Below are 120,637 nucleotides of genomic sequence, written 5' to 3' on the forward strand. Positions count from 1 at the left end.
CATTGTACAAGTGGAATGGTGAACAACATTTTGGGGTTTACCAAAACTACTATACACTGTATATTATTCATATCATACAGTACTTTGGTTGTACATGTAATACTTTGTTTGTTTATCATATACCACTTCACATTATGAAATGGCCAGATAAAATTAATGACAGATAATTAAACATACATGCTATTTTTGTCTGTTTTTTTTTCTTTTCAGTCGGAGGGATGACTTGGAATCACTTGGGTACGTGTTGATGTACTTTAACAGAACAAGTTTGCCATGGCAAGGAATGAAGGCAATGACAAAGAAACAGAAATATGAAAAGATCAGTGAGAAAAAGATGTCAACGCCAGTTGAAGTACTCTGCAAGGTAAGAGCATCAGGCCCCCCCCCCCAAAAAAAAAATCTTAAATTGCAATAATCCGATTGACTCTAGTAAACATGATGTCTTTTATTCAAATTTAACCACCCCCCAAAAAAAAATGAAAATGAAAATAAAAAACTTGTCTGCTATAACCTGACAGACATTGAAACTTGCCAACTTTAAAAAAAAATTAAAATGGTTATTGAAGTGTCATTTTTATTGTGCTTAACTCTTAGTGAAACTCCCCTTTGACTTGGGTGAGTAATTTGAATCACATGTTTTAAAAGTGGACTAGTTCAAGTTTACCTATATGTAAAATCTAATAACTCAGTGACATTTCATGATTTCCTTCATCTTTACTTAACAGGGATTCCCAGCAGAATTTGCCATGTACCTCAACTTTGCCCGCGGCCTGCGTTTCGACGAGAACCCCGACTACGTGTACCTGCGGCAACTGTTCCGCATCCTGTTCCGTACCCTCAATCACCAGTACGACTTTACCTTTGACTGGACGCTACTCAAACAGAAGGTCTCCCAGCAATCGGCGCAGACCAGCGTCTCTAACGGTGTCAATCCAGGCACGGCCAAACACTCTGAGAGCAGGAGTAAAAGCAAGCGCTGAGCAATACACCTATCTTGCAACTCTGGCTTATTGAAACTTGAGCGTATCCCCTGCCCCGCAGAATTGGACATGGCTATTTCTGAATAAACAGTGACCTCTCATCGTATGGAAGCATGGACAAGCAGCAGTCTTGATGAATAGTAATTGCGAAAGAAACAATGATGCTAATAACCAAAGCCCATTGCTATCTACTGAACAAAGATCAATGAGCTTTTAGGACAATGAGGAATTGCCATGCTACATTGTATAAGCACATCAAGACAAAGAAGACAAATACTGTCACATAGTAACAGTAACATTGTAGAGCAATCTCTGCTATATGAATGAATGTATGATAATATTACAGAAGAATGTGATTGAACTTATGTGGGTAAATCACTGCAGGGGACGATGCTATTATTGATATTTACATGAAAGGTAAAGAGCAAGTTAAAGAAATCTGTTGTATGCAGTCATATTTGTCTGCAGTTTATGTTTTTGCATCCTACATGTACCTTTCTATTAATCACACTTATATTGTTCAATCTCTATTGTTCAATCTCAATGTTTCAATTTTGTTTAGCTGTCAAAATGTTATTTGTTCAATCAGATATTTTAAGACACTATGATTGTGAAGTTTATGATGATAATTTTGTGTACATGATACTGATCTAGGTTGCAGAGAGTTCGGAAGTTCTTGTGAAGGACTTCAAAATGGTCTCTGCCCATTAAGTTTTAGAAAAATTTGATTTTATAAGCAGGGACAGTTTTGCAGTATCCCCCCAAGAAACCCAAACGTTTCATGTTTTCAAGAATATCACAATATATATCATTTTATGCAGAATCATCTAGTATAAACAGATTCATAGCTCAGTCATTTGTATAAATATAAACTAAGATTCTATTTGTGAATTTACAAAACAATAACATCCTTTCATTTGGTGACCAAATTCGGCTTTGGCCAGAAATAATTCACATGAAAGTTGTTGCCAACGGTATGTTTATAAATGTATGCAGATCCAATCTTTTTGTCAGGATATGTGTGGAAAGACATTTGTATTGTAAATAGAAGTGGATTTTATGTCGAACTATCCTGACGAGGAGAATTATTTTTTTTCTTTTATTTTTAAAAATCATTTTCCCACTATTCAATGTATTGCATGTCAATGTTGTCTTTTGTGATATCCTAATTGTACATACTGTAATTGTAGATTATATGTGGACAAAGTAAAGAGAATACACATCCAAAATATATGCACTGACATGCAATACATAGTTATATCAGCTTGTTGTATGTAAACGTACATGAATTCAATGTTTACTTGTGCACTTCTTATGGAACTGAAACTAAAGGATTTGTACAGGTTTGACTAAGTGAGTTGAAATGAGATAGTTTGGTTGGGCAATTACACCTGTGATGTATAGTGAGACAGAATGATCATAATAGATACATACCAAGAGTAGTTGAGCCTTTTTAATATTCTTCTGTCCTGCCTCCTTTTAATAGATAATTACTAGATTTCTCCTGCCAAACAAGGTTTTCACAAGGAACCATTTGATTACAAGTTTCATACAAACTTCAGATTCAAAGAGAATTGATCAGTCGCATTTTTAATTTGAAAACCTGTATAATCAAAATAATGCTAGACTGACATTTGTAACATGAATTAACATTTAAACCTTGCCCTTTTTCATACAACTTATGATCAAAGAGAGATGCAAGAATTCAAGTCTGAATTTGCCATCCACTAGTCATATGGCTCTTATTTTTGTACTTCATATAACAATATAAAGATAACTTTGATTTGATATTGATGACAAGTTTGGTGTAATGGATCCCAGGTGGACCAGAGTTTGTTTGTGTGGAGTTATATCATAGAGATTAAAACCAAGATATTGATAGCACATATTCAAATTAAATTAAGATTAGTTGAAGAACCAAGAGGTTCTGTGAATCTTTGTTTATTTTGGTGTGCTTGATGAATCGCTCATGAATATGCCAAATCTGTTTTTTTTTTTTAAAGCATACTCTTTGCCACTTGAAAATTTGAATCGTTGATCATATCTGAACAGGGGATTGTGAAATGTTGGGTTCATAAGTCGTTAAAACTATCACAAGACATTGTCTTAGCTAGACTAATTGCTTATGTTTTGGTCTAGGTGAGAGAAGATATCCATTCATTTAATCCCTGTTTGCCTTGTATGTATTATATTACCTGTATACAGACAACTCTTGGGCAGGTGGAAAAAAGGGTTTGTATGAAACTACTATCTCATGGAGAAAATTCATGTGGTTTAATATGAGATCAAATGGAGATTTTCATTTAAAACATAGTTAATAAACTAGACATTTTAGACCTTTTATTTTAAACCTTATTCTTTTGTTTGCATCATTTTTATCATCATCAGTAGTTATGTTCTCCTTCACATATTTGACTTATAATGCCTTCCTATGTATATGTGCTTAAATGTTTCAATTTTACACAGATGTTTTTGTTTCATTTGTTATATTTCTTATCGTATTGTACAAGTCATTTTTATTTGAGTAGTCCATAGAAGTCGTCACAGTTCCTCTGCCCATCTTTATCAATGTATAGTAGGATATAGAGACATCCACGGATGACATGTTATCCTATTAATTCTACTTCTCAAGCATGTAATTTAAATATTTATTTGTACTCTTTGTGTATATTTTTCAATATAATTCCTGATGGGATTTGAGCCTTCGTAATTGCAGAGTAAACTTGGCTTAATCTCTGTTGGAACGGATGTGTAACTCAAATTTGATACTGTCATTGTCCATGTGTCATTTATATTATGTACATCTACAGTTCTCTCTTATACTCCTTGTACAGAGTAAAATAATGAAATGAAGTTTGGTATTGATTTCCCAGTCTTTTTTTTAGGCTTGGTTTATTACCCCCAAGTCAACTGTTATGTATGTAATCGTTGGAGTCAGAGATGAGGGAAATGTGCACTATCATGGTGCGTTTGTTGTACAGCATACTGTGACTGTTATTGGTACAGTAAATAAAGAGAATTAGGCATTAACTGCTGTGATGTACATTGACAACACTTGAATTCATCGTCTTCATTTATGTCTTCTTTCCAATCTCACTGTTAATCTGACCTGAAAATCATTCAGGTCAAGGGAGTATACCAGAGTCCCGTTAGACTTGTTGTTATAACAAATGTACAGCTTCTATTACAAGTTTACTTATCAACCAATCAAATTGAATGTTTTCAATAGCTTTAAAATGTTGCTGCAATTTTGTTATTTTAACAAGTTTTATGAAACGGGACTCTGTATTGTCAATGTCATGTCATTATCGCCATCAACATCACCATCAACATAATCATCATCACCTTCATCATCCCCATCATCATCTTCACCATCATCATCATCACTATCATCACCAACATCATCGTCAACATCACTATCACCAACATCATCATCGTCACCGTCATTGTCACCATCATCATGTTCATCATTACCATCAGTTTATCATCTATTCAGCAATAATAATCAGGATTCATGGCATAAAATTCCTGAAGAATAGTAGAAATAAGTTGAAATGAAAATGAGAAGTGTAAAAAAAAATTGCACGAGCCTGGGCTAACGAAAGACGGCAAAGACAATAACACTATAACTTCAACTATGTTACCATTTTTCTTAGGGTTCAGAAATCAGAACAGAGAAGTATACTTTTGCTTTAGTGTAAATGGTTACATAAACTTGTTAACAAACTGTCCTGGCAGTATACCTTCAGTTGTATAATGTAACAGCTGAAGAACCCTCAAACCAAGGAGACATTACTACAGTTTCCTAATCATTTTATCTCTCCAAAGGACATGTCAAGAGGTAACATATATACAGCAATGAGACCATGAAATGGGTCAATATCCGATATATTACCAGTTAAAGCTAAATACATGTAGTTTTGGCAAATAAAGCTATCATGAGAAAGTCTTAAAGGATCAATGTCACCAAATCATAGATCTAGATCAGGGTCTAGGTGGGTATTTCATAAAGCTATATTGTAAGCTAAGAGCGACTTTAAGAACGACTAGTGACCCTTTCTTAGGAGCTTAATACACACCAATGACATTTGGTGCACAAAATTTACCTCAAGAAAGGATCACCAGTCGTTCATAAAGTCTCTTGTAACTTATGAACAGCTTTATGAAATGCCCACCTGTTTCATAAAACTTGTTACAATAACAAATTTACAATAACAGTTAAAAGCTATTGAATTCCTTCAATCTGATTGGCTAATGATGAATTTGTAATAGAAATTGTGCATTTGTTATAAGAAAAAGTCTTCATGAAACGGGTCCCAGGTGGGTATTTCATAAAGCTGTTCATAAGTTACGAGAGACTTAATGAAAGAATGGTGATCCCTTCTTGTGCTAAATAAATGCAAATCAAATTTCCATTGATGTTGATTTAGTTCCTAAGAAAGGGTCACCACTGGTTTGTAAAGTCACTCATAAATTACAAACAGCTTTATGACAAACCACCTAACTGCAATCATGAATCTTCCTCACCAAAACCCTAAAGTGTGCATAATAAAATGAATGGATGCAAAGACATGGGGTACTATTGTTTTTCCCTCTAAAAATTATAAGTATTATTTTTGATTAGATTACTAGTATTACATTTAAAATTTCCAGTGTTTTGCTTGTATGATATTTTCCTATTCACCCAAATTAACTTGTTATTGCATTGGACCTGGCCTCTGTTTTGGTTCAATTCCTTCTGTTTTTCTTATAGAAGATCATAAACACCTGCTTGTTCTCATTTTCTGCCCTCTTTATGACATTCTGGAAGTATGTCATATTACTGATACTAAATATAAACTGTAACTTGTAAAAATAGAACACATTGTCACGATGCTCAGTAATGAGAGGTTCTGAGGGGATATAAATATTATGATGGTGTATCTTTTTATTTTCCATTTTCATTGAAATGGTGATGGTGCTTTCAATTAGGTGTATAAATAAACAAAAAGATCATAAAGCAATTGACAAAGACCTAAATCAATATAAGAAATTGAAATGTTGAAACATATTTCTAAATCTGATCATTCTCATTATTCAAAATTTGATTACATTTAAATAATTTTCAGAGGGAGACAGATAGGCTCAATTGGGTATTCCTAGAGTGTGAATATAAATATCTTCTGTGGACCTGTGACTCAAACTTTAGTGATTGGTCCTACAGTTCATTTGTAGGCTTGGTTGAAAGTGATGATCAATGAAATCAAACAGAAAAATTGGCCCTTCAATCATGTGCTATTAAAGGTAAAAAAAATGTAGTTGCAGCAAACAATTATTTCATGAGAAAGACTTTAAAATCAAGGTTAATTGTCACCAAATTATTATAAACCTAGATCTGGTACATTAACATAAACTTATCTTAGTGAAATCAGATGAAAATTGACAACACTTATGATCACTAACACAGAAAAAGCTTATGTGGACTGTTTATTAATATTGCTTGGAAAAAAAACCCTGACATCTGATGGAATTCTGTATGTATTTGCTGATTTCTTAGCAATGACACATTTTCTTCCTTAGCCATTTGGCACTTGTCTATACATACAAATACTTGGGGGTCATTTTATTGGATTTTGTTTGAACTCATTTTAAGATCGAATACCACAACCTTTAAAGCCTTGTGTTACAAGTCACTGAGCAGTTTATACTCCATGTATCAGAAAAACAGACACTCAACTTCCCATCTTTTCCCCACAAAAATTATAAAACCAATAACAATAATTTTCACATTGAAAGCACATCTTATTAAAATTAGAATAAGAATTTGACAAGGTTTCTAGGACTATGCATCACTGAATGCTATTGTTCTTAAAATATGCAAAACAGAAGTTTCTCACTTGGCATGATAAAGGCATTACACAAAATGAGCAATCAAAGAATGAAAATTGGAATATAAACAAATCTCAGCAGTTGTTCTTCCGGTCTCATAATTAGCTAGTTTTTTTGTTATAACCCTGCTGCTTTAAAAAAAGGGAATAAATATCTTTAGAAACACACAGGAATAATGCTTTGATGAAGCAATGTTGATACAGAAATTGCACAATTGCATTATTCAAAGGCACACACTCAAAATGATAAACCACCAGTTATTTTGAAAACAATAATATTCAATGATATATGGTCCTTGAAACATGACCAAGGTATTCCAATTAAATAAATCTCCTCAGAAAAGTAGTAAAATCTGTGTTTCTTTTTATTTCATACAGCCAGTAGTGAAACATTTAAAGAATGAAACAAAACACACACAGGGTCAAGAGTTGCATAATTTGAATAATATTTTCTTTGAAATGAAGAATAAAATATCTCATTTCAATAGACTGACATGATTTATAATCATTTTCCTTTTCAAAAGGTGTAATCATTTGAATCACTGAATATGAGTATGAAATATTTTTTTCATGTGAAATACATACTACAATGATGATGTGGTAAAGACAATGCACAACATACATATTCCCTGCTTTCAAAATGTAAGTGAATACATGTATAATCAATTTATATTAGTACTCTTTTATGTTAAATTCTGGGGCCCATTTCATAAAGAGTTAAAATATGGTAACTTTGCCATTATGGCAACTACCATGGTAACTGGGCTCATCAGCCAATCATAATCAAGGTTACCATGGTAGTTAACAATCATGACAGAGATACAATAATTGCTAGTCTATATAAAATAGGCCCCTGGTCATATTTTTTTTCTAAAAGAATTCAATTCCAATATGCAGGGGGGGGGGTACTTTAGCAACAAACAAATTTGAGTAGTTAGTACTTCATGTTCTTGCATATTTTTATCCAGTCTCTCTTGCTCATCTTATTCTTCACTTCTCTATTTATCACTTTCCCTTTTATTCCCTTTTACATCTACCTCTTCTCCTTCTCTCTTCTCTTTACTTGACCCCTTTTCTCAGTCTCTTGCTCCAACCCTGTGTTCTTTTCTTTTATCTATAGCTATTTTTTTCTTATTCATGCTACCTTGCCTGCAGGCCTCTAGGCGTTTTGAGGTGTGCCTCACAAGCCTTTCATTATTTTTAGAACACATCCTTTTATTTTTCCTTTTCACTGTAATGATTAGTTAGCATGTATTTTATTTTACCTCAATGCATTATGGAACATCTACACATTCTGTGATGAGCTGCTCTACAAACTGTTTATACTGCATTTATGCTGTTTTTAAAGAGTCTTTTTGATCGGCTTGAGAAATAAAGATTGGCGTTATAACAGCAGAAAGCTGTCAAGCAGAGCTCCTACAGGAGTTACCATAACAGAAACAGAACAGAAACATCATCCATAGTGTGTATAAAATAAAGGCAATCCAAATCTGGAGGATTTGTGATAAAAACTTTGATTGATTTATCAATTTGAATTAACCTGGATAGTAAAAAAAAACAATTAAGTTTTCTTCTGATGCATTAGTTATACCCCTGACACATCACATGACTGAAAATATCATTCTTAAGACAACAGGTCCAGACTTATTTTTTTTTTAATGGTAGTAGAGTGAATGTGATTGATGTCTCAAGTCACAGTAGGTCAGTAAAGAAAACAAACCAACCTCTTCAGGCTTGCATTCACTAGTATAGCCTATCACAGGTCTATTAAGTTTCAAGGTTCAATTAATAAAATACCGGTTTGTCAACTCAGGCATCAGTGATAGTTTAAATCTAAGTCTTATTTGTCAAAACTTGGAAAATTGTAAATTTGTACTCATTGTTTTGAACATTGATTTATTGATTCGTGCATTATTTCAGAGATACATGTAAGGTATCATTGAAAAGTTGAGGGTGTTCTATTTTATACTCAAGACGATGAATTGTTAGATCAATTTATTTTTTGTTAGCACCCCTCTAAATTTGGATTACCTTGTAATAAAATGTAATTCTCAAGTACCTTGTAATAAAATGTAATTCTCAAGTGGAAGTGTTGAAGTGCCTCAAATTGTCAATTATACTTTTAATGAACAATAGAAAAGGTTAGAAAAAGGCTTCAAGGGTGCAAATTGTTCTTAAATACACAAGGTGGACAGCAAATGTTCTATCTCACTTAAAGATTTGATCATAAATTATGGAAATTAATATAACCCCAAATTTCATAAAGTGACATTACAAATATTCAATGAGCAGAGCATTGATACTCTGTTAAGTCCAAGAGAAAAGAATGGTATTACATCAGAATTCATCATTTCTTCCGTTTAGTCTGTTTCCTCCTTGATCTACCACCAGACCTTCCAGTGCTTTCACTCCCGCTCCCATCATCAAAATCCTCCCTATCAAAGTCCAATCTAGTCTTGCGGCTAGCTTCCTTCCACTCCGCTTGTAGCTTCTCCAGCATGTCTTCAGACAGTAAACCTTGTTTGACCAGTTCCTGGCTCAATCGTCCAGACAGTCCACCAAGCTTCTGAGACAGGTCATCTCTAGACTGACCTTCCATGTCCAAGGTATGGGGTCTTTGACGAGGCTTGGTGTGGCTACCTTTGTAGGAATCTCTTGATTTCCTGTGACTAGTGACACTGTCTGCTCCTCCTTCAGAATGGTCTTTTGATGAAGCCACATCTAGAGGTAAAAGAATGAAAACATTCAAATAAGTGTCCATCACAAATATCACAGTGCAGTTGAAACATGAAGGGCAATTTCAGTAACAAATGAACCATTTTGTAGTCTCACCCCAACTTTTCTCATTCTTACCTCACTATACAAACTTGTCAAGCCATAAAAATTCATATTTACCAACAGCTCTATGCAGAGGTTCCACATAAAAATTGATACATAAGTCTGAACGTCATCTGTAATGGGGCATTTTATATGCAAGAAATGTCTTTAAACTTGGGTCTGAAATCAGACATCCCTGTTTGTGAAACCCCACCCAGGTCACCAGTCAGGTGTACAGTCCTTACACCATCCAAATGATTCTTCATAAAGACTTACAACCATGGTGACTTTGACATTATTGCAACTACCATGGAAACCTTTTTAATTGATAGTTGAGCCACGTAACCATGGTATTTACCATAATGGCAAAGTTATCATAATTGTAACTCTTCATAACACACCACCTAGTTTTGAGAGTTTTGGAAACACTCACAACCTATCTTTTTACAAAATGCCACCCAGATTTGAGAGTACTAAAAAACACTCACCACCTTTTTTTCCATGGCTCTTTTTCTGTTCTATATCAGGATCTGGTATTGACGTCATCCCGTTAGACCTGGTCTCACTGGCTCTTATTAGCTTGGTGATATTAATCACACCCATCTGAATGATATTATCTAGCTCAGCTTGGACGTCCTGTATGAGGACGGTGTCTGGGAACATGTCCATGAATCGATAGCTGAAAGGTTAAGAGAGTAATCAAAGACCGAGATATTGAGCAACCTATGTGATAGTTCGATTGTAATTTTATTTTCTTCACAGAACCAATGTACACAGGCTCACATTCATCCACTAAACACTTAACCCTTCATAAATCTGTGAAGAATTTGTAACCTATGTGTCACATTGATCGCCTGATCATATATAAGTAATAATAATAATAAATAGGGCTGCACAGCTTGACAATAACATCAAAATATCATGACATTGTAACTTAAATGAATAGTTGATTTTGAGTCTATGATATACCGCAAATCAGAGTATTGTAAACAATCGAGTTTCAAAGGTGTTTTAGACTAAATTATTCTAATTCCTCCAATCCAACGCACCAGGGGGCCATTTCATAAAGCTGTTCGTGATACAAAGCTTAGCAATGATCGTAGAACATTTTTCTACGATTGATTGCATTGACTACAATGTACAATCAGTCGTGAAAATCAAGCGTACGATCAATCGCTAACCTTTGTGTTACGGGACCCAGGTCTCCTCTGAGGAATGTTTGCAGCATTTACCTTAACCATAGATATAGATCCATGACATCATGAACTGCTTCTAGATGCATCAGATCACGGATGTTCTTAGGGACTGCTAGAGGCCATCCAACGGATCGACAGAACCAGTCAAAGGTGATAGGTTGATTTCTACTATACTGCCTTGCAAACTAATGTCATGAAAGCAAGGGTTTATCATAAGTATAGCGTAGTGATATTTTGTATTATTCTGTTATACTATATCTTGGTGTATGAATCTACTGTATGTTGTAATGCATAAACCTAGCCTGAACCCTATTTATACAAAAAGTTAACCAATTGATATAGAGCATTTTTTTTAATTGATTGCAGTTACCATATCATGAAAATAAACCATAATACAATTTTTATGATTGCAATGTCCACAATATACAATCCATCATAAATATTACTCATGGAATTTTTTAGATTCAATTGCATTGACCACAATAATGTTCAATCAATCATGAACAAATCAATCAATCAATCTTGCACAAAATTTGTACTAAAGGACCCTGACTATTCATCTTTGGCACTACTTACTTAACACTCTATTTCAGTTAAAAATCAGTGTTTATTCAAACTTTATTTGAACGTTCCGGTGCCAGTTGGTCAGATGGTTTATTCTTTTTTAAAGTTGGTTAAAAATGAACAAAAAAACATTGATATTTTTATTTCTATTTTCAAAAGTGTGAAATTGTGGGTGTACCTTGAGGAACATTGTACAGATGAAAGGTAGTTTCCTATTGATAGGGGCACAACAGAAGACATATCTGGCTCGTAGATGAAGAGGAACATGCTGAATCATATCAGCTAAGAACTTGAAGTCATCCACATTGCATACAAAGTAATTCTTCTCTACTTGAGACAGTGTGATGAAGATATCCTGATACATGAGGAAAAGGAGTAAGAAAACTGTATACAATCATTGGATCTACATATGTACAAATGTGGTACCCCCAGGCTTGAGCCAAAGCATGGGTAATAATACTTGCACTTTGTATCCTCAGGCAAATAGTGCAATAGCAATTCAGCTATAATTATTTTTATTATTATTACATTTCAATCCAAATAAAGACACTTCAAAATATCACAATGAAAAGTAAACAGGGAATAATTACAATGTAGAAGTACTATCCTGGAAGTTCTGTGGTCAAGTGTTTCTGAGTCTCTCCTTTCAATCAGAGGGTCGTGGATTCAAATCCTACTTCTGGCATTTCCTTCAGCAAGAAATCCATCCAGATTGTGCTACTATCGACTCAGGTGAGGTGAATGGGGGACCCAGTAATTATTGAGTAATTCATTCAATACTTGTGCAGCAAAGTAGAGGTAAGTCAACCTTCCATTTATAGTCAAATATTTGCCCAAGTTGAATTAATCTGTTTTAGAACAGATTATGCAAAACATATATTTAAACATATCTCTTCAAAGTCAAATTTCTCATCAGACTAACAGATTTCTGAGATCCCTAAAGATTCAACTTAGGCAAAATTACCTGTATATGCATGAAGTAACTCAGAACTGTGCTATTATGAATGGACCAATCATAATTGCCAGGTCTAGATATCAAACCCACTAGACACACTGAATTAAAATCATTTAAAATGGACACTGAAATTATGAATATGTATATAACAGGGGCCCCGTTTCATAAAAAGTTGATATAATAGCTACCCATGCTGGAATATCACCAATCATGGCAACTGTGAAAATTTGTTTCTTGATTGACTTTTCCAATGAAGGTTGATATTCAAGCAAGCATTGCTAACATAGCATTTTTTTAAAGAAATGGGCCCCTGATGAACATATTCATCAAATTATTCATAAAAAGGAGAGTGATAATGTCCAACTTACGATGAGATTTGATAGAGTTGCATCAGGTAGATGATAGGCGAAGAGTTCAATCTGTTCAGCTGTAGGGTGAAGACCTCCTGCTTCTATCTTCTCAACAGGACAGGCTAGAATCTCTTTGAGGAGGGGTAAATCATCAGCATGGAAGGTAGTAGCTTCCCCTTCCTCAAACTGAGTACCATATCTCCCTGCTCTACCAGCTATCTGAAGCGCCTGGGAAGAGAAAACAAGTGGAACGCCTCTGGCAGTCTCGCCTGCATTACACAATTTAATATAGCAGCAGTGCTAACTTTGAAAACTACTATAAAATAATCATTCACAAAAACATCATTCATATGACATAATACCACGTTCATTGACCATAAATGACATTTGAACGGAGACTTAAGACTGTCAACTACACCCATGTCCACATTTCATTCACTCTATCCATAAACTTTCAAAGTTATGATGGCACTTCAACAATTACCCCAACATGGCCAAAGTTCATTGACCTTTAATGACCTTTGACCATGGTCATGTGACCTGAAACTCGTACAGGATGTTCAGTGATACTTGATTACTCTTATGTCCAAGTTTTATGAACTAGATCCATAAACTTTCAGAGCTAGGATGGTAATTTAACATATACCCCCAACACGGCCAAAGTTCATTGACCTTAAATGACCATTGACCATGGTCATGTGACCTGAAACTCGCACAGGATATTCAGTGGTACTTGATTAACCTAATCTCCAAGTTTCATGAACTAAATCCATAAATTTTCAAAGTTATGATGGTAATTCAACAAATACCCTCAACTTGGCCAAAGTTCATTGACCCTTAATGACCTTTGACCTTGGTCATGTGACCTGAAACTCAGGCAGGATGTTCACTAATACTTGATTAACTTTATGTCCAAGTTTCATGAACTAGGTCCATATACTTTCTAAGTTATGATGTCATTTCAAAAACTTAACCTTCGGTTAAGATTTTGAAAATAATTTTCCCAACATGGTCTAAGTTCATTGACCCTAAATGACCTTTGACCTTGGTCATGTGACCTGAAACTCAGGCAGGATGTTCAGTAATACTTGATTAACCTTATGTCCAAGTTTCATGAACTAGGTCCATAGACTTTCTAAGTTATGATGTCATTTTAAAAACTTAACCTTAGGTTAAGATTTGATGTTGACGCCGCCGCCGTCGGAAAAGCGGCGCCTATAGTCTCGCTCTGCTATGCAGGCGAGACAACAAGTATAAAGTTGGTTAAATCTCAAAATTTAAACATTTTTAGGATAGTTCAAAACACCTTTGTTTTAGAATCGTTGCAATGGCGGCAACTTCATAATGTCTGATAGCAATATCCTAATTCCTGTGGAGAACTTGCAGAAAGTGTTGGTAAAAGAAGGTTGATACCTATCACATAACAATGGAATGGAGCTTTTTTAAGACTGTCCTAAAATGTTAAAATTTTGAGGAATAAAGTTTTGACAGCCCATCTACGATAAGCATTTTGTAGGTTTGATTTAAACAATCATAAGGTATTGTAACATCATTTTACTTGGATACTTGGATACCCGGCAGGATTAATTCCTTGAATGCACGAGCGCTGAAAGGCAGCTAAAGCGGGGGTATTAATAACAATAACAACGCGCCTCGGAATAGAATATTTCTAGATAGATGGCGCTATATAAATGCCTATTATTATTATTATATGACAATGGTAGTGATAAACAGCTTTTGCAGGGCGCGACAAACCTGCTTGCCCGGGGCAAGTGAAAATGATGTGCGGGCAAGCATTTCTCAAAGTCAATTGCCCGATCGGGCAAGTGGTTGTTTTGGAAATAAAATAATAAAATATCAGTAGACCATCTAAATTTCAATATCTTTTGGATAATCACAACTATCTCTCATATTATTTCAAACCAACCAGTGGAAACTGATATAATTTCAGCGCCAATTACCAATAATTTATCGCCAGGTACCTCGTTCGAAAAACCGTGCCATCGCATCTTACGTTCTATGTGTGCAATGACTGCGCATGCGCTACTATCTTGCACAATTTGCCGATGCAATCCCCCCCCCCCCCCCCATAAAAAAACAAAAACAAAAAGTGGCTACAATTTCACATTTTGCAAAAATCCATGAAATGGCCATCTATTTTCCATATTACCTTGAAATTGTTTTGATTTAGTTGGAAACTACCGAAAAAATGAAGATTATTCAGCTCTTTCTTGACTGATTTATGATTTATATTTATTGTGGTGTTTTTTGTTATTGTGGTCCAGTGGTCCCACATGTAGACTTTCATGTTGCATGAAAAAAAAAACATGAAAGTCTACATGTGGGACTACAATTTAAAAAAATATTGACCAAGTGTAACATCATAAAATGATAGTTTCCAACTAATTTTTAAAAAATTCAAGGAAATATGGAAAATAAATGACAATTTCATGGATCTAAAGATGCAAAATGTTTTTTTTATTTTTTTTTTATTTTACATCATAAAACGATCTTTCTCAGAGTCAATAAAGAGCTTAATATTTTTCACCGGCTTTTTTTATAGTTTCCAACTAAATCAAAACAATTCTAAGGAAATATGGCAAACAGATAAACATTCCGTGGATTTAAAGAGGCAAAATATGAAACTTTAGCAACTTTTGGTTAAGGTTTTTTTTTAACCTTAAACGCCCATTTATAAATGCGAAAAGTTTTTTCAAAATAAACGTAATGACTCAGGCCTACATTGGTGAGTAAACTTTTAAATGTTTGTTCTTTTATACTATACATGACTCTCAATTGTTGTTATTTTGTATGACCTTTAAAAATAATAGCAGTGCCGTCATAATAAAATTATATAACATATTGGGCAATTAGTTTTTTCTATCGGGCAAGCAAATTTTTTCATCACTTGCCCGAAAATTTTTGTAGAGGCCTGGCTTTTGTAAAGAATCATTTATCTGCAAAAATAATCTATACAATATTTATCTAAAGATTTGAATCACTGGATTGTGGTATTTGTATACTGAATTATTAAGAATTTCAATGATCATTATTCTCTCTAAACCCCAGTATGATCTCTTACCTGTGAGGTAGTCAGTCTATCCATCTCTTTCTCTCCTTTCTCATTAATGTATGGCCTGATTAGACTGTTAAAGATAACTCTCTTAATACTCCTGACAGGTTCAAAATATAACAAAAGAAAAGTAAAAATAGAACCATATCAAAGATATCAAGTTTGTTGTCAATATGAATTCATTATCACAAACATAAAGACATGAGTATCACGATCATGGTACATTACTTCTTTTAGTAGAAATGATAATGCTATCAATCAATCGCACAGATCCACTAGCAAGTTCTCTCTTGGAGTTCCTGTCCTTCATCAGATTGATAATTTCTAGCTTTTGATTGAGACCAGTGTTCATGCGTAGTGATTCATCCTATGTTCCCCTTGGTCTCCCCCTTATGTGCTTTTCCAAGGAAATGCTCCCACAAGTTAAATTAATTTTTTTTGCTCATAACATGTGACAAAAATCAATTAGGTAAATAACTTGAAAATGCAATTACTACCTTTGCTCACTTACAGAACAAAGAAGACTGGATAACCCCCCCCCCTAAAAAAGCCCACGAAACCCAGACTATAGTTGGCAGGCAAGGAACATCCCCTCGACTATGTTACACTGCAGGGCCTTCCAATTTTATAATTTTTAAACTGTGGTGCAAATTTTAACTAATTTTCCAACAAATGCTGATAGCTGTGAAGTGTCCACCTGATAAGTGGATAGACTGGGCTACACAGTGAATAAACAAATCACACTCTGTATACTTGTTTTCCTAAGAATCTAACAAAAATAAGAAAACACATTAAAGAAAGAAATATACTATAATACAACTTCCACTCACAGATTGAGCCCCATTCCAATAGCATCGGTGGCAACCAGTATCTTACAGGGGTCATCGGGGTCATTGAACTTTGCTGCTTGACTCAGTTTGGCACCTGTAACACAAATTAAGTGTTCATATTTCAAGGTTCTAACAAAAAACATGAAAAAGTAATAAAACAGGGTATCATATTAGCATTATGGTTCATTTTACTCATTCAATATATTTTTTTCAAACCTTTAGGAATCTTTAAAAAATGGCATAGGCTTAAGATACAAAAATATTTGGGGAACAAGGCTATGACATAATGCCAATTTGGCCTTATTCTAAACAAAATACTTATACTTATTGCAAATTTATATATTAACATTCTCATAATTACTTCAAACTCATATATAGGTCTAATAATCTTATTTGTTTATATTTTCAGAACAATATGGACAATGTGATTTGTTTCAAAATCAGATTGTAGACAAGTGAGACAATGGCCTTTAAGCTTTAGGGCATTGGAGTAGGGGGAATCCCCAGAGCCCCCTTCACACCATGTCAAACAAACTCACCTGGTGGTAATGATCCATAGATAACAGCACACTCCTTTCCCATAGCTTCTAACTGTCTACTGATTGAATATAAATCATTCTTACTGAATGCAACGATACAATCACCTGGTTTCACATTCTCAAGGTTTCCTGTAATGAGAGAACATTACATTTTATTTCATTTAATAAATTCTATACATGTATGATACTTTCAAGCATACATATTCAAATCCATCATTGTGGGATAATTTCATATTATATACACTTGAAAAACAACACTTGGTAGTGTATCTTAGATGATAACATTAATACTTCAGATTATATCTCATATTTTCATTTGCTCAATCAAAAATATTATTAAAATGTCAAGATCTCCATTTTAGCCGTCAATGAACAAATGAACACTCATGCATTAAAGCTTGGTGCATATATATTAAATTAATTCCGGTTACAAACATTATATTGACAATTTATTTAATAACATTCTTTCATTTGTACAAGAAGTTTGAGTTTTTGCAAGTTTCATTTAAGCAAGGAGTTTTACTCACTTGTGAATGCTGGAGGCAGCATGTATTCATCTTACTGACCCCATTCTGTTCCAGCAGGAGTTAATAAGAACCCTTGCATTATTTTAGTTGTTGGTGCTTTAATCAACAGCTGCTTACCAAGCCTTATTTGTTTACCTTGACAGTCAATCACAGCTCGCCATTTAGCAACCAGTTTTTTTTAATGTATATTGTTATGCTGTAGTATTATGTTCATGCAATTATACTCTGATGAGTGCATGTCATAAAAAGCTTCAATTTTTCTGTTTTTAATTCTGTTTTCCGGTCTTTCATTTGAGTAAAATATTATGTTGCAACTGCAGGTGAAAGAACGTTTGTGTGAAAAGATTATTCCAATGGATGCACTCCAGTGACATATTTTGTTACAATTCAAGAAAAATATAATTATCTCTCCAGAAAACCTAATATCTGTTTCCACAAACACATCCATTATTCCTAAAATTTAACAAAGTATCTTTCTAAGAAAATAATATTTGCCTACAGAGACTCTCACAGATCCCTCCCTTTTCCTCAAGCAAAAGAGGCATAGTATTTTAAAGCATTACCAACCTAATGGTTGATCCAAGATTTGTAGCGACGTCAGCCTTTTATAATGTCGTATCTCAAGCTCATCACCCGTTGATAGAGTGAGTTCTTTGACAAGATCAATAGCAGCTGGCTCTCCACATAGATGAATCTCTTTGGCATTAACTCCTGGGGTTTATTAATTAATCAAAAAGGAACAAATTCTTCACAAGAACAAGAGCATTATCATTGAAGGGGATTGACGAACCTTTCTTCAATTCAAGGAGGCAATTGGCAATGAAGATTATGGGTTTAATATTTTCAGCATCACACTTTCCATTCTATAAGGTAATTTTTTTGAAATATCTAGATTTTCAAACCAAATCATTCAATAAACCATTATAACAGGCAAATGCATAAAATATACATTCAAAATGATACTACTGATAGACCTTTATTACTGTCAATCTTCTCCAGTAACCACTAATCACATAGATATTGAAATAGCATGTTTTGCCATCAAGTTCTTAGTACGAAGCTTCACAACAGTAGCATAATATTTTCTAAAATCCTTCATGATTTTGATTTATTACTGTTTTATGTTGTTGTCATTTGTTTATTTTCTCATTAATATTTTTCCTTCAAGAGATGTAGAGAAATACAGATTGGCCCCTGAACTTGTTGTCTTATTCTAAAACTATATTTTCCACAAAGGCTCTGATAAAAAATATTAAAAATAATAAAAACTAAAACCCAAAAGATCATATATTTGATATCAGTAATTATCTTGTTTATCTTGGGTGATCGGTAAAGATGTACATATAGTGTGACTCACCGAGTAAAGCTCTTGTCCATGCCCAACCTCTGGAAGGGTCTCTTAACATCTGGATTTCATCAATGACTGCTATCTCATCTAGGAAAATATAGAAAAGAGAGGATGATTTTCACATACATAAACTGATGATCATTTTTCACAAATGAAAAAAAGATGAACTGTTATGAACTCTAAATGTACCAGATTGTGTGCAGCTTCTTTATGGAATAATGTTTAATCTGGAATCAATTCGTAAAAGCAGCATATTAAGATTTAATTAGAACTGTTTATTCAAATGGTAAAGTGTTCACAGGGACTTGTATTCACAAAAGTGTGCTAGTTGAAACACAGTTATAGTCTGTCCTTTATCTGTGGGTCAAATTGATTGTATGTAATTTGTTCTTGTTTACATATTGTTAGCACAACAACACACATGAGCAATTATAGTGCAAATGAAGCTTGACCAGTTGTATCATCAGAGCAAAGGAAGTCATCTGAAAAAGCTACCATTTCAAATCTAGAAATTTCATCCTTAGGATGTTTTAAATCAAACCAACAGCTAATGATGAAATTCACATCAAGGCTTGTTCCTTGACATTGGTGGATGCCCTGGCTTTTGAATGACTCTATCTTACTTCTACACTTACATGGTTGGGAGACTCTAGTCACCTCTACTGTACATGGTACATGAGGTGAAGGAATATAGTCCGGGGTGCATACTTACATGGTTGGGAGACACTGGTCATCTCTACTGTACATGCTACATGAGGTGAAGGGATAGAGTCTGGGGTGCATACTTACATGGTTGGGAAACACTAGTCATCTCTACTGTACATGGTACATGAGGTGAAGGGATAGAGTCTGGGGTGCATACTAACATGGTTGGGAGACACTAGTCACCTCTACTGTACATGGTACATGAGGTGAAGGAATAGAGTCCGGGGGTGCATACTTACATGGTTGGGAGACACTAGTCATCTCTACTGTACATGGTACATGAGGTGAAGGAATAGAGTCTGGGGGTGCATACTTACATGGTTGGGAGACACTAGTCATCTCTACTGTACATGGTACATGAGGTGAAGGGATAGAGTCTGGGGTGCATACTTACATGGTTGGGAGACACTAGTCATCTCTACTGTACATGGTACATGAGGTGAAGGAATAGAGTCCGGGGGTGCATACTTACATGGTTGGGAGACACTAGTCACCTCTACTGTACATGGTACATGAGGTGAAGGAATAGAGTCTGGGGTGCATACTTACATGGTTGGGAGACACTGGTCATCTCTACTGTACATGGTACATGAGGTGAAGGAATAGAGTCTGGGGGTGCATACTTACATGGTTGGGAGACACTAGTCATCTCTACTGTACATGGTACATGAGGTGAAGGGATAGAGTCTGGGGTGCATACTTACATGGTTGGGAGACACTAGTCATCTCTACTGTACATGGTACATGAGGTGAAGGAATAGAGTCCGGGGGTGCATACTTACATGGTTGGGAGACACTAGTCACCTCTACTGTACATGGTACATGAGGTGAAGGAATAGAGTCTGGGGTGCATACTTACATGGTTGGGAGACACTGGTCATCTCTACTGTACATGGTACATGAGGTGAAGGAATAGAGTCTGGGGGTGCATACTTACATGGTTGGGAGACACTAGTCACCTCTACTGTACATGGTACATGAGGTGAAGGAATAGACTGGGTGAGCATACTTACATGGTTGGGAAACACTAGTCATCTCTACTGTACATGGTACATGAGATGATGGGATAGAGTCTGGGGTGCATACTTACATGGTTGGGAGACACTAGTCATCTCTACTGTACATGGTACATGAGGCTAAGGAATAGAGTCCGGGGGTGCATACTTACATGGTTGGGAAACACTAGTCATCTCTACTGTACATGGTACATGAGGTGAAGGGATAGAGTCTGGGGTGCATACTTACATGGTTGGGAGACACTAGTCATCTCTACTGTACATGGTACATGAGGTGAAGGGATAGAGTCCGGGGGTGCACACTTACATGGTTGGGAGACACTAGTCATCTCTACTGTACATGCTACATTAGGTGAAGGAATAGAGTCCGGGGTGCATACTTACATGGTTGGGAGACACTAGTCATCTCTCCTGTACATGGTACATGAGGTGAAGGAATAGAGTCCGGGGGTGCATACTTACATGGTTGGGAAACACTGGTCATCTCTACTGTACATGCTACATGAGATGACGGGATAGAGTCTGGGTGAGCGTACTTCCTCTCCTCCCCTGTTACCAAGTCACACATGATACCCTAAAACAAAAGGTGGAATAATGAAATTATACTGAATTCATATGAAAATATGTACAACTCAACATTACAGTCCAAATATAAACCACTAAAATACTATGAAACATACATCTTAAAGTTTTACATTGCCAAAAAATTGAATGAACCATATTAATGAAAGCAAGTAGAAAGTGGCTTTCTATAATTAATTAGAGACAACAAAAAATTAATAATGCACATATCTCTTACCATATTTTATACTTATTATCCAACGCTGCTCCCATTTCCTCTTTTCTTTTTACTTCTTCATATTTTATATTGAATTTGTAAAATTTGAAGTAGGAAGATGGAGTTTTGGAGCTAGGTTTCAAATTAACAATACAGTTTTTAACAATTTTAGAACTTTTAATACCTCAAAATCACCCTTTTCCTTAACAATATTCCAACTGATTCTGATCATATCAATTATCAATACCAGGAGAACACTTCATCAAAATATTTGTCAGACAAGTTGACTGAGAACCTCAATTCCTATGGTAACTGTCAAACGAAATATATTTTATCAGATTTAAAAAAAAACGTTTTATCTGACAGTTAAAATAGTAAAAGTCAAATTTCTTTGCTTCTCAGCAAATCAAAATCAAGGACAGTTGTCAGATTAGGTCATTTGTCAGAGTATTTCATCAACTCTAAAGGTTGATGAAATACTCTCCTGGTACCTTATAGCATATAGAAACTTATTCCCCAACCCATAGCTGATCTTAAATCTATTATCTTACCCTATCATTAGTCTTCTTGTGTACTTCACTGGCCAGCAGCTTCAATGGACCACAGTAGACTCCAGACTTTGCACTGCTGAATCTCTCTAAGGCATGGTATGTCTTCCCACTGTTAGTAGGTCCTGCATGGAATACAACCTTCCTTTCAATGGCTCTAGCTTCAGGGTACCTAGGTATGTAAGCAATTAATGCAATGGGGAGATAAATATGGAAAACACCATGTGCTTAAGCACAGCAAACATGGTAGCTTCTAGATTGTAACAGGCTGTGAGCTGGGCTCTAATGACTATCTAATCTAGAACATATTAACAAGAACAACTTATAACACAATGTTTTGAAGAAAATGAGTGAAACACATTCTGTTGACTATTATCCAAGACTCATCATCGGTGATATTCTCTAATGTTGTAACCCGCACCCGTTGCGGTACGGGTTAACCTGCCGGTATGCCCCCGATCGCGGGTTGCGGGCCGGGCCGAGTTCATTCTCAAACCCGCAGACCGTCATGCGAAAAAAAGGGAGAAGTAACGACGCATAATAAAAACATTAACAATGAAAATTGAGTTAGGATCATGTGCTTCTTACGTGGCAGATTCTTTTAGAGACGTAGATATTTCCTTTTAAAAAAATGCCGGCGTATTGTTGTCTTGTGAACAGTGAACAGGACTGAGACAGTTCGACATAAATACATCGAGTTGCTCTTTCGAAGGAGCGCCAGTGCAGCGCAGCACAGTCTAGTCAAAAGCAATCGCATAGGCCAATGAAACTCGATGTTGAGTTTCCCGTCCCATTTTTTCCAGCTCATAATGAGGATTTCATTATTCTTTATTTTCCAGAAGATGAAAGTTTGACCTTTTGTAACCTTTGAACGCACTTGTATTCTGTGGAACTGTCTTGAAGCCAGGGAACAAATCAATCATTTTATTCGGGGGCTCCATTTTCATTTTGTTGTAATATTTCAGGGGCTCCATTTCTATCGTTTTGGAGGCTACTTTTTGCATTTCGGGGGCTCTTTTCAAATGCTAAGTTTTGTATTTTGAGGAATACCTGTCCACTTATTAAATTAATTATTACTTGTTGTTTAATATTGCATGATTTTTAAAGTTATTTTTTTCATGCTTAGAATCTTGGATGTGGGTGTGTTTGTGTGGGTGTGACTATGAGTTGAACTTGGATATAAATGAATTCAATATCTAATTTCTACTCCATCTAACTTTTGTTAATTCCAGTACTTGGCCATGTAATAAAGGCCCACATACCCTAACTTTTCCTGATGTTCTTTGAAAACGCAGATCTCCACGAAAATTGCATTTCTCTATGGGGGAGTCTAAATTTGGTGAGAATGAACTCATTAATAACTTAAATATACATGACAATGAAGAAATCATCTAACTTTATTGGCAGTTTTGAATAATATTCCCAAAATATAAACTCTGTCTGAAACATAAAATCACCATCATTGAGGCATTTACAGAGCAAATTGTCCCCCAGAGCTCTGGCAGAGAGACAGAGCTCAGACTGGCTAGCTAGTGCAAGCGCCAATGCGTACGTGCATGAGCCTCCCTTCGGCCTTGTAAAACAGATTGAGCTTTGTTTGATGATTTTTTTTGTCTGATATTTACCTCATCCCCTGCAAAAATAAAACAAATTATTTTTAAGTTATAATTAGCAAATAAGAAAGGTATTTTTGGATGTTACTATGCCGTATGACAACTCACCAATGCGAGGTTATTAGACTATGGGATTTATTGAGGTAGCTTAACCAAACCTCGAGCGATGTTCGTGCAGGCTCCACTCCACTTCACTACCCCTACATCGGGTATCAGCGTAGTGGAGCGGAAGTTAAGTTGAGTGGAGCCTGCACGAACATCGCTCGAGGTATGGTTGAGCATGCAGTGTCATTCCATTCACAAGAAAAAAACAAGAAAAAATTTACAGGTATTTACATGATATACAAGTAATTGTGACTGAAAAGCTTATATTAATGTTTTATATCAGTTCTGAATCTAGATCTACATGTATGTCAAAATAGTAAAATAATGAATTATTTTCAGAATTTGATTTTTGAACGCGGTCCAAATTTCATAACGCGGGCGGGCGACGGGAAACTGAACATCGAATTTCAGCGGCCATATCGAATGAAATGCAAAAACAGAAGGAAATAATAATAACGAGATATACGAGAAGAAAAAATTGACTGGATCATTATCAAGGTATTTATTTCAATTTTGATTACTTTACAGACGAGGTCCCATAGAATTGAATATTGTAATTATGATTGTTGTGAGTCGCCGTGTCGACTGTCCTGGACTGAAAAACAACATTGCCGATCTTTGCTGGGCAGCCTGGGCGCTAGCTAGCGCGCGCTGAGCTGCGGCTCCGATCCGAGGAGTTAATTGCGCAATGCTTTCAATTTCGAGATCAGAGCGGACCCATTTCGTGGTACAAAGTAACAAAAAAAAACATTTTCTCTCCGGAATAAAAGGCGAATTTGCAAATTGTAAGTAAATTCACTCTAGGCTAGGTTAGTAGTTGGCATATATTTTCCTGATTTGAGCCTGCATAGTGTGGGGATTGCAGAAATAATTTTAATTTTTCCAAGATAAATTGACTTGCGGGTTAAAACCGGACGGGTCAACGGGTCCCGCTTGCAAATTAATGGATTGTACGGGACGGTACGGTTCGGGTTTTCACTTGCGGGTTACAACATTAATATTCTCTATTTTTCTTCAGCTATTCCATACTACATTCTATGTAGGTATAGTTACAAATATATATATATATCTCTCTCTCTCTCTTTTCCATTTCATTCCTGAACTTTTGACTCCTAAACTTTGTAAACATTCAAAATTTCATTGTTTCATGCTAATCTCAAATGATTTACAATCTTAAATGGCAGCTTTTTCATCATTTCTTAAAGATTATTTTAAATACTGGTAGTTGATAAGTTTGGTAAACTCTCCACTCCGACATTACAGATCTTTTGTATATCTTTGATTGTTTTTCTGAATTATTGCCCACAGGATACTATCCTGGTACAAAATGGTGCAAATGCAGATCAACACTTACCATTGGGCTGGGTCTGTGAGGTCACTGATCTTTTTCAGATCGTCCATGCAATCCAGGGCAGGAAAGATCTGGCGGGCATGGCGTATGAAGTATGGAAAGATGTCATCTATATGCCCCGCCCCTACCAGAATGTCACTAAGAATAATATGCAGATCAGGCTCCACAGACTCCACCTCTGTGATGTATTTCCTGAAGCTCATGAAACTTTGATGAAAGAGGTTATCTGAGAAAGGATACCAAGACATGAGATAAGCAGGACATCAAGCTCTTCATTCTTTCTTTTCTCTTTTGTGTACATCTTTATCAAAGCATTTTTCATATTTTCCTAATCATCAGGGGTGTGTCATGAAAGTTTTCAGAACTGACTAAATTATCAGCAGTGACAATTTTAGTGAAATCCAGGTTTCCAGTGACTAAGAAGCATTGATCTGATTGTTACTATAGTAACTATCAGAGATTGACAAGTTGTCAGTGCTGACTAAGCTTAATGAAATGGTGACCAGAATGAAACTTACCCGCAATGAATGCACATATGTAACTCACTTGGGAGTAATTTCAAAGCACCATGGTATCTCAAACACTTAGGCCTGTATTCTGAAGCCACGTTTAACTTCAACCATGGTTTAACTCTGTGCTAAAATTATGGAAAGCCCAAAATTTATTTATCCTTCCAAAACTGTTAAAAATGATTTGAGAGAACAATGAGCTGATACATTGAAATTATACTGTTTGAGATTTATTGCACTCTTGGTCATTCATAGTTTATCCACAACTTTAAACCAGAGTTTACTCTAGATTTAACCCGACTTGAGAATACGGGCCCTAATAAACTATGCTGATTTGTGCTGGGTAAGCACAAGGAGGTAATGTAGATCAACGTCTTCCCAGAGGACTATTGACTCAAAGACTGAAAATAATTTACAATGATCCAGACAGGAGTCAAGTGCCATTTCCAAAGACATTTATCCACTTGGTGAAGGACAGCTCCAGGGTATTTTTTATTTATTTTTTTTTTTTTGGGGGGGGGTTCATGATGAAACAATGATGAAACAAATTCATATCAGTAGCACGTCCAAGCATTCTTGTTACCAATACACTTCTATTTCCTTCATCTTAAGAAATAGTAAGGACAGTTGTGCCTCTGTAAGTGCCACTACAATACATGGTGCTGTCACTGCTGTGCCTACATATGACCATTCGTAAGAGATCATCTTACCATCTAATCCTTCTTCTTCGGCAAGCCTCTGGATAGTTGGCCTTTTTGAAAACTTTGTGAGAATCTTCATCAATTCATCTGTAAAGAAATTGAAAAATAAAAGAACAAATATAAAATTAATATGCATGGATAAAAAATCACTGATTTAGATCATACCTGATCTTCGGATCGGCAGCCAATAACGATCTAATCAAGGCTGATCGGCTGTTTCACGCCGATCATACGTGTATCGGTATGATCGGTGGCAATTTGAAATACCTCTTGGCGCAATATTTAAACAGTCTCAAAGTCAAAGTAACTTTAAAACATTTCCTGATAGATTGTGCAATTAATTTGAGATCGTCGTGACATCTATTAATTTTCATTTTCCTTTCCGACGAGGTTGAGAAAATGCGTCCTTTTATGTTTCTTTTTGGAGAACGGGAGATCATTATGAAATGTATAATAAATCTAAGCCGTTAGTACCAAAAAAAACAATTTCAAAACATTCACAATCGATCGTTCATTAATAATGAATCTGAGATGTTTGTGACTACATTCTATTTCATTTTCCTTACAAGAAATATAGCCTTATAGCCACCACATTGCATTACATCATAATCATGATAATTTAGAAATAAGCCTATAGACCCCTAAAGTAGAAAATATAAATAACAAGCATAGGCGATAGGCAGGCCTGTTAACATACTCAAGTTATTTTCAACATGATTTTCATACCTTTCTTGTTCTTCAAATTTGCACCAAGCTCTTCACCGATGTTTATGTCATCTGGATTATTAGCAGGTTTTACAGGAACAGGAATAAACAATGCTCTAACATTCTTGTCATCCTTGTCTGAAAAACTCCGACAGATCCCAGATGAAGAAGTTGTTAACGCCGGTCGCCCGCTCTCCCGACAAGCTCCTCCCGAATTCGCCGCGAATAAAAATGATCGACGACGGACGGAGTGGATCCCTGACCCCGGAGTTGCGGCATGGTGAGAGTCCAACGTTCTGTTTAAAATCGTTCGTGGTACTGCTGGAAGTGTTCGTTGTGCACAAGAAAAACAACGAAATGTCCTGACAATGGAATATGGCCGACCATATTTACTAGACATTATAAAACAAATATATACTATTTGACATCAAGGAAAAATGAAATACCTGCTCCAATTGCTATTTCAATTGAGTTCCTCCGAACTTATTTCCACTCGGGAATATTTAAGGTTACACATGTTGTTAACAAGTTTGTAACGTAGAGGGCCATCTTAATCACCACAACTTTTTTTGAGAGGGGGTGGGGCGTTTCTGCCCTTCTGGAGCAGTTATTTCATTCATTTCAGAGCAACATTTACATGCACACAAAACATATTTTCATTTTGCCTTGTTTGCACTTTCCTAGCACTTTTAATATATCAAACATAATGTTTTATTTTAGAATGAAATGCATGGTGAATAAATTGAAGGGGAATTCCCACTTCCATTCTGACATCAAGTTGCAGAAAAATAAGAGAAACACACTCAATGAAAGTTTGACAGAAATCTATCAAAAAATAACTTTGGAGACATGAACTTTTGTGATACCATATGCGAATATTTGTATAATCTCCATAAATTTTATATTTTTATATATTGAAATGATTGAAAATATTTTCATTGCAAGGATCTGTGTCTGATAGCATATTAAAAGAACAGGTAAAATAATTTTCAATTTTTTTAGAATTTTGCTTTTTAAGGAATTTATATCTCACAACAATCAGAGAGCTGCCAGCATGTGACATCACAAAATAAAATTAGAATATTTCTCAATTTGTTCTTTAATGCGTTTTCATGAAATCACATGAAATTTTGCTTTTATTAAAGCCAACATTATGCTATGGTGAACCCCCCCCCCCTCCTTTAGAGGCAACACGACTTTCTCTTTGCTTTTATTAACATCTCTCTCTTTCCCTTGTTCGTTCTCATGCTCTCTCTCTCTTCTCTCTTCCTCCCTCCCCCTCATACACTTACGTGAAATGTGAAGTTTGTGTGTAATTCCTTGGTTGTAAGAAGTGGCATGAGTGCATACTACACACAATTGAACTCACTCAGTTATTGTATCGTTTTGTTTTATTTTGTTTATGCAGTGCTTATCATTTAGTTACTAGTATGAATATTTGCACTGTGTCTTTTCCACTGATGGTTTCCTCACCATTTCAACCCCCTTTTCAGGTACTTTCAAGCAATAAAAAAAGAATCATGCTAAACACTTCAAATGTTGTATTCTTGATCATTTTCTTTTCACACTATCATCTAATTCACATCTTCATTAGTTCCCAGAAGAGAACAAATAAATAAATAAATAAGCTACATTACTGCTCACTTAAAACCATACATTATTATCTACAAATATAAGAGGGAAATTTTTTGTAACACAATCATATATGTTTACTGCACCTGAAATCTCAAACTCAATTCCATTCAGCTTGAATTGATTAAAAGGTGAAATAAATGAGAGTTGATGATGTCACACTTTCAATATTTTGTTTTTAAGTTATTAAATGATATACAGACCATTTCAGGTTTTGTAGATTTGATCACAAAAAAAACAACATTTGAATGATTTGTAGAAGTTACATTAAAGGTCATTGAATGGACAGATCCAGAATTTAATAGCAGGGCCCGCTGGGAGAACAGTTTTCGGAACTGAAGCGGCTACCCTGGGTAAATATACCGCTATTATTATTATCATTATTATTACCAGGGGTGGGGCAATTCCCCCCTTCTGTTTTGAGGAAAAAAAACCCAACATGATCATCACTCACAGAGAGCATTTTCCATACAATGAAAAATATGGATTGGGGGAGGCCTGCTTGCCCCCCCCCCTTGATTATTTAAGTCTGGGGCATTTAACATGTTCAAGCCATAGAGTCAAAGTCAAATCATGGTTTACAAATATAAGAAGGAAACACATGAAAAATAATATATTTCATTATAAGAAATAAATGCACTTAATGCGAGACAGCAACTGTTCCTTATTTGTATTCCACCCCTGATATACATATTGTAAAATCAAGCAAAACTTTAACTGATTTTGACGAAATTGCAAGCATTATGCCTGTTTGATTTTTCACTATCTACTTACAATGTAAATCAACTTGATGTTGTTTTCAATGCCCTGTAACTTCCATACATAATGACACTGACAAGTTTAACTTAACAGTATACATTTTTTTAGAATGGAAATCAAGAACCGAAGATGCTTTGAAAAACAAATAAAAAGGATTAGCAAAATAATACTATATTTTAAAATCAATATTGACTGGATATTTCTGAAAATAATGGCAGGCTAACTTAAAGTACTCTACAGAATGAAATTAAAATAAGACCTTCTTCTTATTTTTTGAATTTCTCTCCTTGTTGCACAATTGCAATCCTGAAATTACAGCATGAACATGAGACTAACAAAAAATGAATGTGGTTTACAAATTTAAAGGGGAAAAAATGAAGCAGCTCTACTTCACTTTTTTTCTATGTATTATGGAGTAGTTTCATCGAAGATACCCCAGGTAAAACTACAATTCAAAGCTGAAAATATTTCACTGGCAAATGCATAGGAAAACAAAATAAAATGTCATATTGACATTCAAACTTCAGGACAAGTTTTAAAAAGAATAGCAAATAAACTGCATAAAGTAAAGGATATAGGCATCATCCATCAAGTCATTATATATCTGTTTTAAATCAATATGCTCTACTACTGGGTGTATCAGAAAAAGGGAAGGATTCTTGAAAATATATCAAAGATCATAAACCTTATCATTATTTGAATGGTCTATGTTTCAATGACCACACATTATCTAACAACGCTGTTTTGAGCAACTGGACAAAAGAAACAATCACTAAGAACAGAAAATAATTGTACTTGTTCCCGTCTCATAATTTTGTTTTACTTTCAAGAACCTTCTGCTGCATACAGATTCAACATGCATTGGAAGTGAACCACCTGCTGTTTGCATTTTTGTAATGCATTGTCATATAAACACAATTCTCTACTTATCTAGCACATTTGTAGTTGCTACAAGTCTACAACTGTATATGTTTCTTTGCTGTATTTTATCTGTGCTTTTTACAATTGGTCAGGTAAATATTTTTTATTAATTTCTACTTGCTAATGATGGATATGTACTGATATCAGAAGTTGATTGTTTCAATGACCACAGACTCATAATTGTTTCAACTCATGAATACAGTGATGTGGTGGTTAGACCATGCAACATGGTAATTAACAAAATGAGTTAAAAATTACAGTGCATTTTTCTAGAAAAAGTATTGCAGTGGAACAGTTTTTATGGGGGTGGGGCGCTCTCCATCCCCATGACTCCTGCTAAGGCAATGTCCATTGATCTCAGAATCCACTCATTCCTTGAGACTGCTGTAACCTCTCTGCCATCTCCTGCTCCTGGACCTTGTCCTGTGCATCTTTCTGCATCTTCTCCATCTTCTCTAGTGTCACTGACTTCAGTGGAAGAAGTTTTGGTTTGCAAAGGACCAAGGTTGGTTGCTCCTCCTGATAGACAAGTCCTTGTTTCGGGAGCACCTCCTTGAATTGGTTCTTGTTGTCCGGCATATCTGATGAGGATTTGGAACACCACAGTTCACAGTGAGTACAACCACTGTCAGGATAGGGAGACAAAGTCTGATGTATAGATTTGATGAGGGGCTGATGGGCGTGTCCACGTCAATCTGATTTCATTCTATGTAAATGCTGTTCCTGAATGCACAAAAAATAATAAAAGAAAACTGTGAAGTGCTTGTTTGATGTTAATGTGTTGAAATAAGATAAGAAGTTTTCATTCTTGAAATTAAAACCTAATGACAGACTAGTTAAAAAACATTTCAAGTTGAATTTTTATGATTTTTTGTTTTTAATATCTAGGCCTAACTCTTGACTTTTTGGCCCGAATTCACAAAGGAGGTTTAAACCCCGAGGGGGTTTAAACCCCCTCCTGGGTTTTTTAGTCCACGGTTTAAACCCCGAGGGGGTTTAAACCCCCTCTCTGTTTCACCAACGATGGTTTCTTTAGTCCATGGTTTAAAATAAAACCATGGTTTAAACCATGGTTTTATTTTAAACCACGGTTCTGAGCATGCTCAGTAGAGCATATGTTGTCTGCTACGGTCCTTGTTGACGATGGCAAACAGGGTTCGAAAATCCAAAGTCTGGGGTTTGAACTACCGATTTTCGCTATCTTAATCGATTATTTGAAATGAAATTACATTAAAAACTTATTCATTGTTGGATGAGTCGAATTGTATTGTACATCCACTATTTTTAGATATATCACAAAATGCAAGAAATTGAAAATTTGTCTCAACCACTGCGGTCGTCTGCGCGTCGACGATAATCTCATTTCGGTCCCATCCATAGACATCGATGTCAAGTTTTTAATCATTGAATACATTTAATTCGGCTGAAAATAAAATGACAACAACCAGATGTAATATCAAGATTACCCGATGAAACTTGAAGTATGAATATAATTACTTCATCAGTTTCAAAAATAAGTAGTATCTTATCAGATAACTTCCTCATAATACTTACATTTTGGTGGTAAGCGGCATTTAATATGAAAATCAGCTGTTGATTTTGCATGTCTACGATCTCGATCGCTGAGCTGAGAGTTAACAACGCGCATGCCCGTACAGTCGTCCGGCAACCAATCTAAAGGCATGGATCTTCTAATGCCTTTTCAGTATAAAAACAACAACCATAACAAAGATTGTCGATCAGCTATTTTTACGTCATAATCAAACTTGCGAAACAATCTTTTAATCTAGTTCCATCGTCAAAAATATAATATTTCAATTCAAATGTAAATTCTAGAAAGAACAAGTCCCCAAATTTACCCATAATTCTTTTCTGAAGTAAACTTTATCCTCCAATTTGTTTATGTTCCTTTCCTAAAATTGAGACCGCCCTGATTTATTCCCTAAATCTTGACTTTATTTTTTTAATGGTAATCAAAAGTGCATCCCATAAGTCTAGCACGCATAGAAATAAATATTTGTGGATCACTGAAACATGGGCGGAAATCCCTACTTAAAATAGTTTAGGTCTTTTTTGGGAAGATAACCTTTTGGGGGGATGGGGTAGTTGTAGAATTAGAAGTTGATTTCATTCCCAAAATATTTTAAAGGTTTAGCATATATATTTCCTAAATAATTTTTATTAAAATAAATAATTTGAATTTCTATTTCTCATTTCAATTAAAAAAATGTCTCAATAGTTAAACAATATTGAAGTGAAAATAAATTGATGAAGTGTTCTTTCACGTTCTCATAATCTTTCTCTTGTTCCCGCTCATTTTCTTTCTTTCTCTCAAACACATACACCATCCTACTACCTTTTTCTCTCTGTCGCCCCCTCCTCCCCCTTGCTCTTTTGGAAATACATGTTTTTAAATGGAAATATAGGCATTACAAATTGGCATTCTAACTAAAAGAAAAGTTATTGAGCTCTTGGTCACAACCATTCTTAACCAACTCTTCCCCCACACATTTCTTTATAAAATCTATCTTACATCGAAGCAGTTTAAATATTTTAAAGTTATCTATTTTTTATTTCAATATTTCAAGGCGGTGTACATAGAGAAATCATGAAAATTGCAATATTCAATCATAAAATTATTTCCTGTTTTAATGATTGTACAACAGAATACCTTGGCAAAAATTTATAATGGAAATATTTTCAAATGTCAAATTCATTAGAGTGTATATTCTATAGGCATATAATATTCTCAGTACATGTAATGTATTAATCCAATAAACAAAATGCTTCTCCCCCCCCCCAAAAAAAAATATATATATACATTGCAGGTCATGTACAGATCAAGTTCCAATAACAACTAGCAAAGCCAGTGCATCTACTTTGACTTCACTCCATTCACGCTTATTTTTGTAACTGTTGACATTAATAAAAAAAAAGATTTTATTTTTTTAATTGATTTTTTTAAATTAATTTGTAATTCTCCAATGAATTCATTTTCATACATACAAAATTCTGTTAATAAGTTTGTTCAGATCAATTATGCATTTACTTTTTAAAAAATCTATATAAATATCAAGTATTCCACATAATTAAACAGTCATCTTTCTTATTTCCCTCAACCATGAAATACGGCAACTTCAAATCCAGCACTGCCTCAAGTTACACCACCCAATCAACCAAATGCATCTACTCTGATTTCATTTCCCCATTCTAGGTGAATATTTCTGACAATATATCTGACATCCTCCCCCCATAAAATATATATATATATATAAAAGGGGGTACTAATCACAAATCATAAAAGTGCAGAATACAATTTTCCTACTAGTGAAAATCCTTTTAAGCAAGCACTATAAAATTGCATTCTTAATCCTTATTGCAATACATAATTATAAATAAAACTACTCTTGCGTATAAGAAATTTACATAAAACCTAATCAAACATCCTGTCCCCCCAACTTCAAATCCATCATTGACTGAAGACATATCTGAATAAATCAACCGTATAAAGAACATTTATCTTTTAAATATTTTATGAAACAAAAATACATTTAATAATCTATTGAAATAAAGATTTCTTAAATTAAGAACTGCATCCTCACAAAATGAAAGGTAATTCTTTCTTCTTTCTTATGCTTGTTGCAATTAATACACAAATAATGATTGCAAATGTGAAAACTCCATGTCCAGTTTAAGCTAATTTTAAATAAGCTATCTCACAAAGTGGACCTCTCAAAATACTTCCCAAATCATAATATAATTACATGATCAAGAGTATTCATCACTTTCCTTGAAACAAAATAATAAAACCCTCCCAACTGAGATGAATGTGACACATTGTTGAAATTTATAAACCTGCATAAGAACAGAAGTTCATCTATTTTTTTCAACACGAGGACAAATTATACAAATTCATTTCTGTCCGAGTTATCAAGGAAACGTTCCCAGACTGATGGACCTTCTTCAAAATCACATTCCTCTTCAAGGTAATTTAGTACCATTAAAATTACAATGCCTTTTTTCCATTAACCCTTTCTGCCAGAATATCTCTTTGACCAGACTCATAAATCAGATGTAGTTGAAATAGATGTTAAATACTTTAACAAATTAAACATGATCCCCAAATCAAGTACATGTACATTTAATTACAAGATCATGTTAATTGGATGCACAATACACTGGTACACACAAAATAATCTGAATATACTACAGATATGTAGTAAGGTATTTAGAGGTGAAGAGGGATTTATATAACTGAACTGGGAGGGTGAATCATTTGAAGTATGAAAAGGGCTTCAATATATGTATGTTACCAGATTCAAGCGATTCAATGAACTGTGCACTGAATATTGTATGGTTCTGAAAAGAAAGCATTGCATTATTTTCTGTTTTTAAAGAAATTTTATAGTTACCGGGTAAGTCTTTAATGTTTTCCAAAATTCAATTTATGGTTCCGAGAACAATCAGAGAACTCCCCAATGTCATTGGTGTCAGAAGCTGAACCAATCAAGTAGAGAGTTACTAGTACGTTAAACAACACATCTTTGATAACGTGATTTATAGTATGTTTCTTACAAACTGCACTGTTACTATATGTTATGTACTGGTACCTAAATGCATTTCAATATTGAATTTTAACCCTGCAGCAATACTACAAACCTTCCTTCTTCTGCAAAATGGAATTTGAATTACCCATCTCAAGGAAAAAAGAATCATCTGTCAGAAGTGTTTGAGCTGGTAGAAGTGCATGCCGTTAGAATTGAAGTTCAATGGAAGAAACATGATCTCGACTTTAAAGAGTACAAGATGAGAGTGAAAGAACACGATATGAGATTGAAAGAGCATGAAATAAGATTGAAAGAGCACGATATGAGCTTGAAGGAGCATGAACTATGAATGGACGTTTTGAATAAAGAAAGAGAGGTTGCTGAAGCTAAGCTGCTGGAATCACAGGGTTATACCAATCAATTTATTAACAAATAAAGAAGTAAATTATTCTTCATAAATTTGAATGAACTCTGTTTTTCTATGTTCTTAATACTTTTGCCATTGTTATAGGCATTCCTCTCCACATGAAGTTGGAATGGGGTATATAGGAAGCATATGGCCCAATCCCCCCCCCCCCCCCACCGGGCTCTTGATGTAGACATGTGTCCCATCAATTGCACCTTTCACTCCTGGAAATCTAACAGTACTGGTAGAACTGTCGCTGAGTTGCTTCAACTTCTTCTCTTGTCAAAGGAATTGTATAGCTTCCGACACATTGATGACTGCAATATTGCTGCCTCATCATCATGCATCTTTTGAAATGATCCTGTAAAATCAAACAAACCATATGGTTGATGGTTGACGTGATTGTTTCGAGGTAATTTTAAAACATTTCATTGAAGCACATATAGATGTTAAACAATGAATATCCATCTTGTACAAATATCAGACAATTTCTCCAATTTATTTTAACAAGTGGAACGCCTCTGGCAGTCTCGCCATCATTATGCGATTCAATATAGCAGCAGTGCTGACTTCAAAAACAACTATTGAATAATTTTTTTTGCCCAATGCTTTTATGACTTTTTACCTTGAAGTTTTGCACATCTTTTGATTAAAAGTTTAAAAAATAATTGGGTTGTACAGTACCCGAACAACGTACCATCAATTTTTAATTTCAGCAAAGTCGACACTAGTGAATTATATTTGTGACATAAATTGAGGAAACAGAATTGAAATTAATAGAGAAATTACATAGAAGAAGCATTTTTTGTGATTTATGAATAAATTTTGCATAAATTAACATAAATAATTTTCTAGTCAAAATTTCAAGTCTGTGTGGAAATTTGGGGACCCTCATCATGTAGCTCTACCAGATGGATGAAAAAAAAATCAAAATTGGTCAAAAAATACAGAAGCATTTTTTGTGATTATGAATTTTGCATAAATTAGCATGAATAAATTTTGCATAAATTAGCATAAATAATTTTCTACTCAAAATTTCAAAAATTTTGTGTACAAGTTTGGTGAACCTCATGAAGCTCTACCATGGGTTAATGGCAAAATTTATAACTCTAACCTGACATAACAGTTGTAACAGCAGAGCCTCACTCCTGCTGTGGTACTTTTGGAATTTTTAAAGTATGCAATTCATAGGTACTTGACTGTTTGCTTAAATGATACATTTGTTTATGTGCTACCTCTCTGATTTCTAGATATTGTCATTAACTTTATCTGGAGTCCTAAAATTAATAGAAACAACCTCAGTCAAATAGATTTAACAGTGCCAAGAAACATTCAATAATTGTTTATGAAAAATTCAATTACTCACCCACTGCATAAAAACGGAGAGTTGTCAACGCCTGCAAATAAACAGGAAGTGGATCATTCTTCTATGTGTCCCTCTTCAATTCAACTTCCAGCATATTGATGACGTACATGTCGGTTTCTTTTGACAGTCGATACCGATCTCGAAGTGGCCCATCCTCGTAAGATTCTGATGGATTTTTAGCATCAAGTAGCCCACGTCTTGGCAAAGGTAGCTGTATGCAGAAGAGTTGAATATCATTTTAAATTCTTTTATTTTGTGATCTTTATAATCGTTCCAAATCCAAACTGGACATGAGCATGTAGATTTGATCTACCAACATAATTACTGCAATCTCAATTTTCTTCCCGAGATTAACAAAAACTACATTCAAGTTGTTATTTCATTTCTTCAGTCTGAAGATTTCATTTTCGTTGTCTCATCAAATCATTTCAATAACACTTTAGAACAAATTAAAACAATGTAAATCAAATTAATCATACCTCTTAGTAATTCAAGGTTGTGAAGATGGAGATAATCCATGGATATAGATCTACGGTTCCTCTGATGTCGATGTAATTCTGTGAAACAATGGTCAAAGTTTTAAACAAACGTAAATTTTTCATATATAAAAAAAACAGTCATTGGTTTATCACTTAATACATGAGCCCGTTGCAGACAGAGTTGCAATCAATCGCAACTCTTAAAATCATGCGCAACAGCGCGTATTTGTGAATTGCGATTGATTTATTGGCTTGCGTTTAAACGCAACTCTTTCTGCAACGGGCCCCTGATCTCATAGTGAACATGGTGAATAATAAAAAAAACAAAAACATTGTAATAATTTGTGCGAATATACCTTTCACAATTAATGGGTTAAAAAAAAAAAAAATTGGGGGGCCGGGGGGGGGGGGGCTATATTTTCTCTATTTGAATTTTGCAAGTGAAAAGATTTTAGACCAAAATTTGAGAAATTCCTACAGCCTCAAAAAATTGGCCTGTGCCTAAAGCCTAAAGGAAAGGTAGGTCTAGAAATAGACCAAAAGCTTCAGTCTCTGTATTTTGGTTGTTCCGCTGAACTGTGTTGGCTCCACTTTTTTTTTTTTTTTGTGAGTACCCCTCTGGCTTGGAACCATCTCCGGCCCACCTGACACAGTGAACAGCACATCACTAGAGGTGTTCAAGTCAAAGATCGAAAAGAACTACCTACGATACGACTAAATATCACCGTGCCCTCTCTCACCCGCTGCATTCATACCAATTGGTCCAGCAGTGTACACATCCAGATCCAGAATTTTGAAATGCAATTTAGCCAGGGCCCAGGCAAATTGAAAACAAAATTCTTTCTCTCTAAAAGTAAAATGCACCAAATAGTACAAAATTATATTGATCTAGGGTTATATTTTCATCTTTACATTTACAAATGAAGATATAGAAGGCACCATAATATAATATCCTTGTGAAGCTCAGAAAAACAAATATTAAGCCCGGCCCGCGGCTGAGCTGCGCACCTTCAAATTCGTCACAAACTGTGACAGCGTCAAAATATCCCAACACTTAAATGCACCGATGGGACTGTGGCAATACACAGGCGACGATAAAGTGCATCGTCTGGACTTGTCAATACCAAAACCTCGTTCGCAATCATGAAATACAACACTATCAATTTCATAAAACTGCATAAAACGTATCAATATATTCCAGAGAAGTACAGCGGGAATTTATTTTACGAATTCAAAGAAGAATACTTACGAATTTCTGATCAAGAAGACCACTTGACACATCCCAGACGGCAAAGAAACTTCTCTTCACTTCGCGGATTTTTCACAAACTTCCCAAGTGCGCATGCTCGTAAAGATAAACCATGGTTTAATTTTTTTAAACCACATCTCGGAGCTGACTAAAAAATATGACGTTTCATGACGTTTTATGACGCATTTAAACCCCCTCGGGGTTTAAACCCCCTTTGTGAAACGCAAATGAAAAACCCAGCTCGGGGTTTAAACCAGGAGGGGGTTTAAACCACCAAAAACCAGGAGCTAGGTTTTTTGTGAATTCGGGCCTTTATGTTTAGTAACTTTAGATCTACTAGGGCCTAGATCTAAATAGAATACACAGCCATGCCGGATAGCTATTAACCAACACATACAAATTTTCTGGCACTATATTACCTATAGCAATAGAGTATCTGTATCAAAATAAAAATGAATTAGATTTTAGTCTTTAGAAGTCGAAAAATCTGGGAATTTTAAGAAAAAAAAAAGATTAGGACTCCTATTTGTCAAGACAAGAGGTCTGGCTTGAAACTATGTTTATTTACTCTATAAATTCATTGATCGTCCTTAGTGAACTTGCCATCCATTTGTACGATTGTGTTCATCAATGAATGAGAAGACAACAAGACAGTGCCACTGTCACTGTCAGTAGAATGCGAGGTTATTGCCTTGGCTTGGGCTTTGCCTTGGCTTGGGCTTGGCCTTGGGTCGGCTTTCGACGTCGTGAATAACCAGCACAAATGTGAGTAGGTGGGACAAGGCTTTACAACGAAGGGATTAATTGCTGTGATATTTGGTAATTAATACGCTGTGAGCTGGGGTTATCGATATCAACATAAATATCAAAATAATGAATTCTTACCTCTACTTCCCTCCTGAAAATGCAAGATGTATAATATCTTCGAACGAACGTCAAGCCGAACAAAAATTATTATTATTCGAGGGACGTCGTTGTCAAGAAAAACAAAATATGAACTGTTATGAAAAGCCAAATGTGTGTTTGCAGACTACCTTCCACAGCAGTTCCAAAACAAATTTTCCAAAACTGAATCCCACATTTCCCGAAATTCATAGACATTTCCTGGCATTTTCAAGTTTGATTTTTAACAAAAATCGGACGATAATACAGCGAACCCAAATTTGGTCCAAGTGACCAAAATCAAGAAATCTAACTTTTTTTTTTTGGTTCACGCCCTCTTCAAAAATAGGAACAAAAAAGGGAAAATTACGAAATGCGAGCGCGGAGCTCGAGCGGAAAACTTTGAGATATACAGACGTATCGCTTTAATTGTAATTTTTAGATTTCCCGAAATTTCCTGAACCTTTCCTAGACAAAGTCAAAAATTTACCGAATTTCGTGAGGAGTAGAATGTACATTTATATGACAAATCCGCCCAAACAAAAAGTTGAATAAAAAGAAACTAAACCAAAGACAATTTCATCAAAATCGGATATAAAATATAAAAAAAGTTATGATATTTTAAATTTTCGCTTAATTTCACAAAACAGTAAGATTTTGTTTTATAACATGTTTTTATCGTCTTCTCTCAAATCAAATATTCATAAGCAAATTATCAATTATGGGCCTACAATTGTACAACAGTCATCGAGAATGAAAAAAAATATGATAATGATAATCTAGAGCATTGCAACTTGTCTCTAATACAGATTTGAAATTCATAAAAATCTAAATTATAAGAGAGAAAAACAAAGATAAAAATACAAGTACATTACATTCTATTATCGTGTGATACTCATCCCCAACCTTTCCTGAATTACATTTATTGCACGTTTTTAAATGTGAGGGTATTTTATCTGGACGTCTATGTCTTCCAGTTTCAAAGGGTAAATTATGGGAACTTATTCTAAATCGACAGATATTTTTCCGTATTTTCTGATTTTTAACAGTTAATAGATATTTCTCTGTTTGTATATTCTGTTTAAAAAGTTTATAAGTTCTCAATTTATTTTTTTCAACATCAATTTTGCTCGATCATTACGCAAATCCAATAAAAACTGGCAATTGAAAATATCTTCAACTTTTTTAGTTTTTCTTCTACTACTCTATCACTATCGACTATCTCACCTAGTTCTAAAACAATTCTTATTCACATCCAAATACTGTATATGTTAAATCCCTTAAGAAGGTGTTGCAGATTTCCTAACCAGCATTCGCAATTATTCTCAATTATCTTCAAAGGAGTGATGTAGCAAAGAATCTTCATCTGAACTTCTCATTCGGGCATAATATTTTCCCAAGTTTCCGCTAATTATTTTGTGTTATCAATGGATACATTTCAACTTCTGCAAGTATTGGTAAGTGGCTGCTCCTTTTGTTAATTCCTAAGATATTTCTCAACCATTGAAACTGGACACTCTGAATTTCATTTCTCAAATACAAGTTTGAATTACCATTTGCAAGCTCCGCTAACTTTTCAAAGTTGACGGTAAAAGCGCCCCATACCTCCGAACCATATAGAAGAGTATTGGCTTTATTAAAGAGTAAAATATTAGTGATGCGGTTTTTATATTTGGAATATTGTAACCGAAGGATTGAAATCATTTGAATAATACTCTCTTGGCTTTATCTGCCAGATTGACTCCTGTATATTTGAACGAACCGCAAATATTGAAAACCAAACCTAAATATGTTGCATGTTTAACAACTTCAATGTTTTGTCCATTTGCCTCGAAAGCCTGATCTTTCAAATTTTTCCATTCTTGTTACAAATCATCATTAGCCATTTATCACAGTAAATACCAAGTCTATGTACTAATGTCTGCATTCCACACCTTGATTTTGATACCAATACAATGTCATCTGCACAGTTGATTAACTTTCCATTCAACTCAACTGGATCAGTGTCAGTAAATCCTAACTCATGAGGCAAGTCATTTAGATAGAGGTTGAAAAGGGTGGGACTTAATGTACACCCTTGTTTTACACCACAATTGCTTCCAAAACTCTCGGTTATCCCTTCATTCAGCTTTACACTCAACTTTAGTTTTTTATACATATTAGTTACAATCTCATAAAAATCGCCTCCTATGCCATATTTCAGCATTTTATAAAACAGACCATTCCTCCATATACTGTCGAATGCTTTTCGCAGGTCGACAAAACACAAATATATATTACACTTTTCATCCATCTTATGCGTTCTCACGTATTTGTCTAAGATGGTCTTTAATGTAAATATATGATCTGATGTTCGATGGCCTTCCTTGAAACCTATTTGATTATTAACATAAATATTATTATCCATGAAATATTTCACAAGGCGTTTATTTAGAATACTACAAAATAATTTTCCAATGGAGCTTGAAAGGGATATTCCTCGATAGTTTGCAGGGTTGGTTTTAGACCCTGTTTTGTACAATGGTATAATATAACTTTCTGACCATTTTTTAGGAATGTTTCCACTGACGAGGATCAAGTTGAAAATTTTTGCTAACACTGATGAAAAATTGTATATATATATATATAAGAAAGAATTTAAGCTTAAATACATTTGATCTTAAAGTAAAAAAAAAATGCTTTTTGCCTTCTACTCCCAACAAACCTCCTCGAATATTTGAAAATTACATAGATCCCACCTCTGACCCTTAATTTTCCCCACTCTCTTTTTTCCCCCTTTCCTTTTTTATTATCATTTTCCCCCTTCCCCTTAATATTCTGTTGTATCTTATTCTTTCTTCGTGTATCCCCCACCTCATTCATCTTGTTCAGTCATATTTTTTTATCATCCATGACCATGCATTTAACATCACTGAAATCAAATTTCTTCATTTTATTTTGTAATTATATCTTTTTAGAAGGTTTTGATTTATCAATGATATTTGTTAATCGCATATCGTTTGTATTGTTACTTCCAATTTGGAAGTGTAAGCTCGATTGATTTGTATATGGATTTATGTAATTTATCTTGTATTTATATTTAGTATTTTTTTATTTGTATGTTTAGTGAAAATTATGAAATAAAATAAATAAGTTCAATTCAATACAATACATTTAAATAGCAAGTTTTATATGGTCTAGTCTTTGCGTGGAGACCCACTTGTTGATCAAAGTTTCAATCAGGGTCTTTGCCTGCAGACTAGGCGTCAGCTGCCAGGGTATTTTTACGGTGGTAATATAGAGTCATGTTATGTTACTCAGACTTATCTTTCAGACTATATAATAATTTACCTTTAGATATGAAATTTATCAAAAACTTAACAACATTTATTACTTCTTTGAGCTCTAAGATTTCAAATTACATTGATCTCTGAGCAACGCGTTGTTTTGCCGAGAAGGGGGGGGGGGTGTATTTGCTTGTAGCTTGAACTCATAACTTTGAATTTTGTGTTATGTCTATTGTCTAGTTTGTATTACTTTGTATTTTGTTTAACAATGTTCTTTCTGTTGTTAATGATGTTTATAATACAATTTGATCTATTTTATTATGTTCTGGACCCCTAGGCAGAACAGAGTGGTAATAATTACCACTCTGAATGGGCAATCCAGTCATTCATAATATGTATTCATTTTATTTTGTAATTATATCTGATATATTTTGTTTGTATTTTGCATGTTTTTTATGAATGGAAAATAAATAAAATACAACAATACAATACTGTTATTCGCCTTTCATCCATTCCTCCTTTCGTCCCTAAACTACTACTACTGGGGCCATAACCCCCCCCAAAAAAAGTGAAAATATAACAATAAAAATAAAGATGAATAAAATAAATAATGAAATAATGAAATAAAATTAAAAAGATATTTAAAAACTCACAACCAAGGAAACAAAGAAAAAAAGAAAACAAAATTGAAAGGAAAAGGGGTGAAATATTATATTATTTTCTGAATATTACATTTTGTATCATAATGTAATTTGCCCCATATGCCATATCTGACCCCCTTAAAAATGTTCGCTCATGACTCTACTGATGGCCAGCAAGGCGATGCCAAATGATGTTAATAAATTGACCGATTAAAAAGTTACCGCAACCTTCGGGGAAAAAATTATGGCTACGCCATCGTCTATCACTCAACAATTTTCACAGCCTGTATAAATAAAGATTGGTTTCGAATTCATGATCCTATGCAACATACAAATCTGAAGTCAATTTTAGCTATCCACAATTTCCGCCTTTTGATTTACAGATTCCAGCCGACACAGATGAACACTTGACTGCATTTCGTATTCGATTACAATCAGACAGGACTTCTATTTACTTTTCCCGTTTTGTTCATGTTATTTTCAATACAGCTCTAGAAATCCCCCGAATCTGGACTTTGAGTTCAGTCTGGTTGACAGAAGAAAATGCTTGGAGTATCTGGTCCGATAGCCTACGGTATTGTCGCTGAGAATATGCCGCAGAAAGATATGAAAGTATGCTTCCTTGGGGTAAGTATTATTTTAATCACATGATATGTTTCTCGAGTGAATTATATACCAACATATCCACATCCTAAAATTGCATCATATTTATCGAAGATGTTACGTATCATCAAGTAATATTCTTTACTAGTTACAATGACTAGATAAGCAACTGCATGCATGGGTGATAATGTCTATTTGACTAGAAACTAGAATAAGGTCAAATAATGACTTAAAACTACAATTGTACTCGCGGCTGACCAACTTTTTCATCTAGACATAGTTTGTTTTCAGAGTGCATAATTTAATTGTCTAAACAAAAATAAAATAAATAAAAAGGGGAAAACAAAACATCTGTACTCACGGATAAGTAAATTTCATATATTAATTTGTTTCTAATAGATATTGATCTCATAATTTGTGATATTGTACTTCTTTCCTTTGACAGGCCTATATCAAAATAGTAAAGGCCGCCGCACATACGACAGGTCCACCATCTGATTTGGGAACAAATCGTTTTTTGCTCAACTTCTGAAAATGTGAATGAAAAACAATTTTTTTATTTGAGGTTCAAATTAACCGAAAGAATACCAATGTAACCATTTTGGATGATTGCTAGCCTTTATATTGGAGTAAAGGCCAAATTAATTTCAAATCGTAGCCAATCGTACGATTTTTATGACGTCATTACGACTTAATTTCATCATTATCATCATCATCATCATCTGGATACGAGGAGAGGTAGACTAGATATTAAATTCACTTTTATTGTTATAAGGATAATAGCATTGTAACAGATTTGAATATAAGCATTCGTACGATCATCTAAAAACATTCCATAATTATTCATTTTTCACCTTCCAAAATCGTAAGGTGTTCGGTGGCATAACATACTGCTTTAAAAGTTGTTTTCTTTTCGTTATATGCATCAATCATACAGCCTAAATACCGCTGTATATACACACATGTGTGTGTGGGGGGGGGGGGCAGAGGGGGCAGACTGCCCCCCTGACGAGTCACAACCCATGCAAGGGACATATCCCTGCCCCCCCCCTGACGAGTCTTGAAGACCTTTTTTCTTTTTTTTTTGGTTGTCAAATTTTTTTCTGGTACCAAATCCTTTATTTGTGGTTGAAGACTTTTTTTCCTTTTTTTTTTTTGCTTGTCAAATTTTTTTCTGGTACCAAATCCTTTATTTGTGGTTGAAGACTTTTTTTTTTTTTTTGCTTGTCAATTTTTTTGGCGGACGAATTTGCCCCCCCCCCCTGTGGAAGATCCTAGGTACGCCACTGGGGGGGGGGGGTATAATCATAAATGGCGACATGTAGGCCTATAACTCTGCGTTGAATAACCTCATCATTGACTCAATTGAGAGCAAATATTGAACATTGTAACCGAGTGCATGCACCATGCACAACGCATAATTATTTACAATGTGGAACAAACTTAGCCGGGGAATTCCCTAGCAATTGATGTTATTCCGGGTATGCCTTTTCTGTATACTTATGGTATAGAGTATAATCTTTTAGCTGAATAATTTATTCCAGTAATGATCACCCTCTTGAAATCAAGCATAATTCTTGATTTTAATTTGTTTACTCCTCTAATATCACGAAACGAGGGTACGGCCGGAGCTTAGCAATTATAAAATAGGCCTAGATTAAGATTAAACGAAATCATGAGCGGAAATCCCAGGGGGGACAGGGGGACGTGTCCCCCCTACTCAAAATAGTATATAGGGGGACACAATATCAAATGTCCCCCTACTATTTGTGGTCTTTTATGATGGCAAGAAATACATCATTCAAAATCGAAATAAAACATGTATTTTAGGACGAGACGACCTTACTTTTGGGATGATAACCTTTTTTTTTTGCTTGTCAAATTTTCCAGCCACTTGTTCCCCTACCTTTCGGGAAAGATTTCCGCCCCTGAACGAAGTCCAATTGGGTTGTCGAAATCTATGTAAATTATAAGAATGCAACACCAAGAGCCCAAAATAGAAACAATGTAAGAGTTAAGTGGTAACTAAGTGCGTACGTCAAGTAGACGCATCCATTTCCTTATACTTTTTAATTTCATCTGACTTGGTTGGTTTGGTCTTTCACTTTCACCTCAATGAGGTCATGTCATACAGGTTTTGGTATTGATATTGGTATCTATTCTATTCTTTATAAAAATGTATTATACAACACATACAAGCGTAAAATTTACATTATTAAATATAGAAAAAAAAAACATTACAGTTAATGCGTCACAAGATAAGATAATAATAATAACGAAGAAACATTTATTTTTAAATGATGGGGTCACTTAAAAAAAATATCCTTTATTCAACGTTGAACCCCCAAATATGGTACAACGCCGAGTTGAATGCTTACTCTGTAGAGTTATATTTATGAAAAGGATATATGGGGTGCGAAAAAGAGGAGGGAGTGCGATTTCTTATTTTGCGGTACTTCGCATTTTTTGCCCTCTCAGTCTTATGAGATTACGGTTATCTGGAAGATAAGAGTCACTTTATCTCCTTTCACATTATTTTATATTTCACAGCCCTGCTCTGTTGGAAAAACAAGTATAAACTTTAATTTTGTATTATTTTGTTTTATTTCATAGTCCTATTGTGTTGGGAAAACCAGTATAACCCAAAGATTCGTCAAAGGAAGATTTGATGAGGAATATATCAGCACTATCGGGTAAGCAGCTACATTATTCATCTTCCACTAAGCCCATTACACCCCCGGAATAATAGGGGGGGGGGCAATACGCTCCCTCTCTTTCTCTACTGAATCCAGCCCCCCCCCCAACTTCACCCTCTCCCGACATAGGCTCCCCCTCTTAATTAATCAATTTTTTTTATTTGATATGCCATGAATCTCTTTGTCCAGAGTCGTTATTATGTCAAATAATTGAATAAATCATATCTTATTCGGTATATTGTAATGTTTTTCCTGATATATGGCAAAACTTGGGATCAAACTAAAAAATATTCCTTACAATCACAAAATGGATATATTGACCAGTGTCAGGACGTTATAAAGTCCTTTGGAAATGCTGTATTAAAACATTCGTGGTAAAAAATGTTTTACCTTATGTCATGATGGTTGTGGTCTTTGAAATTCCAGAAAATTGCGATGTGTTTATGATATACTGCCGACAGATCATAAAATAATAGTATTTTTAAAGATAATATTAACATCTCAAAAGTTTGCAATGCCCTGTTTCCCGATCATCATCATAATACTATTTTTAGATTTACAAGTTAAATAGATGTGTTTATCAAGTCTTGAAACTGAAACATGATTTGGATTGGGTCATCGTGCTTTTTAGTTTATTTAGTTTAGCCTTTTTTATCATCTATATCAAGATTTGACTCCACATACATACACTTTCTCCCCCCCCCCCCCTCTCCCTCTCTCTCTTTCTTTATTTCTCGCCCTCTCGTCTTGCAGAGCTGCATTCTTGTCAAAATCACTCTTCTTTCAAAACATCGAATATCGCTTTGCATTATGGGATACAGCGGGGCAAGAAAGGGTATGTATTTTTTTCCATTTAGGTTTCTATGTTTTATACACTCTGCATCGCAGTTTCAATTTTGAAATTAGAAGGACTGTATTTGTATACATGATTACGTAATTGGATTCTAATGGGTGTCCACAAAATATCTCAATGAGGGAGAATAATGAATTTACTGTTGCCCTTTTTAATGACATCTCACTAAAGCATCGGACTGAATCCACATTAATGAAAAAGAGAACGTTGGTGCATGTTTCCTTGATATTTCTAAATGTTTTGATTGTATTGACCATAAATTATTACTTTTTAAACTGAATAATTATGGCATTTCTGACACTGAACTCCTTTGGTTTCAAAGTTTTCTTTCAGACAGAAAACAAACAGTTTTTTCTCAAGGTAAACAATCTAAAACAAAAAATATATCTATAGGAATTCCTCAAGGTAGTATTTCAGGTCCTTCCCTTTTTCTAATTTTTATAAATGATATTACAGATTGTTTAAAGAATTGTACATGTAATATTTACGCTGATGATGTTGTAATATATGTGTCTGATAAAGATATTAAGTTTATAACATCCAAGCTTCAAGCAGATTTGAATTCTATTAATGAATGGTATTAATGAATGGTATAACTGTAACATATTAAGGATTAATGCGAAAAAAAAGTAATGTTATGATTTTGGCCAATAACTTAATAATGATCTTAAATTGAAGGTGTATATTAATAATGATATCATTGAACAAGTACAAAGCATAAGATACCTAGGCATCATGTTAGATTGTAAACTATGCTGGGATGCTCATATCAAATATTTAATCAAATCTTTAAGTTACAAGATATTTACACTAATGAAAATTAGTAAATTAGGATGTTTTGAATAAAATATATAAATGCACCATACAACCAACCTCTGATTATTCATGTTCCGTATGGGGAAACTGTTCTTTACATCATAGGAATACACTTTTACCATTACAGAAAAGGGCTGCACGCATAACAGGCAATTTTGATTATAATGTAAATGGCCTTAGTATAATTAATTCTCTTAAATGGCAAACTCTTGATATCAGACGTGATTACTTTATAGCTTGTATAATGTATATCTATATTCATGGAAAGGTCCCATTCCGTATGTGCAATGAAGTGGAAATGGTTTTTGAAAGACAATCTGTTAAGACTAGACTTGCCATTATTACGTTGAATGTCGTTTTACCAAAGCCTACTCTCGAATGTTTTAAGAGTTGTTTTAAATATGCTGGCGGCTAGGGCTGGAAAAGCATTCCATCTGATATTCAAAATGCAAATTCTCTTGAAGTTTTTAAACGTATAAGAATAAAATAATGGCATTTATACTATTAGTATAAATGCCATTATTTCAAAGCTGTCGTTTAATGACATAATATGTATTGTTCTCTAATTGACCGACCTTCTTCTATTTCTTTCTCCCTCCTCTCTCTCTCTCCTCCTCTTTATCTTACCTTCCTCTCTCGTCTTTCTTCTTTGTTTTATCCTGTTCTCCATCTAGGTCAGACCGTTTATGAACTTGTATATTGTGAGCCATTGTAGTCGTTACTCTTTTTTAAAATAAGTTTGTGCATTGTATATATTTTGTGTGTGTGTCAGGACCACGATGTATAACAGCCTCGGTTGATCATGTTTTATCTTTATCCTGAATAAATATGTTACAATAAAATAAATATCATGAAGATGCATTTTATTGATTGTTTAATGATTATATTCTGAATATCGATCAGTGAGGTGTCAATGTTTTCTTTGCTTTCTCGGATTTGTAGTCCAGCGCGTATTACAAGCAGATCATTGGTTATACGTGTATCATAATTATCTCGATTCATTTTCTAGCTCAGCGTTGTGACACACAAACAATAATTGCAGGAAGCGATGCAAGAATTTATTGTTGGCAAATTGCCACTTTACAACAAATTAATCATACATTTTTATGATGCACATGCTCATAACTAGAGGGGTCGGGGTTCGGTTGGGGGTTGGATGGGGTTAAGGGCGTTTAAAAACAAAATGTGTTGCACGGAGACCCCTCGTTTACCCGCAGCAACCAAAAAACAAAAGAGAGAGGGGAGAAGAAAATGGAGAAGAAAAAGAAAACAAGATAAAGAGGAAGACTAAGAAAAGGAGGGAGAAGAAGAGGAAGAGGAAGAAAATGAAGGAGAAGAGGAAGACAAAAAAGAAAAAGAAAATAATTTTTAAAGGAAAAAAGGGGAGGGGGCCTTAGAACACTTTATGTCATCATTAATTCCTTCAAATGGTCCTTCAAAAATATGTCCCCCTTTCCAGTCACTACATTGAAAAAATAGCTTGCGCTTCGCGCTCGCATTATTTGCTTTTTTTATATGAGACGCTCATGATTACAAAAAATGGATATGATTTTCTGTTAACTTGCCTAATGAGATGTCTATTCTTATTTGTATATGCTAAAGGGCACATAAACTACAGTCTTTACGACTATATACCCCAGCCCTTCCCCCACTAGTCATTCCGGCCAGCAACACTGCATGTATAGATTCTAAAATGGCGTCTGTATACGATTCTTTTCAAAATAAATGGTAAAAGTATTTGAAAACATAATAGTGTTCGGTTTTCTCGGTGAAAAGTGTGATTGGGTATAGCCTATATAAGTACCATAATAAGGAAAGATGTATGTTTGAAGTAATATCAATGATTCAAGTATTATGTGATGTGTTCTTTTTAACCATGCACGTAAACATTACCAATGCCATAAACTGTACCCTTTTAAACATCCATGTGCAATTAAAGTGTTTGTGACTGCGATGCATGATCTATATATTGTATAATAAATACCATACCATACTTTTTTTTAGCAGAGTGTACAACTTACAACCTAACTTTAATCAACTTGTTCCCTTTATGCATGCACCCTTTTTAGTTCCGTTCATTGGCCCCTCTGACGTACAGATCTGCAGCCGCCGCATTAATAGTTTATGACATCACGAAACAGGTAATATATATATATAATATATACATTGATGTGTGAAATTATACATGTACAACAGCTTAGGCAACTCTTTTGTTTAATTATTTTGTGAAAGGAATGGATGAAGAGAACAATGGTAGGCGTAGCTTAAATGAAGGTTCCCCATGCAGAGCTATCTGCCCTTTTGGAAAAATTGGTGATGCCGAAAAAATGTCTCTGCCGGGAATCGAACCCAGGCCCCCAGCTTTGAACACCGGTGCCTTAACCAATAGACAACAGAGACGGGTTAGTGGCTAGGGTGACCCCGATCCGATTGACCGTCAGATATATACAGATTTTCGACACTATACCAATTATAATTTCCTTTGTCGGGTCACTCGGGTGTAGGTGGGTTTTGAACAATGACATATGACAATGACATATATATATATATATATATATATATATATATTTATATCTACATTTATATCTACATTATTTCTTATATGTATTACTACTATCTATACATTTGTAAAGTTTTTAACATTAATCGTAAGCGGAATAAAGTGAAGATTGTAAATGAAGTGTATTTAAACCGCATTTATTCGTGCATGGTTACTACGTGTAACCGAATTTAAGAACAAGTTAAGTTCTTCGATTTTGTTTTTAAACAGGATTCTTTCGATGAGGTTGATTTCTGGTTATCAGAGCTGAGGCGGGAAGGTCCTGAAGGAATCTTGATTTATGTGATTGGGAATAAAGTAGATCTTGAAGCATTCCGTGTAGTAGATCAGGAAGTAGCAGAGAAATTCGCCCAAACTAAAGGGGCATTTCATTTTCATACCAGCGCCAAAACGGGCCAGGGTGTCGAGGAAATGTTTTTTAATCTTTGTGAGTATGTCGAGGATTTCTTTTAATTTTTTTTTTCACTGTTTAAATGCACGAATATTCATCACTGTAAAGTCTGAATTTAACTTGATTAGACATTGCCAAGGGTCGCATGATTTTTTTACAACTCTTGTTGAATGCATGGCACTCTAAAAGTGTGTGAATTTTCATATTATAATGGAGCAAAATTTACCTATATGACAAGTAATATGTCCAAAGAGAAAAAGACCTGAAATGATAATGGGTGGTTTTAACATCAAAGAGTCTATAAGGGCATGATTTCTTTTTATGGATCAGACCAAAATGGAAAAATCATTTTTTAGCTGTTAATATGATTCTATATTATAGATCACTTTTTTGCGTAAAACAACAAAATGATGAATCAATTTAATTTTCGGTATAAGCTATCTCTCGAATGAATAATGAAAGAAACTAAAATAATATTATACATTTATACATGCATGCCGTTTCTTTGAACGATTACAAATAATTTCTATCAATCTGTTTCACTGAGTTATAGTCATGATAGCTGGATAAAAACAATTGCTATTTGATATTTCATTCCGGTCTTTTTTTTCAACTCGTGTACCTAGTAACATCCCTTGAAAACAGAAGTATAATTATAAAAAAATATATATAAATTGGTTCTCCAGTCTTGTTATATATATTCTTGATTCTCCCAAACAGGTCAAATGGATTTCACTAAGACGTCATTAAAAGAAAATGGATGCATGCATCATCAAAACACCATCGATGTATCAAATTCAACTAATTCAGATGTAAACAATGGCGGTCATCGAGATCGATGTCGATGTCGGAACACATGATGACGTCACAAATAATCCAAAAGACTAGATAATTCAGCAAGCAATCATTATGTTACTTATACCTATTGTCTTTTGAAACTGTATCAATGCCAACCAAGATCATTGTCAATGACAAAATATTTGGTGTGCATGGTCAGATATCGGCTCCGATTCATGTGAAGGCTGTGAAACATTGCTTAGGAACAATAATCATGTTTTGAAGAGCAATTAGCAGCTGGGATTGACTTCCTAAGTTATACATGTCTGGAACATTTTCCTACTCTAAAAAATATTGGGTATAAGTGCTTCATGAGGGTGATAAATTGTGTCCAACCAATATTTCTTTTGGGCATTTTTATTTATCCAGTGTGATGAAAATTCTGCCCGTTCTACAGCGCGTATCAAAAAAAGTTTACACTTTGAAAAAGCTCTGGGAATTAAAACATATACAACATGTAGGTATTTTTTTCACATATAATCTTGGCTTTGGGTCTGATCTATCCAATGAAAGTAAAAGTTTTGACAGAATGTCACACTTGAGTGAGTACTGTCCATTTTTGTAAAGCTCGCAGAAATCTGTTTGCGCAGAAATGCTCGTTTTCACGTGTGTCAAGGGGAAAGGACGAAATCAAACTTACCCTGTAAAACATTTCTTATACATTTCTTATACATTTCCCTTGCACTTTAATTCAATTGCAATATAAAGGATACATTCAAGCATTTTGTAACAATTTTGCCCCCCAAATTGAAATTTTAACACTTCTAAGCACAACTTTTACCCTTTTTGTGCCAGCTGGATCTGAGGACATAACTGAATCTGAACAAAAGTTTGTATCAGACATCTCCAGCATTTTTTCACTAAGTTTTAATCATTTAAAGTGGGTTTACATTTCAATTTTTCATTTTAAACTTGTTTCTCCACACTTTTCCCAAGCTTGACAATGATTAACAAAATGAAAATCAAGCCTAAGCCATTTCATGTAAATCACAGCTCAGTGTAAAGCAAATATCGTCATGCGATGGCCTCGGTGTGTGGGGTGTAGGGTGGGGCACAATGCACTATTCGAAGTGTTTTGGGCAAGGAAACAAGTTAAAAAGGGTGAGGGTTATCTTCAAATCAATTTCAATAGCTAAATTCCACGTGTTCATCATGATTAAGGTCTACTTTTATTCGCATAACTATTTCAAAGTTCTGCGCAAATCATTTTAAACTAACTTTTCAAAAGTAAGTGGTGCTCGCTAAAGCGGAAATATTTTTCGACAGTTATATCGTCATTTGGTTAAATGGGTCTGTACCAATGTTAAAATGTGGAAAAATCTTCAGGATACTACAAATGTATAATTTTATAGGATTTTTTTTCTTTTTTTATACGCACTGTATAGTAACTGCTGCTTATTTGTTAACCTTACTGGACAATATGCTTCCCGCCTTGGGTAAAATACTGCTCAAAATTGGTTGGACACATAATTAACCATCCTGTTGGTTGAAATTGTACCCAATATTTTTACAGAAGACGGGTGGTAAATAAGGGGAGCGCTTCAGGAAAGGACTTGTCAGACGTTTTATCTGACAAGTCCTGTTTTATCCGACAGTTACCATAGTAACAGTGTTTCTCAGCCAATCAAAATCATGCAAAGTTGTCAGATCTGGCAACTTGCCGGACGAAAATGTTAATGTTAATTCTCAATATTTTCTTCAATCTGATCTTTGTAAATCATTTGCTGACAATTTATTTTATGTCAAAATAAGATTGTATAAGGGTTCACTCCCATATGCAAACCAAAAGAAATAAAATAAATATCACAATGAACCGGTCACCATGGGCGTTGATCCATGCTCCGGATAGGGGGGGGGGGGGCGGGGGGGGGGGTACTAAGTGAAATAAACAATTTTTGTGTGTAATTATGCGGGCCAAATTTAATTACATAATTTTGCATTGTATTTTAAAGCTATTTACAATGGTTTTATAAAGCTTTCAAATACTTTTTAAAAATATATTTGCATTGCATATTACATTTTATTTTCAAATTGTCAAAATTATTGGGAGGGGGCAAATTGATATATATATTTGCCCCTCCCCGTGGACGTCTCTACCGGTCAGTATAAAACGTATAAAACACTCTCCAAAGCTTACACCCTGCAGTGAGTGGATGAAACATAAACATTTCTTCTTGTCCTTCTTAATTAATTCGAATGTACTCTTTTGATATGATTTTAACTGAAGTTTGATGTTAATTGGTATGCGTTCCTTCGCAGGTATTATTCAATATAACCCTCTATTGTATACAATGGAGCTTCTTGAATGTACACAGTGTACAACATCGTGTTGTAATATAATATTGATAATAATATTTTAATTCTATTAGATGTCTGTATGTATTTATATTGGCCCCGATGGAAAAGAATTTCGTAAGATCTCTTCTAGACATATGCATATCCAGTCATCACTAAGCAAAATGAAAAAATTGAAAAAAATAAATAAAAACAAAACAAAAGCAAAACATGAATGAATAAACAACCATATTGAACCATTTAATGATAATTATTATTGAAAAGTTTCCCATCTCCTTGAAAGCAAATACATCATCGAGAAATTGAGACACATAGGCCCATGGAACTGCTTTTAATTACGAAACATGTTGTGAGATTCTCGAAATTGGAAAATTTATATTACAAACTGAAATGAGCGGACGCATTGCCATCTCATACCATAATCGTGGAGACTTTAAAAGGATGGTCCGGGCTGAAAGTATTTATAGCTTAATAAATAGAGTAGAATTCACTGAGCAAAATGCCAAAAATTTCATCAAAATCGGATAACAAATAACAAAGTTATTGAATTTTAAAGTTTAGCAATATTTTGTGAAAACAGTCGTCATGAATATTCATTAGGTGGGCTGATGATGTCACATCCCCACTTGTTCTTTTATATTTTATTATATGAAATTAGGTTTATTCAAATATTTTCCTCCAAAAACTAGAAAAATTGGATTGACAACTGATTTAGTGCATTAGATATTTATTGCTGCAACTTATTTCATTATAAGGGCGACATATTATTCACACACGTATGAAATAATGAAAAAAATATGATTTTATGTAATAACATAAGAAAACGGAGGGTGGAGATGTGACATCATCAGCCCACCTAATGAATATTTATGACGACTGTTTTCACAAAATATTGCTAAACTTTAAACTTCGGCATTTTGCTCAGTGAATTCTACTCTATAAATACTTTCAGCACGGACCATCCCTTTAAATATATGACTTGGAGGTTGTATAAAGTTTAAGTCTAAGTTTTATGATGTGAAAATTATATGTTCTATGTTACTTTTTATCATTGTAAAAATAATGTTGACTTGCGTCTGTGCTGGGGATAAGCGTATAAACTAAAGTGAAACAAGCAATAAATACTACTAAAATATTTATTGAACTTACCTGGTTTTTTGCTAAGTCGCTTTCCCTCTCACAATCATTTGATTTTTTTTGTTGGTTTAAGGTGATCGTAGATCCTACGCCGAAGTGTAATTGAAAATGTTTCCCACATGCCATTGACCACTTAATTGTTCTGGGTTTTAGGAGATTCCGGAATTGATTTAGATTAATTTCTTAGGAGTTCCAAGGATACCTATTTGGGATCATGATAAAATATGGTCCTTAGACTTTTTTTTTTGTTTTACTAATTTGAATAATTTCGATAATGCATTTTTTCCCTTGATCTTTTAGGAATATCCTGCGTTTTCAGCAAGGAAAAATTCATTTTATTAATAGGCCCTAGTGCCCTTTGGTTGGAGTTAGGTTAGTTATTTCATTTTTATTTTTTAATTATTTATATATTCAATTATTTATCAATTTGTTTATTTATCTATTCATTTATTTTCATTAATTAATTAATTAATCTATTTATTTATCTATCTATCTATATCTTTATTCATTTATTTATCTATTTTGCTTTATTTATTTCCTCCTTTTTGGGTCTCCATTAGGCAAAAATCTAGATCCACCGAGTCATGATTACCGCCTGATTAACATTTTGTTTTCATTGAAAGGGGAGGGGTACCGTTACGCATAAAATTGTATACGATTTATCTCAGTATGTTAGATCGTACAAGTATTTTGGATCCGACAAACTGGAATGTTTGTGTACTTTGGATACAGATGCGGAATGCTGAACTTCGAACTCGATAGAAATTCGACATTTTATAGAAGACAAGTATAAAATTGGTATCTAGGTTGTTAAAAATTGAAAGCGTATAACTATTGGACCATGTCTGATTCAGAAGATGAAGCGAGGGACAGGGGGAAACAACTGAAAATCGTCATTGTCGGTGATGGGGCATCTGGAAAGGTAAGCACACAATCGCAATTGAAAAAATTCAGTCCAATGCAATTGCTCTGTACGGTACTAACTACTCTGTAGTGTACGGTACGGTACGGTACCATAAAGGCCCGTTTACACCGCATCCGGCACGGCGACCGTGCACGGCATTCCGGCACGGCATGCGGCACGTCGTGCCGTTTTCCAGTTTCCACTGCCCCACGGCACGGCAATAAAGCCGTGTTCGGATGCCGTACGGCAGGCAAAAACCGTCCGATGTACCCAGGAAAACCCAAGGCAAAGAAGCCTGCTTCAGGCGTGGCAAGAAGTAATTTTAAGGGTTTTCGTGTATCTATGTATAAATTAATCTTGTCTTGAATTCCACCAAGAAGCCTCAATCAATCTGACGGACTGCTCATTGGACAGACACAAAATTCCTATCTTTTATTCACTCGTCTATACGGGAATGGGTCGTTTTATTTAAATGTTAAATTTTGTCATGATTAATCTTTTTATCTTACCCTTTTTGTTATACTTCTTTTTCCATTCTCTGCCATTGTCACCTGTTATCTCATTCCTTAGTTTATACCAGGGTTGTAATAAAAAACGTTTTTTATAAAAAAAAACAAATAAAACGTTTTTTATTGTTTTAAAACGTTTTAAATCGTTTTAAAACGTTTTTTTTTCAAACGAACGATGTAATTTTCCTGTAAATCAATTAAATTATACACTTAATACAGTATGATTTAAGCTCTTGATGTTTTAAATACATTTTTGGAGTAAGTAAGAGATGACTGCAATTTTTGTTCCTGAATTTTCAACAGAAAAGTTCATATTTTTCCAAAAAATATTAAATCAAGGAAATTAAGGACGTTCCACAGTTAAAGTGAAATCCATGTCATTTTCACCAAACTTTGCACATAGATACTTTAGAACCTTAATATTCGAAATATGCAAAAATTAACATAGGTCCATGTGCTTGATTTTTTGCTATAGAGCTTCAAAGTTCACCCAAATTGATGTTCTTAAGAATTGCGCATTCAAAAGAATTTGGCATTTTTAGACCGCCCAAGATTACTACAATGAGTTTAAACCTCTATTATTTAGTCAAAATACATGAAAAAAGTCATCAAATTTCGCAAGAGAGTTAATAATTGTATCGTTAGAATAAAGAATCTATTAATAGTGCTATTTGTTTGCAATTTTAAGTTTAACAGCACTGTCAGTTCTTAAAAATGGCGTAAAAGATAACAAAATCCCAATCTAAAAAATGTAAAATTTCAGTAACAAACTACAAACGTACAATAAATGCTGCACTTTATTAAAAATCCATGTCATTTTCACCAAAATTTGCAGAGTTGTAGAGGAAGGTATACCTAAGAGGTGCAAACATTAAAAAATAGGGGTTCATGTGCTTGTTTTTAAACTATCAGTATTTTTATTAGAGCAAATGTGCTTTCTAAAACACCAAAAATGGGCCGAATGCTTAGTATCTATGTGAAGAAAAAATCAAAACCACTCTACCATTTATTCAAACTCGGGGTAATATTCGTGATTCTTGGCAGCACTGCAGAGTAAAGTATTTTGAAATTGTAGAGAATATATTTTTGAATGGTCCATGGGTAGTATTCCAGTCAGTCGCTAGTGAGGCGCACACAGTTCTGGACAAGCTACAATGACTTTAACATCCTACCGGGTACCCACAAGTGCATGAAATACAAGTTTGGGTTTATATTAGGCCCTTGAGCTGCTTATTTCTTTGAGGAATTCTGATCAAATTGTTTTTTTTATGTTTGTTTTAACTGTTTTGTTTTATATTTCTTATGTACAGTTTTATGGTTACTTTTGTTTTTTTTTACAGTTTTTTTAATGGAAATTATTGGTATAATTTTCCAATCATTAACAAAAAGTACAAATATTGATACAGATAGAAATGTTGGCAAAAAATTTGCATTGGCTTTATACGATATTGAGCAATTCTGGTCTGACATGCACTTGTGTAATATCATGGAGCTATCAATATGTTGATAGCTCCATGGAAATATCATAACCGCATATCCATGCATGTATCAAAAAAATAGTCTTGAACAATATGGCATGGCCCTGCTGTGCTTATGGATTTATCATAGAAATTTTTAAGGGGGCTATTACAATCCCGTGGGATTGTTAGGGTTAAAGGTCAAATCCACCCCAGAAAAATGTTGACTTGAATCAGTAGAGAAAATTCAAACAAGCATAATATTGAAAATTTCATCAAAATCGGATGTAAAATAAAGTTACAGTATGACATTTTAAAGTTTCGCTTATTTTTCACAAAACATTTACAACTACTCAGTGATGTGCAAATGAGAGAGTTGATGATGTCCCTCACTCACTATTTCTTTTGTTTTTTTAATTGTTTGAACAATACAATATTTCAATTTATACAGATTTGATAATAATGACTAACTTGCCTGAACCAAAAAATGTTAAAACAATGGTAGTTCCACACATGTTCAGGGAGGAAAAAAAAAGAACTATATTTCACATGACAATGAGAAAATAACGACATAAAAAATAAATAGTGAGTGATGACATTAGTCCCCTCATATGCAAACAAACCAGGATGCGCATAAAAAACTTTTTTGCTAAATTAAGCGAAACTTTAAAATGTCATCACTTTATTATTTCACATCCGGTTTTGATGAAATTTTCAACATAATACCTTTTTCTTGGGGTGGACTTGTCCTTTAAGGTTTGCTAGCTGATTATTGCTAGCTTATTCTGAATTAAACTACGTTTCTTCATCTTTACGAAGCGCAAAGTTTCACCTACTTTCGTGTGTACCTCAAGGTTACAATGTCAGTTAAACTGTTTATTTGCAAAATATTATTGTGCTTGTGCAACACTTCCATTTCATTCAAGTACTACTATATTTGAGCTTATTTTAAATAGTGTTTCTTTCCCTGTCTAAATTTGAGCACAACATTCAAATGTTTGTTAAAATGAGAATATATAGAATGACGTACATAATTGAACAGGAGGGAAGGAACATGACAAAGCAATGGAAAAAGGGAGAATAAGGGGGAGAGAGAGAGGAGAAAAAGAGTGGTGTTGAGAAAGAGATTTAGTTAGAAGAAAATAATATACCACGTAATACATAAAAGTATAAAAAATATATTCATGTAAACTCACATCCATGCATATTTATAACACACAAGTCTATGAGGTGTTTTAAAACACGTTTTTTTGGTTAAAAAAACGGGTGTTTTAAAACGCGTTTTAAAACATGTTTTAAAACACACCGTTTAAAACGTGCCAACCCTGGTTTATACATCACATTCTATTGCCATTCCAACTCCACATGTTTCTATTGTCTTCTCATTTATATTCAGAACATTCTTCTTCATTCATATCATCCTACCTCATGCTCATTGGTTCACTTTTCACCCTTAGTTCTTCCACTTTTCTGGATTCTTCTATTCTCACTGTTTCTATTAGTCAAATTTATTATACGAAACTATTTCTGAACATATTCGAATACGGTATATTATTTGTTTAAATGTCAAATCCACCCAAGAAAACTGTTGATTTGAATAAATAGAAGAAAAAAAGTCAAACTATAGCATAATACTGAAAAATTTCATGCATAATCGGATGTAAAATAAAAAAGTTATGACATTTTAAAGTTCGCTTATTTTCACAATAGAGTGATATGCACACCTCAGTGACATGCAAATAGACGGTTCATGATGTCCCTCACTATTTCTTTTTTTTATTGTTTGAAAAATACAATTTTTCATTTATTTGACAAGGACCAACTTGGCTGAACCAATGCTAATTCTATATGTTCAGGGAGGAATTGATTGTTTCTCTTGACAATGCGAAGAAAATTACATTTCATATAATAAAATACAAAACAAATAGTGAAGGGATGACGTCATCAGACTCCTAATTTGCATACCGATCAGGATGTGTATATAACTGTTTTTTTTTTAATCAAGCGAAACTTTAAAATATCATAACTTTCTTATTTTACATCGGACTTTGATATTTTCAGTGTTATGCTTGTTGGATTTTTTGTTTTTATTATTTAAATCAACTTTTTCGTTGGGGTGGACTTGTTCTTTAAAATCAATGCCAAGTGAGGTCTGGCCCAATAAATCAGAGCAACACTGGACTTCATTTTGTCGACATCTTTACTTTGAGTTTAGTTCAGCTCCAATTAAATTTTAGGTTCTTCTTCTCCTAGCTGTTTGCTTGTTAATGACTGATTGCTCGAGGTCTATCTGTGAACAATCAGCACTCTACATTATATTTGTTGTTGAAAATAAAAGTGATACTCATGAATTTATTACAGAAAAAAATAAAACGATATATATATATATATAAACCAAAAAAAATGCATGGGGCGGCAAAAACTTTCTTGAAGATAAATGTATTCTTTTTATTTCACCATCAACTTTCTTTTGTCAGTATTCTTCATGTCCAGGGGCCCATTTCAAAAGTGCTTTAACATTATGGCAACTACCATGGAAACCACAATTATAATTGGATGTTGCGCCATATTATAATGGTAGTTGCCATATTAAAGACAAAGTTGTGATAGTTGTACCTCTCTATGAAACAGGCCCCAGGAGTGTCATTGCCATTCTGTTTAGAGATAAAATTTAGTTGGTAACATTTTGTCATATTTCAAACAATCCTAGATCTATTTCCCCCCAAAAAAATAGTCCAGAAATTACCTGTACCACGTTCCGTCCAGTACCCATCATTTTTATTTTCACAGTAACTGGTTGCATGTGGTGATATTTGATAGTGCATTACTAGTAATCATGTTAATATTTGCATGAACCAAATTTCTGTGATGTGCAAAATTTTCATCTTCTCTAGTTCTCTTATCTGTGAACAAATCCTGATTTTAAATTCAAGTATAATTTAAGAAATAAATATATTTTTAATAAATGGTGAACATGTTCAGCCGATATTTCCGAGATCTACAAAAGAGGAAGATCATAATCCTTTACAATCGTAATTTCTGCAAATTGAGACTGACTTGCAACTGTAACAATGAGAGACGTTAAAGTGAAAAATTCAAGCGGAAATTAGAATAGCACATTTTATGATTTATTTCATATGGATTTATCATAAGTCATTCAGATGTAATCATATATACATCGCTTTCCATTTGTTGGTGATGCTGCATGTCTGACATTGCATCTTTTATGTTGAGACTATTAACAGGTTGTTAGCTCTGGCAAACTGCAAACCACTGTCCCTTTGTTAGCTAACAATCAGATGAATATTGAGTGATGTCAGAGGGAACGAGATATCAGCTCTCTTTTTAGCGGTGGAGCATAGCAAGTTAGAACATTTTCTGTTAACTTTTTTTTTTAATCTACGAAACATATTTGGATTCTTAAATTGTAACATGTGAGACGTTTATCACATCAATAGGAATCGACTTAGATTTAGAAGACACAGAACTTTTAATTCCTATAGTAGTATGTTCAATGTTCAGAAGACCAAAATTTAACCGCATTGCAATGGAGCTGGCATTGAGGTAACTTTTACAGTGTGGGACAATGGGGGACAAGCTGGAAAAAAATGGATCTACAGTTATGTTGTCACCATGACTATCGCTGCTTTGAAAATACTGCAACATTGTCTCCTCGATTTGAAGTGAATTTGGGACTTGAAGACTGGACTGATGTTGCGGACGTGCCTGAGGACGATGACGATGAAGCCTGACCCACGTTGTGGACAGATGTCACCATTCTCCTGCTCAGTTTCTTCCTGTTTGGTACAGGCTTCTCCTGGTGTGTCCACATCAAACACAGGATCCAAGATTGAACTTGTTCTGTTGACAGAAAAATCATATGTTCAAATTTATTTCATATGTTTCACTCATAATAATGAATACTAAAAAATCGACTCTCATGTACCAAGTCGATACAGTTTGTCTGTTCTTTACTTCATTAATATTCGAAACATCTTAAGTTTTATTTTATTATATTATATTTTTTAAGGGTACTTTTCTGAAGGCAAATGGCTCTCACTTCAAGGAAATGCAACACCCATTAACCTGTACTATTTTACACAGGTAGTCAAGTACAAATATGATAAATCATATTGAATGAAAATGTGGATGTATAATTACAGGAAACAGGTTAATGTAAACATGAGAGAATGAGCCAATCATCAATGTATAATTCAAAATGATTTGTATAGTTTGTATGACAGCGCTCATATCCACCCTGCAGAGTGCACAAAGTGCAAAGTGCAAGGAATTCCTGTCAGAACCCAGAAACTAAACCTGGGTTAAGTGCAGCACAATATCAGAATTCATATTTATAAAATACATTTCTTTGCATGAATTCAAATTGATATACACATATTCTCTCTTCCCTGGGATAAGAAAACAAAATATTGAATATCTTACTCTCGATTATGTATGTGGGGAAGTAGGAATTCCATTGCCTCACTGTACTTGTATTTACGTGCTGCATTTGAGGGAGTTCCGTCACCACTCTTCTTCTCCATTTCTGTCGTTTTTTAGGAAGTTGTCCCTCAACTCGCTACGTCACCTTAAAATAATGAAAAAAACAACACGAAATCTAATTCCTATAACCTCTGAAAATTTTCATTTCTGTTTATGACTCATTTCAAGCCCTACCCACTCCCCCCCCCCCCCCCCGAAATATTTCAATGTGAAATTGGACAACATGCTTTTGATAGTAAAGAATTTTGCCTCAATTTTTTTTTCTTGTAAAAGTGACGTGATATTTATATTACGTATTTGAGAGGTGGGGTTGGTATATAGTTTTTGGTCCACATCACAAAGCAAGGTCGCTTTCTGCATTTACATACCCTTGCTCTTGTGTCTCATTTAATTTTTTTTTTTTTTAACACTAGACTATTTTACACATGTGCAAACAATTTTAAAAATGGCCATAATGACCAAAACTTACCATTGGTATTCATTGAATTACAACAACCAGAAGTTAGCTACAGTTGTTAGATTGTGAACTTGATTTGCTTTCAAACATCCACATACAAATATAACTCTTTTACATTGTTCAATATTTTTCTTCAAATTGATAGTGAAAAAATCGTGAAGTTTGAAAAAAATTAATATGACGTAAAATGATACCAACCTGAGATTACAAGCTGACGCCCAATGTCACGTCATGCATCATTTTTTTACTTCTGTATCCTTGAACATCTCCAATCTCTTGTCATACAGGATTGGATTTTCCTACACTTCTAGGATAAGGGCTTCCTCCATGTTGGTTATCTGTCATGCAACACATTCCATATAAATTTTGTTAGCAAATAATAATAATAAAGGTTTAAAGAATTGCAAAAGCGATTAGTGAAAGGCCAGTGCCCAATCAGCAATTTCTTACATTTACATTGTAACTAACAGGCTTGCTGATCAGGGTCCAATTTTTATAATGTACAAATAGAAATTCTCCTAATTGAAATGATTTTGCTTAGTTGTAGAGAAAAGTGATCGTCTAGAAATTCCTTGAAGAGCTTGAAATAATAATTTTTTATCATTTGAAAAGTACATGTAAACATAGGGTCATGTTAAGAAGAAAAAAAGATAGAGGCACAATTTTTTGCCTCCATGAGAGCCTATAAGCTAAGCCATATGATTTTTTTTTTAGGGATGAAATGTTTGTTGAATAAAATGTCAGCAAATTATGTCTTCTCTGTATAATATACGTACCCAATCACTTCAGCCCCCCCCAAAAAAAAAAATAATACTAAATAAAAAATAAACCAATGAAAAAAGAATGAAATTACACAAATAAAGCAATCAAATTTTGGAACAGAAATGTGCAGATTTAAAAGTTATGCCAGCACACAAAGGACATATTTCATATTGAAAAAGGGTCACTTTTGTTCTGGGGGATTTCTATTTCGGGCAAGCCAGTGCCAACCCAAACCCTTCCCATCGCCCCACGATTGAGCTGCCCCTGGATAAAGGAAAGTGCGCTCATTTTAAAATCCTTTACATAATAACAGACTGACAATTTTTGACAAACTAGAAACAATAACTTTTTTTAATGCAAGTTCTCTCCAAAATTATAGTAGCCTAAATTTAGTGACTAGGCCTAGACTCTATATTTCAATGAAAACAAGGTCTAACGTTAATTAGCTAAGCCTATGACGTCATACGGGGAGGATTTAGAGTCTAGGTTTTTACATTATTTATTCGTAGGCCTATAGTCCTTTCCAGAGAGTTTGTGGGAAATACTAAGTTAGCCTTACTCCTTAGCCTAGGACTCAAAAATTCCTACTAGGGTCTAGATCTACTTTCCACCAGTTTCGATCTAGAACAGATCGACCAGAGGGTCCCACAAAAATATGGTCAAACTGAGCAATCGGTCTAACTTCTTTCAGTTCAGGCTACCCAAGTTTCACCACTCCAGATCCCCTCTTATTAATTAATTGCCACCCTCCTATCTGCCACTCTTGCTGCTGACAAAACGACTCAGTGCCTATACTAGCTCTCATCTATTATAGACCCTACTACTATAGTACTAAAACTAAAAATACTAGGCTAGGCTAGTCTATATCTTAATAATTCATCCCGGAATTCATCATATTCGTTCAGAGGTCTAACTTACATGTACTAGTTTTACTAACGTTGGACCTATGTGTAGACTCTAGACTACTGAGGCCTAACGTTAGACCAACAACAGGTGTAACTTTTGTTAACGTTACTTATAGGTCTACCTAACGTTAGATCTAACTATAAGTAACGTTAGGCCTAATGTTACTGTTAGTTAGACTCTAAGTTAAAGATAAATGCCAGTTGTGGTAACGATTTCAAAATGAGTTCGTACAGTCTATAGACTATAGTATAGAATCCAATGAAATGACCACCAAAGTGTCTGTTTGTATATATAAAAAATATGTGCCAAAGGATTCCGGAAGAAATTGTGTAATTGCTGAGAAATTAGCAAATAAGCACGGGATTTGGGTCAAGCGTCGGGCCGACATTCCCCGCGACATTCAAAGCAATAATTTTTAATAGTATTAGTACACTGTCCCACGTGCGCTTATCTGTGTTGGTGATCTTCAGTAGACAGTATGAACATTTTTCAGCGTAGATTTCAAGATTTCACAAAGTTCAGTTCATGTAACTGTACCACTATACCAGATCTAGATCCTCGATAATATAGTGACAATTAAGCTCGGTTTTACACACTTTCTCGTGAAATCAGTGTTTCCTGCAAGTGCAACTAGGCTAGGCCTACTTTCATTTACCTTACTTTACCCTAAGTCTAACTTTCTTTATTTAGTAATTACGTTAGGCCAGTCTAATTGATTATCGAGTCTAACATTAGGTCTAACGTTAGATCTAGATGTAACTTAGGCTATGATAAACATCTAGCCTATCTATATTAGATATATCTTGTTAGACCGAGTCTAAGACTAAGCTAACTTACGTTAGATCTTCGTTAAAAGACGTTAGATCATAACGTTAGGGCTTAGGCCCTAGTTACTAAGTTAGCCTAGGCCTAGGGCTAGGCCCTATCCCAGATTAGTATTTCCGGCCTTATATTATTTGGCCTTATTTTCTTGTGCTCTACTTTCTGGGGCTCGGTTCTACAGTATGCGAAATGACACTTGTTCTTAATTAGTTGCTTACCAGACCAAGAATTGCAAGATCAGGCAAGTCCTAGCTCCTTCAGTCACCTCTCTTCAGCAGGTAATAATACACGTAGACCTACGTGTATGTGCGATTTTGCATTTAACACGTAAACTCCCATAGACTATCACCGCAGGCGATTTGTCGCTTGATCAGAAAATATGTGGGCAATGACGTAATTTATCTGGACTGTGATTGGCCAGAAGTGAAAAAACCGTGTGCCGTGCTCTGAAAATGGCTTGCTGATCGATCTGCAAATCCGGCAAATTACGCCGTGTTGTACAATACGGCACGGCACCGTTGAAGTGGAAACAGTTTCATAGGATTTAGTGGGGATCGATTTTTTTTGCCGTGCCGGATTGCCGTGGTGCCGTGCACGGTCGCCGTGCCGGATGCGGTGTAAACGGGCCTTAACCCAGGGAGCTCCGGCCCGCTAAGCGGAGCGGAGGCGGAGCCCAGCCCCAGGGGAGCGTTTCATGAAAGGACTTGTCGGACGTTTTATCCGACAAGTCCCATTTGATTCGACAGTTACTATAGTAACAGTGCCTCTCAGCCAATCAGAATCAAGGAAAGATGTCAGATCTGACAACTTGTCAGACAAAAATGTTGATGAAACGGTCCCCTGGTCAGGACTCTTCCGTGTAATATTAGGCAGCGGGTATTCTCCAAAATGGGGTAGAATGGGGTCGCAATAGGCACCCCAAATAAAAGGGGAAAAATAAATTATGCACTTACCTCGATTATATGGATGAAGGTCTATCGTGACACAGAATCCTGACATCGAGGCACAAACTTGACCTCTCAAAATACAAAAAAAGGAAAAGCTTTGTCTAGTTCGTTCTCCTTTCAAAATTGAAAACAAAATGGCAGATCGATCGATACAGAGAACGAATGCGACATGGAGGTCTAACTTTTCCTTTTTTTGAGGGTCCAGTTTGTGCCTCGATGTAAAGATTCTGTGTCACAATTGACCTTCATCCATATCCATATAAATTATAATCGAGGTAAGTGCATAATTTATTTTTTCCCCTTTTATTTGGAGTGCTAAGCCTATTGCGACCCCATTTTGGAGAATACCCATGTCTGCCTAGTATTACACGGACAAGTCCTGGGTTATGTACCATACCGTCTAGACTATACGGTATCGTACAAAACTCCGCCGCCGAAAGACTGCGGAGCTGCAGAGCTCATGGCAGTGTATCTTACTGCCGGACACCTTTATTTCAGTGCTTTAAAAATGACAATTAAAGGAAATGCAATAAAGAAAAATTTGCACTTGCTATTCCAAATAATATGAAAATTATGAATAGATAGAGTCTATGGTAAAATTATTTTATACTTGCCAACCGTTTTTCTTTGCATTGCACTTGCCGCATACCCCTCCACGAAAAGCAATTATTTTCATGTGTGACAAATTACATCATGATTCCGGACGCGCGCCGGATAGGTGAAGATATTCTTGATTGAAAATGATGTAGATCCAATTTAGAATTGGGGTGATTTTTTCTTCATATTGAGTAAATTCTAAGTTTTTGTTTGCTTTTTACATATTGAATCTGAGCAGATGTTGGTAATAAATTAGTTATCGTATTACCGAACACATTTCATGAATTCAATCATATCAAACACATTATTCACATAAAATTCAAACTTTCACCATAAACATGATAAATACACAAATACATGTAGGAGACTCTAGGCCTACCTACAAAATATATGAAAAATTCAGTATAACAATTAAATATTGACAATAAGAAATTCTCTTTTTTGGTGGCCTGAAATTGAAATTAAATTTCTCCAACCAGAGAAAAAAAATAAACAAAAACATTAACGTTGTCGTTACAGTTTTATACTCTAAAAATAAACTTTTAATGTAAAAAAAAAACCTTTCTTCAATCAGTATGGATATGGGGGACAGGAAGTCAGAGGATAACATTCTGGCAAAGCCAAATCCAAAAAGTATTGTAATTCTTGTTCATGAATTAAACAGAGTCTACAGTCCATGCCAACAAATAATCCAAGAATAAGATCATTTTGATTTTATACTTTTGAAGTCTGTTTGTCCACTTGATAAAAAAGAGATCAAATCTGATTCCAAACGGAGTCAGAGGGCAAGTCAATGAACTCCATCTTGTTTCTGATAATCAGGGTGCAACATAAGCGCTTGCCAGATTGCCCGGGGCAAGTAAAAGTTGGAGTCGGGCAAGTGTTTTGAAGTAAAGACAAAAACTGCTTGCCCAAATTGGGCAAGCAAAATTCTCACTGTGAAATGAAATTTTACAAAGTTTCCCCATACTGGGCAAGTGCTTCTAAAAAGTTATGTAGCACCCTGTGATTCATACAATGACAGCTTGTTCAAGATTCAACTTCTAAACTCCTTTTGCTTGTTTAAAACCTTTAACTTTTTTTTGTTTTTGCCAATTTGAAATTGATACATGTACACATATTATATGTCACCTTTTTGTGATGGTACAGATTAAACATTGTCACAAACTCCAGTGAGCTTTGTTCTCTGTGCAAGGACTTAACTATACTGAACCCATAGCATTGGAACTGAATATGAGATATTTTTACCTATAATTTACTGATTTAATGGCAAAGTGTCATCCTGGAAAAGAAAGTGCATCCATCTTGACTCCAGAATGAGATTCTCTTTCTTTTTCTTTTCTTTCTCTAGACATCTCTTGCAACGCGTTACTCTCAGGAGCAATTTGGTAAACAGTATCAACAAACCGTGGGTCTGGACTTCTTTCTCAAGAGAGTATGCATTGGAGGTAAGTACTAGAGTTTCATGCTGCAGGGAGGGTAGGAACATTTTTTAGTAATCTACTGAAATCCTTGCATCTGAATAACTGAGAGTAAGTGAGCTATTGATAATCACTGACAACACTTCATTAAACACTCCCTTGCCTGGTGGCTGTTTTTAGCTCGTCCAGCCCAAAGATGAGCCAGATGAGCTTTTGCCGTGGCGTCCGTCCACAATTTCAAAATGCATCTTCTTCGCCATTTCAAGTCCAATTTCAATTCTGTTTGCTTTATAAGATAGCACTAGGTGGGGGATTCAAAACTTCTGCACAGAATTTTGAAACTCATTAAATATGCTAATTTATGTGCATTTTTCAAAATTCACCAAAAATGCTTCTTCTTTATTTGTTGACCGATTTTGATTTTTTTGCTTCCATCTGGTAGAGCTTCATGAGGTTCACCGAACTTCTACACAGAATTTTTGAATTTTGTCGAGAAATTTTTTTATGCTAATTTATGCATATTTTAAAAAATTGACATAAAATGCTTCTACTTCTTTATTTGTTGACCGATTTTGATTCATTTTCTTCCATCTCGTAGAGCTTTGTGAGGTTCACCAAACTTGTACACAGAATTTTGAAATTTTTTGTAGAAAATTATTTATGATAATTTATGTGAAATTCATAAATCACAGAAAATGCCTCTTCTTTATTTGTTGACCGAATTTCAAAATGCTCCTTCATCGCCATTTGAAGTCCGATTTCAAATTTTCAATTCTGTTTGCTTTATATGATAACATTAGGCGGGGGATTCAAAGCTTTCTACACAGAATTTTGAAACTCATTAAATATGCTAATTTATGCACATTTTTCAAAATTCACCAAAAATGCTTCTTCTTTATTTGTTGACCGATTTTGATTTTTTTTTCTTCCATCTGGTAGAGCTTCATGAGTTTACCAAACTTCTGCACAGAGTTTTGAAATTTTGAGTAGAAAATTATTTATGCTAATTTATGCAAAATTTATTCATAATCACAGATAATTCTTCTTTATTTGTCGACCAATTTTTTTTTTCATCCATCTGGTAGAGCTTATTGAGGGTCACCAAATCTCAACACAGAATTCTGAAATTTTGACTAGAAAATTATTCATGCTAATTTATTCATAAATCACAAAAAATACTTTTTCTCCTTCATTTGTTGATCAATTTCAATTTTGTTTCCTTTATATGAAAGCTCTTGGTGGGGATACAAAATTTCAACACAGAATTTTGAAACTTACTAAATATGCTAATTTATGCATATATTTCAAAACTCACAAAAATACTTATTTGTTGAATGATTCTGATTTTTTTGGTTCCATCTGAGAGCTACATGTAGTTCACCAAGGTTCTACACAGAATTTAGAAATTTTGACCAGAAAATTATTTATGCTAATTTATACAAAATTTATTCAGAAATCACAAAAAAGCTTGTTCTATGTCATTTCTTCATCAATTTCAATTCTGTTTCCTACTTTACTCAATTTATGTCAACTGGGCTGAAATTAAAAATTGTGTTAAATTCTGTTGCGAGATACTGGATGAGCTCCACATCATTGATGTGCTAGTTTGTAAGTTTCACACAAGTTTACACACAACTTGATGCATACATGTGTGACGACCAGTTCTTGTGCTGCAGTGTTAATGAAATCCCCTAAATTTGTCCTGTTTTACTGGTAATGAATCATTTAATAATAATAATTTTACATTTATATTGCATGATTCCTACATAACCCCAGTAAACTCTTTGAAAAATGTTATGGGCTCTGGTCGTCATCTATGTTTTAAGTTGTGCATACCACCACGGGATAACAATTTTTTTAACAATTAGGTGTTTATTCTATTGTCAATACAAAGATTTTGAGGGAATAGATTTATCCAACCATTACCCTTTTTCAGTGTTTTAAAGTTGATTGGGTGTAATTGTCACCACCATTATGTGAATTACTAGATTTTTAAACATGCAGTGATTTTTCTTCTTCCTTTCAATTCAGAAAACACTCATGTTTCATTGCAAGTCTGGGATATTGGAGGACAGACACTAGGAGGAAAGATGCTTGAAAACTATTTGTATGGAGCTCATGTAAGTAATTGCTAACAATTATGTAAATTCATTGACATCTAGTTGAAGATACATTAACTATTATCTCTTTTTATTTTTACGTTGATGAATTTATTTATGATTCATCATGTAGATTATTTATAGAACAGGTTTTACGCAGTTCTATAAATCAAGATATCAATCAGAACAAATTGATTAAAAGAAAAAAGCCAACCTTCATACTCAACATTCTTTGTAATTATGCAAATTATAATATGATAATCATTTCTAATTCTGCAGGTAATACTGCATGGAAAGAATTATTGAGAATGTTGTCTTTTGAATCCAATACATTTAGAGCTAATAACATTTTTTTGGTTATATTTAGGGAGTTTTAATGGTATATGACATCACAAACTACAGCAGCTTTGAGAACATAGAAGATTGGTTTCAGAAGCTTAAAGATGTTCTCAAGGATGCAGACAAGTTCCCACATGTTGCTCTCGTGGGTAATAAAGGTAATTTGATATTTAGGTGTGTATCCACTTGGTCTACATGTACTAGCAGTTGGACTTATTCTCAGATCATCTAACGCCGTCAGGCTAAACACATTTGGTGTAATATCAGTTTGGTCCATTTGTCATTTGGTCTACATACTTCCTTTGGTTATCTGCCCTTTAATCTAATGCCCACATGGTCTAATATTTTCACTATGTCTAATTATGCTTTCATATAATTTGTCAGTTTCATGACATTTGCTCCGGGGACAATTGCTCTGATGAAAAATCTGCATGTTACGGCAACCAAAACCTCACCCCCCAAAACTAAATAACTCCTAATCATTATCTTTACATTATTCTGAACAAAAAACTCTATTACAATCCTTAAAAAAATCTAAAAGATTTAATTTTATTTTTGCACAAATAAACCATCAAGTGAAATGTGCATTATTAAAATCAATGTTAACATTGGATATTTTAAACTTTTACATATTTCCATTTACGCTACATGAATAGAACATTTATACTTTGCAGTCTACAAAGCTATGCTTAATTATTTTGACAGCTTTCCAAGATTCATTCAGTTTCAGTGCTTATATTGTAATTTTGTTTTGTATCTTACCAGCTGATTTGGAGCATATGAGGACAGTGAAAGCTGAGAAACATCAAAAGTTATGTCAAGAACACAATCTATCTAGCCATTTTGTCTCTGCAAAGACGGGTGATTCAGTAAGTAGATTTGCCAGTGTTTCCTGTGGCTCTCATCTTTAACACTTCATCACATCTTATCTTATTATTTTATCATTGTACTATCTGTATACCCATTTGTCACACCCCTGGCTTTAAAAAAAATTTAATTGGGTACATTTTAGTCAAGTTCAGATTATAATGTAAGTTAAACATGTATGTATATGTGTTTATATATTCACTTTAGCTTTATATTTTACATGAGTATGTTTGTGCAACAGATATGATCACTTCTAATTACATCATCAAGTTTTAGCTTGACTTTTATTCTAATTTACATCAGAAATTTAATCAAGATTTTTCAGTACGTAAGCTGTTTTTAATGACATTTATACTTTCGTTTCTGTTTATTTGCATGTACTCTTGCTGTTATCAATGAGGATTGTAATGTTCTTCCAAGTCAGTGACTTTTATTCAGATTTCCTTGCTGTAGATGCATTTAACAAATTAGTGTAGTTTGTAATTGATATTGTGTTTATTGTCCCTTTTCCTGTTTCCTATTCAGTGATATAAGAATTCTTCTGTATGAACACGTACATAATGTATGGAGGAAATGTTATTTAGATCATTACTCTGACAAGGAAATAAAAATAAGTGGTATTAACATTTTACTCCATAATGAATGTATTTTTATTTGAGAAAGATGTTAGTACTTGTAAATGATCTAATGACCGATGTGATTCTTCATTGAGATGGCAATCAAAGGTTATTTAGGGATGTCATAGCCAATTTGGTTTCAGATATTCAGCTGCAAATCTTAGCTTTGTAGTTTCAATCTATGCTAAAGCACTTATGCTCTTTAACCAGTATGTTCATCGTAATTTACTTTTTATTGTACATAGGCATCAAATAAATGATAATTGGGATAGATACTGCTTGAAACATAAATGTACAGGATTGCTCTAAGTTAACATTTTGCAATAAAAATGACTGTAGTTATGCCTGAACTGTAGTAAAGTGCTTTTCTTCAATATTCATGATAGATGGGTTGGCACATATTTCTCACCATCTTTTCATTATATTGTAGCTGGTATAAATAACCTTTTGAAAATGTTTTCTATCTTGAAATGCAGGTGAATTTATGTTTCCAGAAAATAGCTGCTGATATCCTAGGGATCAAACTCACTAAAGCTGAAATCCAAAACAACACTGTATCCTTTTGGTTTTAATCCATTCAGATGTGTATTAATTTATTCAAATGTTATTATCCCTGATATGGAGAGTTTAATTGTTCTATTTGTTTTTATTATAATGGAGATAAGTTCATGTTGGTTGCATACATTTAGAGTTAAATATTAGAATGGTTTATAACCATTAAAAATATTTATTGAATAATGATGTGTACTCAAAGCTTACCTACATGTATGGCAAGTTCCTCAAGTCTGCGCAGTCCCCCTTGTCTGCGCATACGCGTATCTGCGCGATTCTACTAAAAGAAGATACGCAACGACCACAGACTTTACACATGCTATACATAGGAAGATATTCATTAAAAAATCCGACACAAAATGGTGGAAAAATAATAAATTTTTGGCATTTCATGAGAAAGCCTCAAAATACAGCCTTTTTCATCAAAATCCCTGAACCGCGTGCAAAGTGAATGGGTGCGCAGACATGGGGTACCATTTTTTGGTTCAATCTAAAAATGACCGCCTGAGGTTTTTTCCAAGAAAATCATATATTTCTTTCAAATTTTTATGAGATATTTGGTACACTTTCTCATAATGATATAAGGAACATTATCCACTGAAAGATTTTGTGAAATATAAAGTAATTCATGTTTAATCTTAACTCAAACCGTTAGGTGTGCAGACTTGGGGACCACCATCATATAATAGCAAAATGATTCGTGCAGAATTCATGCAGATTCATTTCTCAGTACTGAAGTCCATTTGATTGATTAAAAAAAGTAATAAAAGATTAAAATTATAATGACAATGATAATGACAGTGATGATAGTGATAATAAAGATTGTAATTTATTATATCAATAATGTTAATAATAACTCTAATAATGATGATCATTCTACAGCCTTCTACTGATAATAATGGTAATACTAATACATGTAATGATGAGGATGTATTGAGGATGATGATATTAATGTTGATGGTAATTTACAGGAAACAAATGGTAATAAACTTTGGCCACTTATACAGCACAATGATGAACCTTCCATTGAGTAGCTTTGTATTGACGATGAATGTGATCACTTCCTTGACTCTAATCTTCTCAATACAGCGAGTTGTCAAAGCTGAAGTACTCAAATCGAGAGAGGAGCCTGTACCAAGACCGATGTCATCACACACGCGGAGTTCAATGTGTTCTGTCATGTGACACTCATCTATGTATTTAATAAACTCTCGAGCTATGAGAATACATGCATTTTGAGAGCAATCAAGGTCTTTGAACGTTCTTTTACGAAGAATGATCGGCAATGGCTTACTGCTGTGTTACATCCGACCATTACATAAGGGGCGCCCTCTTGTGAGATGAAGTAGAAAGATGTTGGCTTGTCGTTACTATATTCTCAAGATCGGCAAGGATACTATCTTCATCGTTTATTTATTATTTTCTACCCATGATTTCATCAGCGTTTCAATCACTGTCTTACACGAAGGTCTTAATTACCAAAGAGACATGAGGAGCTTAAAGTTCATCTCATTTTCATAGTAGTCAGTGAAGTGATGTCATACATGAAGCTATATACAAGCTTGTCCACTGAGTAACTTCAATTTCAGTGAACAGTACATCAACCTGTTGACTACTGAATTATGTAATTCCTATTGGATTTGGACAGGGACCGCCCACTTCCATTAGACAATAGGTTAACTAGTTTAATATGAAATGGATGATGCTTTTTTTTGGAACACATTCATGTTGAGCCTTATTTCAGTCAATTGCAGATCTTTATGAGTCTTGGCTCAGATATCTCTATGAAATGAGATGCTTCAAGCTACTGCATTTTATATTGATATCAGTATCACCTTGGAATCCCTAAAGCTAGCTCACAAATAAGCACTTTGTCAGTGCCATATTTTAGAAAAAAAAACTTGAAAGATTTTCTCCCCTAGTTGAAGGGACTGATAAATCATATAATTACTCTTTATTTTTTTTCCATTGTTTATATTTGATCATTGATTGTAGAGGAGAAAATAATTGCATTCCTGTTTTCATGTGCCATATGGATATTTTTCACTTTGTTGTTATTTTTGTCTCGCCTACATAGCAGAGCGAGACTATAGGTGCCGCTTTTCCGATGGCGGCGTCATCGTCAACATTTATAAGAACTTAACCAAAGGTTAAGTGTTTGAAATTTCATCATAACTTAGAAAGTATATGAGCCTAGTTCCAGGGATGTGAGATTTCAGATTTTTAGCTGATTTCAGATTTTTTGTTGTTTTGATTTTCAGCTTAATTTCAGCTCATTCTGGCTTTCCTCTGTACAAAAAGAAGGGGGCTTTTTCTATTTCAGACTTTTTCAACACTTTTCAGATCTTTATATTTGTGACCACTCACACCCCTGTAGTTCATGAATCTTGGACACAAGAGTAATCAAGCATCAGTGAATATCTTGCTTGAGTTTCAGGTTACATGACCAAGTTCAGAGGTCATTTAGGGTCGAAGAACTTTGGCCATGTTGGGATATTTGTTGATTTGCCATCATAAGTTTTAAAAGCTTATGGATCTATTTCATGAAATGTGGACATAATGATTATACTGATCGTCTTGCACAAGTCTTCGGTCACACGATCAAGATTAAATGTCATTTGGGGTAAAGAAACATAGTATTTCATCATCATATGAATGGTGTTTTTTGTGAATGATTATTCTATAGTCGTTTTCAATGTCGGCACTTGCTATATTGAATTGCGTAATGCAGGCGAGACTGCCAGAGGCGCTCCACTTGTTGTTTTATTGAAGTATTCTATTTTCTACATTTCTTGATGTCCACATTTTCATATTTTAATGTGCAAGTTGTTTCAAGGGAGAAGCTGTAGTTCCATGTGTTATAGCCAGGGGTGTGAGAGATCAAATTTTTATCTGATTTCAGATTTTTTGGGTTCTGATTTTCAGCTTAATTTCAGCTTATTTTTGGCTTTCCTCTGTACAAAAGGTATGGGAGCTCTTTCTTTTTCAGACTTTTTCAACACTCTTCAGCTTTTTTCAGATCTTTTTATTTGTGACCACTCACACCCCTGGTTATAGCCTACAGACTATCTAAAATTATGGGTGATATGATTATTGAAATTTGTATATTTAGATATGTCATTCACTCTTTTCTGTCTGATAAGTATTCAATGCTTATTAATTCAATTCATCTTGTTTTTAATACTCTTAGTATTCAATTTAAAACCAAAGCCATATACAAGTACTCCTTTTTCTGGCTCCAAAATGTTTTTAATGTTGTCAGCATTCATTCATTTTTGGGGTATTTTTAGGAGCATATTGTTATAGTTTCAGCTGTGTGCAATCTCGTTCTCTTTGCTTCTTTGACTGAAATTATGTTTGCTTGAGTACTTAAACCAACTGCATACCTTGAAGTACTAGGAAGGACAGAATAGGATTCATATTCTGCTTATAAATCTGTTTTAGTACTATTCAATTCATCTGTGTGTGTGTGTTAAAAGCTGATAAGCAGAAAATTCTATTATCGCTAATGGACCATTATTCAAGAATTTGTCATTTGAATTAACAGAAAGTTAAATTGCAACTATTAAGCACATGGTTTACTATTGCATTAACTTATTGATATGTCAAAGGTCCAAGAAAGTGAAAGACTTTCTTTCCCTATTTATCGTACCATTGTACAAAAGTATGATCGGTAAACTTTCTTGTCATAAATGGTTATATTTTGATTATTTTATCTTTATATTTTTCATAACTTTAGTATACATGGAACCTGTTTATTGATTATCTTTCTAAATATCTTTCTGAAAGCAACTTTGCAAGCTTACACCATCTTATTGAGATCACAGACATTTATTGTGAACACATATTATGTTTTCCTTGTAAATCTTTGTTAATTGCTTTTGTTCATTGCATATGAATTCTGTACACTTAAGGAGATTAAATACATGTACATGTGTGTGTTAATCTTTTGGTGCTTTTTTGTTCAAAAATTCCAAATATATCATATTTTCGTAGTTGAAATTGTTTTACAAAAAAGCTGTCACATGGCATGAAAATTCATCATTTTAATATTAATTTCAACAGGGAAATATGCATTTGAGTGTGATGAATTGGGAACCACGGGAGCGTTTCATCAACATTTTTGTCTGACAAGATGTCACATCTGACTTTCCTTGAATCTGATTGGCTGATAGTCACTGTTACTATCAATGGTGACTTTCAGATAAAACAGGGCTTGTCGAATAAAACGTCCAACACGCCCTTTCATGAAATGCTCCTGTGAAGTCATTTTTTAACACATTTGATGGTATTTTCTTATTAAAAACCTGGGTGTATGTAAAAATTCACTTTTTAGACAACTTTTCAATGCAAGATTAAAATAATTTGTACTTGGTGAATCAGTTAGCAAATGGCACTCCATAGAAGTGTGTTCTGAGTAAACGTATGGTTAACTTGATGCGATGAGAATGTGGATTTTCATGTAGACAATAATTTTGTTTTATATATATTTATCATACACTAAGCCAGGCTTGTATTTTGAAGTCTGGTTTAACTTAGGCAATGGTGTAACTCTGTTGAATTGATGGGAAGCCAAAAATCTCAAAATTGCTTTTACACTTCATGATTCCTATCTCTACTTGGCATTTTCGTCACAATTTAATGATGAAGAGAAAGCATATTTCAGTAATTATTCCGAGTCAGTTAAAAATGATCTGAGTGTCAAATGAGCCGACAATGTGAACTTGTCACAATTGGCTTTCCATAGTTAAATCACAAATTTAGACCAGAGTTTAAATAAAACCTGAGTTCAGGATACGGGCCTCAGAATTCAATGCTTCTGTAAACAATAAAAAAACTTCATTGTGGAAGAGACTCTCAAATTTTAATGAAATGTGAAACAAAGATTGTTCTTTTGTATATCTGAATCTACATGTATTATCAGCGATTTGCACGTCAAGTGCAAAAATAATCTCAAATGACAAATTTGGAGTTGTGTTAAGAGTAATTTCTATCCTTAGTTCATACTAATGGAAATATTAATGCCAAAGGTCTTGGTTGTGCATGTATTTCTCATTTTGGCTTCTGCATTTCTGTAACATGTATCATTGCAAAGGATTTTTTTCTGTATTCTTGTTGTGTAGGTGAAGAAAAGCAGAAAAATAGCAAGTTCTGACTAGTACACGCAACATACTCATGTAAATAAATGTATATGAAAATATGCTATTATTATTTGTACATAATAGAAATCTTTATGAATTCTAACAATGATGTATAGAATTATGAGAATGTGATTTTACTGATTTGATAATTGTTGTATATGGGTTTATATACTTCATATTTTTGTGTGTTTCGATCTATGTACCATAACTACTTTATATGTTTGAATACATTCTCACTTTTGTGTAATTTTGTTTTAGCATGTGTATTCATTAGACAAAGTTCCTTTCACCATGATAGTGTACTTATAATTTTCAGGGATTCTCACTGATTTCATATTTTCAAGTCTGTTTTACTGTTCTCTGCCTTTTATTCATCAGAATAAAGTCTCATGATAGCAGAAGGAATGTTAGGTTTTTTAAACAGTTTGAATATAACAGATATATGGCCAACGTCCCTTAAAGGGCAAGTCCACCCCAGAAAAATGCTGATTTGAATGAATAGAGAAAAATCATAATGCTGAAAATTTCATCAAAATCGGAAGTAAAATAAGAAAGTTAATAGGACATTTTAAAGTTTCACTTATTTTCACAAAACAGTGATATGCATAAAACAGTGATATGCATAACTCAGTGACATGCAAAGGAGACAGTCAATGATGTCCCTCACTCACTATTTCTTTTTTTTAATTGTTTGAATTATACAATATTTCATTTTTTACAGATTTGACAAGGGCCAAATGGGCTGAACCATATAGTATTATAATAATGCTAATTTCACATGTTCAGGGAGGAATTTTTCTCTGTTCTGTTTCACCCGACAATGAGAAAATTACAATATTTTATATAATAAAATACAAAAGAAATAGTGAGTGGATGACGTCATCATTCTCCTCATATGCATACCAACCAAGATGTGCATATAACTATTTTGTGAAATTAAGAAAAACTTAAAAATGTCATAACTTTCTTATTTTACAACAAATTTTGATGAAATTTTCAGTGTTATGCTTGTTGGATTTTTCTCTTTTTATTAAAAATCCACTATTTGTTGGGGAGGACTTGTCCTTTAAATTAGATGAAGCAGTTTTTTACCAGGGCCGGTGTTCAATTTGATACTTAAAGGTCAAGTCCACCTCAGAAAATTGTTGATTTGAATCAATAGAGAAAAATCAGACAAGCACAATGCTGAAAATTTCATCAAAATCGGATGTAAAATAAGAAAGTTATGACATTTCAAAGTTTCGCTTATTTTTAACAAAATAGTTATATGAACGAGCCAGTTACATCCAAATGAGAGAGTCGATGATGTCACTCACTCACTATTTCTTTTGTTTTTTATTGTTTGAATTATACAATATTTCAATTTTTATGAATTTGACGATTAGGACCTCCTTGTCTGAAGCACAAAATGTTAAAATAATGGAATTCCACGTGTTCAGGGAGGAATAAAACTTTATTTCACATGACAATGACGAGAAAATAAAAATATTTCATATTTCATATAATAAAATACAAAAGAAATAGTGAGTGAGTGATGTCATCAGTTCCTCATTTGCATACCGACCGAGATGTGCATATAACTGTTTTGTGAAACTGAAGCGAAACTTTAAAATGCCATAACTTTCTTATTTTACATCCAATTTTGATGAAATTTTCAGTGTGATGCTTGTTGAATTTTTCTCTTTTTATTCAAATCAAGTTTTTGTTGGGGTGGACTTGTCCTTTAAAGCCAGAATTTGAAGTATTTTACTCATTATTCGGCTACATCCTAACCCATCTTTGCTATTTAATTATCTTTTTTACTAAGTATTTTGCTTGAATCTATGTGAGACCCATACATGGCTCAAGTCTGGCTATGTGCAATTTACACATACATACATGTAGTTGTGCACACTGCACACAAATGGATATGTACATTCTGCATTATTTGGCTTGGACATCATAAATTATTTTACTTAAATTTGGCTAGATAAATCAAAATACCTAGAAGTGATTTGAAAATGAGTACAGGCAGTCTGCTTAGCCAAGTAAAACGCAAAGTTATCACTTAGTCAATCATACTCTCAATTGAATATGCCCTGGGGGCCGTTTCATAAAGCTGTTTGTAAGTTAAGAGTGACTTTAAGAACGACTGGTTAGCCTTCATGTAGTTCCTAAGAAAGGATCACTAGTCGTTCTTAAAGTCGCTCTTACAAACAGCTTTATGAAACGCCCACTAGGGCCCCATTTTAAAGAAGATCTGCAATTTTGCCTTTCAAATAAAAAAATATCTGAATGGATTGGATATTTTAATAGCAATGTAATTTCTGATGTAGAGCAAAGTATTTTTATACATCATACAAAAATTGATATATTTCATTGTGAAGTTTGTTACAATGAGGATTATCTGATTTTGAAAAAAAAAACACTTGTTTAGTCTGGGTTTAAACTATTTTGATGTTCTATGATTATTCCACTATCACCTGTGCATTTGTAATAAAACAAACGGAAATCGACATCAACAGAGTTGTTGAGTCATTCATTTTATATCATTAAATTTAATATGAAGTTCCCTGTAAATATGTTGTTTCTCTCAAATACAGGAATGATTGATATAGGAATGGTAATTTTGATTTTTATCATCATCATCACCTTCATCTATAGTATTCAGTGAACATGCCCGCATGGATTCTATCCTTCTAAAAACAAATTACACACAAAAAAAACAATTCTGTATCTAATGTTTAATATCTCATAATCTTTCAATGACAAACATATTAAGTGCTAGATATATACAAGTAATAAATCTCTAAAGTTTTTTGAAATATTTCAAGATTTTTTTCTTTTCAATGTCATGAAATCACTTTGAATCGTAATAATTTGGAATGATATGAAATTGGTTTGAAACCCTGAGTATTTCCAGATAGCTCTCATTCTGCTTAATATTTTTGAGGAATATATGCTACTCAAGAGGGATTCCCTAAAATTCAAACATTGTGCATAAAATTTCAATGTCTTGTTTCGATCATTTCAATACTATTTCATAGTCCTTTCAGGTCTTGGTCTGTCTAAGAAGGTATTCAACAGGTAACCTTTGAAAAATAATTTGGAATGTTGTACTCCATAATTTCTTGAATAAAAAAAATGTTATTTATGCAATTATCTGCAAAAGAAATATTCTAGAATAAAATCCTTCTTCCTTTACCTCTTATACCATGAGGCTTCATTCAACCTTCATCTACATCAACTGATTTCAAAGGTCTAGTATAACAGAATCCTAAAATATAATGGCAAAATATATTGTCCATAATAAATTCTGTGGGATTTCCCATATACATATTCTTTGGGATTTCGTCTGATAAACATGAAGGTTACTAATATCCTGATCTCCTGTAAAAAATATAAAGCAGGATACAAATATTGCAAAAACTTATGGTAATTGTTAACTCTTTGTGCGCTGGGCTATGAACCTCTCTGTGCTGAATTGTTTTCAGGTAAGAAAACAATGCATTGTTTGTTTGAGAGTGAAATGCGAAGTTTGCACAGCACCGAGAGTGCATTTCTGCAAAGTACGTGTGGAAAGGGTTAAAACAGTGTTGACTGTTTACATCATTAACATCATAACATATTCATAAAAAACATTCTTTTTTGGCTGGAATGATTTTAAACAAGATATGAAATATTACTTATAAAACATGGAATACTGTAAGACAGAAATTGCATGGCTTTAAGTATGCTGCTTGTCCCTTGCATAAAATACATAAAATTTCTTCTATTTAATTTGACCTCAGCTAATTATTGTTAAACTAATTATATGAACTGGCAAGATTTAAGCTACAATCATCATCTTCAACTATGGAGTAAATGTAATGAATGAGTCTGTGATAGATTAATCAAGAAGAAACAGGGGGGGAACTAATGCTACTACAATCCTACATCTCAGATATAAATCTATATCTTTCAACCTTCATAATTATGTACTAAATTTCATTCTCAAATAATTTATCAAATTATAGTTCAGAACACCTCTTATATCTAGAATTAAAAACCTCAACTGGCTAATACCACAGAAGCAATTTAACTGATGACCGATATGTTAAAGAGAGAAGGCCTGTAATGTCTGTGCATATTGCATGCAATGCATACTGACATCACCATGACTTCATAGCCATCATTCACCTGTACACATAGGTATCAGCTGTTTGAAAGCCAGCAAACAGAAACAAATGTATGGATATGGACCTTTTCTAATGATTTTTTTTCATTTTGGTATACATATGTACTTCTCTCTGCTATTCTAGTAAGTGTGATGAATATGGCAGAGTGATATGCATTCATCCATTATCTAGATTCCAATCACAAGGCACTCTTTGACTGAGGGCTACAACATGTGTCAATAGTTTGAGTACCTTCCTCTGCTTTACTTAGTCAATAATCCAATGCATTTAACAAAGTCTGATGAGAGTGACCTTGATTTTTGATTATTTTTGGTACATCTCTTTCATTTTCAACACGTTGTTTACATTCACAAAGTAAGAATTTATTAATCGTTACTCCAATATCAACAAAAACATATGGTAAACATTCATTTGCTCATGCAGCCCATTTTATGGAACAAATTCCCGGAAAACAATCCATTCAGTTATCAAATTCAAAACAACCCTTAAAACATACTTAAATTGTACCTAACCTCAACAAAGTGAACTCACCAACACATATCTTCCTCTTCTCTTCCTCTCCTTTATTTTCTGAAGTGCATAGAGACTTATTTGTTAAGTGTTATGCGCTATCCAAAAACTGACCATTATTATTATTATAATTTTTATGAAGTTATAAAATGTTTGCTAGCAGAGCTTAAAAAAGAATACAAAGTATCCATGTGTAGATATTTTCTTAATCTTTGGTAAGCATTTCTTTACTTTCATAGATGATTTGGTTAAATTGCAGAGATGGAGTCTCCATGTGGTAATCCCTTGAGGTCTAACAGAGGCCTAAATCTCTATATTTTGTTATTCTAACTGGCTTTCAAATTGCTAATGGGTTAAATACATTGGATTATTGACTGAGTAAAGTAGTCACTTGGACTCTTCCATCCATTGATCCGCTCAAGCATACTCCAGTGTTAAGTGTTGTACACCAGTCAACACTTACAACAGGTGTTCGGTGTCCAAGGATGGTCAAAGTCCGTAACATGCCTTTCTCCTTGTTCAGCTGAGAGAAAGAGAGAAAAATATTGGTTAGAATCTACAACCCCAACAGCTAATCAGGTGATCATCACTCCTACCAGCATTCTCTGACCAATTTTGAAGTTGATCCGTGAAGGTTTATAGTTAATGAGAACAGAAATGGGATGGACAGACGACCCAATAACATAATCCCTCAAGCAACCTTCAATGGGTGGAGGCATTATAAAACACCAGAATCTCAGAACAAGCATCTCCTCTCAGTCCCACTCACCACTAGCATTTACAGGTCAACATTTCATTTCATTTCATTTATTTTCCACAAATCAATCAAAATACAAGAACATATAACTCATTCCGAAATAGTATGCATAATTACAATATAAATGCAGATTGAAAGTGGATGGACCTAAAGTAAAGCAAAAGCTTGTTGTGGATAGGCCCTTAACAAATAATTAATGTGTAATCATTGATAGCTAAAAATAGTTACAGAAAAAATAGAGCTGAGCTCGGAGAAAGTTACAGAAATGGACAAGGACGAAAACAGAGAACGTTACAAAGAACAGGGACACACAGGTTACTAGACAAGACAAGGAAGACAAAGCAAAACATAAAAGAAAGAAAGAAGGAAAGAAGACCCGTCTATTATATTGCTGTTCACGATTGCGACGTTTAAGGATGACATGAAATATTATAAATATATATTGTGTATTTAAAGCGTACACTTGGGTTCTACGAGAAGTAATATTGTCTCAAAAGAGACGTTTTCAATTTTCTTTTAAATGCAGTTAAGCTAACAGATCTTTTTATATCGAGATTAAGAGAATTCCAATATTTGGAACCTGAATAAATAATAGCATTGTGGGCAAATTTTGTTCTAGTTTTTGGAAGATGAAATGAAAATGCTTGGCGTGTTGGATAGTCATGCATCTGGTTGTTTTTATGAACATATAATTAAGTGCCCCAGACATTCCCTAATGACAATCAGAATAATTAGTCATCTTCACACTCATAAGATTTGGTAACGTGGAGGTTTACGGTTCACCATGTGTAATATGAAGAAGGGAAGGAAATACAGGCAGAAAGATTGAAATTGACAGACGAAATAGGATGAAAAGAGGAAATTAGAAGTATTCTTTCTTGAAAGTGAGTGAAGTCCTGACAAGAACTGTAAACCAGATGAGATGAGCTGAATATGGCTTGAGTAGCGATGGTTTGAGTAGTAGCAGGATGAAGTGAAGAGAGGTAATTGGTAATACGAGAAATTATGACTGCCCTACTATTATAATTATAGAGAATTGTAATTCTCTTTTATATGGCCTACCCCAAACCCAGCTGAACCGTCTACAAAGAATCCAGAATACAGCGGCAAGGCTCATAACAGGCGCTCGCGCACGTGACTCAATTTCTCCTGTACTAGTTAAGCTCCATTGGTTGCCCGTTGAAAAACGTATAATCTTTAAGATACTCATCCTCTGTTATAAAGCCCAGAATTGCCTCTCCCCACAGTACATATCAGAACTCATAGAACCATATAAACCAAGACGTAACCTTCGATCATCCTCACAACATCTTCTCACTGTTCCCTCCACAAATACAAATACATATGGTCAAAGAGCCCTTTCTTTATCTGCCCCTGTACTCTGGAAGTCTCTACCATTAAATATAAGAACTGCACCATCCTTCCCCATCTTTAAATCAATGCTCAAAACTCACTTATTTTCAAAATAGTCTTTTTATGATGATAAATATATTATGTTGTTAAATATTGTAAGTTTTCATTTCATTAGTGATGTAACTTCATGTATTGATTTAATTTGTTCTAATTTGTATTAAGTATTTTAGGATTAATGTTTAGGTTTATTGTATGATTCAGATAAGATTTAATGTATTATTTATTAAATATATTTTGTAAAGCGCATAGAGAGTCTTTTGAATATTATGCGCTATATAAATTTCAAATATTATTGTTATTATTATTAACAACACTTCCATTACCATCAAAATCATTTTCATCACCACTATCATCTACTACTAATACTACTACCATCATCATCTTCCCACTGCCATTACGATTATCATCACCATCAACACAACTACCACCACCACAACTGCTATCATCCTCATCCTACCACCATCACTACCTAGTCACCTACTACACATTTACCATCAGAGCCCTTCCACTGTATACTCTTGCTTGGTCCACAATTGCATGGTCTATAACCGCTGGGTCGAATTGACAGTCAAACCTCAATTAGTGCAACTTCATTTGTTTTTTTAATTTCCTCTTGATCTCATAGACAGTTCATCTAATATCCAACTTGGCTAACCATATTTAGTCTTTAGTCTTACTTTGATAACTTTCAATTCTGCTAAAAACTGATAGCCAAATAGTAATAAGAACAAATGACAAGAAGCCCAAATGTTCATTAGACTAGCAATTAGACGAAAATACCAGTTATACATAATGTAATATGAACCAAAAAAATTTAGACTGAATAAAGATAACCCATCTTAAACTAGAGTACACAAACCTCAATCACTACCATCATCTCAATGACCACAACCATCCTCACAATCACCACCACAATCATCACCGCCGTTACCACTATCACCACTGCAACCACCATCACCACCACCATCACCAACCCCACCCCCACCATCACCACCAATCACCACCATCACTACCACCAGCACCAGCACCACCACCACCATCATCACCACCATGCCAGGCATCACCACCACCAGCACCATCACCACCACCACCATCACCACCATCACTACCACCATCACCATCACCACTGCAACCACCCCCACCATTCTCATCATCAATACCCATTGCAACCTACAGTCCACTACCATACTCCTATCTTCCTTTCTTTACTTACCTTGTATATAACCCCTCCATGGGGAGCGCAGGTTAGTACATAGTTCCCGCTGCTGTCAAAAGCAAAGAGTTTTCCTCTTGGGTTTTGCTGCTGCCGGTACCCACCAAATCCTGATACCACAAACGGACCAGTAGCTCCATCATGAATCGGCATATCAAGAAGCTTCTGACCTACCTTGTGTATACTCCATTCAGTAAACTATAGGCATTAAAATCAAATAAATACAGATAAGTTTTCTTATTTATCATCACAACGGGGACTTCGTTTCTTCATAAAAATAGTAATTATTCACAATAGTGACATACTAAACAAACAAGTGGAACGCCTCTGGCAGTCTCGCCTGCATTACGCGATTTAATATAGCAGCAGTGCTAACTTTGAAAACTACTATTAAATAATCATTCACAAAAACACCATTCATATAATGACATAATACTGTACCACGTTCATTGACCATAAATGACATTTGAACGGTGACTTAAGACTTGTCAACTACACCCATGTCCACATTTCATTCACTCTATCCATAAACTTTCAAAGTTATGATGGCAATTCAACAATTACCCCAACATGGCCTAAGTTTATTGACCTTAACTGACCTTTGACCTTGGTTTTGTGACCCGAAACTCACAGGGGATGTTCTGTGATACTTGATTACTCATATATCCCAAGTTGTATGAACTAGATCCATAAACTTTCAGAGTTAGGATGGTAATTCAACAAATACCCCTAACACGGCCAAAGTTCATTGACCTTTAATGACCTTTGACCATGGTCATGTGACCTGAAACTCGTACAGGATGCTCAGTGATACTTGATTACTCTTATGTCCAAGTTTTATGAACTAGATCCATAAACTTTCAGAGTTAGGATGGTAATTTAACAAATATCCCCAACACGGCCAAAGTTCATTGACCTTAAATGACCATTGACCATGGTCATGTGACCTGAAACTCGCACAGGATATTCAGTGGTACTTGATTAACTTAATGTCCAAGTTTCATGAACTAGATCCATAAATTTTCAAAGTTATAATGGTAATTCAACAAATACCCCCAACTTGGCCAAAGTTCATTGACCCTAAATGACCTTTGACCTTGGTCACGTGACCTGAAACTCAGGCAGGATGTTCACTAATACTTGATTAACCTTATGCCCAAGTTTCATGAACTAGGTCCATATACTTTCTAAGTTATGATGTCATTTCAAAAACTTAACCTTCGGTTAAGATTTTGAAAATAATTCTCCCAACATGGTCTAAGTTCATTGACCCTAAATGACCTTTGACCTTGGTCATGTGACCTGAAACTCAGGCAGGATATTCAGTAATACTTGATTAAGCTTATGTCCAAGTTTTATGAACTAGGTCCATATACTTTCTAAGTTATGATGTAATTTCAAAAACTTAACCTTAGGTTAAGATTTGATGTTGACGCCGCCGCCGTCGGAAAAGCGGCGCCTATAGTCTCGCTCTGCTATGCAGGCGAGACAAAAACAACAAAAACATGCAATCATGTCCTATAGCCAAATACCTATTGGTAATATTTGGTAACAACCTCCATACCTATACTGATACAGAGCTGCCAAGTTATACTGATTTTCAGTATCAAGTACTCTGAAAGATGAGAAGAATATTGATGGTTTCATGCAAAGTACTGATTTCTAAAATATTCAGTTTTATGTGTTGTCCTATGGTATTTCTTTAAAAAAATACTGATTCCCTCACCAAAATACTAATTTTCAGCTTTTAAAATACACAAATGTTCTTGTGTAGGGTAGCACCTCTGCTGAAGATAAAACAAATACAATTTCCACGATTCAAAATCAAAATGACTGAAACAGCTGTTAATTCAATCATAACTGCAATCAGACAGCAATGACCAGAGCTTTATAAGCCAATCAATCAGGAGCGAATTTAATCAACATTTTCATCTGACAAGTTGTCGGATCTCACAACATTCCTTGATTTTGATTGGCCGAGAAGCATGGTTACTATGGTGACTGTTGGATAAAACAGGACATGTAGGATAAAACTACTTGACAATTCCTTTCATGAAATGCTCCTCAGGTATTTCATCAAGATATCTACAATGTTGTGATAATGGTACCACTGTACTGCTACAAACTCTTATGGTATATGGTTTCCTTGTGTTGGGCTGAGCCACTCATGTGGTCTAACTGCTAGGTGCTCTTGGACAGTGTATGGTGAACCTTACAATATCTAATACCATTGTTAGACAGTCTACTCTAAAAAATTCCACATATTTTCTCTTTTATGCTAGGAATAAAATGGTACACCTCTCATTTCATCCAAAGAAATTTGTTTATTTTCGAAAATTTTCATTCATCCTTTTTAAGGACAAGTCCACCCCAACAAAAAGTTGATTTGAATAAAAAGAGAAAAATCAAACAAGCATAATACTGAAAATTTCATCAAAATCGGATGTAAAATAAGAAAGTTATGACATTTTAAAGTTTCGCTTCATTTCACAAAACAGTTATATGCACATCCTGGTCGGTATGCAAATGAGGAGACTGATGAGATCACCCACTCACTATTTCTTCTGTATTTTATTATATGAAATATTTCAATTTTCTCCTTATTATCCTGGACATGTGGAATTACCATTATTGGAACATGTTGTGGTTCAACCAAGAGAGACCTTATTGTCAAATCTGTGAAAATTGAAATATCATTTAATTCTAACAATAAAAAACAAAAGAAATAGTGAGTGAGTGACATCATCAACTCTATCATTTGCATATCACTTAGTTGTGCATATAATTGTTTTGTGAAAAATAAGTGAAACTTTAGAATGTCACAACTTTCTTACTTTACATCCGATTTTGATGAAATTTTCAGCATTATTCTTGTTTGATATATCTCTATTGATTCAAATCAACCTTTTTCTGGGGTGAGCTTGTCCTTTATCAAGAAGGGTGGAACAGATGAAGATGTTACCTTTCCATCTGATCCCATACTGTATACAGATGTTTCAGCAGGACTGAACTGAGCTGCATAAACCTGACCTTGGTGTGCTCTCCAACTCAATAAACACTCATGACGCTGAATGTCTACAAATACAATCAAAATTATAATTGTTTTAATAATGATAACAATAATATCATGACCATATATTCTGCTATATGTAATGTACTATAAAAGAACAAATTATTATGATCATTATTAATAAATCATCAACATCTACACAGGTCCCTTACATATTTGGCAAATATTTGGCAAACCGTATTGCAGAACTTCTTAATTCTTGATATGCAGCCATCAAGCAATCTTGGATACCAAAAAAATTGTACTATTAAGAAATTCAGTTCATAACTGAAATTGAATCAAAAGATTATCAGCCATTCCTATATGGGCAAATATCAACAATTTATTTCCAGGGCTACTTTTTAGCTTTCTAGCATAGGTAGGTTACATTACAATTTATATCGGACCCTATGGAATTTCAGGGGCTTTATTCTTTATTTTATTTTCTTCATTATTTTCAGGGCATTTAGGAGCATTCCAGGGGTAACTTTGCCCAAGCCCCTTCCTATGCATCATAATGATAGTGAGTACACATTTCATTGCTGCCAAAATTAAACAATGATACTGTTTCATCCAGTTAATAACAAAATCAATATTTTTTGGGGGGTAAAATATATAATCTGAGTTGCCAATTTGAGGAAGAATCAGTGATTAACTCACCAAACAATCGTACCATTCCATCGCTAGCTCCAGTTACAGACAGATTGCCATTGTGATTGAAAGATGTGCAGTTTATACAACCAGCACTTCTTGCTAGAGGAAGTTCCTTCTACAAAACAGAACATAGACAATGATATTCATCATTCTTTCACATAAGTTACAAACAAATTTATGACAAATTGGTCCCCTTTTCTTTGCTTAATGCGATACCCCAAATTTCTGATTTAGCGTACCAGAAATGGAACGGAAGTGCGTGTCAATCAACTCTTTAAAATTAATTTTATTTTTTAGATTCTTGTCAAGTCATGTGAATTTCAATCTAAACAAATTGAATTTCAACTTAATCTGATTGAAATCAAATTGATTGAGAATATATCATTTAGCGCCCAAGAAAGGGTCACAAGTGGAATGTAAAGTCATGTTCTATACGTAAACATTCTTATCAACTTGCCAACTTTGCCTACATGATTCCTAATGTACATCTTTCACCATTACTTTGACAATAGCCTTTTTCTTACCTGTAATTTGAGTGTCTTGAGGTCAAAGGTTGTAAGCTTACATGTACCATGAAGAGGGGAGCCTGGTTTACTGAGATCAGAACCCCACTCTCCTACCGGGCTTGCTGCAGAACAGACAAACGTTGTACCACCGGGGTTGCAGGCAACAGATACAACCCTATTAAAAAGAGGCAGAGAGGAAAGATGTTAAAGAGGAATATGAACCTTGAAAATAAAATCATTTGTGTGAACATTTGAAAGGAATTGGACAAGGAATGAGAAAAATATGGATGTGACAAATGTGCGATCACTAAGACTATGTAAATCACAAATTTGTATTTTCATCACATAGGCTGCATATATTTAGACTTTGCGATCTGGTTGAATTTCAAACAATAGGGGAAAAGCGTTGATAATCTGGTGACATTTCATGAAGGTTGTCAGCACTGGCTACATTGTCAGCTCTTGTTTTGATTGGCTAAGAAGCATTGGCCTCTGACTGTTACTATGGTAACTGTCAAGGAATGACAAGTTGTCAGTGCTGATTTATGGTAGACAGGTCTATGTAGCACAATTGTTTGTGATCATACTAAACAGCAATAGCCAATCAAGAGCTTGACCGGGAACGGAACAGTGTTGTTCTTTCTTATTTGCTATACATTGCAAACCTTTATGTTACATACCCAGGGAGTTTTCAAGGATATAGAGCAAAAGATATTGGACAATGAAAGTTCCTAAAGAATGTTTCACCTAGGGAATGCAGGATCCATGTCAGCTTCTTTGAGAGGTTTCTTCCCTTCACAGTCATACAGCTTGACAGATCCAACTGAACTACCAAGGAGTAGCTACAAATAAATAATATCAGAAAATGAAACACGACTGAAATCAATAAAAGTTCTTTGATAAGTACTTTTTTTTTTTGGGGGGGGGGGTTAGGAAGGGGTTATGAACTACTTGTTTTAATTATTGCTCCAGATAACCTCATACAGAGGTTACACTCTACTAATAGTGTAATGATTGATAGGAGAATAAAGTGCAATCAGTTTAGCCCCCAGTGCCATTGCTGCTAATGGAAAATGTTTTAAGTGCCAACAGTAACCTTACAAAGGGAAAACAAGAACATCTGATAATTACCAAACTATGAGATCAACTTACCATTCTATCTGACTTAGGCACCCATTCCAGAGAAAGCAGGGGTGATTTAAACATTATTGTTGCTGTAGTGGTAGGGTTTGGGGTCGTCTTCCATACTCTAATAAAAAATAAAAAAATTCACATCACATGCATGAAATATCAAGTCGTGTATATCCATGGGTACATACTAACTTTATGAGATGATTTCTAAGAACCTTTATATTATACATCATCTGTATGACATAGGCATCTAGAATAATAATACTAAAGAGCCTAACACAACATAAACTGTACCTCTGAATAGCAGAGGGTTTGATATTTGACCAATACAATTGAACAATATTATCTATCGACTCTATTAAAGCAGGATCCTAAAATTGGCAATCCTTACTAGCAGGGAACAAAATCACAGAGGGACTGGGAGCGATTTAGCCCCTGAAAGAGCACTGGAAACAAAAAAAAGGAGTCTTGGAAATTCTCATTCATCTCAATGTTATACCTTATCAAATGTTACAGATTTAGGCAGTATGTTGTAAAAAGTAGCATCCGAAAATAAAAAAATACATATTAGTTCGCCTGCTTACTTTACTACTCCATCGATATCCATGCTTGCTACTGAAGTTGATGATGGTGAGAACCTACTGTATGTTATAGAGGAATGATGTTCAGTGTATTCATCTTGACTCAGTATTAGGAATGTTCCATGACTTTCTTCTTCGCCTAATTAAAAGGAATTTCAAAATTGGGGGGAAAAAAAAAATTGCTCCTTCAATAAAGAAACTTAAAAGCAAACATTGCACAATGGTGGATCTCGCAAGGTTGAACACAATACCATTTCAGGGGCCATATTGTGTTTGCACTATAGTCATTACAGTTATTTGTAAAGTCATGCATATCTGACCAACAACTTTATGAAACACCCAATTGCATTAAACTTTTTACCTTTAAAAATAAGTGCCAGTTGTGATTACGATCTCAAAATGAGTTCAAACAGAATCCAATAAAATGACCACCCAAGTAATAAATAACAAAAATGTGCCAAATGACTCTGGAAGAAAACATGTAATTGCTGAGAAATGAGCAAAATAAGCATGTAATTCCATCAAATGTCAGGCATATTTCAAGCAATATTAAAACATTATCCAACATATGCTTTTCTGTGTCTATAATCATCAGATTTATCTGTTTTCAGCTAAGATTTTATTATTTCAAAAAGCCAAACACCAGTATACATTAATATAATATGGTGACAAATAACCTTGATTTAAAAGACTTTCTCATGAAATGATTGTTTTCTGCAACTACTATCTTTTACCTTTAAAACCTCTGGTGAAAAAAAGAATAGCTTGGGTTAGCACATTCTACCAATGAATTTCACACAAGTTAAAACTCTAAAAAAAATACTTTACCTGGGTAAAATGTAGAACTTGGGGATGGTTTTTGAGTGAGAGGAGGGGGTTGAGATCTATGTGATGGTGAACTTTGACTTGCTTCAGATTTAAATGAAAGAATGCTTGATAATTCAACATCTTTTATACCACTGTAAGAAAAAAAAAACATTTAGCACATTTTTCATTTCATCTGTGTCCTATCCATAAATTGATACAATCAGTTTATATAATTAAGTTTAACTAGTATGAATGTGTCATGGCTGAGTGATCTAAAGCACATGGTAGACATACAAAAGTCCATTGTTCGATTCTCATCCTTGAGAAAGGTATTTATATGAAAGGTTTTTTTCAATCATTGCATTATAAATTAAAATACTTAAATTAAAATACAAATGCATCCACATGTTAAAAAAAAAGAACAACATAAAACTAATTTTATGGCACACCATGTACAAACTTTGAAATAAATTGAAAATATGAATTGCATCTCTTGATGTAAAAGGGTTCTGAAGTGTAGACCATACTACTGACTCAATATAGAGGATTTAGTTATAACAATCACACAGTATACAAATAGCAAGAAGGCATGAGTGTGATCGTACAAGATTTCATATGAGGTGAAAGAAAGATGTTCTATTCATTGAGGCATTGAATAGGGTAGCCTATCTCTTTCTTTTACCAAATGGAAAATGTCATGCCGTTGCACAAATAATATTCCCATGTGTGTTGTACAACGCCTCGGAAGTTTATGAAAATACAAATGAAAATCAATTTTTCCCGAAGTTTATCTTGGAAAATGAGAAAGATGATTGAGAGCAAAAGACAAAATCCATCAAACGTGCATCTGATCTGCAGCAGCAATGGGCATTTAGCAAGTAAGCCCTACGCACATTGCACTTGCATTTATTTACTAAGCACAATGAATTGAATCGTATTATGACGTCAAGACCACACAACGGTTCGAATGTTTGACATTCAGCCTCTCATTCACTGGCGCAAAAGCAAAGTAGGTGTTGTACAACAATCAAATAGTCAACAATCTCAACTCCAGCTTTTTATTATCAATGAACATGAAATGTGTACATGCTGGACAAGTCATCAACTTTATATATCACTCTGCTGCTAGCCATCACAGCAGCACAAGGCCTGGCTTTCCTTCATCAAGGCCTCTCTCTCTCTCTCTCTCTTCATGGGTATTGGGTATGTAATTTTGCATGGGAGGAATTTTAATTTGGTTAAAAGCAACATATACAAACAGACCACATCCTACCTTGTTGATGACAGTGTTTTCTCTGCAGTCTTTGGCTGAGCTTGGCTCTGTTGTGACTTTGAGAACAGCTCGTGTCTCTGTTTATCAAGGGTTTGCTGCTGCTGGAGTCGAATCTGAATGTTATATATATATGTCAGGAAAGAATATCGTCGGCTTCCCGCAAGAAGGGACAACGTTTTTCTTTTTAAAAATCTTTCATTTTTTAATCGCTGAAATGGAAAAAGCATATTATGAACTTTCTTCTGGTACCATTCTCGAACCTAAGTGTGACGTCATTATGACATAATAAGCAAAAACATTCCAACGTGCTTTGCGCACATAGATGCATCCTTTTTCTGGGAACTCGATCGCGCATTTCATTTAAGGAAAAAAAAAGTTCTTCATTCAATGTGCTTAAGCGCATAGACCAATTCGCACTAGCGGCCTTTTTCCCAAACTGGATTGCGCATTCACATTAGCGACTTTTTTTCGGGAACTTTGCTCAGTGAATTGCATATTTTTCTTCCCAGAAAAAGGGCATACCGTATTCATTCTTAAGATTAGAAAGTGTTTAGTGTGTTTTAAATAAAATCACAAAATATGACGAAAAAATCTTGCTTTATCAGGAAGTTTGAGAATTAGGACAGAAAGTAATACACTAGCTGATAAAAGCACAAAAATAAGGTCAAAACATAATTTGTGTTTTCTAAAAAATGTATGTTTTGCGCACGTGCCCGCTTAGTCCCTTCTTGCGAGAAGCCGACGATATTAACCTTTCACTTGATGACAAATCAAAAACATCTTGATCTTGAACCAATCAAAAGTGCACATTTAGGACTTGCACTTCATCTTACTAATTACTACGCAGTAGCGCGCATTGTCTGAGCATGAATTAACTAATGATGTAACGCATTTCATCCTGCATTTTAGTCACATATATAATCTTTGTGAAATACCCCTTTGGTCTATCAAGGTTGCAAATAACACAAAAATGCGATACCTGATTCTGTGAGTTGGTCTCAGTAGGTTTATGAGTAGGAGAGCTTGATGCAAAGTCTACCTTCTTCATACCACTACCAGCCACACCACCACCACCACCACCTGTTACGCTGCTACCACTTGGTCCTATCCCTTCCTTGGTCTTAGCCACCTGTTGGGACTGATCCTGGTTCTTCTTTGGTCCAAGGAGGGAGGAGAGAGCACCCCTTACACCCTGTGGTCCAGACTTTGATCCCGTAGTTGAAGGGGTTGAGGAGGTGGAGGATAGAAGCCTTCGTCCAATGTTAGGGGACGGTGACTTCTTGGAAGTGCTCTTAAGAGAACTCCTGAGCTGACTTCCTTGTGATTCACTAAATAAACAGAAGAAAATATGACATGCAATCATCTGCAATCATTCAACGTAACTGAACTAATGGATTTTAGGATGACAATGTATAGTATGCTGCATTTTCCTAGTTAAAATCATTTAGATTTCTGTTATATGTACTTGACAATAGGTTTCATGTGCATGTTCTGTAATTGTTTTCTAATGTATTTTTGTTTTTGTTATTGTATTCCAGGGCCTCTAAGTATAACAGTGTTTGAACCACTGACAGAGTCACCCTGGTAAAATAAGACGTTATGAATAAATAAAAAGGTGAATTTGAACTGAGGATGTGTTAAACCTTTAAATAGATTCTTATACTTTACTACTTGTTTGGAGAGAATATCAGACCTCAATACACACTAAACATTTCTGATGTCTATCAGCAACATTGCATGCATGATCTAATACATCCTTCAAATAAACTTTAAGAAGATCCATCCTATGGACTCACCCAAGACCAGTATTACTGGAATGATCAGAGACTTCTTGAGATTCAGATTTATCACTTGAAGAAAGGAGTTTCACCTGTATGGGAACAACCATTAAAACTTGACTTTCATTTAACATACTACTACAACATCATTCTGCTTAATTTATTCTGGGTTAAAATATTAAAAGATATATACTCCAACCCCAAAAACAAAACAGCAATATAAAATATCCACTGTTTACAGAATTTATATAATTATTTTCAAATTTGAGAATCTGCTGATACTCTGGATAGTTTTTTATGAAAATGGAGGAGAGATATGTAGTTGGTAACAAAGCAAGACCACAAAGTCATAGCTAACCAGTCATGTAGGCATCCACTCTACTCATCAAACTGTGTATATAAGTGTGTGTATGTAGAAAGTAGAAATTGTGTACAAATAATTTGTAAAGGAATGTGTAGGCCTACTTGAAAGGTCGTGTACACGACACAGTCTTACTATGTAGTTATTAGTTTCACTTTCAATATTGGCTCAGAATTTCACTTAATGAGACTTCAATATCACTATATTAAAAACTATACTACATTCGCATTTGTCACAATTTTCAGGTGCCATATATAGGTATTTAGGTACTAAAAATCTAACCAATCGCTAAAAATTATAGTTTTCAGCGAGACCTGTTCTTGAAGCCTGCCCATCTGATCCTCATACTTGGCTACCTGATCAGTGAGTTTAATAACCTGCTCCTGTAATTTAGCATTCTCTTCCTGAAGCTCAACAATCTTCTGGTGTTCAGCATCAAAGTTAAGTAGAATGGGTAGGGGTGCATAGTAGTCAAGGTCATTTACAAGGTCATAGAACATAGCTCAACACCAACACATACATGGCTTTCGAACAAATGACTTTGAATAGTTATTTAATCATTGAAATAATTAAGTTTGACCTTCTTTATTTCATTCAAATGAGTATTCTAAAATGTTTGTGTATGAAAATATACGCATCACTTTCTCATAATCATAATATGGCCCGAGAAAAAGTGTTGCTCTCAAAAAATGCTTTTCTTTAAAGTACATTGAACAAAATGTTAGGCTACCTGCATGAGCAAAACTGCGTTGGTATCGGGACAAGCTCAGTAATGGCCCTTGTCTCATCCTTTGCACTATACTGTGCAAAGAATGAATCGTCCTGGCAGGATTTTAACAACTTTTGATAAAATGAGAAATGTCTCATGCCCAGGATTGCAACAAAGGGAATTAATATCTGTTTTCATATAACAGCAATTAAGTTAATAGAAATTTGGACCATGACGAAAGATTGGCAACTTCTCTACAATAGTGGTAATACTGATTACGCTAAGAAACAAATAATGAGTATCACGTTGAACGTTGATGACAATAATAATAGTATTATAGTATTGTTATTAATAGTAATAATACTTGTGACAATGATGATAATATTTATAATAGTTATAATAATAATGACAATAATATGATAAAAAATAAAAATAAAACAATAATATTAACAATAATAATAATATAGTAAAATATCAATAAAAGCTGTTATACAAATAAACAATATTAATGACGACGATGATAAAGACCAAAGGCACGTATAATACCAATAAAATTAATAACTATTGTGTATAAAGAGTAATTCGCTTGTTCATATATCTGTTTACATGATTTATTTATTTTGACTATAGAATATAAGAATTTATTACGAGATTAATCGCAACCAAGATCTTTACTATGATATATTATTCTGTTCTCTTTTTTATCTTGTATTATGTTCTATACTGTATGTCCTGCCTCGGCAGTAATAAGCCAGGACCTGGACTACTTTTACTTCCTTTGTTAATTGTGTTTGTAAACTAATATGTAATTGTTTTTATTTGTATATGTCATCTGATCCTTTATGAATATTGAAATAAAAAGTGATACAAAATAAAATAAAAAATGAACATGGAACATTAATCCTGACAATTCCAAACTGGGCTGTATATTAGATTATAGATTTTCTGTCTAAAAGGATATGCATAGATTGAAAGATGATACTGAGGAAGTTATGAAGCGATATCTTTAGTGTCTCCTCCCATTGCTTGCTGAAGTAGAGAGAAAATGATGGACTCTGCTCTGGGTTCCTGAGGTACGGCAACACTACAAGATGAGAAATACAATTGAAACATTCACTGATTCATACTTTTATTTCTTGTAATTTTAACATGTCAAGCATAGTTATTTCAATTTTGAGAGAGAAAATCAGTAATAGAAGAATAAGTGTGTAGGATATTCAAATAACCAAATTATTCCATATGACTCAAACAAACCAGTTTTTCTTTTTCCTAAAAATTTGCTGTGGTATCAAGAAAATATGCAGAAACAAGGTTAAAATCACACACATGTTTATAGTGGAAATCAAGGAGTTACAGGGGTGTGAGAGTTCAGATTTTTAGCTGATTTCAGAATTTTTTTGTTTCGATTTTCAGCTTAATTTCAGCTTATTTTGGGCTTACCTCTGTACAAAAAGTATGGGAGCTCTTTCTATTTCAGACACTTTCAGCACTCTTCAGCTTTTTTCAGATCTTTTTATTTGTGACCACTCACACCCCTGGAGTTACTACATGTTTATATTAAACTGAGAACTTTTGGGTCAGTAGGAGTAAAATAATAGTTGAATCAGTTGACCACATGAAATTTCACCAAACAACCTTGTGAAACTTGTGAATTTAGAACTTACAGTACCTCTACATAAAATCATATGAGTTGGGACTATCTGCAATAGCACACCAACCAGCAGCATCCTTTCTTCACTCTGTAATCTCATTTAAAATGTGAAGTTCATGTAAAAGTCTTTGGTTACCAGTATAGGTGAGAGCATACACCCATCAAGCCTTGAAATAAGCGGGCGCTGAGCGCAAATTCGCGCTCATAAAGCCATCAATTGCGCCCATAAAGCCCCAAAATCATCAAAATTTTGATGACCGGGCACAAATATTTTCCAGGTAATTGCGCCCGCCGTGAGTGAGCAGTGAAACCATATCATACATGTAATTTAAATATCTGAAAAGCCAAAATCAAGTAACTTTCAATTTACGATAAGCACAGTTTCAAATTGCCAAGTGCGTCTTTTTTTCTGTACCATAAAAAAGTGAGCTACGCCCGTCTGCGTTTTCAAATAACTTGTGAAAAACTTAAGGTACATGAACCTACAATACATGTACATAGCCTGTGGCTATGTGCTGGAATTTGAATAGACTGAGTTAGATATTGATTTCATTTCTTCATTTCTTTAACATAATTTATATGCAATCCAAGTGCACCTCACAGTCACAATCACACACAATCACACACAAACACTCACCCACATCCGTGATCCTAACCATGAAAAAAAAACCTTAAAAATTATTTATTTTTCTAAATTTATTATTATTTGATCTGAATTCTCTCTTTCTCCATCTCTCTCTCTCTCTCTCTCTTTTTATATTTTTATTTTATTCCTTTATTTAGATTTTTTTTTAGGGGGGGTTCATTGTTCATGGTTCATTAAAGATGAAAAATAAATAAGTCCATGTGTGTGTGGTTGTAAAGGGGATGTGGAGTGAGGGTGTCAAAACACACTCAAACATTTAAATCTGATTTCTTAAATGTTTGAATAAGCCTATTACTTAGCATGCTATTCATGTACTTATTAAAAAATTGCAGGAGCTGCGCTTACTATAAACAAATTTGCAGTGTGGTTCACCGTTATATTCTTTTTTTTTTTTAATTGCCCCTGGTTCCAGAAAATTGCCCCTGGTTCCTGTAAAAAGCCTGTGAGCCGGGGGCAATTTTTTTTGAAAAATTGCCCCTGGTTTGCAGCTGCTTATTTCAAGGCTTGACACCCATCAATTTTTAAGTCATGATTTTAACTTTCATTTGCTATTAAATCAAGATTAATAAAAACATTTAAACAAAAATCAAATCATAATATTTCATCTGTCATCCTGATGAATTCATAACTTTAACCACCTCACCATTTCCCTCATGACTCTGCCCTAATCAACAATTACATCAAAGACAATGAATAACTTTTGATTAATTATTTACATAATGATACATGATGTGCTAAAACTTCAATAGCAGATCATACTTTAAGGGGCTTAATTAAATCATGTGAAACGGTATAGAACTTACCAAACCATTCTTTCCACTCAGTCTGGCTCTGAATCTCAGGAATCAACTTCTCAAAGAATTCTGTCACTTTCTCTGTTCTATTTGACTGGATGGCATTCACAACATAAAGCCTACAAAACAAGATCATTCACAATGACAAGATTTAGTTTCAAATCTTAATTTAGACATTATTTAACATTTTCATCCACATTATTCACTCTCTCTGTTCTATTGGACTGAATGGCATTCACAACATAAAAGCCTCCAACAAGATCATTTACAATGACAGACAAGATTTAGTATGAAAATAATAAAAGATTAAAAACTTAATTCTGATATCATTTGACATTTTCACCCACATCATTCATCAGTGCAGAGAATATTTGCATGTCGATACTGTACATCCTCAAAAAATTGCAAAGAAGAGCTGCTTTTTGTCTGAACTTCTCTTCTCATCTTATAAATATTTTGTTGTATCAAAACAAAGTTTGATTAATTTGTTTGACTTTGGACATGGAAGAAATTAAATGATAAGGCATTTAAAGATTGAGTTTTTGTTTATGATCCCTTATTTTCAGAATTCCTCACTTTCAGTCTCCTGCGATTTGATTCAAACTCAAATTATCAAATTGAAACTCTTATCAAAAATATATCCAGGTCAGGCAAAAAAATAGTATTCTTCTTTTTATTTTGGAGGCTACTTTCCACAACCTGCAAGCTTTATATAACATGGTAGTGAATGTGAATCTGCTACTTTGGAAATGCTTTAAATAACATGGCAGTGAATTTTCCAGGGCTTTTTTGTTTTAAATTTCCAGGGCTCTCTTCAGCATTTTAGGGGCGACATCTCCCAAAGCCCCCCCTGTAATTTTTACATGATTCAGATGAAATGGTACTCTTACCTAAGAATGCTGATACGTAGTTTGTTGACATTGTGAGCATGGGTATACTCCAGATGAGAAAAGATCCTCCTTTCCAAATGCTCCCAGTAATTCTTCAAACCCAAGAGGTCAAAGGTTGAAATAAAACCTAAAAGCTGCTCAAGGATCTTATCAGCCTGAAATTTCATACAGAAATAAAATGATTTCACAACAATTACCAAATATCTCTGAAAATATATTCAAAATGTCACAACTTTGAGTGTTTGAAATGAAGTGAAGTCATTACAACAGATAAAAGATTTCTGCTGTGCATATTTTAGTTTTTAGTACTCTGTAAACTACATGTAGCTAGATATGTCATTCTTGTTGGGTTGATACAAGGGGCCTGTCGCATAAATATTTTGTCATAAAAAAAGACTGGCAAAATAAACAATAACGTCTGACAAAACAAAATTATGCCATTGACAGTTAACATATTGAAAACTATATTTGCCAGAATTTTTTTTATGCAACAGTCCTAAGATGACATGGTGAGCACGAGAATCACTTGCACAAAATTTCAACCCATCCCACTGATGCACTTCAAAGACTGGTTTAAAAATAAGCATGAGAATGAATCAAATGTAAATTATAAACAATGACAATTATGAAAAGATAGGCAAGAGACATGCATGCTTTTAAATATAGAAATACTCAATATAAAATAGGCTTAATTACAAATTTGAAAATCCGTATAACATAGCCTATCATGTAGCCTTGTAGGTTTTTGATTCATTCAAATTTACTTGGAGTGAAATTAAGTTCTAGAAGAACTTACAAGGATCTTATCAGCCTGAATGAAATTACCTACAGAAATATGGTTTTGCAAATCACAATTTTTTACTGATATTCAAAGTGTCAATGCAGAGCTTTGATCATTAAGAAATCTAACATACTTTAAGACTTTATTTCTAACTAAACAAAGACAGTGGTCTGTTTGGTTTTTGTGGTCCCAGCAACAAATAAAAGATTTTGTCAAAGTTACGTGATATATCATGACAAGGCTAGATCTACAAGATGGCGGCGTAAACATCAAGTAAGTTTCCCCCCGTCTTTTCATAATGTTTTTCTAGTTTTTTAATGAATTCTTTTGTAAAAAATGAAATCGATAGCGTAGAAATGTCGGAAATGAAGTTGTATCCCATTTACATGATTTAGGGCTAGATCTTTTAAAAGGAAAATATAAATCTTGGGGGCGAAAATTTATGTTTTTTTGGTCGTACGTATATGAATGGGAAGGAATCCCTGACTACAGTACATGGAGAGTAAGCCTACGTATAGTAGAAATAATTTTACTCCCCAGACGCCTCCAGGTTATTCACACCAGCAGCAGTGAATATAGTGATGAGGCACGCTTACACACGCTATATCATCAGATTTTTTGTTAGATGCATTTCGGCATGAGCGGGACTCAAACCCCTCATGTTGAGATAGACGATCTTATCTGAAACATGCGCTCTAACCGACTGAGCTACGCTGCCTCCCTGCGAACGTGTGGAATTAACCATTGTTTATTTTTATGATTCAATTCAGTCAGTTTTCTCCTTATTGTCAAATCTGTAAAAATTGAAATATTGTATAATTCAAACAATAAAAAACAAAAGAAATAGTGAGTGAGGGACATCATCGATTCTCTCATTTCATTTGCACGTCACTAAATTGTGCGTATACCGGTAGTTATTATATAAATCTATAAATATCTACGGTACCGTAACTATTTTGTGAAAATAAGCGAAACTTCAAAATGTCATGACATGATAAGTTTATTTTACATCCAATTTTGATGAATTTTTCAGCATTGTGCTTGTCTGCCTTTTCTCCATGTTCTCTATTGATTAAAATCAACATTTTTCTGAGGTGGACTTGACCGAGCGTTTTAAAAAATCGCCGAAGTCTCCAAGTTTGCACTTGCAGTATCTTTGACTTAAATTAAGGCAAGCCAAGGTCGCAGCCGGCGGCCGGGCGGGCGCGGCGGCGCGCCAGCTGAGCTTTTTTTACTCACTCGAAAACCCTTGTCTTTGTCATTCTTCAATTCGGCGTCAAAACTTTTCAGTGAATTAGTCAGACCACGATAAAGGAGATAATCTCGGATGAGTTCGTCCATTCGTTGTACAGATTCCGACATGTTCAACTCAGCTAAGTTTAACAACGTTAAACCAAGAAAAAAAATAGGTTATTCCCGGATCCCGACGATCGATCATTATTTTTCAGTCATCTCCCTCGGCCTCTTCTGCATCTAGTCTCGATCCGACTTTTTTCAGATTCGACATGCTATTGTTCGATAATACATAACAACAATATTAATTATCATTAGAAAAATTATGTTAATATAATTTATCTGATATTTTGTTAAAATAAATTCAATAATTGTTTGAATAATCGTTCTTATTACGACACATTTGACTTAATCTGAACGAGGTCATGCGTGGCAGACCAAAAAATCTTATTTTGCATTTTCATAAGACCATCATAATTGCTGTTATGTTCCACAATGGAGTCAAACTCTGAAAATTCACCAACACTTAACGATGATGAAGATGAAGTATGGAGACATAAACCTTTGAAGAGAGTAAAAAAATCTGCTGAGGCTTTCAAATTCTCGACATCTCAACGAAAAAGTTTATCATCACACTCGCGCTCCGGCTCCAGCTCCAGTCAATTGTCAATATGTAACTCGGGGATTCCCCAATCCTCCTCCCACCGCGTCAGCATTACACCAAACGTTATAAATGCTTCTCCTAATCAACAATCAAGTCAATTGCAAACCAATCATCAAAGCGGTCGAAAGAGTTTTGAATCGTCAAAAAAGTCGAGAAAACGGACTTGTTCAAGTCTTTCTACTAATTCTAGCAGTATTTCAACAATTAAATCAATGAAGATGCAGCAGCCAATACCAAGTTTAACAAATAAGAGTGAGAAGATCGAGACAGAAGAAGTAACTGGAGGCTTTTGTCCCATTTGTCAAGCACCATTTCATTCCATTCTTATCTGCTCTCCTGGGGCTCATATACAAGATTGTCTACAGTTCGAAAAAACAGACAAAGGTAGCTATTCAAAATAATAATAACGGTTATTTGTATGCGCTATACACAAAAAGTATCACAGCGCTTACAATTGTCAGAAATAAAATATAAATATAAATCTTAACTTCTTAAGTAACAAAAAAGTATAGAATTGTATACATTAAATTGCTTCAACTATAGGTGTTCTCAACTGCGCCAGATGAGGCCTGGTGACAAATAGTTGTCATATTTTTATGTTTTATTCAAATTATTGGGTAAAATCAGTACATTTTGTAATAATTTGTATCATGTTCTAAATATATCAGAATCAGAAATGATTTGATATTCCATGGTGCTTCAGAAATGATGAAGGGATGTGCTCCTCTGCAAGTTAAAAGACCCTGTCACATCATTCTATGCAAGCCATTGCGGATGAGTTGTGGGCAATCACCCGCAACTCGCCTGCAATAAGTTTTGAGCATACTGTTCAAAACTTTCTGCATGCAAATCAGAGTACCTGAGCTGTGTACGCTCCTGCAGGGCCACAGGCAACTGCATGCAAGATACTGTCACTGTGGATGACGTGCATGTGGGTATAAACAATAGTTACCTGCAAGTCACTCGCAAGGCTTGCAAGTAATGATGTGATGTGCCTTTATGGTTACTTTTGACTTTTTTGTGCCAACTGACAACCTATTCATTCACTTTCAAACTTTACACACAAGAGATGAAAAATTATATTATATTGTGGCGTAACCGGGCAATGTCAGGGTAGCGTTCTGCCGTCTCACAGTCTCCAGAACCCGGTCCACGCTTCTCACTTTTATATCTCTTTTGGGGCAGATTCGCTCACAAAAGTCTATATTGTGCAACATGATACACTCTCTCATTCCTCTGAAATACACCAAATCACCCGCTCACTCACCCTAAATCATGCAAATGAAGCAACTTGGGAGATATTAAGTATAGCCTATATACAGTTCAACTTGATTTATTCGGAGCTCACATCTTACAACCGCACGCCACCGCAGCTCCCAGCGAATTGACGTACTTCTCCAATAATCGCAAAGCATATCACTACATATACACATCGCCCTCTACGATTAACTATGAGTTACATGTGAAAGGTATAACTCGTGCTACAATAATATATATTGTATTATAATATTCAATTGAATTTGATACTAAAACTTGAATGAATATTTAACAAAACATGTACTTTCCCTCTTAGAAACATTTTAGTTTGTCTATAATAAATGAATATGCCAATTAGTTTTATTTCACTTATCTTGAAAGATATAGACTAGCTTTATATTTCACTACCCCTTAAATTTTTATTCAAACAGATGCAGAATTTCCCACTTTACATGTTTTCATGCTCTCTTTATTCAAATTTCTTTGTATTACAGAATGTCCAGAAGGTCTCTCTTGCAACAACACCATCTTGTCTCACTATCAGAAGTTTAACCATGACCTGTTGGCTTTTGTTAGGTCACAGACAATACCTGGCACCTCATCCAGCATCCTGGATAAAGAAGAGAGCAAATCTTTATGGACATCTGAGGTCATGACCTCTGACAGTGATTTTGAAACACCGTCTTGTTCAAGACCAGCAGCAGCAATATCATCTTGTTCCAAACCTTATGAAGAGGAATATGAGTATAAAATCAAAGGGGACAGGGTCATGTGCACCCCAAAGTCTCGTACCTTTTCCCAGATTGCGGTATCTCAATCAAGATCTAAATCAAAACACACTGCTCGGAAATCTGCAAAAGGTGCAATCAACAGGAACCTTGATAGGATGCAGACTGTTAAAGGAGAAGTGCTGACACCAAAGTTGGGAAGAAATAGTCAAAGAGAAACCTATGCAGAGACCAAGATTAATAACAAAAACAAATATGACAAGCTGGAACAAGACACTCATCAGTCTACCCACAATTCAGTTGCCAAAATTGAATCTGCTGTTAAGCCTGGAAATTCCTCAAGAAAACGCACTAGCAGTAAGTTGCCAACTAGAGATGAAACTCCAATGTGTGGGACGTTATTTGATTATTTTTCTCCAAGTCAGAAGTCCCCTACTGAGCAGAAAACTCCTGTTGGCCAATCCATTGGAGATTCACATTCCTCTACCCTATCCTCCATGGAAACAAAAGTGACCTATGGCCCATCTTCTATTTCAGGCGACTCTATACCATTTGTGGAAAGTGATACAGATATTTTTGCAAGTGATGATAGTGAACCAGATAGTAGGGACCTAAAGAATTTGAAAAAGACCAAAGCAGTAACTCTGATGAAATTGGACGGTGAAGATGGGTTTGTTCAGGTTAAACCAAAGCCAGATGTGACAGTTATTCAACACTCTCAATCAGATGTGGAAAGTGATGCAGATATTTTTGAAAGTGACAATAGTGAGCAAGATTCTATGGACCAGATGAATTTGAAAAAGACAAAACCAGTTACTGTGACAAAATCAGACTATGATGATGAGTCTTCAAATGGAATGGATGGGTTTGTTAAGCTTAAACCAAAGCAAGATGTAACAAGTATCCATGGAGATGGTGTTGATAGAACAACAGATGAACATCTTTTTGACATCCTAGCAGGGATGGATGAATCATCTGATGAAGAAAGCGAGTCTCTCTTTCCTGCACAGATTTCCAACTTTCAAGATGATGATAGAAAGTCACTACACCGGCACAAGAACTTCAACCCAGTTCCCCCAGCTCCTAATCAAAGTGATGATGAAGCCGACGATGATCTTCCAAAATTTGATTTGACGGAAGGGGCTTTGGAAGGATTTTGCGATATTGATTGGGATGAATCTTCTAACATAGAAGGTCAGGGGTCAAAAGGTGACAGTGTGGTCAAAGGTCAAGAACATGAAAGCCAAGAGGAAGGAAACAAGTGTCCGGTCAACATTCCGAGCAAGAATCAAGGTTTTGGATCTCCTGTTGACCAGCATGAAGGAACTACGAACCAGACTGGGATACTACATGTAGATACAGAAGATGAAGACAGTCAGAGTCTATTCAATATTCCAAGTAAGAATGAAGCACAGTTTCCTCCTCAAAGTAATCTACACGATGAGGTTGTTTGTTCAGAAAATGAGGAGGAAGAGATGGAAGTGGATAACATTGACGAGGATGAAGAACCACCAGATAAGAAAAAGAGGTTATCACATGAATGGGTGGCAAAAAACGACACAAGTGCAATTAAAGCAACTTATGAAAATCCTCCTTTGATGTCTGATGTACATGTGCCCTCATCATCAACTGCTGCAGGAGTGGGGGCCACTCAGAAACATAAAAAACAGGGAACATTGGACTCCTTTTTTGGCTGCAAACCCGCACCAATCGTAGAACCACCTGCTGAGAAATTGCAGCCGAACAGAAGATGGAAAGGAGCAGAGCCAACACAAAGGAGCAAGAAAAGTGATGGGGAAGGGAAGAAGGAGTGGATAAATAGCAGTGGGAAACAGTGCCCCTTCTACAAAAAGATGCCAGGTATCGTTTTTTTTGGTCCATTAAAGTTTTTGTAAAACTAACCAGATTTGCATGCCTCTGCCCACTGTAGGTGTTGGCCTGAAGCATTATGATTCTGGTTCGTTTGTCCATCCTTTTTTCATTATCACAATATTGAATTAAAGATTTCGTTATTGTGTTACAACTTCAAACTTGGGTCATATATCCGTATATAAGTGCCAATGTTCAGATTAGATTTAGGTCAAAAAGTTAATACTCAAAGGTTGTGGAGGTCATTATATGAATATGTTTGGAGTGAGTTACATTTTCAGGAGCTTAGGCAAACTACAATAGTAATAAACAAAAATCAATAAATGAAGCATGGTGAACTGTTAACTTCAACCTGTCCATCTTATCAATTTCAAAATTAGAGGGCGGTATTCACAAAGGTGATTTTAAAAATCATTGGTTGAGCCCATGGTTTATTGCAGATTTCTTGTATAAATTATGCTTATTTACTGCGTATATTAAAAAATGTCCGATACTGATGCGCGATTATGTCACAGTGCGCCAAGTTGACGCATGTTGCCATGGTTAAGTATGTTTTTTTATTCATGAGTCTACTGTTTGAAGAGTGGACTCATTAATTCGAAACAGTGGACTCATGAATGAAAAAGCGTGGATAAACACGGCAACATAAATCAATTTGGCACACTGACAAAAAGCGCACATCAGTAATGGACATCTTTAATATATTTGCGATAAATAAGTGTAATTTATACAGGAAATCTGTATAAACCATGGGTTCAACAGATGGTTCTAAAAACCACCTTTGTGAATTCCAAACAGATAGCGTAATATTTAGTTCGAGGCTATAATGAAGAAATAATATTTAATAGTAAGGAGATGAATAATATTACAATTCTTTTTACCTAACATTAAAAAAAGAAATGAATATACCAAGTAAGACCTAAATTTTTACCTTTGCCTTGTTATCAGGTACATCTTTCACCGTGGATGCCTTCCGGTATAGTGTTATCCCAGGATGCAAAGCGTATTTCTTGAGCCATTTCCACTATGACCACTATGGAGGTCTCACCAAACACTTTGATCAACAAATCTACTGTAGCAAGGTATATGGGGTTGTTTTACAAAGTTGTTTGGGAAGTTACATACAGCCTTATGAATGACTGTATTGGCAAGCCACATGTATTTCCAATATGAAATTCTGTGAAATACAGTAATTCTTTAGTTTACTATGCTTATTTCATTAATTGGATGCTAAAAGCATGCTGGGGATGCTGATTATCATGACATTTTGGGCTCACATTTTGCCTATCATATTGCATTATTTTATAAAGTCATTCTATTCTTTACGAATGGCTTTATGAAATATCCTCAATGTCTTACGTATGTCCTGACAGTATTGGCACATTATCTAGATAACTTTCAAGAATTTAAAGCTAGTGGTTTATATATATATACATGTACAAGACTGATTATTCTCATGAAAGGAAATCATTAAAGGTCAAGTCCACCTCAGAAAAATGTTGATTTGAATCAATAGAGAAAAATCAGACAAGCACAATGCTGAAAATTTCATCAAAATCGGATGTAAAATAAGAAAGTTATGACATTTCAAAGTTTCGCTTATTTTTAACAAAATAGTTATATGAACGAGCCAGTTTCATCCAAATGAGAGAGTCGATGATGTCACTCACTCACTATTTCTTTTGTTTTTTATTGTTTGAATTATACAATATTTCAATTTTTGCGAATTTGACGATTAGGACCTCCTTGCCTGAAGCACAAAATGTTAAAATAATGGAATTCCACATGTTCAGGGAGGAATGAAACTTCATTTCACATGACAATGATGAGAAAATCAAAATATTTCATATTTCATATAATAAAATACAAAAGAAATAGTGAGTGAGTGATGTCATCAGTTCCCTCATTTGCATACCGACCAGGATGTGCATATAACTATTTTGTGAAATTAAGCAAAACTTTAAAATGTCATAACTTTCTTATTTTACATCCGATTTTGATGAAATTTTCACTGTTATACTTGTTGGATTTTTCTCTTTTTATTCCAATCAACTTTTTGTGGGGGTGGACTTGTCCTTTAAATGGATGTTACTAATTTTAGTAAATATCAGTGAAAAGTGAATTAAAGTACAGTGTAAATTGAATTGATTTCTTGAATATTGCATTGTTTAATCCAATTTTTCCCTCTTATTTTGTTTAATTAGACAATGTGATATATGTCCACCTCTTCTCTTCCTTTTTCCCTCAGGTAACAGGAAACCTTGTGATATCTAGACTGAATGTATCTGCTGAATGTGTGAATAATTTACCAATGAACACATCGTGTGTGATAGATGATGTAGAGGTAACACTACTTGATGCAAACCAGTGAGTAGAAAGAAAACATAAGGTTGTGATTTCAGTAGTAAAGTAAGGAAGAGGTCTGTAGATACAATAAGCAGTTATCCATGATTTTCTAGAAAGACTGCAATTAACAAGAGTTAGGATGAATTATGGCAGAACTTTCTTCACTGATTGATTGAACTATAATCAGTTTCTCAAACAAATTGTGGTTATAGATTGAAGAAAGAAATCATTTTCATTACCCCCCCCAAAAAAAAAAAAAAAACTGCTGTAAACAACAAGAAATGAGTGATATATTTTTGGACAGGAGTCTGAAAAATTGTGTTTATCACCAAGGGTCATCTATCTATTCTATGTTTGAATTTGTTTCTGATTTATGTCTGTTCTGCATGTTACAGCTGTCCAGGTGCCGTGATGTTCCTATTTAGATTAAAATCAGGAGCTGTCTATCTCCATACTGGTGACTTCAGGGCAGATCCCATGATGGAACAATATCCTGAATTAAGCCGTTACCATGTCAACCAACTATACCTTGATACAACGTAAGTTAGTTTTAAAAGGTAAACATCGGTAGTATCGTTGAGAAAGATGTTATACAAAATTAAATCTTCTGGACTTAACCTTTCAAAGACTGGGTGATATTGACAGCTAAAAAGATCTTGACTGTTTAGTGCGCAATAGTGTTGAAAATCGGGACACATGTCACCTGTGATGTCATCTACCAATTTTCGTGGTTTACTTTTGGTGTCAATAGATGTGCAAGATTTAAAAAGAAAAAAGTCATGAAATGTATCAAGAAGAAATTATCATTTTAGGGTTAAAGCAGAAGACATTTCCCAACTGTCAATATTCAGGTCCTGTAACATAAGAAACTTTGGATATTATTCCCCGTCTTTAGCCCGATATGCCTTTTACAGCGCACAAATATTTTAAGGAATGGATTCCTTGCAGTTCCCCCATTTACCTCAACTGGGTTAAGTGTAGCACGGTGTGGATCATTTATTTGCTGAAGGAAATATTGCCATGGCTCAGAACAAACTGACAACCCTATGTTTTAAAGTTCGGAGACTAATCCACTGGGCCGCAGCTCTCCATTGCGTATGTCCTGTTTACAGATGAAGTAAATGCTGATACTGACAATCAAATCTTGACCCCTCTGCACAATCTGCTTAATAGTCATTGCCACTTTCAAATTTGTCTGTGTGATCATTGCTACATGCACCTTGAACAAACAAAGGGTACATTTTACAGTGAGTTGTTTATATCACTAATATGTTTCTTTTTTTATCATGATGATGTTTTCTTTATTTCCTAGTTACTGTGATCCCCAGTACAAGTTTCCCTCTCAGAAAGAAGTGATAGAGTTTGCTATAAAGACAGCTGTCCAAGCCGTAAGATGGAATAAGAAGACCTTAATCGTGTGTGGAACTTATACCATCGGTAAAGAAAAGGTCTTCAAAGGTATGAACTACAGGAATTCATGGGTGGGGTGATGATAACTATTAAGATTGAGTGAACTGAAGACCAGGGAGGTGTTTCACGAAGATTTAAGTGTGAATTAATTTCTATCAATAGAATTGCTTATTCTTCTGTTATGTTTTATATGAAAATAATGCGAATCATTTGTAATATTCAAATGTAGAAATAAATGAAATTAGTATGGTGGACATGGATTTGAATTTAGCTTGTTATTAAGAAGTAAAAGTCAAAGCTAATACATCATGCTGTTTCCAAGATGAATATTGATCATAAATACACTTTTTCTCCCATTTTTAAACAGCCATCGCTGAGGCCCTGAAATGTAAGGTATTTGTGGAGTCTAAGAAGTATAAAGTCTTGGAATGCCTTGAAGATAATGATCTGATGTCTCTCCTAACTCGTGATATCCAGAGCTCCCGTCTTCATGTCATAGCTATGAATATGTTTAATCATCAGGTTAGTTAATGTAGCTCTGATTAATTCATTAATAAATCTTTAATTGTGGTATTTAACATGGAGCATCTCTGTGGGTTGAATTGCTGAATGCATAATGTTAAAAGAGCGGTGTTAACCAGCAAAACACTGTCCTGCTGAGTTCCTGCGGGAGTTACTATAAACAGAAACAGAAAAATCACTTGTGAGTTTGTAGGATTAGATGATTAGAAATTATTATCAATTTTTTTCCCCTTGATTCCTTAATTTAGATTGGTGGAGATAGTATGTTTCTCTCCTGCATTAGGGATTGAGTTACCGACCTTCTAACTGGGCCATATTGAGGATTGATGAAAACCCATCCTCAGTTTGGCCCAGTTATAGTCTATGTACCACGTCAAAGCTGTTATTCATCAGAGATGTGTATCACTATTTATCAATCGTGAAATAAAGATGAAATTTCTAAAGAAATATCAACGTCCAAAGGCCAGTTATTTGTTCAAGATTCTCTATGTGACATTGAGATACATGACGATTTGAAAGAAATCTCTGGAAAAATATTTGTGTTTTACATAGTTTAGGATTCTCTCGTATGAAAAATTAATTATATTGAACCACATTATATAGAAGATTTAACCCTAAATAGACTGGGCTATTTTGACGCCTAAGAAGACGGGGGGGCTGCTTCTGCCCCCCCCCCTTATGATCTCAGCCGTCGATCACGCAATCACGACGAAAATTGGCACGCGCATTACCCATGGCATAATCTACAAAACTATTTGATCAAATTCTGAGAAAAATCTCATTGCTAATTAATTATGCTACTTTATGCGTAAAATCAAAAGTTTGCTCTAATAAACTAAATGATGCCCGTCAAATGCTAATTTTTGGTTAACAGACTCTTTGTAGGAATCGGATCAAATGTACTTTTTAAAAATTTCAACATCACATTTATTTTCTTATGTATTTTATTGTTTTCTAAATTTCTTATGTATTTCTGTGTTTTTTTACTTTGTTTTTTATTGTTTTTACAATGGAAATTGTCAGGGACTTTATTTTGATTGAACATAAACAAGATTAAATTAATTGATTTTAATCAGTAAGAGAAAAAATAATGATACATTTATGAATTTTGGCCCAAAACACTATTTGCATTGGATTTGTACACGAATTCATGATTTTGAGCAATTTTGGGTCTGCATGCACTTACGAAATGTTGCATAATTTTGGAACCATGTACCCAGGGGTCGCAATTTTGGTCTCAAAAGTTGCGCGAGACTCAAAAAGTAAAAAGTCAGCGAGCGATGCGGTCAAAAAGTTTTGCGTGGTGGATTTATCACGAAAAATGTTGAGGAAGGAGGCTGAATCAGCTCCCCCAGTCTTATTACGGTTGAGCACTACAAACATTTATTATCATCTATAAAGTGTTTCAGCGATACATTAAAAATGCATATTTTGGTGTGCATCAGTTGCCGTGCAGTATCAGAGCATATCCCTAAAAGAGACCGAAATCCTACGAATGTCCCATAGGCTCCTGTACAAAGAGCGTATTCAACATTCTAGTGCGCATGCGCAAATGCATGAAATATACAATGCATACAACAATGAAAGCAATGGGATGTGCAGCATTAGAGCACAATTACGGTCAATGACTTTATAATGATTGAACTACATTAAGTCGCATGTCAACAACCAAATTTGATCCTGTGAAGTGATAATGCCGTCATGTGATAAGTGATATGACTTGTTCAATCAAATTTCTCCCTTTTTGTGGGGGGGGGGGTGGGATAGATAATAATAATGGCTTTATTTCAAGGAATGCCAGGAATATTCCACTCTTAAGGGACAATTTTCCAAACTCTTAGAATATTTCTGATTTTCCATTCTGAGCCATCCAATATAATGTAATTATTTAAGACAAAATATGAGATTGTAGTCGGTATCATTGTGTGGTTATCATATCTTCATGCAGAAACTGAAGCAGTACCTTTCACAGCACCAGCCAAGATATGATAACATTCTTGCCTTTAAGCCAACTGGTTGGACTCACAGTAATAAGATTGAATCACCTTCAGATATCAAACCTTCAAAGAGTGGAGCATCAACTATATATGGTAATAGATATTGTTATTGTCTTTAATAATATCAACTCTTTCACTACTCCAACTTCTATTGCTAGTACGACTTCCTACTACAACCACTATCACCACCAAACTCATTGCCACTATCACTTTACCTACCAATGTAATTTTTTGTTTCATTTTCCTGCAATTATTGACACATTATTTTGTTGTAATCATTGCCTTCACTGTCAACTATTCAACGTTTCATTTGCCAGTATTACCAATCTCATGTTGTGTTGGGATGGGTTCGGTGATTATTGTTTAGGGAAGCGTAATGAGGAAACTTTGGAGAAAGTAATACAGTTCAAATCACTAGGTATTTAATCAACATTCAGCTACATTTCGAAGTACATGAAGATTCAGATATCATAGGAGACGATGAATATAAAATAATTTAGAAGTATAAGATTGAGATTCGGAGTTAAATTAATACTGGATGGACATCTAAGTCTTGAAGTCAGTCAGTCTATGTGGATGAGTGTCGGTCTAGTATTCTACTGTATATTCTCTATCTCTAATAATCAAGAAGTCTTATTTATATCATTAGTTTTGGGGGTGTAACAATTTAAGGTGGGAGTGATCTCTAAACTTGATCTGATTGGTCTACAGGTAACTGTCTATCAAACTTTCTCTGGTATAAGGGGTGTGGTGATGCTATATGCAAGTGACTGGGGCTGGAAGTGTGAGTCATACTTCTTCCTTGAAGTTAGCTGACGTCACTGAGGGTTGGTATTTTTATGGTCAAGGTTTAGGAGTTAAATGGTATTGGGGGTTTAGGAATTCTTATACCCCTTTCATAGTGCCCTCTTCATTTTTCACCGGCGAACTTCGCCGGCGAACTTCGCCGGCGAACTTCTCCGCCTCGCATTCCTCACTTCCCCGGCGAAGAAAAAAATGTACCCTTTCGCACTGACATTTCTTCCCCGGCGAAAGTCAACGGGCGATTGCAGAACAAACGAAAGAAAATTGTAAACATTACTTCTTACCTATTACAAAAAGGTATCAAAAAAATTAATTACAACATATTTTGGAAGTATTACGATAAAAACAAACAATATCACCTTGTTTTTATATCTTAGCGCATTTTATACATGTAAAAAGTGCTTTTTAATAAATATTCAGCTGAGCTTGCAACTATCGCGCGCGGAATCTCGGTGCAGGGGACTTTGGGAGAGAAAAAAAGTGACCTCTGACGTCATTAAAGAGGAGAAGTTCTCCGGTTTGCTTTCATACTGGCCTTTTCACCGGTGAAACAGTTTCGCCGGCGAAGTTCTCCACCTCTAGAGGTGGAGAAGTTCACCGGCGAACTTCACCGGTGAAGTTCTCCTGTGTACCTTTCATACTGGACACTTTCCCCTTCGCTGGCGAACTTCGCCGGTGAAGTTCGCCGGTGAAAGGCGCAATATGAAAGGGGTATTAGATGACATTGGGGGAGTTTGTAAACAAGTGAAGGTGAATGACTGAAAGGATAACAGGAAGTTAAATACATACTACATAACACTTACAACCACTCTTTGGAAAATGAGGCTCCTCTCCTCATTTAGAAAAAAAAATTGTATACAAATAGATTACAAAGGTTATTTTGAAAAGAGAGTGAAACCAGGATAGTGTATAGATTGTCCACTGTACTTTCACTCTCGCTCTCACACTCACTATTTTCATCAAGATGATTAAACTTATTCAACTTAAACTAAAGATATAACACATTGAATACATTCACTAAATATATTGAAATAAAGTAACACACAAGCAAATTAATCAACTAATCAACCAACAATGATACTATATACATTAACTCGTGCAGACTTCTGCACTTTGAAATCGCTGAAAAGCTAAACTAGTTCAAGTAATAACAGTAATAACAAGAAAAATATGTATGCTATATAAATCTTAGCATCTGATCAACACGATAATTAGCGGAAAGTTAACAGGTGCGCTCTAGAATTGACAGTTTCTATATGTTAGGAAGGCCTATATGTACTTCAAATGAAGCAATCAACATAGAATTCAATTATTACTATCATTCCTATCCTGTTGGAGAATATCTTTCCTTATTCATGTTATAAAATAACAAAATAAACAAGTACTTTCAAATAAAGAAAATGGTTTCACTTACCGATCAGAGATGAAGAAGATGTCTTCAAAGAATGATTAAAATTTGGTATAATAAATAGCACAATTAAAGTAATGTCCAGTGTTCTTATATTCAGGGGAAGAGTCAAAGTCATTCATTCTATACTTCGGGATTTATGTTGTAGTTGTAGTGGTGATCTGCATCTTTGGCGTTGGTGTCTTGTTATGCTTCCATTTAATGTCATTTTCATTGATGTCCTTGTCCCATTGTCCCTCCGTCTGTATCGTCCGTCTGCTCTTCCGTCTGTATCTTCCGTCTGTTCATCCGTCTTTGTCTTCCGTCTGTGTGTTTCTGTAGTGCGGTAATTGTAGTCATTTATTTTTGTCATCCGATGTAGCTCAGGTTCTAACAGTGATTTGTGTAGGGTGCTAATAACTGAAATCTCAATTGTCTTTTGACTCTAATCAGAGCAATTCTCAGCCTTTTCTCGAAGATCTCCATGATTTCAATCTGTCTCAATTATAGAGCTGGGTTCTCAATAAAAAATCGGGTTCTCCACCATGTTGTGTTGGGATGGGATCGGTGATTATTGTTTAGGGAAGCGTAATGAGGAAACTTTGGAGAAAGTTATACAGTTCAAATCACTAGGTATTTAATCATCAACATTCAGCTACATTTCGAAGTACATGAAGATTCAGATATCATAGGAGACGATGAATATAAAATAATTTAGAAGTATAAGATTGAGATTCGGAGTTAAATTAATACTGGATGGACATCTAAGTCTTGAAGTCAGTCAGTCTATGTGGATGAGTGTCGGTCTAGTATTCTACTGTATATTCTCTCTCTCTAATAATCAAGAAGTCTTATTTATATCATTAGTTTTGGGGTGTAACAATTTAAGGTGGGAGTGATCTCTAAACTTGATCTGATTGGTCTACAGGTAACTGTCTATCAAACTTTCTCTGGTATAAGGGGTGTGGTGATGCTCTATGCAAGTGACTGGGGCTGGAAGTGTGAGTCATACTTCTTCCTTGAAGTTAGCTGACGTCACTGAGGGTTGGTATTTTTATGGTCAAGGTTTAGGAGTTAAATGGTATTGGGGGTTTAGGAATTTTTAGATGACATTGGGGGAGTTTGTAAACAAGTGAAGGTGAATGACTGAAAGGATAACAGGAAGTTAAATACATACTACATAACACTTACAACCACTACTGTGATACCATCCAAAATCATTTTCATATTCATTTTTTTTAACTATTAACATAACCATTACCATTACTATTATGATTGCCAGTATTATAACTTTACCCTTTCCAATAACCATGTTCATTACCATTACCTTAACCATTACTGGTTAAACGTTTACTATTCATTTTGGGCTATTGTATGTCAAGTTTTATAATGCTTCCATTCCAGCTACATGATGATGTTTGATGTTAATCAACTGAAGACAGGCTAGCTGTTCTTGAACAAACTTTTCACATACCTGTATATACGGGCTCTCTGTCAGGTCGAGAAATAAGAGAAAAGAAAATATTTAAACTCGATTACCTTTCTGTGACTGCATTTTGCTTTCTACTTCAGGGATACCATACAGTGAGCACAGCAGTTACTCTGAAATGAAGCGCTTTGTTCAGTTCCTACGGGCTGACAAGATTCTACCGACCGTCAACAACGGAGACCCTAAAGCACGCAACACAATGGATGACATCTTTAAGAGATGGATGGCAGAAGATGGACGCTCGTCATCACCAACTAAGCTCAAGTCTGGTAAAATCATGAATTTTTTCAAGAGGTAGAGACAAGGGAGAATCAAGTTAAATGATCAAGAAAGTGATCATGAAGAAAATTTATCACAAACTTTCACTGACAGATGTTATTGCAAATCCTTGCATCTGAGTGGCTGAGAGGAATTATTCAGTGAAAAACACTGACCTTTTTTTTGTGAAACGCTACCCAGGAGACAAATTTCTTTCAGCAGCAAGACTCTTCTATCGATATATTCATGTTTAAAATGTTCATATCATGAACAGGGTATGCAAATTAATACTTGACCTCAAACGTTGCAGAATTTATAAAGTGATATATAGTCTTGAGTCTTGAGCAGGGTATGCAGTCTCATTTTTATAGAACTTGTTTATCATCATGTGTCAAGTTAATGTAGTTAGCTGTGGAGGAGTGCACTTTGATTGGTCAAGAGTTCAATTTTTACAGAAAAATAAGAAATCATGATTGAAACAAAGCCTTGAATTTCTTAAACAATGTGAATGCTTGTGGCTGCGCCGTGGTGTAGTGGTTCTGACTCTCGCCTTCTAATCAGAGGGTTGTGTGTTCGAATCCAACCATGGCCTAGCATCCTTTGGCAAGGCGTCAATCTACACTTTGCCACTCTCACCCGGTGCTAATTGGTTACCGGTAGCAAACAACCGTTATTGTGGTTAGTTTAGCAAGACAGTGCCTTACAGGCTTAAAAAACAAGCTATGAATCCAGTGACTAGGTAATAATAATTGTGAAGCGCTTTGAGCAGTAGCAGATTGATAAAGTGCTATATAAAAAACAATTATTATTAATGCTTCAGTAAGTGATGCAGGCTCCTTATTTCAGAAAACCTAGTTATCAAAATTTGCTTAGAACTTGTTTTCAGGAAAATTTTTATAAAGTAATGCTGTTTACTATGGAATGGTGCAATTTGATTGGTCAAGAGTAAATTCTCCCCCAAATAAGAAATTGTTATTTAAACAAGGCCTAAAACAATTTTGTTTTCAATTATGTTTGTTTAAATTAGAATTCCCTTAATTCACGGACTGCCAGCAAGGGGTTGTATATAAAAAAAACTGAGCACTTGTTCACATTCATTTTACCTTTATTTTAATAATGTGTAAATAATGATGTATCTGCCATTTTATTCCATATTAATCCATAAGACAATTAGAACATTGCAACAGATGTGAAGGAATTTTCAATCATAGAGAAAACTGTAGAGATAGAAGGAACTTATAAAATGATCGTTTATGATTATTGGTATGTTCACAATTTTGCAGGTATTTCCCCTGTATCAACTCAAATAAAATTATAGCACTTCACTTGGAATGATAACCATCAACAAGCTTCTGCTTTGATAATTCAAAATGTTTGTGTATTGATGTATTCATACTTTTATAATCCCAGCCACTTTTGTATGTGTCAAAGAATTTTTATACATTATTGTAATTCAGGATTTTGTAAAAATAAAAAAAAATAAAAAAATAGAATAAATAAATAAAATTTAAAAAGAAAGAAAGAAAAAAATATATATATACAGTTGAGACCAATTGTTATACATACACCCATGGAATGCAATGAAATTTGTTCGCTTGCCAAACATCGTAAAATTTACTATATCTTCAGAAATATAAATACTACCATGACAAAATTTGGTATGGAATGAAAGAGCATATTAAGCTGTTTCACATGTTTGGGAATTTTGGGATGCTGTGGGGATTAAAGTATATTTCAGGTGGAATTTTCTTTGAAGAAAAAAGGTAATATTCATGCCAAATGTATTCTATTGTTTGTTATTATATTCAATATCGTTTCATAGAAATATTACATTTTCTATCATGATATGTCACCACTGAACAAAAAAGTGTAATCTGAAATGTTTGTGTTGAGAAGTAACTAGCACAAATATGAAATTTGTTAATCAAGTTTTTATCTTTAATTTGTCTAAAATATGAAGATTTTTTGGCGGAAAATGACACCTAAATATTTTTCAGCTCCTGATGGCAAAGTAATGTGATGAAGGGGCATGACATACTCATTTGTTCGATATCAAATTTGCCATGATAGCATAAATATTTTATAAGACACAGTAAATTTTATGATGTTTGGAAAATGTCAACTTTTCTTTGAATATATATATATATATATATATATATATATACAGTCAGTCGGCAATCCCTGAAAAAGTAGCTTCTTTTATCCAAGTGATATTCATGACTAGAGGGTTTTTGCATAGTTAATGAGCTTGGTGCGAACCAAAACACCTTTTTATTCGGCCATTGCTGCTCTAAATATTTACAAAATTTCATGTTTTTGGTATCTTTGTAAAGAAGAAGAATCATTCTTTCAGGTCATGTGTTTGGATTTTTAAAAAGATGTTGTAATATAGGGAAAACTTTTGATCTAAAACATGAAACAAAATAATTTTTTCATGCAACAAAAGTTGTTGTTTTCACACTTAATTTCTGTTTCAGCACAAATGATTTTTAGATCATGATAAAGCTGAATATCTAAGCTTTAATATGATATAATTTTTATAAGAAGATGTATTTTAGATGGGTCAGCAGCCAGCTTTTCATAGGCCAAGTACATTTAGCAGCTCAAAAACAAGAATACTGCGCTCTGATTGGTCATAGAGACCACACACCCACGCAAATTCCAATGTTCCCCTCACTGGGCCTCTGCAAGGTCACACT

The 120,637-nt window shown here is 34.6% G+C and overlaps 7 protein-coding genes and 2 long non-coding RNA genes across 11 annotated transcripts; 4 read left to right on the top strand and 5 right to left on the bottom strand.

Annotated features, from left to right (window-relative positions):
* Window positions 1-204: 204 nt before the first annotated feature.
* LOC135156159 (casein kinase I-like) lies at window positions 205-4,032 on the top strand. Its single transcript, XM_064107685.1, has 2 exons — window positions 205-364; window positions 726-4,032. Exons 1-2 carry the CDS (start codon window positions 248-250, stop codon window positions 978-980), a joined length of 372 nt encoding a protein of 123 aa, XP_063963755.1. The 5' UTR covers window positions 205-247; the 3' UTR covers window positions 981-4,032.
* A 3,162-nt stretch (window positions 4,033-7,194) lies between these two features.
* LOC129273323 (ATP-dependent RNA helicase SUPV3L1, mitochondrial-like) lies at window positions 7,195-27,749 on the bottom strand. Of its 2 annotated transcripts, none has more exons than XM_054910344.2 (15): window positions 27,099-27,749; window positions 26,382-26,459; window positions 25,166-25,388; window positions 22,097-22,265; window positions 21,230-21,341; window positions 19,056-19,133; window positions 18,266-18,409; window positions 17,172-17,300; window positions 16,633-16,726; window positions 15,812-15,902; window positions 12,748-12,957; window positions 11,603-11,779; window positions 10,897-11,045; window positions 10,153-10,343; window positions 7,195-9,568 (listed from the first exon to the last, which is right to left on the bottom strand). In XM_054910344.2, exons 1-15 carry the CDS (start codon window positions 27,475-27,477, stop codon window positions 9,195-9,197), a joined length of 2,598 nt encoding a protein of 865 aa, XP_054766319.2. In that variant the 5' UTR covers window positions 27,478-27,749; the 3' UTR covers window positions 7,195-9,194. The 2 variants fall into 2 exon arrangements, with proteins under 2 accessions (XP_054766319.2, XP_054766320.2); XM_054910345.2 differs by having other exon boundaries at window positions 10,156-10,343; window positions 27,099-27,616.
* An 867-nt stretch (window positions 27,750-28,616) lies between these two features.
* On the bottom strand, window positions 28,617-39,659 carry LOC135156160 (uncharacterized). Its single transcript, XR_010295309.1, has 2 exons — window positions 39,322-39,659; window positions 28,617-31,112 (listed from the first exon to the last, which is right to left on the bottom strand). It is a non-coding gene; the product is annotated as an uncharacterized LOC135156160 (long non-coding RNA).
* On the bottom strand, window positions 34,022-38,517 carry LOC129275108 (uncharacterized). The gene is made up of 4 exons (XR_008585969.2): window positions 38,437-38,517; window positions 37,188-37,265; window positions 36,709-36,919; window positions 34,022-35,703 (listed from the first exon to the last, which is right to left on the bottom strand). It is a non-coding gene; the product is annotated as an uncharacterized LOC129275108 (long non-coding RNA).
* Window positions 39,660-43,592: 3,933 nt separating the features above from the next.
* On the top strand, window positions 43,593-54,437 carry LOC129272825 (ras-related protein Rab-31-like). Its single transcript, XM_054909924.2, has 6 exons — window positions 43,593-43,852; window positions 46,442-46,521; window positions 47,278-47,359; window positions 50,263-50,334; window positions 50,964-51,180; window positions 51,865-54,437. The coding sequence occupies exons 1-6, from the start codon at window positions 43,769-43,771 to the stop codon at window positions 52,002-52,004; spliced, it is 675 nt and encodes a 224-aa protein (XP_054765899.1). The 5' UTR covers window positions 43,593-43,768; the 3' UTR covers window positions 52,005-54,437.
* A 6,820-nt stretch (window positions 54,438-61,257) lies between these two features.
* LOC135156168 (uncharacterized) lies at window positions 61,258-62,866 on the bottom strand. Its single transcript, XM_064107773.1, has 2 exons — window positions 62,727-62,866; window positions 61,258-62,144 (listed from the first exon to the last, which is right to left on the bottom strand). The coding sequence occupies exons 1-2, from the start codon at window positions 62,825-62,827 to the stop codon at window positions 61,904-61,906; spliced, it is 342 nt and encodes a 113-aa protein (XP_063963843.1). The 5' UTR covers window positions 62,828-62,866; the 3' UTR covers window positions 61,258-61,903.
* A 4,986-nt stretch (window positions 62,867-67,852) lies between these two features.
* Window positions 67,853-80,808, top strand: LOC129273327 (ras-related protein Rab-28-like). The gene is made up of 9 exons (XM_064107830.1): window positions 67,853-67,915; window positions 68,629-68,725; window positions 70,730-70,818; window positions 71,165-71,294; window positions 71,902-72,005; window positions 73,097-73,174; window positions 74,262-76,042; window positions 76,230-79,435; window positions 80,043-80,808. Exons 1-7 carry the CDS (start codon window positions 67,853-67,855, stop codon window positions 74,355-74,357), a joined length of 657 nt encoding a protein of 218 aa, XP_063963900.1. The 3' UTR covers window positions 74,358-76,042; window positions 76,230-79,435; window positions 80,043-80,808.
* A 90-nt stretch (window positions 80,809-80,898) lies between these two features.
* Window positions 80,899-103,864, bottom strand: LOC129273175 (WD repeat-containing protein 91-like). Of its 2 annotated transcripts, none has more exons than XR_010295315.1 (18): window positions 103,214-103,455; window positions 101,194-101,348; window positions 100,313-100,422; window positions 98,174-98,296; window positions 96,818-96,963; window positions 96,161-96,234; window positions 95,344-95,692; window positions 94,365-94,477; window positions 93,113-93,243; window positions 92,288-92,423; window positions 91,725-91,821; window positions 91,320-91,414; window positions 90,591-90,747; window positions 90,073-90,181; window positions 89,326-89,438; window positions 86,364-86,561; window positions 83,062-83,503; window positions 80,899-82,933 (listed from the first exon to the last, which is right to left on the bottom strand). XR_010295315.1 is itself a non-coding variant. In XM_064107713.1 (18 exons), the coding sequence occupies exons 2-18, from the start codon at window positions 103,334-103,336 to the stop codon at window positions 83,348-83,350; spliced, it is 2,385 nt and encodes a 794-aa protein (XP_063963783.1). In that variant the 5' UTR covers window positions 103,337-103,482; window positions 103,770-103,864; the 3' UTR covers window positions 80,899-83,347. The 2 variants fall into 2 exon arrangements, 1 of the variants encoding a protein (XP_063963783.1); XM_064107713.1 differs by adding an exon at window positions 103,770-103,864 and having other exon boundaries at window positions 80,899-83,503; window positions 103,214-103,482.
* LOC129273328 (uncharacterized) lies at window positions 103,607-119,403 on the top strand. The gene is made up of 9 exons (XM_054910349.2): window positions 103,607-104,255; window positions 105,623-107,716; window positions 108,674-108,807; window positions 109,974-110,092; window positions 110,467-110,610; window positions 111,384-111,529; window positions 111,849-112,003; window positions 113,952-114,093; window positions 117,764-119,403. The coding sequence occupies exons 1-9, from the start codon at window positions 103,703-103,705 to the stop codon at window positions 117,976-117,978; spliced, it is 3,702 nt and encodes a 1,233-aa protein (XP_054766324.2). The 5' UTR covers window positions 103,607-103,702; the 3' UTR covers window positions 117,979-119,403.
* The last annotated feature ends 1,234 nt before the right edge of the window (window positions 119,404-120,637 follow it).

Source organism: Lytechinus pictus, chromosome 12, assembly GCF_037042905.1.
Source record: "Lytechinus pictus isolate F3 Inbred chromosome 12, Lp3.0, whole genome shotgun sequence".
NCBI lineage: Eukaryota > Metazoa > Echinodermata > Echinoidea > Temnopleuroida > Toxopneustidae > Lytechinus > Lytechinus pictus.

What these genes read in the sequence shown, in the direction of transcription:
- LOC135156159 (XM_064107685.1), top strand. Translation starts at nt 248, where the DNA reads ATGTACTTTAACAGAACAAGTTTGCCATGGCAAGGAATGAAGGCAATG. An exon ending in CAGTTGAAGTACTCTGCAAG is followed by an intron (nt 365 to 725) that starts GTAAGAGCATCA and finishes TTTACTTAACAG; the next exon opens with GGATTCCCAGCAGAATTTGC.
- LOC129273323 (XM_054910344.2), bottom strand. Translation starts at nt 27,477, where the DNA reads ATGTCTAGTAAATATGGTCGGCCATATTCCATTGTCAGGACATTTCGT. An exon ending in AAATTTGAAGAACAAGAAAG is followed by an intron (nt 26,460 to 27,098) that starts GTATGAAAATCA and finishes ATTTCTTTACAG; the next exon opens with ATGAATTGATGAAGATTCTC. An exon ending in ATAGACTGACTACCTCACAG is followed by an intron (nt 12,958 to 15,811) that starts GTAAGAGATCAT and finishes TTCTCTTCCCAG; the next exon opens with GCGCTTCAGATAGCTGGTAG.
- LOC129272825 (XM_054909924.2), top strand. Translation starts at nt 43,769, where the DNA reads ATGCTTGGAGTATCTGGTCCGATAGCCTACGGTATTGTCGCTGAGAAT. An exon ending in ATACAGCGGGGCAAGAAAGG is followed by an intron (nt 47,360 to 50,262) that starts GTATGTATTTTT and finishes CACCCTTTTTAG; the next exon opens with TTCCGTTCATTGGCCCCTCT. An exon ending in TTTATGACATCACGAAACAG is followed by an intron (nt 50,335 to 50,963) that starts GTAATATATATA and finishes GTTTTTAAACAG; the next exon opens with GATTCTTTCGATGAGGTTGA.
- LOC135156168 (XM_064107773.1), bottom strand. Translation starts at nt 62,827, where the DNA reads ATGGAGAAGAAGAGTGGTGACGGAACTCCCTCAAATGCAGCACGTAAA. An exon ending in CCCCACATACATAATCGAGA is followed by an intron (nt 62,145 to 62,726) that starts GTAAGATATTCA and finishes TTCTGTCAACAG; the next exon opens with AACAAGTTCAATCTTGGATC.
- LOC129273327 (XM_064107830.1), top strand. Translation starts at nt 67,853, where the DNA reads ATGGATATGGGGGACAGGAAGTCAGAGGATAACATTCTGGCAAAGCCA. An exon ending in CAAGAGAGTATGCATTGGAG is followed by an intron (nt 68,726 to 70,729) that starts GTAAGTACTAGA and finishes CTTTCAATTCAG; the next exon opens with AAAACACTCATGTTTCATTG. An exon ending in CTGAAATCCAAAACAACACT is followed by an intron (nt 73,175 to 74,261) that starts GTATCCTTTTGG and finishes TTCTCAATACAG; the next exon opens with CGAGTTGTCAAAGCTGAAGT.
- LOC129273175 (XM_064107713.1), bottom strand. Translation starts at nt 103,336, where the DNA reads ATGTCGGAATCTGTACAACGAATGGACGAACTCATCCGAGATTATCTC. An exon ending in CTACGTATCAGCATTCTTAG is followed by an intron (nt 100,423 to 101,193) that starts GTAAGAGTACCA and finishes CTTGTTTTGTAG; the next exon opens with GCTTTATGTTGTGAATGCCA. An exon ending in TGGAATGGTACGATTGTTTG is followed by an intron (nt 89,439 to 90,072) that starts GTGAGTTAATCA and finishes TTGTATTTGTAG; the next exon opens with ACATTCAGCGTCATGAGTGT.
- LOC129273328 (XM_054910349.2), top strand. Translation starts at nt 103,703, where the DNA reads ATGGAGTCAAACTCTGAAAATTCACCAACACTTAACGATGATGAAGAT. An exon ending in AACAAATCTACTGTAGCAAG is followed by an intron (nt 108,808 to 109,973) that starts GTATATGGGGTT and finishes TTTTTCCCTCAG; the next exon opens with GTAACAGGAAACCTTGTGAT. An exon ending in TGGAGCATCAACTATATATG is followed by an intron (nt 114,094 to 117,763) that starts GTAATAGATATT and finishes TTTCTACTTCAG; the next exon opens with GGATACCATACAGTGAGCAC.